This window comes from Erythrolamprus reginae, chromosome 7 (genome assembly GCF_031021105.1).
Source record: "Erythrolamprus reginae isolate rEryReg1 chromosome 7, rEryReg1.hap1, whole genome shotgun sequence".
Classification (NCBI taxonomy): Eukaryota; Metazoa; Chordata; class Lepidosauria; order Squamata; family Dipsadidae; genus Erythrolamprus; species Erythrolamprus reginae.
In genome coordinates this window covers 54791342-54935520 of record NC_091956.1, presented here as the reverse complement: position 1 = coordinate 54935520, position 144179 = coordinate 54791342, and the positions used below count along the sequence as shown (strand labels likewise).

The window sequence follows — 144179 nt, the reverse complement described above, 5'->3', positions numbered from 1 at the left end:
TGGCCAGGTTCCTGATTGGTCCGGGCGGGGCCTGCTTGCCCTATATAAGGGCGGGCAGGCCCGGGGCTCTCCCTTTTCGCCCGGACTGCAGTACAAGAGCAGACGTTCGTTCGTCTGCTCCGGCGGCCATTTTGTTTGGCGACCTCGTGCGAGGCGCCATTTTGTGGCCTGTAGTGAGCGCGAAAAGCCTTTCCAGTATCAGCGGAGCCAGCATCGGCTGGGCTCCGCTCCGGTTTGGAGCCTCATTGCCTTTTTTAGGGGAGGGAGGTGCTGCCTTCTGGTGGCCTCGCGGGCCCGCGGGGGTCGCTGGGTGGCTTGTGGCCTGGGATAAAGGCCTGGTGTTGGGCCTTGTCGCCCTTGTGGAAGGGGGGGTTTTTGCACTGCTGAGGCCTGCTGCTTCAGGCAGGCCTTGCTCAAGTGGTGCAGGGTCCGTTGGGGGAGGGCTTGGTCCCGCCCTATCCCTTATTGTTTAATATTAAATTTGTGGTTGCGGTATGGCCCCTAAAAAGCGGCAAGCTAAGGCCCTCCCGGCCCAACCAGTGGTGCGGCCTAGGAGGGCTGCCAGGCCGTCTGCCCGGGCTCGGGCGGTGGCAGAGGGGCCCCCGGGGGGGATCCCAGCGGGGGGGGGGGTTGGGTTTATGCCCACAGTCCCTCAACCCGAGATGTCCCCTTCTCTCTCCTGGGCCAGGGTCTTGGAGCGGCTTGACGACTTGGAGAGGTGGCGGTCGGGGGCAGGCCCGGAGGGGCTTTCCTCGACTGCCACCGCAGCATGGGGTGCAGACCCCGAAGAGGAGTCCACCCCAGAGGGGCAAGTGGCCCACAGCGTGCAGATGGCCGGGACCGGGCAGGCGGCCCACACCGGGCAGACGGCCCACGCCGGGCAGACGGTCCAGTCGGGGCAGTGGTCATCGTTCCAGGGCCCAGCCAGGATGGGCCCACCGTGGATGGCTTCTACCCCTTACGGGGCAGGTGAGGTTACACCACATGTAGGCACATCACCGCTCCTGCCCGTACAGGGTCCTGGTTTCATCCCGCCCGCAGTAGGGGGGGGCAACAGTTTTATGGGGACTGCTGCAGGCACCTGTGGACAGGTCTGGTCTCCACCAGCTCCGCCATTAGGAGCACCAGGGGTACCTGTCCCACCCGGGGCGGGGGTGGGGGGTTGGCTCCCTCCTCCACTGGCCATTATGCCACCGGTCCCGTTTATGTACCCACCGGGGCTTGGGGTGCTGGGCTCGGGGGCCACCACGGTGTGGGACCCGTTCGCCAGCATCAAACCTGGGGCCATCCCTTGTGGGTTGCCCGCGACGCCTTTGGGGTACCATCTTCACCCATCAGTTAAGGAGGCAATCTGGCGGGGGGAGTATGTTGATCTGTTCTCCATTTTAAACAGGGAGGTCCCTAAACAGGACAAGGAGGTGGTCCCTGGGGAGAAGGTTAAGAAAACAAAGGTCACAAAGTGCTTCAGCTCGTGGCTGTACGCCTTTCTGACCTTTGCGTCGGTGGTAATTCAGAGGCAGCCGGGTAGGGCCACTGCCTTGCTGAAGTACATCGACCTTATAGCAAGGGCACATTTTGAATATGGGGGCACCATGTGGAGGCATTACGACAAGGGGTTCAGGATGCGTATTGCCCATGACCCCTACTTGCCTTGGGATATGGTGGTTCCGGACCTGTGGTTCCAGGCCATGCATATGTCGGGGAAGGAGGGCTGTGATAGGACCGATAGCGGTCACTTTATGGAAGAGGAGCCCGCGACGCCCGCGCCGGCCAAGGCCGTGGCGGGTGCCGTTGGAAAAGGGGCTTCTTTGGTGTGTCACGAGTTCGCTGCAAAGGGGGCGTGTTTCCGTCCCATTTGCAGGTTTCGTCACGCCTGCGGAAGTTGTGGGGGAAACCATTCCGCAGCCGTGTGCCCCCGCCCCAAGAAGGGGATTGAAAAGAAAGGCTCAGGTCTCCCAAAGCCTCCCCCGCCTGCTGGGGGAAAAGGGGCCCAGCCCAATTAATTTAATGGTGCTTGAGGGTTGGTTGGGTGACTACCACCCTCGCTCGAGAGCGGCCGCTCTCTTGCTAGGTTTTTCAGAGGGATTTAGGATCCCTTACCTGGGTGTTAGGAAGGCCTTCATGTCTGACAACCTTAGGTCGGTTGTTGGTAATGAAGACATTGTTAGGGAGAAGATTGGGAAGGAGGTGGCCGAGGGCAGGGTCCTTGGGCCCTTCTCGGAGCCGCCCTTCCCGAATCTTCGGGTGTCTCCCTTAGGTGTGGTCCCCAAAAAGGCGAGTGGTGAATTTAGGTTGATTCACCATTTGTCTTTTCCAAAAGGGGAGTCAGTGAATGATTTCATTCCTGACGAGCTGTGTTCAGTCCGGTATGCGTCCTTTGATGCAGCCGTGACTTCCTATGGTTAGGAAGTGTGGGGTGGGAGCCCTTATGGGTAAATGCGACATTAAGTCGGCATTCTGGCTCCTCCCCATACACCCAGACGACTTTGAGCTGTTGGGCTTCCATTTTGAGGGGGGTTATTACGTGGACAGAGCTTTGCCCATGGGGTGCTCTGTCTCGTGCTCGCTTTTCGAGAGTTTTAGCACCTTCTTGGAGTGGGCGCTCAGGAGGCAAAGTGGTCTGGGTACGGTCATTCACTACCTTGACGATTTCCTGTTGGCGGGGCCTGCGCATTCAGAGCAATGTTTTGCTTTGATGCGGGACTTCGAAGCCCTTTGTGCTCAATTGGGGGTGCCTTTAGCATCTGAGAAGACCGAAGGCCCCGCCACCAGGATTACCTTTCTGGGTATTGAATTGGACTCAGAGGAGCAATCTTCTAGATTGCCCCTAGAGAAGTTGGTAAAGATTAAGCGGAAGCTTGACGAGGTCCTGAGCTGCCGGAAGGTGACCCTACGGCAGCTTCAGGAATTGGCAGGCATTCTTAATTTTGCCTGTCGGGTAGTTGTTCCTGGTAGGGCTTTCTCTAGAAGGTTGTACGACGCGATGAAGGGGCTCCGTTTGCCCCACCATCGTACCCGCCTTTGCGCTGGGGTCAGGGCTGACCTCGGCGTGTGGCGGGATTTCTTGGTCAGTTTTAATGGTCTGTCTTTCTGGAGGCATGAGCTTCTTTTGGAAGCTGAGTTGCAGCTCTGCTCTGACGCCGCGGGGACTTGTGGTTTCGGGGTAGTGTTAGGTGACCAGTGGTGCTGGTTGGCATGGCCTCCGGAATGGAGTGCCTCTTCGTTGGTTAAGGACCTGACGTTCTTGGAGCTCTTCCCCTTAATAGTGGCCTTGGAGCTTTGGGGGGAGCAGTTTAGGGACAAGACCGTGCACTTTTGGTGTGACAACCTAGCGGTTGTCCATGTGGTGAATGCCCTGTCCTCTAAGAGCGACAGGGTGATGCGGCTTGTCCGCCATTTTGTGCACAGGTCCTTGTCCCTAAACGCATTGTTTTTGGCTAAGCATGTCCCCGGGTTGGAGAATGGGTTTGCTGATGCCTTGTCCCGTGGTCAGTTGTCCAGGTTTCGGACCCTGGCCCCGTGGGCCCGAGAGTTGCCAGAAGCGTTCCCCAGCCACCTCTGGAGTCTGGGAGGGATCCAGAGTGGTGGAGAGGCGAGGCATCCCGGGCAATCTCCTTGTCTGTAGTGCCCGGCACCCTCAGGGCATACCAGCGTGCAGGTAAGGAGTTTGGGGAGTTCAGGCAGGGCAGGGGTTACCAGCTTAGTTGGCCTGTCCCTGTAGAGCACTTGGCCGAGTCTTGCGTCCAGCTTAGGCAGCGTGGCCTGTCAGTTAGGACGATCTGGTCACGGTTAGCCGGCCTCGCCTTTCTGTCCAAGGCGGGGGGGTTTGCTGATCTTTCGGGTGACTTTCGCATCCGAAAGATGCTGGAAGGTTGGCTTAGGGAGCAAGCGGGGGCCCCAGGTGACACTCGTCAGGCCCTGACGGTGGAACAGCTGTCTTTAATCAACGTGGTTTTTGACAGTCTGTGTTCCTCATTGTACGAGGCCCGTCTTTTTAGGGCAGCGGCTTGTGTCATGTTCTTTGGGGCCCTTCGGGTCAGCGAGGCCATGGCTTCGTCTCAGGCTGACACTTCGCTCCGTGCCTTCCAGTTCGCTGATCTGGCCTTTAGACAAGGGGGGGTTTCCCTTGTGGTGAGGAGGTCTAAAACGGATCAGCTACGCAGAGGGGTTACCATACAACTTAGTGCGGCCACCGACCAGTCGGTGTGTCCGGTGGCCACCCTACGGCTTTATTGTGGTATGAGGGGGTCAGGTCAGGGGTACCTGTTTAAGCATTGTGACGGTACCCCTCTGACCCGTTTCCAATTTTGGGCTTTAGTATCTAGGGCGATGGCCCAGGTGGGCATGGATCCCGCCGGTTATGGAACGCATTCGTTCCGTATCGGCGCCGCCACTAGCGCGGCACTTTCTGGTTTCCCGGCCCATCGGATTCGGGAGATCGGCCGCTGGCGGTCAGCGGCATATTTGGGTTATGTTAGGCCCGCTGAGGATCCTAGGCAGGGCTTAGGTTAGGTAACCTCTCTGTGTGTGTGTCCTCTTGCAGGTCCCCAGGCTAACACGAAACCGACGGCGCTGCTGTGTGGCCACAGCATGATTTTCTGGGCCGGCCGCGCGGCAGCCAGGAGCGCCATCGGGACCCACCTGTCCCTGGGGCAGTGGGTCAAGGTTACCTGGATGGGCCGGAGAGGTATGCGGTGGGAGGGTCTCCTACCAGCGTTGCTGGGCGGTCAGCATTCTGTGGCTGCGCCCGGCAATATGGGGGGCGGCTCCTGGAGTCGTGCCCAAGGGGGTCTGGGTGGGCAGCGTCCTGTGGCCGCACCCAGGTGGCTGGTATTGCACTTAGGTGGCAATGACCTGTGCATACTGGGAGGCCTGGCGCTGATCATCCAGGCACGCGAAGACCTGCGAAGGCTTCGTGAAGTCTGGCCCACCACGCAAGTGGTGTGGTCAGAAATATTGCCTAGGCTTGTGTGGAGGGACGCCTCTTCCCTTAGGGCCATTCACCGGGCTAGGCGACGGGTGAATAGGGCTATGGGTAAAACGGTTAGAGAATTGGGTGGAGTGGTAGTGCCTCATCCCCTTATATCAATAGACCGGCCATGGCTTTACCGGGATGATGGCGTTCACCTGTCTGAGCAGGGGAACGCCATTTTCTTACAGGACCTGCAGCGGTCTCTGCGTGAGCTGGCGCAGCTAGAGGGGGGAGTCGGGGGGCCAAGATAGAGATCTGACCCCTGCTCCTGTGGCAGGTTAGGCGCGGAAAACTGGGTGGTTTAGCAACCGCGCGTTCTCCCTTGGGCATCTTTGGGGATGATTGACAGGTTCTCCGCAAGCTCATGGAGGGATTTTCTGCCTGAGCAGCTGGGGGGAACCTGTCTTTGGGTCCTGCACCTTTAATTCCCCGATTCGGGTTAGCCGGTGGGACCCCCCTCATGCACAGCATGGCAGAAAAAGGTCACAGGTGACGGCCTGGCCCTCACCTGGACCTTGCATCGAGATACGCCCATGAGTTGCCCAGGAATGTTTGTTGGCATAACGTCATTTCCGCCCCGGAAGTATTTGTTTGACCCTGCAGGTCCATTTCCGGGTCATAGTTGTTTATGCTAATTTATGCAAAGTATTTGAATAAATTATGCAAATTTATGTTAATAAAAATGACCCAATTTTAAATCCAGCTCTGGTGTCCGTGTCGTTACTCCGTCTCTCCAGCAAGGGCAGTGCCGGACTTACCCGGCTGGCAGGCTTTGCTGGAGGGACCGGGAGACACGGTCCCTCATGGCGGCCGCCATCTTGGATCCCGGGCGAAGTCTCACGATGCGAGACTTCGCTCGGGAGATCAGGACCTGATTGGCCAGGTTCCTGATTGGTCCGGGCGGGGCCTGCTTGCCCTATATAAGGGCGGGCAGGCCCGGGGCTCTCCCTTTTCGCCCGGACTGCAGTACAAGAGCAGACACCCGCCCGCCCTCCACTATTTTGCAGTGTGCTTAGGGGTCGCCCTTAGGGGGCCGAATGGGAAATTTTTGCAGTTCTGCCTCTTAGCTGAGCTGTTTTTTCGCCCATTCCACACTGAGGTGCTGGATGTGCGGTTAGGGGGTGCTTGCATTAATTAGGTTAATTGGCTTACCTTTGGTCATTTGGGTAGGCAGGTTAGGGGCGGAAAACTGGGTGGTTTAGCAACCGCGCGTTCTCCCTTGGGCATCTTTGGGGATGATTGACAGGTTCTCCGCAAGCTCATGGAGGGAGTTTCTGCCTGAGCAGCTGGGGGGAACCTGTCTTTGGGTCCTGCACCTTTAATTCCCCGATTCGGGTTAGCCGGTGGGACCCCCCTCATGCACAGCATGGCAGAAAATGGTCACAGGTGACGGCCTGGCCCTCACCTGGACCTTGCATCGAGATACGCCCATGAGTTGCCCAGGAATGTTTGTTGGCATAACGTCATTTCCGCCCCGGAAGTATTTGTTTGACCCTGCAGGTCCATTTCCGGGTCATAGTTGTTTATGCTAATTTATGCAAAGTATTTGAATAAATTATGCAAATTTATGTTAATAAAAATGACCCAATTTTAAATCCAGCTCTGGTGTCCGTGTCGTTACTCCGTCTCTCCAGCAATGGACTTTATCTAAAGAATGCTGATAAGGCCGAGTTTCTGCTAGTAGAATTCTTAAATTCTTCCACACCAAGGGAGGATACTATCTCCCTGCTGCTATTAAACTTCTTGTGGCCAAGTTGCTAGCTCAGCTCCTTTATGGGTCCTTGCTTGAACCCTCAGCTTCAGCTTTGTATTTTACATAATTAGAAATGGTTCCATCCAAATTTATTAGATCAATTCTACAGATGCCATGTTGCGTTTCACATGCTCGTCTGTGCTTGGAGACTGGATTGATAAAGTTGAAGCAACAATCTGTAGAGAGTCTCTAAATCTTTGGCTAAAACTTAACTTCTTTCCACAGGGTCTTGCTCCATTAATCCTCCAAGTCAAATTCTCTTCATCTTGGATGAAGGCTGTCGAGTTCAATTGTGCCAAATTAGGCTTCTCTCCAGATTCATTACTCGAGATGGACTATGATCTTGCAAGACAAACCTTACGACCAAGGGTGGAGGATGTGGAGAGGACAGGTGGGCTTGGGGAGAGCGTTGCTGTTTCTGGCTCCAGACGCCACTAGATGTGTTGTTGCTCCTGCCAGGTGTCTTGGTCGGTTGGAGTCGGCAAACTACCAAAACGTATTTGCACTTGCATGGTGCCAGGCAGTTCCATCAGCTGTTTTGTATAGCAAATATAAAAGAATATCATTCACTAAAATATTTTGCCCCTACAGCTCAGGAGAGGTGGAGAATGTGAGACACATGTTTCTTAGATGCTCCTTTATACGGAGACTAGGGAAAAAAATGCTACCAATAATTGCAAGGTATCCAGGTCATTCCTGGATAGGGGCGACATCCTCGGAGAGAGGCGGCATATAAATCTAAATCTAATAAATAATTCCAACACTCTCTATCTTCAGTGGCTACTTAAGGATGAACAAGCCATAATTACAGCACAGATGGCCAGATTCTGCGCAGCAGTAGTGGGAATCCATAGCAAATATATATCAACCATGGCTAACTTTAAGTGTCTAGCCCACCACAGCTAATTTACACAACAAATGTGGCAAACCTTGCTTATTCCCTTCCCTTTTAATTATGAACCGACTATAGACTTCACAGTTTATGGATTGTAATTTTAGTGGTGTAGACCATGTGTAATTAACAGAAGGGTTTTTATCACGTACTTTATCTGTTATTTATTATTTTATTTTATAACTTTCAATTTTATATTTACTGAGTGTTTTTATTCACTATAGCCTCTGGTCTATGACTGTAATAAACTGACTGAACTGAACTGACTGGCATTCAGCAATGTCTTTGCCACAGATGTTGCAATGATAAAATAGGCGATCACATTCTGATTTCACTAACTAAACTAACTAACTAACTAACTAACTAACTAACTAACTAACTAACTAACTAACTAAATAACTAACTAACTAAATAAATAAATAAATAAATAAATAAATAAACAAACAAATAAACAAACAAACAAACAAACAAACAAACAAACAAATAAATAAATTTGAAAAATTTTCTCCTGTGCAGAAAAAGAACCTACAGTCACCATATCCTTCACCCCCTTTTTCCTCCTCTTCCTTTTAATTTTCTTTCCCCCTCCCACCGTTCTTTTACTCTTCTCTGTTTTAATAGATAAATAGTCAAGGATAGTATTATAGCCTAGAAATTATGAAGAGGTCATAGGAGGTCAAAACAGAAATGAGTAATACCACTTTCAGTAATAGCTGAAAACAGTTTTAGAAAAATAAACATCAATTATTTTTGTTGATAATGATTCTAATTAGCATACACCTTATTATTTTATAGTTTTAAATGTGGAAAGTGATGTTGTGATCTGCCTTATTGGATAATTAGAAACATATTCAGACCTGAATGTGTTACCGAATGGTGGAAAGCATTCAGAAATACTGTAAAATGAAGAGATAAAAGCATTGAATTGTAAGTTATAAAATAAGAAAATTGAATCATTTCTGGAAAAGTTGAACATTTTGAGAGGATAGGTTGATAATCAAATGCTTCTGGCAGTGACATAATTAGTGAGAAAACCATGCTTCACAACTGATAGAATAAAACTAACATTTGTACAGCTGGATATATCTGTTTATGCATTGTCTTTTTAATTAGGAGCTCAGTCAATAGATATTTCCCTTCATAAATACTGAAGATGTGGTAATTTCCTTCATGTTACTGTCAAAGGCACTTGTCTGAATGTGTCCTTATAGTGCTATAAGATATAAGTAATATACAGTGGGGGGGAATAGTATTTAGTTAGACATCAATTGTGCAAGTTCTCCCACTTAAAAAGATGAGAGAGACCTGTACTTGACATCACAGGTAGACCTCAACCATGAGAGACAACATGAAAAAACACATCCAGAAAATCACATTGTCTGATTTTTAATGAATTTCTTTGCAAATTATGGCGGAAAATAAGTATTTCTGGCTCTCACAGACCTGTAACTTCTTTAAGAGGTTCCTCTGTTCTCCACTCATTACCTGTAGCAATGGCACCTGTTTGAATTTGTTATCAATATAAAAGACACCTGTCCAGAACCTCAAACTGTCACACTCCAAACTCCACTATGGTGAAGACCAAAGAGCTGTCGAAGGACACCAGAAACAAAATTGTAGCCCTGCACCAGGCTGGCAAGACTGAATCTGCAATAGGCAAGCAGCTTGGTGTGAAGAAATGAACTCTGGGAGCAATAATTAGAAAATGGAAGACCACTGATAATCTCCCTTGATCTGGGACTAAACATAAGATCTCATCCCGTGGGGTCAAAATGATCACAAGAACAAATCACCTATGGGGGTGGCAACATCATGTTTTGGGGCGGTGTCTCTACAAAGGGACCAGGACAACTGAACCGTGTATATGATAGTGAATGATCTGCAGAGAGCTGGGACCAATGTAACAAAGGCTACCATCAGTAACACACTACGCTGCCAGGGACTCAAGATTCTGCAGTGCCAGATGTGTCCCACTGCTTAAGCCAGTACATGTCCAGGCCTGTCTAAAGTTTGCTAGAGAGCATTTGGATGATCCAGAAGAGTAGTGGGAGAATGTCATATGGTCAAATGAAACCAAAGTAGAACTGTTTGGTAGAAACACAACTTGTTGTATTTGGAGGACGAAGAATGCTGAGTTGCATCCAAAGAACACCATACCTACTGTGAAGCATGGGGGTGGCAACATCATGTTTTGGGGCAGTGTCTTTGCAAAGGGACCAGGATGACTGAACCGTGTACATGAAAGAAGAAATGGGGCCATGTATTGTGAGATTCTGAGTGCAAACCACCTTCCATCAGCAAGGGCACTGAAGATGAAACATGGCTGGATCTTTCAGGATGACAGTGATCCCAAATACACCACCAAGCAATGAAGGAGTGGCTTCATAAGAAACATTTTAAGGTCCTGGAGTGGTCTAACCAGTCTCCAGATCTCAACCTTATAAAAAAAACTTTTGGAGGGAGTTGAAAGTATATGTTGCCCAGCGACAGACCCAAAACATCACTGCTCTTGAGGAGATCTGCATGGAGCAGACCTGGGTAAGGGGCGGCCCGTGGGCTGCATCTAGCCCACCCGCTATCTGTGACCAGTCCACGGAGGTCAGGGTCTACTCCAGTGCGAGGATGAAAGAGCTCACTGCGTCTGCTGGAACTCCTCCGGTTCCTATTTTCCTGATGAATCATGCCTCCAACTCTGTGCTAAAACAGATGGGTGTGGACGCGTGGTGTGATCTATACTGTTGCAAGCAGACCAGTGACTGTGGTGCACCATGTTGCTGTAAAGCAAACAGTTAGGGGTATGTAGAGTGGGTCTGGGGTTTTAGGTCAGGGTATATGTATACTATATACAGTATTGGGTAGAACTGAGTTAATTATATTAGTCCGGCGCTCTAAAACCATCCCAATTTCTCATGGGGCCCCATGGCAAAATTAATTGCCCACCCCTGGCATGGAGTAATGGGCCAACATACCAGCAACAGTGTGTGCCAACCTTGTGAGGACATACAGAAAATGTTTGACCTCTGTCATTGCCAACAAAGGATATATAACAAAGTATTGAGATGAACTTTTGTTATTGGCCAAATACTTATTTTCCACCATAATTTGGAAAAAAAATTCATTAAAAATCAAACAATGTGATTTTCTGGATGTATTTTCTCATGTTATCTCTCATGGTTGAGGTCTACCTATGATGTCAATTACAGGCCTCTCTCATCTTTTTAAGTGGGAGAACTTGCACAATTGGTGTCTGACTAAATACTTTTTTCCCCACTGTATGTATGTAATCTCTTTGTGTACAGTATTCAGCAAATATTCGTAAGATTAAAAGATGATTCTACTTAGAAATAAAGGTTAATGTTTACAACCTAATATCTCTCTTTCCCTCTCCCTCCCTCTCTCTCTCCAGCACGTCCGCGTACACACACACACTTTGAATATTCATGAATGCAATCATATATACATGTTTATGCAGATTCTCAGTCATTCAGGTCATGGTTGTCCCAAAGGCACTTTTTCAAGAGATAACTGGACTTTCTTGTTTTTCTTTGAAGATATTTTACTTATCCTCTAAGAAGCCATTCCCTTTTCTCATATTTCCATTTCCTTCCATTTCCATTCCATCCTATTGCTATTCCATCTCCCCCCTTTCCCCCAGCCCTGCCACTTGGATGCCCTTCCTGCTTCCTTCTCCAGGGGTACAGGCAGCTGTCCTCTTTCAGGGGAAGGCAGCCTCACAGGCCATCACCAGGATTGATATCTATGTTTGGTAGTTAAATTCCACAAAACAACCACAGTAGATTTTGGGGGTGGGGGATCCTTAGAGATTCTAGGGCAGTGATGGCAAATCTTTTTTTCCTTGGGTGCCAAAAGAATGTATGTGTGCGCTATTGTGCATGCGTGAGTGCCCACACCCATAATTCAATGCTCGTATGTGTGTGTGTGTGTGTGTGTGTGTGTGTGTGTGAAAACAGCTTCCCCCGTCCCCTGGAGGCTCTCTAGAGGCCGAAAACAGCCTGTTTTCCAACTTCTGGTAAGCCCAGTAGGCTCGTATTTCATCTTCCCCAGACTCCAAAAGCTTCCCTGGAGCTGAGAGAGGGTAAAAAAGTCCTCCCCCATCCCCTGGAGGCTCTCTGGAAGCCAAAAGCGCCCTCCCAGGGCCTCTGTGCAAGCCGAAAATCAACTGGCCAACACACACATGCACATTGGACCTGAGCTTGGGCAATGGCTCACGTGCTGGCAGATATGGCTCCACTTGCCATATGTGGCACCCGTGCCATAGGTTCGCCAGCACTGTTCTAGGGTGTAGCAATCCTGAACTCTCTCCAGGAAAGCTGTGTTGTCAAAATCCTCCCTCTCTGTTCCCCTCAGGTGCCTATTGCATTATAATGAGTATATTTTAATTGACAGCTACCTTATATCTCCCCCTCATTAGCCAATGACCAAAACCATCCCTCTCTTTCTTGTCTTTTAGGTTAAAAGGGCAAATCCAAGCTCATTGTAAACTAATTTATTTGAGAGTCTTACCTCTGTCAATCAGAACTAAATCAAAAAAAGACTTGTAGACATAAACATTGTTGATATCCAAATTGTAATGAAAGCATTCTTTTTCTAATTACAAAATGCTAACCTGTCAACATATCTAATAATTGATTCTGCTGGATAAGACCAATGGAAATTGGACAACAAAATATCTGGCAGTCTACTTGTTTCCTACTTTGGACTCACAGGTTATCTGAATGCCTGACATTTAGGTTTCTCACCTAACAAATTACAATTAAGGCTTTTGGATCTTCAAAACTTTAACAGCACATCATTGTTTCAATCCTTCTTGTTCCAGTTCATGAATTAAATCATTCTAAACAATGTTAATGGAAAGAAAATACAAATAGTACTTGGCTAAGAAGGTTAGTAATTTAAGAGACTATAGGAAGTTGAAGGACTAAACAGCAAGTGGATTTTAACTGTAAGACTTTTGTTTCCTTTCCCCCATTGAGCATTTTGGGTAAAGGTTTATGACAATCATCTTCTTTTAAGCAATCCTTTTACTTTAATTAGTTTATAGAAATTGCTGTACAACACAAGGACAACTTGTGACTTGCCAAATGAGCACAATATTTTAGCCATAGACAACACCCCTGCTGTACAACTGCAACACTAAAAACTGAAGTGCTATCAGCTAAGGAGCAGGCCATAATACATTCCTGTACATTCCTATTGAATTATCTGAAGTGTAGGTTTTCACAGTTTGTTTCTGCCTATTATTATAAGTATCAGCATGTAAAAACAATTAAACATAGTGAGATTCAGAACAGATCTCCCCATGTCATGTTTTCAACTGATGTCTCAGATGAATAGGGGGAAAAAACCAAGCTGCTATTTCACCCAATCGTTTCTTTCCTTCTTTCATCACTAAACTGCATTTCTCCCAGAGATCAAACCACAGCAGCACATCCACACAGAGCCCTTGTGTTCCCAGGGTGCATTTAAATAGATTTTGAGTCCTGCTCAGCTGGATACATTACCTTCAAACCTAATCATGCACCATTCCTTGGGCTGCCACTTTTCTCCACCCCCACCCTGCCATTGCATCTCAGAAGAGAAAAGAAGAGAAAATTTGAAAATGACAGACCATCGGCCACTAGCAATCTCCTTCATAAACTCAACAGTTGCTGCACTTTGCATGATTAGCAGGTTTTGAAAGAAAACCAGCATGCCTGAAAATACAGCTTCTTTTTTTATCAGAATTTGCTTAGAATATAGCATTTACTAAATGTGTTGACTGCTGTCCAAAGATTCTTTTTTCCTTAAAAAAAGAAAGAAGATAAAAGCTGCTTTATACAATCTGGAAAGACTTTCCATATTTACCCTTCATTTTTTCTTTCTTACTCTACACCTTTTAACATTTTTATTTGTAATTACAGAGTTACTGGGTGTTGGGCAGTATATACATTGTAATTATTTTATTATATTTATTTAAATGTTTTGCTTACTGCATTCCAGTTGAATCTCGGCAGCACACAAATCTAAAATTACATAAAGAGAGATATTAAATTAACTGGGAACTCAGACTAAAAGGCTCTAATAACAAAAGTATACAGGGGTCATTAAACCAATAGCAGGCATCAACTTCAGGCCTGGGACCTGGGAAGGAGAATGGGAAGAAGGAGGAAGGAAAAGAAAAGGAGGAGGAAGGAGAGAGTGATGATTGATGATGATGATGATGATGATGATGATGATGATAAATACCTATCCAAATCCTTGGGAAGTTGATAGGTGGATAAAAGTGCAAAATTCAGAATAAAAATCTGGTTCATTGTGAAATCAACCATAATAATAAGAGAAGAAAAAGAACTAAGGAAAAATCACAAAACATAAACCTGCAAGTAGAAAAACAACTATTGCAAAAGAAAACAAAATTAGTGCCAATGATAATAGACACATTTGGAGTCTGGAACACCACTGGAACACCATTGACATTGATAAAATCATTGTCAATCAATATGTAAATGGCAGCTTGATTTGCTGCAACTTACAACCTGTGATGATATTTTAACATTATCCAATAATACCTTCTACCTATTTCAGATCCTTGGGAAGTACTCAGTGGTGGGTAAAAATGCCAAATTCAATCTGAACACCTGGCACCTGGCTGACTATGCTATGAACCATAATAATAATAATAATAAGCCAAAAACAAATGACTTCAGGATCCTCACCGACGTAACAGAACTACTACCAAAATGTTCAATTAATGCTACATTTGGAAATCATTGAATGTAACAAACCAGTGGCTCTGTTAGGCTGAACAATTGTTGGATTCAAAGGGAAAAGGTGTTTCAAAGCCTGCAGGTGTGCTCTTGTAGCACCTGCTAGAAACACCATAAAGCAAATGCATCATTATCTAGGATTATTCACAGAAACTTTGTGATTCTAGGAACAGAGGAATTTGATTGAAAAAGGTATCAGTCTCTGTTTTGCTCATATCTACTTGGACCAAAACACTCCCCCCCCCCCTTCTGATTCAACATGCCTAATAATCTTGTTAATTATATTTAAAATAAATTAAATCTAAATGCCTATAAAATCAAAAGAAAATGAGTTTTTGTCCTGTCCATTATTTTTAGAAAATGGCCTTCAGTACATTATTCCAAAGCTACATATGGCTTTTAATCCAGAAATAGTTATACAAAGAGTTTGCTACTTAAAGAGTGGGCTACTGCACTGACAAGGGTGGGGACACAGTGGGGTAGAAAAAATGGAGCTCTACCCCAGAGCACCCAATTTGCACTGAAAGATGTTGAAAGAAAATGCAGGGCATCCTGAATAAGCCATGTCCACAGCGTGGTAGTAAAACTTTTGCTAGCCCTTCACTGCTTAAAGATAAATGCAACCAATAAATGATAAAACACCCAACTACTACTGATATCTATTAAAGGAGCTGTATAAAATTTATTGTGTTGAAGGTGGGGCGCCACGAAGGGCGGCACTTGAAAGCCACCACGGTGCCGTTGTTGTCCTCATGGCGCAAAGCCACACAGTCCCAGATCACTTGCTTCCCCGGCCAGCAAGCCGGCTGCCTGGGAAAGTGTTTTTCAAATGCGCTGCTTTCCTAGGCAGCCGGCTTGCTGGCCGGGGAAGCAAAGGATCCGGGACTGTGTGGCTTTGCGCCATGAGGACAACAACGGCGCCGTGGTGGCTTTCAAGCGCCGCCCTTCGTGGTGCCCCACCACCCATTCCTGCAGATGCGGCGACGTATGCGCCGCTGCCTTGCGCCTCGTTTCCTCTTCCCGCCGCCGCATTCGGAGCCCAAGAGGGAGAAAGAGAAGAATGGAGAGAGAGCCGTGCACCGGAGGAGAATGCCGCTGCCGCCTCAACAGCAGCCACGGGAGGGGAGTTGCAGGAGCTGCCCCCGGACTTTCCATTGGGCACTAAAAAGGGGGATGAGTGAGCACGGGAAACCCCCGTCCCTGCTTAATGCAAAGGCTGAGGAGGGGTGGGGCCAGGGTTTCCCCCCTCGTCCTTTGCAGCTTTCTTTGAACGACCAAGGTGGGCACCGTTCTGGAATAGGGAGGGGCAGGGTAATTTGCCCCCCCCCGGGAGTTTCTTCATTTCTGGTGCAAAAATTATTCTTCGAATTGCTTCGGGCAGGCAGAAGAGTCGGGGAGCTCGGCCCAAAGGCAGCCCCGTTGCCTTCTTGGAAGTTGGATGTGTTTCCCCGAAAGTAAGACATACGTCTTACTTTCGGGGTACGGCTTATATTAGCCGACCCCCCTGAAACCCCCGATACGTCTTACAATCGGGGGTGTCTTACTATCAGGGAAACACGGTATATCTGATTTTACTACAGTCTGATTTTCTACCCCTGATTTTACTATAGTGGTTCTACCTGTGTTGTATATCATGTTAATCATACTTGCTTTGACATGATGTGGAAAATATTCCAGAGTTTCCCTTATTACCTTTGAGCATGTTAATTAGATTTTTGTTTTTGCTTTTTGTTAAAAAAAGCAAACATTTGGGGAAGTCTAATGGGTGGGTTGATGTGTTTGGTCACACTTATAAGTGAATTCTGAATCAGTGGGGAGGAAAACCAGAGGCTTAAGAGCAGTTTTAGTTCTACTTCTGGGACAAAGAATAAAACATGAAAGAATACTTCAAAACATTTTGTTGTGAATCTAACTTTGAGCTACTTGAATGATGGATTGTTAGTCTGAAATGGATTGGACCAAGAACAGCTGAAAATGTCTTTTGGTGAATCATGGTGAATATATAGAGGATCACATTAACTGGAATTATGTGGGAGCTAGGAAGAAATCTGCAAGTAAAAAAAAGACTTAAAATAAAGCACTTGTACATGGAAGAAAAAAAAGCTATATTGGAACCTAAAAGACCACTCAATGAAAAATTAAAATAAATAAAAGTCATAAATTTCACAAATTTCATTTCTTAGCTTCCTAAATGCTGCAGAACAGGTGGTTCTGCTGATACCAAATTTGCAGAAAACTAAAATGTAGAGAGCATTTCAGATTGTGTTACAGAAGTTACAACAAAAGCAAGACAAAATCCCTAATGAAAGTTGAACATTGATACTTATTCACTCATCATGATAATGTTCTTTTAGCAGAGTCATTTAATGGAATTTCAAAATTAATTTCAGGTGCATTTTAAATTTGTCTTTTAGGGAAAATGTTTATGCTTTATTTCTTTTTTATTCATGAGCCAGATGTAGACAATTTTCCTAGCATTGTAGTGATAAAAACTAAGCAAGTCTTTATGAAATAGCATTACTCTGAATTTATAAACCAGATGTAGTCAGTATTGTTTTGGTACATTATATAAATACTGTAGACGTTTATCAAAGTGATTTTAATGTGTTGGACAAAATCTTTTATTTTCTTAACAATGACAGAATTAAGCTGCAATAATATGTATATACGGACACAGACAAAACAGTTTGAAGAAAATATAATTTTAATTGTTAAAAAAGATAATGAAGGCTAGATTCTTGATTTGGCTGGAGATATTATTAAGAATGAGCTAAGAAAAATCATTAAGATAAAAGTGCAATTGAACAAGTGTTAGGGTCTATCAATGGCAGCCTTCCTTTCTGTTCTGAATAGTCAGATGATGTGGAAGTTGCCCATCATAAATAATATCTGAGAAAAATGTTGTACATGAAAGGTTAATATAATTAGTTTGACAGGGCAACCACCTTTTAGGTTACTTGTACGTTGTGTTAGTTGTAAATTTCTCATTTATATTAATTATCTCTAGAGCGTGAATTAGTGAAGTTTTAACTCGGTAGAACATGCAGCAGTTTAACTTTAAGCAAATGGAATTTGATGTGGTTTTACAATTCTGAATAAGATTAAGTCAGGATGCTGATGTGATTAATGGGCTCAGCCAGAAAAATCACTATCATTTGGAAGTTAATAAATTTTAAAGCCAGGATGACTGCAAGGGAAAAGAAAGTAAAACAAATTGACTGAAGCAGAAACAAAAATCTGGGAGGAAAAAGTGAGTATAAGTTAATTAAAAAATTGAAGTTATTAATTTTATTTTAAATCAATACAGTTCATATGAGACGTTGGGTAGTATACAATATGTCCTCTACTACTGTGTAGTAAGCTCATGCATTTCCACACAGGGAAGATTATAAGTGGAAAGATTAAGAGTAGCATTGGCTTGTATATATTTTACACACTAAATGATGGAAACCTGCATCTCATAAAAGAGGTGTGACAAATGTCACTCTTGTTTTGTAATTTGATACCAAATGCTACTCTTTCATAATAACATGTTTTATCAATATCATGGCTTTATCATTCAACATTTAATAAGCATTAATTATGTGCATAAAGCAACATTGAATCTCTGCACCGGCTGGAGGGGTTGGGAGTGGGAGGCACTGTTCTTCAGTGGTTCTCCTCCTACCTCTCCGGTCGGTCGCAGTCGGTGTTAGTGGGGGGTCAGAGGTCGACCTCTAGGTCTCTCCCATGGGGTGCCTCAGGGGTCGGTCCTCTCCCCCCTGCTATTTAATATCTACATGAAACCGCTGGGTGAGATCATCCAAGGGCATGGGGTGAGGTATCATCAATACGCCGATGATACCCAGCTATACATCTCCACCCCATGTCCAGTCAATGAAGCAGTGAAAGTGATGTGCCGATGCCTGGAGGCTGTTGGGGCCTGGATGGGTGTCAACAAACTCAAACTCAACCCAGACAAGACGGAGTGGCTGTGGGTCTTGCCTCCCAAGGACAATTCCATCTGTCCATCCATTACCCTGGGGGGGAACTACTGACCCCCTCAGAGAGGGTTCGCAACTTGGGCGTCCTCCTCAATCCACAGCTGACATTGGAACATCATCTTTCGGCTGTGGCTAGGAGGGCGTTTGCCCAGGTTCGCCTGGTGCACCAGTTGCGGCCCTATTTGGACAGGGAGTCACTGCTCACAGTCACTCATGCCCTCATCACCTTGAGGTTCGATTACTGCAATGCTCTCTACATAGGGCTACCTTTGAAAAGTGTTCGGAAACTTCAGAAAGTGCAGAATGCAGCTGCGAGAGCAATCATGGGCTTCCCAAGACATGCACATGTTACACCAACACTCCGCAGTCTGCATTGGTTACCGATCAATTTCCGGTCACAATTCAAAGTGTTGGTTATGACCTATAAAGCCGTTCATGGCATTGGACCAGAATATCTCTGGGACCGCCTTCTGCCGCATGAATCCCAGCGACCGGTTAGGTTCCACAGAGTTGGCCTTCTCCGGGACCCATCGACTAAACAATGTCGTTTGGTGGGACCCAGGAGAAGAGCCTTCTCTGTGGTGGCCCTGGCCCTCTGGAACCAACTCCCCCCCGGAGATTAGAATTGCCCCCACCTTCCCTGTCTTTCATAAACTACTCAAGACTCATTTATACCGCCAGGCATGGGGGAGTTGAGATATTCCTTTCCCCTAGGTCATTACAAGTTATGCATGGTATGTTTGTGTGTATGTTTGGTTTTATAATAAGGGTTTTTTAGTTATTTTATTATTGTATTGTCACATGCTGTTTTTATCATTGTTGTTAGCCACCCCGAGTCTATGGAGAGGGGCGGCATACAAATCCAATAAATTATTATTATTATTATTATTATTATTATTATTATTATTATTATTATTATTATTATTATTTTCTAATTAAAAATGTGAATTAGAAAGAATACTTTCCCAATTCTATTAAAATGTGGCACTTGAAGTCTCTGTTTACCAAAACTAATCTTCAACTGGGATTTTAGTTTGGCATCTTTTTCATTATTACAATAATTGTAGAGTGAAGATGTAAGAGAAAAGAAATAGACTTTTTTTCTGAAATGTATCAGTCACTGGAGTCCTAAGTTCCTATTTTACAAAGGTGCTTTTTCCAGAGGAAACTGGGCTGTCTGCTTTTCTTTGAAGATGTTTCACTTCTTATCCAATGAGCTTCTACAGTTCTCCTCCATGTCTTCAAAGAAAAATAAGAAGGTCCAGTGGCTCCAGTGTCTTTACTCAATTATGAGATGACCAAGATGACTTTTTTATCCTTATAATCATCTCTTTCTTCTGCAGTCTCCATAGTTTCCTCCGTTTCAATTAAGTTTAAGACACAGTAGTGAAAAAATATTAATCTAAACAGCAACATCAGCACAAAATCATTCTTTAATCCTTCAAAAAACAATTTTGAAAAAAAAAGATATCAAGTGCCTGTGTATGTTTAAAAAACCAAAATTTGTCTTTTTTTGTAGGGAGCACTGGAAAATGTGAAATGTGAAAAATGTTGACACAACATAGTTTGAAACTTGATTAATAAGATAACTAAATGATGACCTTCATATTAAAACCCTGCTGTTCTGTTCGGGTCGTATGTGACCCGAAACCAAGTTTGAGTCCCCTGTAAAACATTTTCCCTGCATATCTGAAACTTGAAATTTCATGACTTTTCATCATTTCAGGGGTTCTCTCTATGAGAATTTTTTTTGGGGGGTGGGGGGCTTAGTTTTTGCTGGGCAAAAAAAGTTACAAATCTTCTGTTCGGGTCACATATGACCCGGACCGAAAACTCTTCATTTGAAGTGCTTATGTTTGGTCAATTTGAAAACTTTTTTCACTTGGAAAGTAGTTCGAACATTTCTGCACACAATGATATGAAAATTGAAATGAAAAAAGTAAATCTTATTGGTTTATTTTGCGGATATAATGCATGCCCCCCCCCCGTTTTTGTGAGTTTTTTTCAATTTATGGATAGTTTTGCTTGCAAAATCCATTCTATTTTACTAAAGTTGGTGTGGGATTGGTAGCTTGAACATTTCTGAACATAAGAAAAATATAAAGGAACTGAAAAAAATGATTCTTATTGGTTTTTTAACATCAGAAATAAGCCCCCCCCCCTTGGATGCTTGCATCCATTTTCACTTTTTATTTTTTTATGCTTCAAATCCGAAATATTCTTTAAAATCTTAGGATTCATTTACTCAATTTAACAATGCTGATCATCAAAAAAATATTTGTGGTGGTGGGGGGAAAATGTTTTTTCTGGGCAAAAAAAAAGTCACGTTTATTCTGTTCGGGTCATATAGACCCGGACCAAAATGATTTTTTTTAGGTACTTGAATTTGATCTTTTTGAAAACTTTTTCAACTGGAAAACTAGTTTGAACATTTATGAACATAATGATATGAAAATTGAACTGGAAAAATTTAGACTTATATTTTTATTTTGATCAAAAAGCCCCTCCCCCCATCCTTTCTGAATTTCGTGTCAATTTCTATTTTTTAAGGCTACAAATCCCTAAGGAATTTCCCCCCAAAAGGTTTGATATACTAAATTGAACAGTCCTGAACATAAGAAAAATAGAAATGAACTGAAAAAAAAATGATTCTTATTGGTTTATTTTTGAATATAAAACCATATTGTCTTATAGTCGAGTATAAGCCTACTCGAGTATAAGCCTATTTGAGTATAAGCATGGGGGCCCATTTATGTGCAAAATAAACCAATATGCATCAATTTTTCCAGTTCAATTTTCATATCATTATGTTCAGAAATGTTCAAGCTACCAATCCCACACCAACTTTAGTAAAATAGAATGGATTTTGCAAGCAAAACTATCCATAAATTGAAAAAAATTCACAAAAATGGGGGGGGCGTACATTATATCCGCAAAATAAACCAATAAGATTTACTTTTTTCATTTCAATTTTCATATCATTGTGTGCAGAAATGTTCAGACTACTTTCCAAGTGAAAAAAAGTTTTCAAATTGACCAAACATAAGCACTTCAAATGAAGAGTTTTCGGTCCGGGTCGTATGTGACCCGAACAGAAGATTTGTAACTTTTTTCGAACAGAACAGCAGGGTTAAAACTAGCAGTAGAAAAATGACAAAAATTCTTTCTTTCTAGATCCAAATTTGACTGCAGAAAATACAACTTTAGCAACAGAGTGGCTAATGCCTGGAACTCACTAACTGGCCCTGTGATTACATCACTTAACTACCAAAACTTTATCCCCAGAGTGTCCACTGTTGACCTCACCCTAGTCCTAAGAAGTCGGTAAAGGGTGTGCATAAGCGTACCAGAATGCCTACCTTCCCTGTTTTTATATTCCCTTTATCGGTACCCATCTTGTGTATATAAACAATGTTATCTCTATGTACAGTATATTACCAATACCTACTTGATAAATAAATAAATAAATGAATGAATGAATGAATGAATGAATGAATGAATGAATGAATGAATGAATGAATGAATCTAATCTGCTCTAAATAGCTCTTGGCTATTTACTCTTGGCTAAGCTATACAGGCAGAGTATCTTAAGATGATTTTTACAGAAATCCTCCCTTCCACACTATTTTTATTAAGATGTCTTTTTTAATAATTCAGTGGAATAAATGGGAAAAAAAGTCTGAGCAACAAAAAATGGTAGAAGAAAGAATATTTTTGTTAATAATTCAGAAGATTCCTATAAGAAATAAGAGATAAAACCAATATTCCTTTCAATTTATTTATTTTATTCATTCAATTTTTATGCCGCCCTTCTCCTTAGACTCAGGGCGGCTTACAACATGTTAGCAATAGCACTTTTTAACAGAGCCAGCATATTGCCCCCACAATCTGGGTCCTCATTTTACCCACCTCGGAAGGATGGAAGGCTGAGTCAACCTTGAGCCAGTGATGAGATTTGAACTGCTGACCTAGTCAGTCAGCTGACAGTCAGCCCCAGTGGCCTGCAGTACAGCACTCTACCTGCTGCGCCACCCCAGCTCTTGTTGGAGATTCAAGAGAGTCAGTTTGGTGTAGTGATTAAGGTGCTCTCAGTCCAACCCATTTCATAGTGTTGTTGTTGTCGTGAGGAAAATAGGATGCGGAAGGAGTATTATGTATTTCATTGCTTTGAGTTACTTCTAAAATAATAAAGGCAGAGTAAAATTCAAATAAATAAATATTCAAACTGAATCCCGGAGGTCGCTTGTTCTGAGGTAATTCTCTCTCATTTCTTTCTACACCATAGCATTGAAAAAGAGTTGGGATGGCACAGTGGTTACAGTGCAGCACTGCAGGCTACTTCAACTAATTGCTAGCTGTAGTTCAGCAGTTCAAATCTCACCATCGGCTCAAGGTTGACTCAGCCTTCCGTCCTTCCAAGGTCAGTAAAGTGAGGACCCAGATTGTTGGAGGAAATGTGCTGTTCTGTAAAGCAGCATGAAGCGGTATATAAGTCTAAATGCTATAATATGGCAGAAGAGATTTCCAAGTATTTCATTTTGATTTCTAAAGCAAAGGCAAAATAAAATGTAATAGATAACAAAGTGAGTGATAGAAAAAGATAGGAAGATATACATATGCTTTAATTTAACAATAAAACTGTTGGTAAGTTAAATCTAGAATATCAGTCAGACTTGAAAAGTCTAAAGCACATATATTTGGTAATTTACGAGATACTAAAATAACTTTCACTATATTTAATTGCATTCATCTAACAATATCCTTCTGTTACTGTTTGGATGGGGCACATAATTCCCTCCAAAGCAAAACAGGTAGTAACGCTTCAGCTATGCCATTTACAAATGATGTGCAACATTGGATCATATGTGCATGCTAACTAATCAGCTTCCGTGAATCAAGCGCCCTGACAATTTCTCCTGTCAAGTGGAAGAACTTAATTAAAATCTTGCCTGAGAAATGGTGGAGTGGTCATTGTTCCTTTGAATAATAAGACACAACACAAGAAATACAAGCAATATTATGGAAGAAAAAAGTTGTTTCTCCTAAGCTGACATCCATAAAGTTTCTTTAAGCAAACATATATGGATGGAAATTCATGCCATAAACACAAAACTCCTGCTGAATTCAAGTCAACAATTTATTTGACAGCATTCCTGTGCCAGTAGTAGGCAGCAAATGTTGTTTGCTTGCTGAATTTATGTGCTGCCAATTCTTCTGAGACTCCCAGTGGTAAGCCGAACTGGAAAACATATGGTAAAAATAAAAACAGTCATGGTAAACCCCAAAACAAATGCTGTATTTCCTGAAGCCACTAAAGTATTTAAACTAGTTAAATAATAAACCAAAATTGTTAATACATGGATAATCAAATCATCACTTCTTTTCCAAATCAGCAGAATCCTTATCACTGAAATTTCTGCTCTTTGGGCCTCTGCCCACGACAATGGATATGATTAATTTTAAGAACCTTACATTATTGTTCAGTTTGGAACATAATTCATTTAAAATTCAAGTACAGCAGTATAATTTGTTTATAAACCACAGTGTATATTGCCTTCGGCTAGAATATATGGAAAGAATATATGTTGCTCTATTTGTGGTTTATTAAATTGTGAGATAGTTGTTCCTAGAACCATGATTATTAGGTTAGCAAGCACTGTAAAATAACTTTTCTGATTTCCATTTCTGATTCTTCATATGCTATTTTATGTGCAAACAAGCTTTTTCAAATCCTATTTGAATATTTTGGACAAATGTGTATTCTAAAATACAGTACTGTGCAAAGGTTTTAGGCAGTTGTAAAAAAATGCTGTAAATTAAGAGTACTTCCAGAAATAGAAATATTAATAGTTTATTTTTATCAATTAATAAAACATAAATGAACAGAAGAAAAATCCAAATCAAATCAATATTTGGTGTGACCATCTTTGACTTCATCAATTCTTTTATGTAAGTACACTTGCACACAGTTTTTGAAGGAACTCAGCAATGTTCCTTCAAGGTTGTCCCAAACATCTTGGAGTCTAACAACAGATCTTCTGTGAATGTAGGCTGCCTTAAATCATTCTGTCTCTTTATGTAATCCCAAACGGGCTTGATGATGTTGAGATCAGAGTTCTGTGGGGGCCAAACCATCATTTCCAGGAATTCTTGTTCTTCTTTATCCTGAAGAAGTTCTTAATGGCATTGGCTTTGAGTCTTGGGCTATTTGGGGTCAATCACACACTTTCCCTATGGTATGGCATGATGAATAAATATATGTATTTCTCAGAATTGACGACACCATTGATCGTGACCAAATCCCCAACTTCATTTGTAGAAATGCAGCTACAGACTTGCAAGGAAACTCTACCGTGCTTCACTATTGCCTGCATATACTCATTATTACACTGCTCTCCAGTCCTTTTGTGAATAAACTGTCTCCTGCTACAGTCAAATATTTCATTTATGACAGCATCCCCAGCCTATTTGGTTGCATATATTTATATGGTTGTAACATCCTAGGTTCATGTGATCACCATTTGTGACCTTCCAGCTTGTTTCCCTGACAAATCAATGTGGAAAATTGGATTTGCTTAATGACTAAAATCTGTCTATAGTAATTTGCTCAACAGCTTTGAGCAGTGTGTATGTATGAATGTATGTATGAATGTATGTATGTATGTATGTATGTGTATCTGTATGTGTATATACAGTATATCTATCTTAATATTATTGGTTGTGGCCAATCTATGAATCTTTCAATTGCAAACAAAGTTTTAAAAATGTTCATGAAAAACTAGTAAAGCAAAGAAAAAGCAAAGCAAAGAAATATCCAGGATAATGTTAAAATTGAAGTTTTGAAATCTCAATTTGAAAAATACTGTGTGTTAAGAGCAATAGCATGTATATCTATATACCACTTCACAGTGCTTTACAGCCAGGGACATGCTACCAAGTTCAGCCCTACTGTAACGCGCTGTGAGCGTGCCCGTTCCTGGTGCGTGATTTGGCTTCTGCACATGCACGGAAGCCAAATCTCGCACAAAGATGCACGTAAGAGATTTCTGGGGTTTTTTTTGCTTCTGCACACGCGTGGAAGCAAAAAACTCCAGAAATTGGAGACAAGAGCTGCCGGTTGCGCATAACCAGCAAAATAAGTCCCTGCTGCCCTGCCGCAATGCCCCCTATCCCACTCCCATCTGCCATAACACTGCTGGCTGTCACATTGCTGGCTGCCGCACTGCCATCCCCCACCCCACCCCCTGACGCTGGCACAAGTGATGGGAGTTGCCAGCTCCCATTGGCCCGCCATGTTGCCAGGCCCTGCCATGCTGCCCCCACCCCCAGATGCTGGCATGAGCAATGGGAGCTGCTGGCTTCTATCCACCCGCTGTGTTGCCAGCCACCACCATGCCACCCCCCGCCCCCTGATACTGGCACAAGCGGCCTTCCTGCTCCACTGCAATGTGGCTCTTACCTTTGATCTACTGTTCAATGGGCCATGGCTTGGGGAGCAGGCAGGGTGGCCCCAAACTCGGTGCTTTCCCACGTGCACTGAGAGATGCCTGCGGTGCAGGAGAGCAAAGAACAGGCCACCCAGCTGGAACTCAGGCGGGCGGCTGAGTTCAAGCTGGGTGCTTGCTGGCCCTAACTGCTGCTCTAGGTGCTGCAGCAAGATTTGGCTGCTGCGCATGTGCAACAGCTGAAATTCCACATTGACGTCTTTGTGGCAGCGAGGTTTGGGTAAAAATTGCTGTTTCTTTGCTTCTGCGCATGTGCAAAAGCAAAAAATGGTAATTTTTACAGGAATTGTGTCAGCATTCTGGGTGTTCCGGCTCGTAGCCCATCACTGTTTACAGCACTCTCTAACAAGTTTACATAGCTAGCATATTTTCCCCAATAATCTGGATCCTCATTTTACTCACTTCAGAAGGATGGATAGCTGAGTCAACCATGAACTGATGAGACTAAAATTGAACTGCTGACAGCCAGTGATCAGCAGAAGTAGCCTGCATGACAGCATTCTAACCACTGTGAACCATGGTTCTTAATAATGGCCACTTTATCTTCATTTCCCTTGCAGTAAAGCTTTTAGTGAGAATGTAAGTAGGGAAGCATAGGAAAAAGAAAAGGTAGAGGATTTGTTAGAGTACTCTGGGTTATTGCAAAAGGAAGAGTGATGTAACTATAGATTAAATAATCATAAAATAATTTAGTCTATTCGGTTGACTTAGTTATAACAAAGACATATGTGTCTTTGTCAAAGACACTCTCGGACTTAGTAGCAATGCCATCATCAGGGAAAATGTCTTCCTATTCTGAAGATAATTTGTAAAAATGTTGCTCCAATTTCATCACATCTGGAGAAGTGTTACTTAGCTTTAGTCACCAGTTGCTCCACTGTAGCTGTAGATTTCTCAATGAACACATGAATGGGAAAAATGTTCTTTGACCTTTTCTTTTCCCCAAAGTATACCAGGACTTATAAGTATTAGGAAAACTTAAGCTTTAAATACAAATGAGAAGCAAAGTAAACAACTCCTAATGATAAAATACTTTGTGCAGTCAATTTGGAAAGGATGTTTAGTGACATTAAGATGCTTGAATCTTACCCAGGCATCTTACAATTAGTTTCTTGATGTGGACTTCTTTCAATGGCATTTGTACGATGGCAATTTTGTTTCATTGGATGAACCCCAGAGGAATGGAATAATGATTACATTTTCGGCCGAACAGGTTTTTTATTGTGTTGAAATCTACTTCCCATTATACGAGACATCCGTCAAATGTTCATGTATCCTAGCTATGTTGGAAACTGATAGCATTTGCACTCATTGGTGGCATATTTTAAAGCATTGTCCCCTGCTGTGAAGTAAATGAAGACAGCTTCATTTCTAAGAATTAAAGTGACCTACTTACAACACACAGCAATTAAGCCATCTTATTTCCAATATTTTTTCTTCTGTTCAATCATGTCTGATTCACAGAGACTTCCTGACATGTCCTTGCATTATTATTATTTTTTTGACAAGGTTTTACAGAATTGTTTTGCCATTGCTTGATTCTTAGGCTTGAGAAAGAGTGACTGGCCTAAGGTCACCCAGCTGACTTTGTGGCTAAGGTAGAACTAGAATTCTGGATTTCTAGCTTGGTGCCTTCACCACCATTTGTTTGTTTGTTTAATTTATATGCTGCCCCTCTCCAAGGACTCGGAGTGGCTTACAACATATAAAAGAAACAATATACAGTATAAATCTCCAAAATCCAATTAATTTAACTAATTACTCTAAAACCCTAGAAACATTAAAAATCACTCATTCCCATTCAAACAACAGACAAACATTACATTCGTCAGCCAGGAGGCTAGAATCTAGTGAGGAGGGTGAAGCAGTTCGAATCTCTTGGGGGAGCTGATTCCAGAGGGCTGGTGCCCCCACAGAGAAGGCTCTTTCCCTAGGACCCGCCAAGCGACATTGTCGACATTACCCTAACTGGTCACTGGTCATGCGGCACGAGGCACTCCTACAAGTAATCTGGTCCGATGCCATGTAGGGCTCAATACCAATCTGAGCATTTTAAAGTCCTCAGATCACTTCAGATCTTTTGGCTGTCCCTGTTTGAGTCACATGAGTTCAATTGGAAATTAGAAATCAAATGCAAATAACCATTCACTATGCATTTAATACTACTGCATTGTTTTTATTTTGAAGGAAATTTGGGTTTTGTTTTTTTTTAAACCCTTACAAATGTATGCAGGTGTGTGCTTAGGAAGCCCTGTTGATTTGCCCTTCCGCAAAAATTTCAGTTTCTTCTGTACCCTTTTGGGAAAACTAATTGCTTACCCTCTGCATTATATCATCCTGACTGTCCATTTCTAATATAGGTGTTCCTAAATATTCTGGATGCTTGGGTCTAGCATCATGTGATATAAAATATAAAGATATAAAGATATTAGATATTAACCCACAGGTTTTCTGAATCCCTAGAATCAAATTGAATAGTCAGTGAAACCTATTGGGTAAAGCCATAACCTAGTGAGTTTTCCAGGGTTTTCCATGGAAAGGTAGAATGGATTGAGAACCTGAAGCAAGGCCATCCAGTCACTGAACACCATTGTGCGTTCCTATATACCACTATAAAATGATTAATATTACAGTGGTACCTCATCATACAAACTTAATTGCTTCCAGGAGGAGGTTCATAAGGTAAAAGGTTTGTAAGATGAAACAATGTTTCCCATAGGAATCAATGTAAAAGCAAATAATGCGTGCAAATCCTTCAGGAAAATCCCAAACTTTAGAAGGGAGGTGAACAGAGGGCAGGGAGGAGCAGCTAAAGGGGGCGGGTGGAAGAAGCAAGGCTAGGCTAAAGGGTGAGTGGGAAGGAAGAAAGGCAAGGGGGATGCCCCTCCCTTTTCTTTCTTCAAAAGACACTGTTTCAGTGCCTCTGCAAGCACGTTGTTCTCTGCAAAATCTTTCCTCCTCCAAGCCGCCCCTCCCTTTTCTTTCTTCAAAAGACACCTTTTCAGTGCATCTGCAAGCAAGCTGTTCTCTGCAAAATCTTTCCTCCTCCAAGCCGCCCCTCCCTTTTCTTTCTTCAAAAGACACCCTTTCAGTGCCTTTGCAAGCACCCTGTTCTCTGCAAAATCTTTCCTCCTCCAAGCCGCCCCTCCCTTTTCTTTCCTCAAAAGACACCGTTTCAGTGCCTCTGCAAGCACCCTGTTCTCTGCAAAATCTTTCCTCCTCCAAGCCGCCCCTCCCTTTTCTTTCTTCAAAAGACACCCTTTCAGTGCCTTTGCAAGCACCCTGTTCTCTGCAAAATCTTTCCTCCTCCAAGCCGCCCCTCCCTTTTCTTTCTTCAAAAGACGCCCTTTCAGTGCCTTTGCAAGCACGTTGTTCTCTGCAAAATCTTTCCTCCTCCAAGCTGCCCCTCCCTTTCTTCAAAAAAGGGGGGGAAAAGAAACCCCCTCATCCCAGCAGCAGCTGCTTGGGTTCGTAAGGTGAAAATAGTTCAGAACAGGAGGCAAAAAAATCTTAAACACCGGGTTCGTATCTTGAAAAGTTAGTTAGAAGAGGCGTTCGTAAGATGAGGTACCACTGTAGTTGGCTTTTTATTAATGGTGCACCCATGCTTCAGCATGCGGGGAAGCAAAAAAAACTTCACCAAAACACGGACACACCCACGGTTCCACAGGTGCAGGAGCAAAATGGCGCTGGTCCCGCAAGAACTTATGAGCCGAGGTGGTGAGCACAATTTAGCATTTTGGCTCGTAGCCCACCGCTGGCTTTAGGATATATAACCTTCCACATATGAAAAGATTTTATTGGCTCTTGACATTGAAGCTGCTTCTAAAGAGAAATATATCTGAGTGAGATGTCTGGGCAGAGTAGTCCCTCAAATTGCAAGTTATCGTCTCCTATATATAGTTGCACTGAATTTACACATGCAAAGTTACAGCATCAAAATGTGCATATATGCATTACACAACCTGCTTTTGCAAAAAGAAAGGCAACATTCTTTTTTTATCTTATTTCTTCTTAATGTCTCTTATAGCTGCCTTTGCCTCACATCAAAAACATAATTATTACAGTCTTTGTTTTTAAATAGAATCCTCTTGCCAGTTCAAAACCCAGTAGAAACATTAAAAAATATTTTTACCGTGCTTAAAAAAAACCCCATCCATTAATTTTTTTTCACATTTTTTTTTAATCATCTCAAGTACAAAAATTTGAAACCACATAACCCAGGCTCCTATTCTCAGGCTATTTGGGAAGTGACGGTGAAACCATTATACCTAAATGACTTTTTTAAAAGGAACTGTTGGGGTTAGCTTGCAGCAAAATGAAGTGTGTGTCCCAAATTGACAGGCACACTAGAAGCTATATGACTTGGAAAGGTTCGCTTAAGAAATGGAGCAGAAAAATATGAACCAATTTTGATGGTGATGACTAAGGGATGTGGAAGAAATTAAAATAAAACAAACTGTGACAACACAAAGTCATAATTCTTACAGAAAAGGATGTTGAAGCCTCAAATCTCATGGGACGCCTCCACTGAATGCAAACTTTAGGAAAACACATATAGATCTTAAAGAGATTCCAAATAGCCTCTAAAATTAAATCAGAATCCAAGACGAAATATTCCTCAAAGTTCCAGTTTATTAATAGAGCCATGTTGGCACATCTGGGTGAAAACTGAATCTGAATTTTCCCAAGTCCTTGCCGCCACACCTGCAAACCCATCATGTTGTCCAATCTTTTATTACTTTGCTAACAGAATCTCCCCATCTCTTTCTGTGCAGGTACAAAAGTACATAGACAAAGAATGACCTTGGCTTCCTAGAAATAATTTGTTATGACTACATGCTAGCAACTTCAAGCAATCTCTCCCTCCATTTTCCTATAATATACATAGCAGAATAGTATAAAGTGTGGCAGGCTTAAGATCCCAAAGAAACTGTCTTCGGCCTGACAAAAGTAATATTACATATCCTGTGATCAATGGTAATAACTATAAGTATTTGTTTATGATGCTTATACTTACCCATTGGACCGCATCTTTATCCTTTTCCCACATTGTCTCCCAAACATATTTTTAAAGCACAATGCACAAGCATTGTGAAAATAACACTCCAAAATAATGGTTGAAAACTTCTGAGAAAAAGCACTCGGTCCGAGTCTTTTAGCAAACTCTTATTAATTTAACTGTTAAGTTATAGCATTATGTATGAAGAATCATTCAATCCTCTTCTGTACAGATTAATCAATTCAGACAACCTGAGTATCGAATGAAATATTATTTTAAGTAGATAAATCTTTTTAGGCAAGATGTACCGAAATTTTTGCAGAGAGGGGCGGCATACAAATCTAAATAATAAATAAATAAATAAATTTATTTTAACAATTGGTAAGTCACTTACTTTTACTGTCATCTAAACGTATCCTTATGACTGCAAATTGTCTTCTGTCTTGTTATCAATCCGAAAGAAAATATCTATATCTATGCATTTATATTGTTTATTTTCCAGGAAATAAATGTGATTATATGAAGATCCACCTTTTTATTTCAGCCACCCAACCTTGTTTCTTCTGCGAGCACTGTGTATTTAACAGCAAAACATAGCAACTTAAAAATACTTGAGCAATAACAGCAATGCATCAACTTTGTGCATTTTTCAATATTTCAACAGTGAATAACTCAAATATGTAAATGAAAGACAAGTGCTTATGTATCACTTAATTTTGCTGCAGAAATAAACCTCAACTTTTAGTTTTATCCTTTTAGGATACCATTGATAGTATCCACATCAATTAATTATGATCCATTAAAAGATAGTGGAGAAGGAGCATTCCTCTACTGATGTTAAGGCAAAGCTATCATTGAGTTTAATTAAAAATTGTTTGTAAACGCTGATCAGAAAACCAAATATGAACTTTCATACTGAGACATATAATTGCACCAATTCTATAATTAACTAATGTTTTAACTGCAGACTGTTTATTCAGCACTAAAACTCCATGATCATCTTTGCCCAAAGATTAATGTGGATGAAAACTTAATAGCTAACAGCATGAGTTCCAAGGAGCTGCAAGGATGTATATGTGCAAAGGTCACTGAATTTCTTTACTTGTTCAGGCACTGTTTCAAATGGCATTTGAGATTTCAGTTTGTTATCCAGAAGGCTCACGTTTTAAAGAACTGATTCAATGCTGGAAACAAATTGCTCTCTGTGTATATAGCATTAGATTGTCTCCTTGGTATGAAAGTTGATCCTACTCAACTGAAGGTGAACTTAATTCTAAATAAAAAAAGTAAGTGGCATGGAAACATATTTGTTACATCCAAACAGTTTGCTTTCAAGGCAACAAAACTGTGTTCAAATCACTCAAGCTCCACTTCCTTTATAATATATTGCTTTCTGCCGATGGAGCAAAAGTGGTACATGTCAGTAACTGATCCTTTATCCATATGCAGCTTCCCGATGTTGGCTACATTCACTTTAATGTAGGTTCAGTCAAGTATGATATCAAAACTCTCTCATAATCCAAATCTGTGATTGTGTGCAAAAATTGACATTATGTCAAATTTATTATTTTGCATCCTCCTTACTGACTTTCCGTCAACCTGGAGAAATTCTGGATGAAAGGAATGAAGCATTGCTTATTTATCATTAAGAACAACTGAAGATGGTTTGTGTCTTCATCTAGAAAGAGAAAGTGAATGTAAAAGCAGTCCTCATTTAGCAACCTCACTTGTCTCCTCATTAGCAACCTTTCAGAGTTATAGCAGCAACAAAAAATAACAGTTCTTCAGTTTCAGTACAGGGTTCATTTAATGAAGAACAATTATTACATATGCAAATTGAAGTAAACCCAGAGACAGGGTTAGGTGAGCACGGTACCTTTATTTCAGCTCAGAAAAGGTAAGTGACTTTCAGCTGGTACCGTCTGCTCTACCTGGGAGAAACCGCTCCTTTTATACATTTGCGGTTCCCGCCAAAGCAAGAGCAGCCACGTCTGAGCCAATCAGGAGCGACTTCCTGATTCTAGCTCAGACAGCGCTTTAACAAGGAACAAACTATTTACAGAAATACAAGGTAGCCATTACAGGATACAACACAAATCTCTATAAAACATTTTAAAAGTGAACATTGAACAAGTTTGGAATTTTTAGAAGCTCTTCAAAATGGTCAGCAAGGCAAAGGTAAGAAAATCCAAACCAAATAAAAGAGATTTTCTTTTGTGACTGACTTTTATCTAGCCAGAAGTGTTCAAATTCAGTAGCTAAGAATAATTGAGATTTATTGTATATTGGTGAGAAGACATGAGCTGATGCATATTATTGATGAGCTTTCCTTAGCTTAAGTAGCCAGAAATAACCTTCTTGTTTTCAGGAAGAGCTAACTGAAAACAATGTCAATTTTTCTTGCTATGGATAAGCCAGAATTTTCTGTAATGTATTAAGGTTTCAGTGTTTTCTGCAGCATAGTTACTGTGAATTAAAGATATTTAGTTTTGGCTAGGTATGTACTTGTTAGCTGCTTTTATTTGCAATAATATATCATTTTGCTCACATGAATACAAAGCTAAAAATCTCAGAATTGTTATTTTTATATCTATTTTTGAAAAATTGAGAAATGTGGGGGTTTTGAACATTGTGATAAATGTATTGAGCAAAAAGAAAGAAAAAAATCTTTGCAACCAATCCTCACATTCACAGTCTTTGCAGGTCTGTAAAGCTTACAAAAACTGAAGTAAGATCATGAGTCATTTGTTTAATGACTGAGTTGTCAGTCCCATTTGTGGTGCTAAACACAATTTAGTACTATTAAGGATCTATTAAGAAGTTTGATCTGGGATCAGTTCCAGTTTGATAATTTTATTTGTTGTTCTGAACAACTGCAAGTTCTCAATTGGAAAGTAATTGGAGATCCTTCCAATAATGTTCCATGGCAGGAATAAGATATATGGAACCTGTGTAAATATAAGAAAGAAAATAAATCCAGAGTCAACTAAGCAATGTTGCCTGGCGGGACCCAGGGGAAGAGCCTTCTCTGTGGCGGTCCCAGCCCTCTGGAACCAACTCCCCCCAGAGATTAGAACTGCCCCCACCCTCCTTGCCTTTCGTAAACAACTTAGAACCCACCTCTGCCGCCAAGCATGGGGGAATTGAGATCCTCTTTCCCCCTAGGCCTTTACAATTCTATGCATGGTATGTATGTATGTATATTTGGTTTTTATATTAATAGATTTTTAATCATTTCTAATACCAAATTACTATTGTACACTGTTTTATTGTCGCTGTTAGCCACCCCGAGTCTCCGGAGAGGGTCGGCATACAAATCCAATAAATAAATAAATAATAAATAAATAACACAGAATCTAAGGTGGGAATTTCATTTTAGCATATGCTAGTGAAATACATCTTCTTTAGATTGTTTCAAAATAATAGAAATTTGATTTGTATTATTTGTATTACTAATAATAGAAATTTGATTTGTATTATTTGTATTACTACTACTATGCTCTTTTGCCTTATTTATTTATGAGTACTCAGAAACAACAATAATAAAAGATAAATGAGAATTCTGTGGAAAATTGTTTATCATGGGAGAGAGAAGTATTATTTCTTGTTTTAATTCCTTCATTATGATTCTGGATAATTATGGAAAAGGTATCTTGTTCTAATTTAAAAATTACTTTGTGTGTACATGCATCCACATGCCTTCAAATCAGTTTTGGATTCCTGATGGGTGCATAGTCAAGTCCCTACAGTTTTCTTGGAAACATTTCAGAAGTTATTTTCCATTGCATGCTTTGTAGGGCTGAGAAAGAGTGACTGGTCACTCAGCTGGCTTCATGAACTTACAGTCTCTCAGTTTTTAGCCTTGTTCTCTGATAATTTTACTGTTATGTTTTTATTAAACGATATGACAAATATTTACTCAGCCTCCTTGAGTCCCAATGGGATTGGACGGCATAGAAGTTGAAACAAACAAACAAACAAACACAAACAATACTCCAGTTCAAATATATTTATGGGTAGGGGATGTTAAACCAATTCAAAAGTGTATAAAATCAAATTATTTTCAAATCAAATAGAACCAGTTCTTTTTTGGTTACCATTTTTTTCTCTTTTTTATTTTCTTTTAAAGAAGATACCCTACCTGGATATAGCATGCAAAGAAAAGCATGCAACCTTATCTTTAGTTTTTCATTGATCATATCACTATCATTTTAGATCAATTAAGAAATGGTCAGGAGTTCATTGTTAGATGAAGAATGTGGCAAAGGAGTGTATGTGTGCTTGTGTATAATTTTAACATTATTTTAACATTAAAGGCTATTCAAACCAAAAAGGAAATATATATGAACTCATTGACCTAAACTCTTCCATTAATGAAAATGATACAGACTTGATTCAGTCAGGTTGTAACCTATCATCTTTATTATCATAATTATCTTCAGCACTTTAGCCGAAGATAACTTAATCCTTAAAGATGGGAAGATTATCATGTGTTAACTAATCAACAAAAATATCTTACATAAAGGGTTAGAGAAAAATCCAAATAGTTGTGTTAGTTATTATTCTGATTTGCTGAAATATGATTGTTTTGATAAACGGTTGGTTGAAAAGCTTCAGCTTGTATGTAATCATTCAGGGCTGTTTCAAACTTAGTTTTACGAACAATTTTATTTAAAAAGCATACTTTTTCAGAGTCTATTTCCAAATTTGTTTTTCACCACATGGTGTTGTGATTCAGCCTGAGGCTCCTCAGGGAACGGCTGGAACTCTGCCGGATCCATGCCCAGAGGGGGAGGACGATGAACAGGAGGGGGAGGACCAGGCAGAAGAGGAAGAGGAGGAGGGAGAGCAGCCTGAGACCCCCAGGGGGGCTCTCCCCAGTGAGTAGCCTAGATTCATTAGATGAAGATGCCCAGGCTATCATAGATATGAGGCAGAGACGGGCAGCCCAAAGAAGGGGCCAATTAGCAAGGTATTTCCATCCCTGAATTGGTAACAGCTGGGTTTGGGTGTGGTTCTCCTCAGCAGGGTTGAAAAGGCAGGCCCGCCCTTACTGTATTGTGGAGAGTTATCAATTGGGAGTCCTGTGACCTTGCTTCGATTCTTGGCGTCTCTAATCCTGGCTTGTGGCTTCGAAGGCTGAAGACTTGGGGGAGGCGTGGGTTTTATTACCTCCAGTGTTGTTTTTGCCAGCAAGAATCCTGTTTTATTGCCTGGCCGTCGTGAAACCTCTGTGAAGCTTCATAACGTTCCTGTCTGTAAGAACAGTTTTTGTTACCTGTGTTTGCTTTCAAATATATAAACTGCCTTTGCTTTGTACCAGTGTGTCTGGATACTCTTTTTAGTTGGTGTTGGCGTCTGTGGGAACACATAGTAATTGTTCTTATTCAATTATAAATTTCTGTCATTTATATGTTGCCAGAATCCAAAGAATCCTGGTGTTTTAAAACAAGGTGTCAAACGCAATTTCATTGAGGGCCTCATCAGGGTTGTGTTTGACCTCGGGGGACCAAGTGGGCATGGGCAACGGGGTGGGTGTGGCCTGACACCACTCCCAAAACTGCTGTCATGTTTCCTCTTCACATTGGGTAGACCGGGCTGATCTGGCTTGATCTTTCCCCTTCACACTGGGTAGACCAGGCCGAAGCTACATTGACCTGATCTTTCCTATTCACATTGTGTAGACCAGGACAGCCTCACAAGCCAGATCCAACCACATTGTGTTCTTGAATTTGACACCCCTCGTTTAGAATATCAATTGTTATGCAGACATATACTGGGTTGTACCAGATAACTCTTTCGTCAGGATTTGTAGCAGTATGGAAGCTCCCTGAAAACATTCTGAATATCAGTCAAAATACATATCAGGATTGCAGCATTTTTGGTGGTCCCATGCTCTGCAATTCACTCCTTTCAGAGATGCATTTAGCTAATGAGTCATTCCGTGTGAAATGGACCAATTGTAAAGATCATCCCCACCTTACCATCTCAGATTTTGATGAAATTTGGCACATAGTTTCTTTATGATATAAAACTACTCTGTGCAAAATTTTAGTTCAAAAGACCTCATATACAGGAATGAATTTACAAACAGTTGATGAGATTTTTTTTCAATCCTTATATGAAGAGACACCAAAGTGAAAACAATATATTCTTAAAGAAGAGAATCTGCTCTTTCTAATGGTGCTAAATTGAAGAGGATTGAAGCTGTCCCACAGGATCAAACAGGGTATCACACTATTTCAATTCCCCACATGCTCAGGACCACATTAAAAGCTGAAACACAGCTCAGGAGCTTCTCAGCTCTGCTTCGGACGAAGAATACATGTCAGCATTAAGGCCGAAGGGCTTCTTCTGACATGGAGACAACAGGAAAAAACCCCCCAAAATTACATCATCAGTGGGTTCCTACCGATGCGGCACTTGACCTTACCGATAGGAACCTATGTTACATTAATAAAATTATGACTATAATTTCAGAATGAAGAAATGTTTAAATAGTCCCATGTAACAAAGATAAAACAAGGATTCAATCATTCCCTCAGACTATTTTCTAAAAAATAATCTGGTTGCTTTCCCCACAAACTAAACAAGATAATCTCCAGTCATATCTGCTAGCTTCCTCAATCCACACATTGAAGTTCCAAACTTTCATTTATCTTTGCTATTTTTGCAGCTAAATGATCTTGGATGACTTTGAAAACCTAAGCAGAATTGGACCTAGTTAGCCCTTGGATGAAAGCTCATCGGGAAGTTTCAAATATTTGTGGAATTGGAAACCATCACAGAAGAAGTCTGTGGCAAACTCTCTCCATATTGTATTAAGAAAGATATAGTGGTGTCCATAAACAACCAAGAATCAACCTTGACTTTATCACAGCTTATCATATATATTGTATTTACCCAGATTATTCTTTCATCCACTGAATTTAAAAAATGTAAAAAAATGTTTTTACCATGATTGTAAAGAATGATATCAGCTATATTATTGGATCTAAAGGTCAGTTTATTTTTCTATCTATAATATATGTGTTTTGATGCACAGTATAAACATTAATTTATATGACATCAAAACCCTGCAGAGAGAAATATTTATAATTGGTGGTTGTCCTTCTTAACCTTAAGCAAAGAGTAGAAAATTGTTCAAAACTCACGAACTCTCTTCACTGCATCCCAATCAATCCCCAATACAACTGGCCAAGTTGAATATTTCACAAAGCGTAAAGTGAGCAAAATTGAAGAAAGAATCCTAACCTTTCTCAGCAATCAGGGAAAATGAAAAATAAATTGCAGTCAAGCGAATGTATGTTTATTTGTACAGTTCGATATTCTTTCAAGAATTTATATTTTTACTTGAGTAATTAACCTTCTGAACTTGCAGAGAACAATTTATAAGCACATATTCCTGTACCTAGCTATCCTTGAAATGCAGTGCATTGATTTTCTCTTTGAAGCTCTACATAAGTGGGAAAAGAGAAATTTTCGTTTAAATGAAAAACAATTTTCTGATAAAGCCTGCCCCCTTTGCCTCTTAGTTACTGATGTCAAGTTCCTTATCCGCTAATATTGCACAAGTTATTTTCTTTTCATCTCAGTTATTGAAGATGAAAGACTCTGAAATTATTTTTATTCTCCTATACTTTTAAACAAAATTTATATAGTTCTGATAATGATGGTCTAGACATTGATGGAGGTGGCAATTTTTATATACAGTAGTTGCCTTCATTCCTTATAAAAATCAAAACGAATGCTAGATTGACAGGTTCTTATCTCAGAAATCCCATGTATTCTAAAAGGTGAGAGAATCAAATTTCTTAGAACATTTCAGAAATTATTTTTTACTCCTTTTTTGAAGAACAGTTATAGAATTTACCCAATTACACTCTACAATCTCTGTCTATTTATGCATATTTTGCTGTACCCCTCATACCTTAATGCCTATAGTGAGCAGTTTCTTAAGGCAAATGTTGTTATAGTTATTTCTAGAAAGGAACATAAACAAAAATATAGAAGAGGAAAACATGGTTACTTTAATGCCATTTATTCTTGTAAGTTAGGAGCTATTAGGAATCTCAATAGGGGAAAGCCTGCTATTACAAATGTTCTAGTAGGGTCAAGCTAGATGGCAGGAGGCTCCCAAATATATATATAGTGTCAGTCACTGCAACTAACTACCCAAGATTTGATGGTTGTCCTTCATTAGGTCTTAAACAAATTACATGCATGATCACTAATCAGACATGCTATACTGAATTCTAGCCAAGGGGCTAGACGAAATGTCTCCATCTCTTTATTTGTATGAAATAATATATATTTATTCATCTCACAAGGCAAATAAAATGAAAGAAAACCATCAAGTTTTAATCCAATGCTCAGGTTTGGATTAGAATATGAATGGAAGCAAGAATGTGAATGGAAGCATTTCAGATAAATGTCTTGTGGGATTGAGGGTGTGCAATGTCTTGGTTCTCTTCATGTTTATGTGACATTATTGCTATTATGATTCCTCATAATAGCATTTTTTACTTCCGATGAGGACATGGACAGGACCATGTAGTTTCACTGCCAACAATTTTCAGAAGTGTTTTGCCAGTACCATATTCTGGGATGTTTTTCAATTTCCTAGACTGTGGTTGAGACAAAGTTACCCAGAAAGCCATAGTTAGCTAACTGGCTTTTACACCTAAGGGAAGACCCAAAGGAAATGCAAGTTTGCCCCATCTTAATGCTCTTTGTTATAATAGAGGGGAGACAGAACCATTGTTTGGCTTTCAGAATTTTATTATTAAGCCCTGTAACAATAGAGTTCCATCAATGGTTATGAACTTGTTCCAACCTGTTCTAAGCAGGGCTACGTTTTCCATAAATTCTCCAAAAGATCCACTGTTCAAACAAGCAATCTCTTTTATTCTTCACAGCAGTTTATATACATGGAATTATAGTCAGGTAAAATGCAAACAGCACAGCTGGGGAATTCTCTCTCGGCGGGAAACTAATAGATCTTCTGGCATAGTTAACATTCCCTTCTGAATAGCTTGGAGATAAAAGCACTATAAATCACTGCTTTAGACAAAAGCTTACTGGACAACAGCAGACAGTTCAACAAAGCATCTTTGGACTCATTTTGGGAAGCCTCTCCTAAATCTTTACTGTTTTCTTTCAAAAACAGCACTAAAGTCTATGCCATTCTCTTTCAGCGCAGTTGTCAGACAATGCCTACATTTTCAGCTAAATCCTGGAAGCGATATCTACAAACCACAGAGCTACTAAATGTGGATTCATACATCTTACCTTGAATCCCTTCTCATTATTTTTCTTCTATATCTTGGATCTAACCATTCATTTTCTAATACCTCATGATCACTATCTGACAGGGACCAACTTTCCATTGGTCCCTGAGGCACTCCTAAATCACTGTCAACTTCACACTTGGCTTCCTTTCCATCTGATAACCTCCTTAACCCAGGATAAACTAAGGAACCTAGCTCATCGTCCTCAGAATCAGACATATCCTGAGGCTGACAAGGATCACTTACAACACAACCTGGTCTACTTCAACTGACAAAAAGGCAAAAATGCAACAACATTGCTCTAGTGAATTCAAACCAACCAAAAGCACTGTCAAAAATAATGTATTATCTTCCTGTTTATTTGATCATTGTAGATCAAAAAATACATACTCTCTTGAAGAAAAGAGATATGAAAACTCAGAGATCAGATATTCAAATGAGAAAGGAACAATTAGCATGGAGAATCAACACAACCATTGACCTTTCCGTTTGCCTTTCATTTAGGATTTGCATATTATTTTCCTGTTAATTCTTTTGGGTTATTCTGGCTTTGCTGGAAGTGTTCTTGCATTCTGGTGAGCCAATTTCCTGCTAATTGATGCCAAAACCTTACAAGTTCAGTGTTTCACTCTTTTTATAAAGAGTTGTACATAGCTTAGAAAAATCCCCTGAACAGATGGAAGAATGTAATGGATCTCATTTGATAGACTCATGTAGAAGGATTTGAAAAAGCCAAGAGAAATAACTGAATCATGAGTACCAGCATGTCACTGCTTAGTAATGCTATGTCAATGAAGGTACATACGAAGAATTCTAGAGGAGAAATACATGTTAGAAACATGTAAAACAAACCAATAAATTCTTGAAGTTTTTTTACTTAAAGAAAACTATCCTTCAATTTTAGGATAAGAATTTAAAAAATTAGGTTTGATGTCCATAGAATACAAGCTTGCCGAATGTAATGGTCTTTGCCAAGAACTCTAAGAAGTTCAATATTCTTTTTAAAGTAGAAAGAGGTTATGAATTACAGAATGTAATAGGAAGCTATGAATCTAGCTTATTTTTTATGTTGGTAGTTTTATAAACCTTTCACTAAATTGTTCAGTATTTCATATATTTTGTTTTGTTTCTGTGGCCACAATAACATTACGCTGGAGATTAGCCTAAGATATCTTGATGATGCAACATTCTGTCTTGAAACTAAACTTGAAAAGTCACAGTATTATTTTTCTTTGTAATTAATATTTTACTGACTCCACCCAAGATGTCTTATAGAGCAGGACAAATGGTCATATTGTGGTACCATCTCGAGCCATCAGAATTCATTGCTTGAGTATTTAGAATGCAAAAGACATTATGAACATAAATGCACATAATAAAAGCCTTTTGTGATTAATACCATGCCATTATCAGAAAGGTACTGATAGGAGAAAATGCATTTAGAGCTAAAATTTAAAATAGCTTAAACTACCTGTAAAGCTCCATATATAATGCTATGTCTAAATTCAGCTTTAATCACTTTTCAATTTGATCAGTATACTAGTTAGTGCTAAACGTGGACTTATTTTAAATAACTAGGTGTTACAGTTTTAGATTTAATTGGTAAAATAACTCGGGGGAGAACTAGTTTTCAGCTTTATTCAAGATTAAATGTCAAGTGAACAAAGCCAAAGAGCAAATAAAAGTGTTGTCAGATGCATCATAAACTTATTCAAAGACCAGTATCATTTGGAAATGTGGTTTAGGACAGGCTGGTATTTTAAATAATTATCCCCTTGCCTTTATTAAATAATTTTAATTATAGCTTCAGCTTCACTCTTTGGAAGTTATTTCTATGACTGAAGAGAAAAACATATTTTCCTTATCTGTATTTTTTCTTCTTTTTCAGATATATTAGAGATAGGAGGAAGAAAAGCTGCAGCATCACAAAGCTTAGTACTGGATACATACATTAATGGGAATAAGGAGGTCACTGACCATTTGAATAGCTACTTCTGTTCAGTTTTCTCAGAAGGCAGCTTACAATATAATTCTATGGGTGGATATAGCATTGCTTCCATCTGTAGGGATTCAGCTCCAGTGATCTCAGAGGCCGATGTCTTAGAAGAACTTGAATGATTAAAGACAAATAAAGCAATGGGTCCAGATGGCATCCACCCCAGAGTTCTTAAAGAACTCAGATATGTGATTGCTGCCCCCCTGACTGATTTGTTTAACCAATCCCTTTTAACAGGAAATGTTCCTGAGGACTGAAGAATGGCCAGTGTTGTGCCTATTCACAAGAAGGGCAGTAGAGAAGAAACTAGTAACTACAGGCCAGTTAGCTTGACATCAGTTATAGTTAAAACGATGGAGACTCTACTAAAAAAGAGGATAAATCAGCACCTAAAAATCAATAACTTATTGGACCCAAATCAGCATGACTTTACTGAAGGCAAATCATGTCAGACTAATCTCATTGATTTCTTTGACTATGTCACAAAGGTATTGGATGAAGGTGGTGCCATGGATATTGCCTATCTGGACTTCAGCAAAGCCTTTGATAGGGTTTCCCAAAAAGAGCTGATAGATACCATATATACACGAGTATAAGTGGAGTTTTTCAGCACCAAAAATGTGCTGAAAAATCCGATCTTGACTTATAATCGAATTATTGAGTTGGGGGGAGCTGAGCAACAAAGAAAGTGTGGGGAAATCTTCCGGCTGTGAAGTTTTTTTCCTCTCAATGTTGCGAGCGCATGTGAGAGAGCTCTCTGTTTCACTGCCAGCCCACCATGTGCCTCTGGAGGAGGGGGGAGGCTGAGCGCTCCACCACGAGCTTGAAAGAGAAAGGTGGAGAGAGGGCCAGGTGAGACCTCCGGTTTGAGCAGCGTCGCAGGAGTGTGTGTGTGTCCTGTGGGGAAAAAGCAGTGGTCATTCCTGTTGCTCGGCTCCTGGACTGCCTGGCAGAGGCGCAGCCCATTTGGGCAGCAGCAAGCCTCACGGTGGTAGCCCTCACCCACAGGCTTCACTGTAATGTATTAAGGCTAAAACTTGCGAAATGTTCCTGTGCTCTGGAGTGGAGATGAGTTCTTTCCTTCCCGTGACCTCCTCTTGGTGGAGACCGAGTGACGGGTCATCCCTCCCTCTCCTACCAGCCAGGCTGGGCACTGCTCCTCCCCCCCCATGGGAACTCAGGGTGCCGGTGAAAGAAGGAGCATTTTCCGCGTGGGACTGGGTAGATCTCGTGGGGCAGCAAAATCCCCTCTTTCCAGAGTCAGGTCCAGTACTGAGCCCGAAGTGGAGCTCTGCGCCAAGAAGGGCTGTTTGGTTGCTGCAGAAACTCCGTTGCTGCTCAGCCAATGGGAAAAGGGGGAGGAAGGGCAAAGCCAGCTGCTACCATCAGATTTGCAAAATGGTGCATTGTATCAGGGATGGGCTACTAGGGGGACAGTGAGTTCAGGCCAGCTGCCGCTATTGCTGAAGCTTCGCTTGGCATTTTCTTGCTTCCAGCATGGAAGCCACGAAATGCCGAGCGAAGCAACAGCAGCAGCCAGCCCAAGCTCTGCTATGCTGTCCCGCACTGCTGCTTCTCAGACCGTGGCGATGGGATGATTCACTTGCCCATCCTATCACCATGGCCTGAGCTGCTGGGCTCTCTTTGATTTGCTCTCCCCATGGAGGCACCGCTGGCTGGCCCTTCTACTCGTTCTTGGTTCGCTATGTGCACTCCTTAATTAACAGTCTTTTCTACCAACCTCCCGAATGCTTAACTGCTGCAGCCATCTTTTATTTTGCTAAGAGTATTAATATTTCCTCATTGCTCTCACTATTGAAAGCAAAGAGATATTCCCAAACACATCTAGCATTTTCTGGAAAGAAGTAGAGATCATATTTCTGGACTGCGTCCCTCCTAATCAGTCTCCATGCAACTGTAGCAGCTGCCTTAATTGTATGTTAGGATTAGAGACTGAGTTTATATGTTTCACTGCTCTGTGACAGAGGTGTAACTGATATAAATTAAACAAAACAAAAATCTTATGACTACTGGCTAGCCATTCTCACTGTTGGATGTGGGCCACTGAGGAAGAAAAAAAAATGAATGAAAGTAATCAGAGACTCAATGTTCTCCTATCAAGCATAGTCTTCCTATGCTTGATGGGATCTTCAGCTACTACAATGTAGACAATACAGATCAGCAGTGAAGCCAGCTTTAAGCCAACTGTGTAAAATTGGATTTCCATCAAATGATCCAGTAGATGAGGATTTCATCAAATTAGGAAAATAACATGGTTCTATCATCAGCCAACAAGTAATAGTAGAATAAAATGTTAATATGTGTAAGCCAAAGAATTTGCATTAAAAAAGAGAAACTTGAGGAAAATAGCCCACCCATGTTTTCTCTTTTATAATAAGACTTATAAATTAGTTAAATGTTCCTCCCAAAGCAACAGAGTTGCTACTAATATTTCTTATATTGCTCTTGTTGTCACAATGGTATATTGCTGGAAAGAGCTCTTCATCAGGAATTGACTGATAGAAATTTTTAGGCAAGACAATAACAAACTGTCTCCATAAATCAGGAAGAGATAAGACTCTATCGAAATTTTCATAGATTCCTTAGCCCTTTAACGTAAGGTTAATGATTTAAAATCATTAACCTTACGTTAATGATTTTATACTCCTTATGCATACTTTTCCATTGTTTTCTAAGAAGGTATTCTCATGACTTCAGTTAAGTAGGATGCTTGGCTGCATAGCTAGAGGTATAACAAGCAGGAAGAGGGAGATTATGATCCCGCTATATAGAATGCTGGTGAGACCACATTTGGAATACTGTGTTCAGTTCTGGAGACCTCACCTAGAAAAAGATATTGACAAAATTGAACGGGTCCAAAGACGGGCTACAAGAATGGTGGAAGGTCTTAAGCATAAAACGTATCAGGAAAGACTTAATGAACTCAATCTGTATAGTCTGGAGGACAGAAGGAAAAGGGGAGACATGATCGAAACATTTAAATATATTAAAGGGTTAAATAAGGTCCAGGAGGGAAGTGTTTTTAATAGGAAAGTGAACACAAGGACAATGGGACACAATCTGAAGTTAGTTGGGGGAAAGATCAAAAGCAACATGAGAAAATATTATTTTACTGAAAGAGTAGTAGATCCTTGGAACAAACTTCCAGCAGACGTGGTAGATAAATCCACAGTAACTGAATTTAAACATGCCTGGGATAAACATATATCCATCCTAAGATAAAATACAGAAAATAATATAAGGGCAGACTTCTATGTTCTTATGTTCCTATGTTATAATTCTCTGCCATCAAATTAATGAATGCATACAAAGACATGCGACATGATATTATTCAATAAATGTTAATAGTAATAGATTCCAAGATATTTATTAAATCCTGGAGGGGAAAAAACTCTAAATGGTTCAATATTATTAAAGAATATAAAAGATTTTGGGACCATAAATAACTGGTTCTTTAGATTTAATTTCTGATTCTGCATGGGGATATCTTTTTTTTCCCCAATGTGAATATAATTCAAAAACATGTTAGGGTTTTTTTTTTAATACTTTGTAGTTGAAAAGTGAGAAAATGCAATAGGAAATACTTGATTTGCTATTATTTTCATTCAAGCTACTGCAAATATTATGACACATCTTTATCCTATGCTAAACTTGCTATTTATGTAAATTATGGCATTACCCACAAATGTATTTTTTGCAGTAGCAAATTTTGTTTCAAAATATGCTCAGACAGTAACTATGTTGAATGCTAACTAGTTCATATTTCATCTCTTTGACAGCTCACATGTCTAAGTATTCTGCTGAATTATCCATTGAATAATCCTTGAATTATTGAAAAACACTACTCACAGTGTTTGTTTTAGGAGTAGGATTGAAATGTGATGGAAATGTATTTTAATGCCATCAATGCTCTTCTCAGAACATTATTTATACTAAAAAGTTTAGAAAGCACTGATCACATTTAATTGTTTACCAAAGCAAACGCCAAATATAAGTGCTGGCAGAGTAAAAAAAACACACTGTTCTTTTGCATACATATTTTTTGATAAGAAATGTAATGCAGATATTTGACAATACACATGGCAAACATATTATAATCTGCAATATGAACTAGTCCATGCAAGAGAGGAATTGGGTAGGTGTTAACAATTGATTATAACACCTTGTTTCCAAGAACAACAGTATTCTAAAACAAACATTATTAGTGCTTCTATCCCAGGGGTAGGCAGGCATTCCACCGATGAATAAATGCTCTGCAATTTTATTCTACATGAACAATGCTATGTTCTCTTTTCCTCTGTTCCTTTTTAAAGAGAAAGACTAGTTTTAGCTGTTTTTCTATTGATCCGTTTTTCCTATCTGCTAAATCAAATTAAATCAAGCAAGTTTTAGCCAGCTTGGCTGCTTAGCATGTATCAGCTTCTTTCTGCTGTTGTAATGAACAGAAGATGTGCTAGTAAATAGATATTGTTGCTGTGTGGCTGTCAGAAAAAGTATAGTCACTTTGGGAAGAAACTTTGGAAGCAATAATAAGTAAGATGAAAGTAATAGTGTCTACTTCTTGTTGTGATTCCGTCCGAGGCCCCTCAGGGAACGGCTGATCCTCTGCCGGCTTCCTGCTCAGAGGGGGAGGATGAGGAACAGGAGGTTCAGGCAGACGGGGAGGAGGAATCTCAGGCTGAGGGAGAGGGAGGACAGCCAGAGTCCCCCGAGGGGGAGCTCTCCCCAGCAAGCAGCCTGGATTCCTTAGATGAAAATGCACAAGCAATCATCGATCTCCGGCAGAGAAGAGCAACACAACGAAGGGGACAATTAGCCAGGTACTTTCAGCACTAAAGAGGCAACAGCTGGGTTTGGGTGTGGTGCTCTCTGGAAAGGCTGAAAAGGCAGACCCACCCTTCCTGGCTTGTGGAGTATTATCTTTGGGAGTCCTGGGACTTGGCTGTGATCTTTGGCGTCTTGGAATTCTGGTTTGTGACTTTGAATACTGAAACCTTGGGGGAAAAAGGTGTGGGTCTTATTCTCTACAGTGGTGGGTGTGCCAGCAAGAAGTCTGCTGTATTGTCTGGCCGTCAGGACTCTGCTGTGAAGTCTCATAGCCTGCCTGTTGGGAAGAACAGGTTTTTCTCTGTGTTTATTTTTCAAACTATAAAGTGCCTTTGTTTTTACCAGCGTGTCTGGCTGTTTTTTCCAGTTGGTGTTGAAGTCTGGGGGCACCCAGACAGAACACTTCTTAAAATGTTTCAGTACCAGGATTGTCTGTTCTTTTGAGGCTCTTTCAGAAATGCAGAAATAAGGAAGTAGGTAGAGATGGAAGAAATCTCTTCAGAAGGTGTCAGCCTTTTAAGCTGACCTGGCCTGCTCCAAAATTGAGTAGGGTGGCAACACAGTGTTGACAAAGTTAGTTTCAGGGATGGGTTCCTCCTAGTTCAGACTAGTTTGGGTGAACAAATAGCGACCTACTGGTGACATCATGAAGACATCACCAACCTGGTTTGGTTGGTGCCAGTCCATGGGTGCTGCCATTTTTAAAAAATGATTGTTTAATTTTTTTTTAAAATTTATTTCTTCTGAGCATGTACAGAAGCTGAGTTTTTCCAAACTTCTGGTTTGCCTGTTGGGCAGGGTTTTTTTTACACTCCTGGGCTTCAGGGATGTCTTCTGCAAGCCCAAAAATTAGCTGGAGTTGACATAGAGCAACATGTTGCGTGCCCTTTGCCATAGGTTTGCCATCACTGTTATTTAGTATGGATCTGGAATGTACTTCTTCATACTTCTCTATATAATACAGGAAAGATAGATTCTCATTGGGATCAAGAACTCAGTAGAAATGCCCAAATGTTGACACACCTCGTACTTTATATTTCCTGTCCCTTTAAAAGGATTAATTGATTAATTGTTTTGTACATTCATTTACCTAATGATGTTTCTTTGTTTCTTGTTCATTTTTAGTTAATGAGAATGGCAGCTGTTAAGTATATTTTTCTTGCAAAAATTGCCACAATTTCTGATAAACTCTCTTTATCTTAAGAGAGTTTGCTAATTAAACGTTTTCTAACTAAAACTGGTATACATTATAAAAAGATCGATGTTCCACACCCAGAAGGCTACATTGTAAGTTGCGGGTAGTTTATCTACCATGCTGGAAGTCCCACTGTTATAAAGAAAGTATTTCTAAGGATGAACATTGGCATTTGTCTTTGTTGACTTCTCTCTCTTTCTCCTCCCTCCCTCCCTCCATCTCTCTCTCTCCCTCTCTCCCTGTCTCGGGAAACCTCTTTAGCAGTGAGAAGGACAAAACAGTTGTTAGAAAGACATTGCACCATGAACAGCAACAGATTAAACTTTACAAGTAAAAGGTCATTTCAAATAAATGTTTATTTCCCTTGTGGTTGCATACGGAAAATAAATCTCAATTGAACAGTTGTACTTACATCTAGCTTTAAGCTAAAGAACACTGGAGGGTAGGAGAAGAGTAGTTTAAAAAATGGAGCAGTTTTTGTATGTTTATTACTGTATTTTTGGGAATATAAGACACACAGGAATATAAGACACACCTTAGTTTTGGGGGAGGAAAATAGGTAAAAGAATCTGCTTACCAGATATTCATCTGGCTAGCATTCTTAATCTGGTCCATTTCATCACATTATTTTATCCCCTAGTTAGGGCTTTAAAAAAAACTTATTTGGAGAGAGTAACAATGAAAGACCTTGCAAGCCGGTAAGAGCTGGGAACATTGTTAGCACTAGATTAGGGCTGGAAATAAACATTTGGAGCAAGTTACAGCAATGGAAAAAAAAAACCCTGCAAAGACTTAGGGCTTAGAAATCATTCTTCGCAGAATTCTTTATTGGCTAAGTGTGATTGGACACACAAGGAATTTGTCTTGGTGCATATGCTCTCATATGAAAGATCCTGCAAGCCTGTAAAAGCTGGGAACATTGTTAGCACCTGGTTAGGGCTGGAAAGAAACATTTGGAGCAAGTTAGAGCAATGGAAAAAACTGCAAAGACAGGGCTTGGGAAACATTCTTAGCAGAAGGCAATAATGAAAGAGCTTTCAAGCAGTAAGAGCTGGGAACATCATTAGCACCTGGTTAGGGATGAAAAGAAATTTACTTGGAGCAAGTTAGAGTAATAAAAAAACTCTATGAAGATTTAGAGTTTGGAAAACATTCTTCACAGAGGGTAACAATCAAAGAACCTGCAAGAGAAGAGCTGGGAAGATGGTTAGCACCTAGTTAGGGCTGGGGGAATTTTTTTTCAAAAAAAAAAAGATGCATTCAGAGTATAAGACGCACCTGAATTTTCAGTCTTTTTTAGGGAGAAAAAATGTGCGTCTTATACTCAGAAAAATATGGCAATTCTCATTTTCCAAGCATTAGAACTCATTTATAGTGGAGTCAGGAATTAATTTAACTTCGCACATTCTACTCTTCTATATATTATTGGTGCCCTTATTCAATTACACACAGTAAATTTTTGCCAATTTTATACACTTGTAAATGTTGTGGTTGACTCTGGCCCAGCTCCTGCTCCAAGGAATGTGGAGGTGGATGCAGGGCAAACATCAACATGTCATAGGCCTGTTTTATTGCCGACAGAGTCAGGTAGTGCAGTTTCCTCGGACAAAGAAAAAGGTGGGAGTGACTTGGAAGAGGGGGGCTTGGACACAGCCCAGGAAGCCAATCTCCATTATCTTAGGTCGATTCGGATGCGGAAGTCTTGGACCCCCGCAGGCGCAGAGTTATGTGTAGAAGAGACCAATTGGGAACATAGTACAGGAGATAAGAGAGGCCACATGTGTTTGGGTGGGGTTCCAGTAATTAGAGCTGCAGATACAAATAGCAGCATGTTGGTTTTGCCGTTGTGGAAGATTATCTGATCGCAGTTATTCAGGACCGTGCCTTGCTGTTTTCCGGACTTTGTTGGTTTTTCACACCTTTGAAACCAAAGCAGAGCAAAGTGTGTGTGTCTCACTTCATTGGAAGAAGGAGGGCTGTGACGTTTATTCATAGCTGCTAGATAAGTACTTAAGGACTGATTAAGGGAATTGTACAACCTACAAGGTTGTTTTGGGATGAGTGTTCTTTGCAATACAAAAAGGGTGAATTTTTTTTGTGATAAAGAACATTGTTTTGAATTTTCAAATGTGTGTATGTGTAAAATTTGTACCCTTGAATTTTCGGGAGACTCTTACCATAGAGCCCGGCAGAACAGTAAATATTTATCTGTCCCTTAAAAAAATAAAAAAATTGCTTACATATGCTTTTATCTTTATATAAACATTTAATCCAATTTTATTATTTATTTATTTATTTTGTCAAACAAGTATAGGATTGTAGTTTGTATAAACATAAAATAAGTAGAAAGTAATGATAAAAGAAGAAAATAGGACATTAGGACAGGGACCGTAGGCACTATGGTGTGCTTTTGTGCATCCCTTATTAATTTTTAGTGAGCTTATGGAAATATACATGTTTACATAAACATGAACATGTACACTTGTATGCAAGTAAATCCTTATATTACAATGTATTCTAAAATCACAGATTGATGAACTGTTTTTTTTTTTTTTACAAAGTAATAAGGAAAGGGAAGGCAAAATCTCTAAAATACTAGTGGTCATTATAAAAGAATCATAGGCTGAAAGTCATAATACTTCTCTTCGATTTCTTTCACAAGAACAATTAAGTTGTATCTAGAATTCAATCAATTTTATTTCACATATAGATAAGCATGGAATTATCACTTAGACGTATACTACAATGATAGCACAAAGACAAATTTTGCTATGATTGCTTAATAAACAATAAAATTATAACATTTCATCAGGAGTTTAAAAGAGTCATAAGAACTTGATGAAAGTTAATGTATAGAAGTCATTGATTATTACTCGCCTATGTCCTAACCACTGAATTAGTGGCCTATTACAAGAGCGGATTGCTACTATCGACCACTACAGCTTGGGTAGTCTTAAGTGTGCATGTCCCCAGCATAATTTTGCTTCCATGCATGTACAGGAAGCAAAAACACACCAAAATCTTGCAAGGGGATGCACATGTGAGAGAGATTTTGGTGATTTTTTTGCTTCCGTACGAGTGTACCCTCACAAGATATTGTTTATGCACATGCACATAAAGCAAAAAAAAATTAAAGAAAAAATATGGTGGTGTCCATAGGATTGGTACCGGAATGGTTGCATGCAAATTGTGCAAACTGGCGGCTGCTACTGGTGCACAGTTGGCTACTGCACCGGTAGCAACCCATCCCTGGCCTATTATATGAGATAAAACACACCAATATTTTTTATCACTATTCTAAACTGAAGGGCAAGCTTATTAAGTTTATTGCATTGAACAAGCCTTTGACATTTCAAGCCTCTAAGTGCCAGATGGATCAAATCATAAAACTGAGCCATATTTTATTCTGCCTCTCCAAAAATAAGCTACAGATATTCATACATGACAGAAGAGTAGAGTCTGGAGCTCTAAGGTTTCAGAACCAGATTTACAGCTCCTCCAAACGTTTTCACTGAAATGCAATTGTTTTACGTGATTTGGAATAAACTGCTATTCCTATTAACTTTCTTTGATTTAATTTCAGCTAAACTGTCACTTAAAGAAAATTAATACAGTTCTGGCACCAACTACTTCTTCATCTTGGTCCATAATCACATCTTCAAAATCTAAGGTTTTCTTTTACCATAAGCAAAATCACGGGAAGAAAATAACTCTGTAACTGAAGGAGAACATTGATCTGTGAAGCACAATATTATCCATTTTGGCAGTTTTTCAAGCTTGGCCACTAAAAATGAATTAATCAGGAATTCTACTTGGAAAGCTGGTGCTCCAGTCCTGATCTATATTCTTTCCCAAATTCCTGTTTATAGTATAGTCTGCACAGTGAATGGCAGATTAAATTTAGCTGAGGGAGCAAAGATGTTCCAAGTTCACTTGCAAACCATCCTTAAAGATGCACTGCAAAATAGTGAGCTGCAGCCACGTGAAACATTTCCATCTTTGACAACCTTTGCAATCCACTGTGCCAAAGAAAAAGTGCAGCCAAAGAATGGCAAGAAAATGTTTACTGTGATGTGCAGTTGCACGCACTACTAATGCAAGCCAGAGCTAATATACAGAATCTTCATTTATGGAAGTGATTACATATGCTGACAGTCTACAATTTGAAAGGCGATTTATTCATTAGCAGTTTATTAACAGATTACAAGCTGTTGAAAGTTGTCATTCAAAAGGCACTCCAGCACAAACAAAGGCAGCTTTTCCATGTTCTTTGACAGCATCTCATTTGTTTTGTAGATGAGATGCCCTGAATCATTTTGGAAGCTATCCATTTGTTTACTGAGCAGTCTCCTCTTAGTGAGCGAGCTGGAATCAAACATTCATTGTTGAAAGCACTCAAATTATCTGAAAACTGCTATGCTATTTTTTCTGTCATGATGCAGATTAAAGAAGTTGGGCCTTAATGTCACCACAGTCATCAAATTGTTCAGAGTTTGTGCATGCCCTTCATGGTCAATTGCTTAGGCAGATATTTAATGGCTCCTGCAAAATTGATTATATTGGAGAAGAAAAGCTTTTGTTTAATGCAATGTCTACTTCCATTTCAGTTAGTACAATTATTCCTGATACTTGTGCTTCATGAAAGTAAAAGGAAATAAGCATCAGTGCCTTTTTTCACACCCATATTCACTCTATTAGCCTACTGCTCCAGTCCAAAAAATCACATTTGTCAGAAAGCACTTTTAAAGTTTCAAAGTAATTCATTAATAGACATATTTCCAATAAAGATATATGCTCATATCAAGGTATCTTAAAGACTGCATTACATGGATTAAGATTCTCATTAAGGCATTTGTGTCCCTATCCATTTAGATGAAAACCAGGTGATATCATTTGAGCTAGATGCAAAGTGCCATCAATGAATTTTTAAAAAAAATAGATATACTTTTTGATTTTATTTAATTATTCTTACTTTACCTTCATTATTTTTTAAAATAAAAAATTCAAGGTGGAACACATATTTTATATTCCTTCCTCCTCCTATCTTTCCCACAACAAAACTCTTTGAAGTCAGTTGGGCTGAGACAGAATAACTGACACAAAGACACCCCATCAGTTTTCATGCTTAAGGCTAGAACTCACTAGAACTCACAGGTTTCTAACCTGATGCCTTTACTACTAATCCAGATTGATTTTTTGTATTGTATATTAAATATATTGACAATTACTGTCTATTCAAAGGCATAAGAAGATTCTAAGTCAAAGTTAGGGAAATTTCCCCATGCAACTTCCAGCCAGGGAGTTACCAAAGTACTAGCTATTATAAGCAAGCTGTCTATTGTTTAAAAGTAGCATTTGATTTCACTTGGCTACAATAACTAAAGTAGATTTCATAGCTTATATATCCACAGGGTCTAGATAACAAAGTGGTTGTCTATATCTCCTGGCAGTTAGAGAAAGTCTTTGAAATAGCCACCTTGAGCTCAAGCAATATTTATGGAATACTCTTTTTATTGCATCCTTGATGTTTCTATTGTTGGTCAAATAATAGAGGGATATAATTGGCTTTAATTTGATGAAAATAGACAGGAAAATGGCCAGCAGAATCCAGCAATGCCCAATGCTGGCATACATGTACTAACATCATGCCAATGCTGTTTGTATTTAGTAACTGCATCTCCCTATCTAATGCAAGTATATAAGCATTTACAATTTATGCACATGTCATTATTTGCCCTTCTAACTTTTCCCAGCTGCAGATACCCATAACAAAAGCCACCAAGGAGTTTGAAATCTACATGATTATGGAAACTCAGTTATAGTATATCTAACTTCCAAGCTTTTCAATAATCTATACCCCTAAATCTGTAATGGGAAAGAAATATTAATCTAAATAGGCTGTCTAATTATAATCCCTTATTTATCTAAAAACAAATAGGGAAGTCAAACTTTTTAAAATCATCTGAAATCAAAGTAATGTTCTGCAATAAATGAGGACAGAGAGCCTCAAAAGCATTTGAATTGTCCTTTGTGCTTAACTATTGTGAATTACTGGGGAGGATTATACTGGCTCAGCCCCTCTTATAATGGCTTATAGAGAGTTTTAAACTATGTCACTTAGCAGAAAAAGAGGCAGTAGGTATCTGCCCTCCTATTAAAGGCCTGCTAAAGAATTCAACCATGAGTTAATTGAACAACTCCCAACCAGAGATAATTGCCTTATTAAAGTAGGATGTGCCAAACGACTTTAAAGTATGGTTTGAAATAATTGCTTTACATTTTGCTTTTTTTTCTATTAAGCATTCTTTACCTAGTCAGTTTATGGTACAGTCTTATGGTACTTAAAAATCCTGTGATGAAATTGAAATAAAATACACTGCTCAAAACAATAAAGGGAACACTTAAACAACACAATATAGCTCCAAGTAAATCAAACTTCGAAATCAAACTGTCCACTTAGGAAGCAACACCAATTAACAATCAATTTCACAAGCGGTTGTGCGCATTCAACTTAGTATTTACTTAAGTATCAACTTTTGTATCAACTTAGAACAAAGTATTCAATGAGAATATTTCATTCATTCAGATCTAGAAGGTGTTTATTTGAGTGTTCCCTTTATTTTTTTGAGCAGCATATATTGTTTGAGAAGAACTTGAGATCCATTAAGCGAAACAAAGTTTACTTTTAATCAGGAGTGGGTTCCTTTTGGTTCAAACTGGTTCTTCTGAACAAGTAGTGACCTGCTGGTGACATCACAATGATGTCATCAACCTGTTAGGTGGGTGCTGATCCATGGGCGGCATCATTTTTTAATTTTTTTTTCTTGTGAGCATGCACATAAGCCGAGTTTCCAGCAGTGTGCATGCTGTTGGCATCTTCGTTTTGGCATAATAATAATAATAATTATTATTATTATTATTATTATTATTATTATTATTATTATTATTATCAGATTTTTTTGGCACCATGAGAAGCACCTATGTGGTACCAGAGCAAGCGAACTAGTAGTGAGGTAATTGACAACCATAATTGAACCACCCCTATTTTAATCCTATCTCCCTTGATTTTATTATCGACTTGGAAGTTTTAAAAATAAATTCTGACAACTTATGGTTGTCAATTACAACTGAGATTTGGCAAAGAAAAAGAAAGGCAACATTTTTGCCTTTAACCAAATTCTGTTGATGTAGTGGTTAAAATGCTGGTCTGGATACTCTGAGTTCTAGTCCCACCTTAGTCATGAAAAACCAACTGTGGGACATCACTGACTCTCTCAGCTAATTTTACCACATAGTTTTCAATAGAGGTGGAATATGGAAAGGTAATTTTCTGGATTTACCTCATGATTCTATCAATAGGCTATATCAAGGTTTAAAGGATTAAAAAGGAAAAAGAGGAGGAAAAAAAATAAAATAGATAATAAATACTGCCAACATAAAAAGTTGGTGATGCTCATATTCCAGTGATTCTAGGCTAGGCTAGACTAGTATCTTCTTAATGGTCATATTAGCTTTCTTATTTTTTAATCTTCAATCAAAAGAATGGTATTTATATAAATAAAACCAGAGACAGGGAAATCGAGAAATTGTAAGATCAGAAACATGCACAGCACCTAGTAAATTTATATATCATTATGAATCTTGACTATTGATATACTTTGTCAGGAGACTAGCCTGTAAACTATGCCTCAATTTGATGGTCTTCCTGTCTTCCTGAATCTAGTTTATAAGCAGCTTCTGAATATTTCCAATAAAGCACTATAGGCAAATTAAGATTTAAGATTTATTAGATTTGTATGCCGCCCCTCTCCGAAGACTCGGGGCGGCTCACAACAACAACAATACAATACACAGAGTACAAATCCAATATAAGTTCAAAACAAAATTTAAAACCCATAGATATTAAAAACAATCATTACTGCACAATCACACCAATCTCATATATTACAGTCAAGAAAAAAAGTGGTAGTGGGGGAAGAGATAGTTATTCCCCCCATGCCTGGTGACATAGATTCAACATCTTGCGGAAGGTGGGAAGAGTAGGGGCAATTTGAATCTCCGGGGGGGGGGAGTTGATTCCAGAGGGCTGGGGCTGCCACAGAAAAGGCTCTTCCCCTGGGTCCTACCAAATGGCATTGTTTAGTCAACGGGACCCAGAGAAGGCCAACTCTGTGGGACCTGATTGGCTGCTGGGATACATGCAGCAGAAGGCGGTTCCGGGGGTATTCTGGTCCGATGCCATGTAGGGTTTTATAGGTCATTACCAACACTTTGAATTGTGACCAGAAACTGCTCGGCAACCAGTGCAGGCTGCAATTAAAAGGTTGTTGGTGAGTAATAGTTTTAAATAACAAAGTAGATGATTATATGAATCTATTGATATTTGCATTTAAGTTATCAATCCTTTTGTGTCATACTTTTATACCCTGTTACAACATACCCCAGTGACATAAAAAAGTAATAGGCATGAAGCTTCACAGCATTTTTTAAATAAAAAGCTAGGAAAGAAAGACCGTTTCTGCAAATGAAATTGCTGCTGCCAGCATTTGTTAGAGTTGGGGTTATTTATTGCTAATGGTGGGTCTGTATTCATTTAAATTGGAGTATCTTCAACTCTTTTAAATGAAATCAGCACACATTTGTATACAAGCGTCTTCTGTAACTATGTGTGAAATCAGGTTTAGAGACAAATATGGTGATTAAGCTCTAATTTCAACTCCTGGATTTTTTTTTTAACAAAGCCTCAGAAGATCATAACGTTAAAAATGCTTCTTCTTTTCCAAAATCAGATCAGTTCCAAGCATCTGCTTAGTGTCTAGCATTGCAGCAATGGCATACCTTATGTTCTGTGAAATGCATGAAAGAAATCATTGTTCTCCCCATGAAGACAAGAAGCAGAAAAGCACAGGGTCGTAAACAAAAGGTTTGGACCGCTTGCTGAGTGTTTCCAAGCAATGAAAACTGTAATGCAGACGAGCAAAACTTGCAGATGCTGCTGTCAGGAAAAGAATCAATTCACAAGTTTGCTTTCTTTAACTCTTCTGAGACAGATTTTGAGTCAACAGGTTTTTTTTAAAACGCAGGTGTTTGTTAGTTTTTAATCCATGCAAAAATCACCAGACTTGCCTGGAAAGCTGGTGAGTCTTGCCTTTCCTTTGTAAATCTATAGGTATCCAAGGAAGTATTGTCCATCTGTCTTTACTTTGAAACTATCCAGTATACTTATGGCACTGTCGAGGCATTTGTTAAGATCTCTCTGGCATGACTTTGTGTTCACACCACATTTTAACTACCCTTGCTGTTTTCCAATCAAAGGAAATCAGAAAAGAGTAAATTTTAGAAAAGGATTGCAGACTGGATATGTTATGGATTTCTTATGAAAAGGAATACATGCTGGTTATCTTTTGCCCCAATATTGATCCAGTAACAAACGAATCTCTGTTTAGATATATCAAAATGACCTCAGTAATAAAAGGACCATTTCCAGAGACCAATTCAGCATGCTTCAATTAATTTAGAATCAGCAAAAAAAGGAAAAGAAATCTATCCACTCAACATCTTTGTCCAAAAATGCTCTAATTAAATCCGCAAACAGAAAAATAAGGTAGCATCTGTATCTTTTTAAATAATGTCAGTAGAATCAGGTAAAATGATCTACAGCATGGGTGTCAAAACTTAATTACATCACGTGACATATCATCATATATTGCAGCAATTTTTGCCTCTGCGGAGCTGGGCTGGGTGTGGCCTGTGGGTGACACATCCAGACTGGTCTGGTCTACAGCCCCTGAATGATAGTAACATCCATTTAGATGTTATAATGAAGAGCACTTGTTTGACCTGTTATCTAAGATTTGTCTCTTTTTAATAAGCCATCTAAATTAACATAGTCTTGCCATTGCAGACAAGTTCAAGATCCTTGTATAATGCATGCAATGTATGCAATACATTGATATTTTTTCACCAATTGTCCAGTGAAATATTGTGAATTGGTCTCTGGAAATTGTCCTTCCATTATTGAGCAATTATCAGAATATTGAAACTGTTAAGTCTGTATATAACCAATGTAAAACTCTGTAAAAGAAAAGACCTTGTAAATACTGTTTAAACTATGAATAAACCTTGGCCGCGTCTGATTGGCTAAGACGCACGGCCGTTTCTTTTAGGCGCGAGCCTTAAACGTATAAAAAGGGCTGTTCTGACACTGACAGCTCAGATGCGTTCCTTGCTGAAGTCACTTTCGAGAGAGCTGAATAAACGGAACCATCTTGTACTCCTTGTCTGAGTCTCATTCATTTCACTGGCGACGAGAGAACGAAGAATCCACGAGTCAAGCATGAATCACCTCCAGATCGGCCGGGCTCCCGACTACTTCGACCCCGAGAAGTCGTCTTGGGACGCCTACATGGCGAAATTCGAAATCTTCCTAGAAGCGGCAGGAATGGGAGAAGCTGAAGACGACAGGAAGCGGGCGATCTTCTTGAACTATTGCGGGACTGAGATTTTTGACCTCGTCCAAACGCTCACCGACCCGCTTCCAGCTAAATCCGTTCCGTGGGACGACCTCCAAGCAAGACTTGCAAACCACTTCAAACCAACGAAGCCTGCCGTAGTCTACAGACATCAATTTTCCAGGATGACCCAGCGTGAGTCTGAGACAATCAATCAATTCGCCACGAGACTTCGCACGGTGCTGTCAAAGTGCAAATTTGACAGCCCAGAAGCTCGCCTCACAGACGCTCTGATCTTTGGGATGAAGAATGCGACGGTCCGCAACAAAATCCTAACAGAGGACGACCCAACGCTGCAGTCAGTCATCAAGCTGGCTCAAACAGCCGAAGTAGCTGACGCGGCCGCCAAAGAACTCAAGGAACACGAAAAGAAAGAGACCGTCTCCAAAATCTCCGTTGCTGTTTCCCGCGCCGAAACCACAGATGACCTCAGCCCAGCTGCCACGGACGACGACACCTGTCTCCTGCTGCCATCCGAGCAAGCCAGACAACCCAGATACCAACGCCCCTCCAACCCATGCCCCGGTTGCCGAGGAAATCACCCACGACAGCGTTGCCCCTTCAGGGACGCCATCTGCCGCCGCTGCAATCGACGCGGGCACATCGCCGAGGCTTGCAGAGCGCCCCTTCCAGAGGAGTCCTTCTCTACACCCCGCCAACAACGTTTCAACAACCAGGCACAACAACCGCGAGACAACAGATTTTCCAGAGGCTTCAATCGCAGAAACGACTCTACCGCTAACCGTGACTACGCACGAGGTAAAGCACAAACTTACGTAAATTGCGCAACTGCTAAAGGAGGGAACAAGATTATCATCTCGCTACTTTTAAATAACAAACCATGTAACCTAGAATTAGACACAGGCTCTAAGCATTCTATTATGCCTTGGGACAAATTCAAAATGTATATGCCAAATTTTCTTAAAACTGACTTTGTTAACTCAACTTTAATAATAAGGGATTTTCAAGGTAATATCATACCTGTTTTGGGGAAAGTAGATGTGCCTGTAAAATTTAAAAATTGTGAATATTTTCTTCCTCTGATTGTGGTTGAGGGAGCCAAACACTCCCTCCTGGGGCTAACATGGATGTCTCCTTTGGGTATTGAAATACTGGGTCTTTGTCATGTAAATGCTGAACCTGATATTCCTAACTTTATCCAAGAATTTCCTGAGGTTTTCAGCCCTACTTTGGGCACCTATAATGGGGCCCCTATCTCCTTCTCTCTAGATCCCAAGGTACCCCCAGTCAGACTTAAGCCTCGCAGGGTACCCCTACCACTATTGCCTAAACTAGACATCCAATTGGACAAATTGATTGCCCAGGGCATCTTAGTCCCTGTAGAACAAGCGCCATGGGAAACCCCCATTGTCACCCCAGTTAAACCTGATGGCTCCTTAAGGGTCTGTGCAGACTACAAAGCCACTATCAATAAGGCCCTTCAACACCATCCATACCCGATCCCAGTAGTCCAACAATTGCTACATTCCTTGGGGGAAGGGAGAGTATTTTCGAAAATCGACCTGGCGCAGGCATACCAACAGCTTCCGGTCGATGAGGCCACATCCCTGGCCCAGACCATAGTGACCCATAGGGGTGCTTTCAGGTGCACCCGCCTGCAATTCGGGGTCAGTACAGCCCCAGGTATTTTCCAAAGTTTCATGGAACGATTATTGGCAGGTATAAAAGGAACCTCCCCATATTTTGACGATATATTTATATCAGGAAAAAACCAAGCAGAATTAAACATGCGCATCAGAGAAGTATTGGCTAGACTGCAAGCTAAGGGGTTAAAAGTAAAACCAGACAAATGTGTGTGGGGAGCCAGTAGCATAGAATTTCTGGGCTATAGAATAGACAGTGAGGGAATACACCCCACAGCAGATAAATTAGAGGCCATAACCAAAGCACCCGAGCCAAATAATAAGACAGAACTCCAAGCATTTCTGGGCCTCCTTAATTTTTATTCTGTCTTCCTGAAACAGAAGGCAACGGCAGCAGAACCGCTACACCGACTGCTGCAGAAGGGAGTTCCCTGGACCTGGGGCACAATGGAGCGCGAAGCTTTTCATAAAATAAAACAGTTATTGACCTCTAAAAGCGTAGTGGTTCAATATAGCTCAACTTTGCCAATAAGGCTCACGTGCGATGCTTCGGCGTATGGGGTTGGCGGGGTATTAGCTCACATAATGCCAAACAATACAGAGGCCCCCATCGCCTTCTTTTCTAAAACATTGTCCATGGCAGAGAGAAATTACAGCCAATTAGACAAAGAGGCATTGGCCCTAGTTTCTAGCGTTAAGAAATTCCATTACTATCTCTGTGGGAGGAGTTTTGAACTAATAACAGATCACAAACCCCTGCTTGGTCTTCTAGCTGCCAATAAACCAACTCCTCCCTTCATGTCCCCTAGATTAATAAGATGGGCCCTATTCCTGTCAGGATACCAATACCATCTAACACATAAGGGGGGAAAATCAATAAACCATGCTGACGGCTTAAGTAGATGCCCCATGCCCGAGTTAGTCTCAGATCCAACCCCCACAGAGGATGTTTTACTAATTGACCTTGAGGAAAACTGCCTGACCACTGCCAAAGAGGTGGCTGAGCACACTAAGAAGGATTTACTATTGTTAAAAGTAATCAATTGTATTCAAAAAGGATGGTTAGGAGACTCTGAGGAAAATGGGCTGTCAGAATTTAAATCTAAAAGGTTGGAATTATCCTACTTGAAGGGATGCGTGTTATGGGGTGACAGGGTGGTCATTCCCAATACCTTAAAACAGAAGGTACTAAGTATGTTGCATGCAGGCCACCCAGGCATTGTCAGAATGAAAGGTTTGGCCAGGGGCTATTTGTGGTGGCCAGGTTTAGATAGGGACATTGAACAATGGGTAGCAAACTGTGACCCTTGCCAGGAGTCACGGCCCAATCCCCCGAAAACAACACCTCTGGAATGGGAAAGACCCACTGGGCCATGGTCCCGCATTCATATTGACTTCGCAGGGCCTATTGGAACCCAAAACTTTTTAATTGTGGTAGACGCGTTCTCCAGATGGGTGGAAATCATTGCTATGCAAAACATTACTACTTGTGCCACCATTAAAGCATTATACCATTTGTTTGCCACACATGGGTGCCCAGACATCCTAGTTTCAGATAACGGGCCACAATTAACTGCCAGACAATTTGAGTGTTTTTTAAGCAACTTAGGGGTCAGACACGCACTCACATCCCCTTACTCGCCATGGGTTAATGGCCTTGCAGAACGTTATGTACGTGTGGCCAAAGAAGCCTTGCGCAGGGCAGGCCCAGGGGAAATACAACACAAATTAGATCAATTTTTACTAATGCAGCATATCACCCCAAATTCCATCACAAACAAAAGCCCAGCAGAGATTTTAATGGGTCGAAAAATAAGGTCCCCCCTGGACAGGTTGCACCCTCGTTATTGTACTCAAAATGTAAATAATGAAACATGTACAGCACCTGAAAGAAATATGTACCTAGGGCAACTTGTTTTTGCTAGAAATTTTGACGGGGGGTTGAGTTGGCTGAAAGGAAAAATAATGCAACAAACAGCCCCAAAATCTTATGTGGTACAATTGGAAGATGGCCGCACATGGAGGCGGCACATCGATCATTTAAGGGGGCGCATAACACCAAATGAAGAGCCGGCTGCTAACGGAAATTCTTCCCCCCAAGCAGACATTAATTCGCAACTCGAACTTTTGGAATTACAAAAGGACTTACCACGGCCTGATGCATCCTCCAGCGACGCCGAGCCTTCCTCCTCTTCTGGGCACGGTGCGCCATCAGCATACTTGTCTCCGCAGGCCAGAGCCCCAACTTGGGCCCAGCCGCGGACAGGAGACAACGACGAGCCAACCTCCACCATAGACATACCAGCCGGTAATGATCTGCGCAGGTCTGAGCGCACGTCACGCCGGCCCAATCGATTGGAGGACTACGTCACTTGGCTCACTGATTGACAGTTTGACTGAACTAATGAGGGAGGGGTGTTAAGTCTGTATATAACCAATGTAAAACTCTGTAAAAGAAAAGACCTTGTAAATACTGTTTAAACTATGAATAAACCTTGGCCGCGTCTGATTGGCTAAGACGCACGGCCGTTTCTTTTAGGCGCGAGCCTTAAACGTATAAAAAGGGCTGTTCTGACACTGACAGCTCAGATGCGTTCCTTGCTGAAGTCACTTTCGAGAGAGCTGAATAAACGGAACCATCTTGTACTCCTTGTCTGAGTCTCATTCATTTCAGAAACCTCTCTCCCTTCAAGTTATGGGAGACCCTTAAGCCACTGCATGGGCTAGAGCAGGGGTCCCCAAACTTTTTACGCAGGGGGCCAGTTCACTGTCCCTCGGGCTGTTGGAGGGCCGGACTATAAAAAAACCCCTATGAACAAATCCCTAAGCACACTGTACATACCTTATCTTAAACTAAAAAACAAAATGGGAATGTACTATTTAGAGGGGGGGGAAGAAGTCTGAAATCCATATATGTTTATGTTTTTCATTTTCTTTTGTTAACATCTGATTGGCTATACAAGATTTTCTTGGCTTATAGAAAAATGTATAAAGAAAGAAGGAAGAACTTTGGCATAATGGTTAATAAGTTAGAAAAATAATTGTTGTACTTTTTGAAGGAACATTAAGGAGGGAATTTAATTTAAAAAATGAATGTAACTGGATGACAAAATTAGAAAAAAAAACTTTTGCAACTTTTTTGATGATTGATATTAGTTACTAACAAAATACCGCATTTTATTCATGGAAAATTAGATGGTACACTGTATTGTTTGAATGTATGTTAAGAGAAAAATAAAAAAAATTACAACTACCCCAAAACAGTCCTTCCTTCCTCTGTCCCTCCATTTCTCCTTCCTTCCTTCCTTCCTTCCTTCCTTCTTTCCCTCCTTCATTCATCTCCACTTCTCTTTCCCTCCCTCTCTTTCCCTTTTCTTTCTTTCTTGCTCTCTTTTCCCTGTGCTCCTGTCAATCACCGGCGGGCCAGATAAATGGCCTCAGCAAGCTGCATGCGGCCCACGGGCCGTAGTTTGGGGACCGCTGGGCTAGAGGTTTTAGCTCAGATCTCTGCAGAATTAAATACAGTAGCCCAACCATTTAGATTGCATACATATCTTGCTCAAGATGCTAAGTTGTTGATCTTGTCAGGTCGTGCAAGGTTAGCAAATGAATTCAGGCTCCTGATTCTGCTGGAAAATCTCTAAAGAGCATGAGGTAATATTTAATGTAGTGATTGCATGTCCAAACTTGGAACTTTTATTTTTCAAAAAAGTAGTGAAGCAACACCCAAGCAGGTGTTTAAGATTACAAAGTAAAACAAAAAGTGCTGCCTTTAAGATAACAAAAAAACATACACTGCACCTGATTATTTGTAGACGTTAAATATCACTGGGAAATGGGAACTTCCTGACTGAAATCTAATTTGTGTAATCATATCCTCTTTGGATTGCTATTATTTTCCCTTGCATATTTTGCAACACATCGCTTTAGGGAAAATTTAATCTGTGTAATTTTGGAAAGTTCAGAATATTCATAGCTACCCATTACTTGTATTAACACTTGGATATTAGGTCATTCTAATGTTTATGCTACTTTTATGTAACCTAATAAGGTTATAATACAATATCATGGATATGAATAACATTTTGATTATATTACTTGGAAACTCATTCTGTTCTTTTCTGATTTTCAATAGGCAATCTCATGATTTCTTTTTCTTAATACAAACTAAAAAGAATGAAATATAAAAGTCACAGAAAAAAGAGAAAAGTAAGCAAAGAAAAAAAGAAAAAAATAAGAATATAGTATAGTAAAGAAAAAGAAAGGAGAAAATTATCCAGGTCACATTCTTGATTTATTGTATGTACATCCCTTTTAATTTTATGACACCAGACAGTTTCTTTTGTGACCATTGTAACATTTTGCCCTATGTCATTCTTGTAGACTGTCATTTATAAATACACATTCAAATCACATATTTTAAACCACAGGCTGTCTATAGAGGCAGTCAGTCTTAAAATTAACTTCTGGGTCCATTGTTCAAAAATATCATTCAATATGTCACACACAAGACCAGTTTCATCTGGAACAACAAATTTGGAACAACATTATAGGTTTGAAAGATATCCTTCTGAAATATCCTGGGCTTGAGCAATGGAATGCGGAGTAGGTTTTGCCTCTAACTAAATTGAATGTTGTAAGTTCAAATCTTCACTGGATACTTCTTAAGCACTTTCAGAGAAATAGAAGAGTCCTTGGCTGAGAATATTATGAGAATAAACTTCTGCTGGAAAATTGAATTATTGAATAAAGTTATCTTTATCCTTGACATAATCTATAAAGATTCATAGTGGAAATAAACCTTCTGACTTTGAGTCCTATTTCCCCTCTGCACATATGACTAATATTCTCGATTATCAGTTTTTCATGAATCATTTCCTTTCCAATTCAATGGATACCTGAAAGGGGTCCCTTGGTCTGGTAGGTCATCTACTGTATCTCCCTTACCTTCCCATACCTTCTCTACCAAACTGTAATTTTTAGTGTGATAAAAAGGAGACACTACTCAGTCACAAGAATAATCACACTAAATGTTTTCAGTTGTCTCTTCTACTTTTGCAGTATTTGGGCCAATTCCATTTGAAATTAAATCTCCAGCCAAGTACAACTTTTTATCAGACATTGAACCTTGCTGGGTAACTTTAGACTAGTTACTCCTTTTAGTCACTGTTTCTGAGATAAACCTAACACAATTATGTTATTATAAAAATCAAAATAGAGAAGTCCCTGTATAAACTGTTTTTTGGCTACACACATACACACAACCCCATATATAGTTTTCAGATATACCCACCCATTTTGCTTGAAAGGCTGAAAAATTATCTTCCTGCTCTACATATAAACAATATGGCCTCTAATTTGTATCAAATGCAATTCTTTCAATATGTGCCACTATTACCTGTCCTGCATCATTCCAGGCAAAGTTTCATTTACAAAAATATGCTTTAGAATTGAGTCTGATTCAAAGAGTATGCTTAGAGCTGCCAAAGGTCTGCCCAGATGAAGAAAGCCCCAATAAATGTTTCACTTAAAAGAGTTTACTATAGCTACAGCTCTCTAGGGCAAAATAAAACAGAGAGTTGCTTTTAACCAAGGTGGATGAAGGAAAGTGTAATTCTGATAATGTGAAAGGTTTGTACTTGGAATCTCATACAGAAATAAATTTACCTAGTCTAAAATAATGGACTTGGAATATATTCTACCCAGATTGTAGCTGTGTTCTGAATGACCTTTATGACCCTTGCTGTAATTGCCTGAATAGTGAGAAGTGAGAGAAGGAACAGAATGAATTCTAGTCTTCACATCAAACAGTACATGAAGTAATTCTGGTTCCATCTGAAATGTTTAAGCAGATGTTCAACAAGCTCAACAAGAGATAATGTGCTCATGAATGCAAGTTTCTGGCATCAGGACTGACATGGTTGAACACTTGTTGAGTACTTATTGTGTATGAAAAGTCTGGACTCCGGTAGTCTTAAATCAAAACTGGTTTATTCATGGCAAGAGAGAATACAAACACTGGAGCAGGTAGAATTGCCGGAATGAGGGCAACGGCTAACCCGTTGCCCTTTTATACTCTTTTTAACGCGGGCTTTTACCAACTGACACACGTTTAACTTTCGCGGCTATTTTCTGAATAGCCGCGTCTTAACCAATCGCAGATTTTCTGCGAATATTTTTAAACAAACACAACACCCCTCCCTCTTCGGCTGAGACCATGATTACGTGTTAATCCACGTCACATAGTCCTGCAAGCGGATTGGTGGTTTCACAGATCTCTGGGACCTGCGCAGTTCATTTTGCTGGGAGCTGCTTGCCTGGACGGCTGGCTCCGTTGCTCCGCTAAGGCTAGTCTCTGACGGGCCTGGTTGCGATGATGCATTTTGATCTTCGCCGGCCGCCAGGGGCAACAAGCAGCCATCGCTGGAGTCTCGAGGTGGTTCTGGTAAGTCCTCTATTGGTTTGTCTACAGTAGGTAAAATGTCTGGGTTAGTCTTCATTCTTTTGCGTAGTTGGTCGACATGCCGATGCCAACTGCGCCCATCTGTTAATATTACAACGTATGTTCTTAAACCTGTTTTATCCAATACTGTGCCATCTTTCCATTTATCGTTTGAATCATAGTCTTTGGCATAAATTAAATCCCCGATGTTAAACTGTCTCTCACTTTGTATTTTTATTTCTTTATGGTCATTCTGGTAATTTGGGTGAATTCTGTCTAATTTAGAACGAAGGTTTCTGCCCATTAAAAGTTCTGCCGGGCTTTTGTTTGTTGACGCTGATGGCGTAATATGCTGAATGGTTAAAAATTCATCAATTTGTTGTTGCCAATCTCCTAGTGGTGCTTTGTTTAATGCTTCCTTTGTGGTTCTAACCATTCGTTCTGCTTGCCCATTAGCTTGGGCAAAATGAGGTGGAGTGAGCACATGTTTTATGCCCTGATCTGCAAGAAATAGTTCCATTTGACGGGCTGTTAACTGAGGCCCGTTGTCAGATACCAAAGTGTCTGGAATACCATGTGTGGCAAACATTTTCCTTAATGCCTTTATAGTTGCACTAGTAGTTGTGGATGCCATGAGTTCAATTTCCAGCCACTTGGAGTATGCATCCACAACCAGTAAAAAGGATTGGCCCCTGATTGGTCCTGCAAAGTCAATATGTATTCTAGACCAGGGCCCTCTTGGTGTTGGCCACTCTGATGGTGTAACTTTTGGTGGGTTGGGTCTTGTTCTCTGGCAGGGAATACAACCACCCACCCATGACTCTATGTCCTTGTCCAATCCTGGCCACCATAAATGACTTCTGGCAATAGTTTTCATTTTGACTATTCCTGGGTGACCTATATGCAATAACTGCAATGCTTGCTTCTGTAAGGTTTTTGGAATAACAACCCTGTCTCCCCACAATATACAATCTTTTAACACATTTAATTCAAACTGTCTATTCTTAAAAGGTTGAAATTGGTTTGGTTGTTGTTCAATTGGCCATCCCTTTAATATCCATTGTTTAATATATTTCAAAATTGGATCTGCTTGTGTCTGATTGGCTATTTCTGTTGCTGTTAATAACGTTTGTTTACTAGATTCAATTAATAAAACGCTTGAGGCAGGGGCTGGATCATTGACTAATTCTGTTTGGGGGCACCTGCTTAATGCATCAGCATTTCCTATGTCTTTCCCCCCCCTGTGGATTAATGTATAATTGTAAGCGGCTAAAAAAATAGTCCAGCGAGTCATGCGAGGAGAAAGAAAGGCGGGAGTTTGTTTGTTTCCCGCCAAAATGCCTAAAAGCGGTTTATGGTCGGTGATTAACGTAAAGGGCCGACCACAAAGGTAATAATGAAAACGTTTAACTCCAGCGACAAGGGCTAACGCCTCCTTGTCGAGCTGGGAGTAATTCCTTTCAGCTGCCGAAAGAGTTTTAGAATAATAAGCTATTGGGGCTTCTGTGCCGTCCGGAAAGTTATGGCTGAGGACGGCTCCTATGCCGAACGGTGAAGCGTCGCAGGTTAGGGATAAGGGCATAGCTACATTATATTGCACTAGGACACTATTAGAGGAAAGTAAATTTTTTACTGCTTGGAAAGCGGCTTGTTCTTTTGGTCCCCACGTCCAGGCAGAGTCTTTCTTTAGGAGGTTATGAAGCGGTTCTGCCACCGTCGCTTTCTGTTTAAGAAAGACGGAATAAAAGTTAAGGAGTCCTAGGAATGCTTGTAAGTCTGTCTTATCTGAAGGGGTGGGGGCATTCCTTATGGCATCAACTTTGTCATTTGTGGGGTGAATCCCAAAACGATCTATTGTAAACCCCAAGAATTCAACTTTGGGCACAGCCCAAGAACATTTGTCTGCTTTCAAATGGAGTCCTGTTTCTTTAAATTTGGTTAAAACGCGCCTGATTCTGTCCCATAACTCAGATTTGGATGTGGCAGATATTAATACGTCGTCGAAATATGGAACGACCCCAGGAATATTATTTAAAATGCGTTCCATCAGACCCTGAAAGATACCTGGGGCGGTAGAGACTCCAAACTGGAGCCGGGTGCATTTAAAGGCACCTCTATGAGTTACGATTGTCTGGGCTTCAGAGGTGTCTTGATCTACGGTGAGCTGTTGATATGCCTGTGCCAGGTCCAACTTCGCGAAGATGGACCCATTTCCTAAGGTGTGCAAGAGTTGTTGCACTACTGGGATTGGATAGGCATTATGCTGTAGTGCTTTATTAATCGTGGCTTTATAATCTGCGCAAATTCTAATAGAACCATCCGGCTTAACGGGCGTTACAATAGGAGTTTCCCATTTAGCGTGGTCAGTGGGAACTAAAATGCCCTGAGCTATTAATTTGTCCAATTGTTCATCCACTTTAGGCAAAAGTGGAATGGGGATTCTGCGGGGCTTTAATCGGATGGGCGGAATATTTGGGTCCAAATTAAACGAAATGGGGCTGCCTGTATATTTACCCAGAGCGCTAGAGAAAACTTCGGGAAATTCTTTCAATAAATCATTTGGGTCAAAAGTGTCACGTACATTGTTAACCCCTGAAATTTCAATACCTAAAGGTTGTAACCATCGAAGTCCCAGTAATGAGTGTTTAGGACCGTCAACCACTAACAGAGGTAAAAACCCTTGAAATTTTTTAAACGCAATAGGAACATTTAAGCATCCTAACACTGGAATTGAATGGCCCTGAAAATCACTCAAACCCGGTTCCCACGGTTGCAAGTCAGTTTGTTTTACACGAGGTAAATATAATTTAAGTTTTTCCCAAGGCATTATGGAATGTCTGGACCCGGTGTCTAATTCCATTTGGCAGGGGTGGCCGTTGAGGAAAAGAGAAACAAATAGCTTGTTTTCCGCAGCGGGAAAATTGCAGTTTACGGAAGAAGGGGAGTTACCTCGTTGGTTAGAAGAGGTCGAGTTGTCAGCCGGGCGGGAAACGTTGCGCGAAAACGGTGGTCGTCGATTCCTCGGTGAAAAATAGGGTCGTTGGTTTTGTTGAGTTGCTGGAGTTGGGTTGGCGGCGCGGCAGACTTCGGCGATGTGGCCGCGGCGCTGGCAACGGCGGCAGTAGGCGTCCTTGAAGTGGCAGCGAAAACGAGGGTGGTTTCCGTTGCAGCCGGCACATCTGTCTGCACGGGAGGCTTCTTTGGCGTCGTGGTCGGAGGCTCTTCGGATTTGGAGACAGGTGTCGTCTGGAGTAGCAGATTCTGAGTGTTTTTCATCAGAAGGGCAGGCGTGCCAAGGTGATTCATCAGGAATGTGATGAACGGTTGAGGTTGCGCGTTTAATTTCGGCAACAGATGTTTCAGATACCTCGGAGGCTTTTGCTGCCTTAAGAATGTCTTGGAGAGAGGCATCCTCATCAACTAAGTATTTTTTCTGGAGCGTGATGTTGGTTAGACCGAAAATAAGGCGGTCCATGAGCTGTTCCTCTGGATCCTTGTATTTGCACTTCGGGAGGAGTGCGCGTAGGCGAGTTATAAAATCGTTGGTGGATTCTCCGTCCGCTTGCCTCATCTGAGCGAATTGATGGCGGTATACGCGGACAGGAGTCGTCGGCTGATAATGGGCGGCAAGTTTTGCTTGTAGAGTTGACCATGCGACGGTTTCCAGGGTGTCTGGGTCAACGAGTGTAGAGGCTAGGCTGTAGACTTCTGTGCCGCAATAAGCGAGGAATATAGCTTTCTTCCTCTCGTCATCGGCGTCATGTAGATTGCTCGCTTTCAAGAAAAATGTAAATTTGGACATATACGAGGTCCAAGCTTCCGTCTCGGGGTTGAATACGGGCGGTGGTGGAGCCATGGCCGAGTTCATGGCTGCGTTAGCGGGAGTTCGACCTCCTCGTCGCCACTGAAAAGTCTGGACTCCGGTAGTCTTAAATCAAAACTGGTTTATTCATGGCAAGAGAGAATACAAACACTGGAGCAGGTAGAATTGCCGGAATGAGGGCAACGGCTAACCCGTTGCCCTTTTATACTCTTTTTAACGCGGGCTTTTACCAACTGACACACGTTTAACTTTCGCGGCTATTTTCTGAATAGCCGCGTCTTAACCAATCGCAGATTTTCTGCGAATATTTTTAAACAAACACAACAGTGTATCCAAGTTAAATTTAGCATTTCCTGATCACTAATAGATGGGGTAGAACTACTCCATGTAACTTATCTGGAAATAAGGAGCTAACTGAAATAAAGAGGTAAGTTGTCTGACTCCAACATCTTGCATAATTGAAACCTACTTTTATTTTTTTCTTTTCAAAGAAACAATAATAGAAAGGGGATGTAGGTCAGGTTATAAAGATAATATCATCCAGCAACAGAATGGGATTATGGCAGGAGGATACCAGTAGAAAAGTAAGTGCTAAGCAGGCGTGGGCTTCCAATCCCGGCTCTACCGAATGCGCCGGGAGTGCACGCACACATTTTGGCTTCTGCACATGTGCAGAAGCTGAGTCTCGTGAGAAAACTTGTGCATGATTTGTTTGGGTTTTTTGCTTCCACACTTGCGCGGAAGCAAAAAACCCTGGAAAATCAACCGAGGAGCTGCCGATCGCTCTGACGCGACTGGCAAAACAGCGGCAGGGGCTCACGGAGTGGCGGAGGTTCATGGCATGGTGGAAAGGTGAGACAACAGTGCCTCCACTGCACCACAAGCCCCTGCCATGCTGTGAGCCCCTCCACCATGCCATGAGCCCCTGCTGAGCTGCAACCATGCCAAGCTCCACCATGCTGAGCTCCACCATGCCATGAGCCCCTGCAGGGGCCACTGTGCTGTGAGACGCCCTGCACTGCGAGCCACGGTCATACCTTGAGCAACCTGCCTGCTCTTCCACAAGTAGCAGCTCTGTTGGCTCACCCCTCCACCGCATTGTGAGCCACTGCCATGCCGTGAGCCCCCCATGCCACGAGCCCTTACCATGAGCCCCCTCACCCTCTGGTGCCACCCCAAGCATCCTGCCCATTCTGCCACAAGCTCCCTACTGCCCATTCACCATCACCCACCCCAAGCACCTGCAAGCAGCCTGTCCGGCCCTTACCAAAAGAACTGGCAGATATGATCTCAGAACCACTGGACTATACCTTTCAAAGATCCTGGAGCTTCAGGGAACTACCAGTGAGCTGGAAAAGGACTGATATGGTCCCAGCTTCAAAAAAGGGAAAATAATTGAACCCAAGAAATGACAGAACAGGTAATGTGACATTAGTAATTGGAAAGATCCTGTAAAATATAGTCAAGCAAAATATATATAAATACTTAGAAACAAACAAAAGAATTATTGGAAGCAAATGTGGGTTTGTCAAAAACAGGTCATAACAAACCTCATTGTATTTTTTGATAAAGTGACTAAACTAGTTGGCCAGCAAAATGCTCTGGATTTGGACTTCAGTAAGGCATACTTGGACTTCAGTACTGCATTTGACCAAGTAGATTGTGACCTACTTCTTAGTAAGTTAGAAAAATGTATGATAGACAACATCGCCAGTAGATGGATTCATAACTGGCTGACAAACCATACTTTCGGTAACATGTAGTCATCAATGGAATTACATCTATATGGAAGGAAGTGTGCAGTAGAATATTCTAAGGGTATGCCTTAGGCCCAGTACTCCTCAACATCTTCCTAAATGATTTAGATGAGGGGATAGAAGAGAAACTCACCAAGCTTGGTGTTATCTGTAAATTTACAAGATAGACTTAAGATCCAGAAGGATCTCAACAGACTTGAACACTTAACCCTATCCAAAAAAAAAATGCAAATCAGTGGTGAGAAAAGTAAGGTTTCACAGTTAGATCAGAAAAATCAAATGCACGGTATACAATAGGTAGTTCGTGTCTCAACAATAATTGCGATTATCTTGTAGTCTAGAGTTGGATGTTAATTATTTATTTGTTTGTTAAATTTGCTATCTATCTCACCATAGGACAACTCTAGGAAGCTAAGTATTAGTAGAAGCTTCTGTTTTTGGGAACACCCTACCATTTATATATACTATATTTACAGCAGCACAAAGCTTGCAGCTTCAGCCTGATGATGGTGAATGTGATTGTGAGATTGAACAATTTGTGGTTTGCAGGCTTATAGTCTGATGAGTTCAACTTTAAGTAGCATACAATTTCCCCAAACTTTCATTTTATATTAAAATTAAAACTGAGACCAGTAAATGATAAGAGCAGTCATATAAATACTTGAAACCAAAATGAAGAATGGAGTGAAGAATTTTTCTTCTATGAAGAAAAATCCCCAAATACCTGCTTTCCAATCATACATCTTCTCTTTTAATAAAAATATAAAATGATGCTCAGTCTTCCTCCTTAAAAACTTTTTCTTTCTTCACTGATCTCTATGAAGTTCTGTCTCTTGGCAGCTACCTAATAACTTGCTGCCCTTTGCTTGCTAATGTAACCATGGCCTTTCTCAGTGACTTACCTTTCCATCAGAAATTACAGCTTCTGCATCAATTTTGAAGTTTCCTGGCGCATTGGTTTCCCCTTCTCAAACTTTGTTTAAATAAAAAATGATCTCCCTCCAAAAAATGAAGCTTTCAATGCATACATTCCAAGGATGTTTTTCTTCCAGAGTATGAGTGTTAAGTCTAGCATGAAATGTCAGAGAAAATGTCATTCATCTTTCTCTGTTCTACTTCAATCCATGGGTCATTTTGGAAGTGGCAGGGAGGTTTTGTACTTTGATATAGGTGCGTTGGCACTAAGGATATTACTTTAATGGCATTAAAAGAAGAGTTCAAGAATAATCTGTTTCATTGATTACTTTTAGGATTGCAAATAACAAAAGAACAAACAAGTTTGAAATCAAACAATGTCCATGAGTATATTATTATGTGGTAAAATTGTACTTTAGTAGAGAGAGAAAAAGAGAAAGAGGAAGTTCAATAAACAACTTTGTCAGAGTTACAGTTGTTACTGTCAGGCAGGTGTAAATGGACCAGACAAAGTCAAGATAAATTCCTAATATAAATTTTGAGTAAATTCCCTTGTTGCAAAATTGAAGTCTATGATTTTGGACAAAGCTCAGATAGGAAGAAGTCTCCAATAGCAATAGATTTTTATTTTTTGCTTAAAAAACAAATACTGTTGCTATTTCTGCCACTTTAAAATAAAAAAGATCTCAGCAGGCAGCAAACTTTGACTCTGTTCAAAAGTTAAGTAGGGATGAGTTTGATGAGGGTTTTTGTTTCTTTGATAGGAGATCAGCAGGGGATCCCAAGACTATGGATTAGATTGAAAAATTCAAAAATCCTTTCTGGCTCTTGCCATCTCCCCAGCCCTTGGTATGTTCACAAAATTACCAGGGTGATCACCACATTCAATTTAAAAAAAACTATTAAGAATTTTTGTTACCTACAAAACCATTTAGAATAGAAAATTACTGAAACAAAAGTCCCCCTATCCATAAATGACAATAATGACAATGACAATAGTGACAATTCATGGAAGTTTACTTTTTAGGTTTAATTTATTATTATTTTATTATTATTATTATTTATTAAATTTGTATGCCGCCCCTCTCCGGAGACTCGGAACGGCTCACAACAACAAAACAGTACAAATCCAATAGTTAAAACAATTTAAAACCCTTAATATAAAAAACAATCATACATCTCATACAAACCATACGTAAAGCGGAAACAGCCCAGGGGAATCAATTTCCCCATGCCTGACGGCAGAGGTGGGTTTTAAGGAGTTTGCGAAAGGCATTTCCTGTGTGATAAATGTAAACTTAATATTTAATGAAAATTGGAGTAAGGGTCAGTTGAACTTTTCAAGTTGCCTCTCCTCGATCAATACTGAAAGAAATTAATACCATTTGGTGCCAAGCAGGGGTGGGTTCTAACCAGTGAAGGGCTACCAAAAATTTTACTACCACACTGTGGGCATGGCTTATGCAGGATACCCTGCATTTTCTTTCAACATCTTTCAGTGCAAAATGGGTGCTCTGGGGTGGAGCTCCATTTTCACAACCCCACTGCATCCCTCCCCCCATCCGGGCAGTAGCCCACCCCTGGTTCTAGCTTACCTTGCAGCCGGTTCTCTTTCTCCCGCACTGTGTGGACATGCCTCATGGGAACTATGCACAGAGGGCATGTGCACATGTGATGTGCAATTTATTTTACCCCCTCCCCAAAAAGATCCAAAACCAAGATGGTAACACATGCACAGTGCCAGAAATTCAGCTTCTGCACATGCTCAGAAACCCCTCCAAAATTGAAAAAAATATCCCCCTCCAAATCCTCCCCAATTTTTTTAAAAAAATATGGAGGTTTCCACGGACCAGCACTGACCAAACCGGTTCCGTGACTTCATCGTGAAATCATTATCATTATCATTATCATTATCATTATCATTATAATTATTTATTAGATTTGTATGCCGCCCCTCTCTGCATCATCAGCTGGTTGCTACAGATTTGAATGAATTGGTTCAAAACGGGAGGAACCCACTTCCAGTGCCAAGAGAATATCTTACAAAAAGCCCTAAAGTAACTCTTTTCAATCTAATATGAAAACACAAAGTCATGGAGAATAATGATCAGCATCAGTTTTTTGAAATCCCAGAATGGGTTCTGGTAAAGGGATTCTTATGGGGGTGGCAAAATAAAAGGGAGAGTTGCATCAGTGGTGGGTTCTGAATTAGCTTGCCACTGAAGGGGAGAGAGGGGAGGGGAGGGGAAGAGATGTAGAAGCAATGGAGGAGAAAGAGGGGGAGGGGGGAGGCACTTTTTTTCCCTACTGATATTCTCCTGCTAGTATCCCATTCTGAAATGTAATGGATAGACGTTAATACTTTTTGCATGTTCATTTAATTAATACGTGATACAGCCTGGATAAGATAATTTCGTTAGCTTATATCTCTGCCATGTTCCTTGAAAGTTGCTTTGGACTGATTTATTTATTATTTATTTATTTATTTATTTATTTATTTATTTATTTATTTGTTTGTTTGTTTGTTTGTTTGTTTGTTTATTTATTTTGTCCAATACATAATAGACATTGAAAAGAATAGATATGTAATAATATAAATAAAGAAAAGAATAGAAAAAAATATATAAAAGTATAGGTGAACATATTTGAAAGGAAGAAAAGATAAATGAGATAAGGAGAGACAATTGGACAGGGGACGGAAGGCACACTGGTGCACTTATGCACGCCCCTTACTGACCTCTAAGGAACCTGTAGATGTCAATCATGGATAGTCTAAGGGGAAAATGTTGGGGGTTAGGGGTTGACACTACTGAGTCAGGTAATGAGTTCCACGCTTTGACAACTCGGTTGCTGAAGTCATATTTTTTACAGTCAAGTTTGGAGCGGTTAATATTAAGTTTGATTGTATCCCATTAGAATCAATACACCAATGGAGAATCTACAATGGCTTAGGTATCACCAAATAATTTTCACCAAGAAGTCAGGAATCTTTTTTTAAAGAGTCAAATAAGCCAGACAATCTGGGTTGTCAGTAAGTAACATATTTTATTTAGACATGAGTTTTAATTGGAATCATTTCAGTTTCAGTCCAAAGGACTGAATGAGGAGAACAATGAAAAACCAAGATACTTAGGAAGTTTGGTTGTAAGAACGTGGTTCTAGGTTCTGTATACTTCTATTTCAAAGGTATAAGAGAGCTGGGATATTATTTTGACCTCAAATACACCTGAGTAGACCAGACATATAATTGCTTCATATCACACACACACACACGTTCAGTATTTATACATAGTTCAGTCTCAAATTCTGTCTTCTGCTGTTTCATTCCAAATCTCTTATTATCTATCTTAAATATTTATTTTAACTATGCATATTAAAACCATTGAAAACTCAATATTCTTTATCCATTTCATCTCTTGATTTCATTTTGTATCTCCATCTTCCTGCTTGACCAAATCTGTGGGGAAAAAATTCTTACTATGGCAATTTCATTTCTTCTCATGTTCTAAACTTTCTTCATTCTCTTTTTCTCCTTTGTTCCTCTTTCTTTTCTCTTTTTTCTTACTTTCTTTATAAGGTGTTTGTTTTAATATGTGCAATACGAGACTAGTTTATAGAAATATGAAGTGGATACAACAGATTATGTACTGTCTTTTTAATTGTATATACTTTCAGTGTTTTTTTTTGTAAATAGTATCTTTAGTAACATCATTTAGCTATGATTGCAACTAGAAGGATGCTTGGGAAAAACTTAATTGCTGTGTTGTTGTTTTTTCCAGACTTAATAATTGAATTGTTGTCTATGTAATACTAGGCAGATGAGTCCTCAAATTGATATACAAAGTAGAAATGATTTATTTGTTTGTTTGTTTGTTTATTTGTTTATTTGTTTATTTGTTTGTTTGTTTATTTGTTTGTTTGTTTGTTTGTTTGTTTGTTTGTTTGTTTGTATGCCGTCCCTCTCCTAGATGACTGCATTATCTACATACAACAGAAGTGTGATCAGTTTACCAGTTGGTTTGGAGGAGGATAGACTAATTTTGTAAGTCTTGCCACCATATTATTAATATAGAAAATAAATAATTAAATTTCTAGCATATGACCTTGGTTTATATATCCCTGTAAGCAAGAGAGATGTCCTTCGTTGTAAAGTATTCTCATGCAGCACTCTAATAGCGTTAACCAACTTATATCAATAAAACATCTTTCCAGTTTCAACAACACACATTCTCTGTAGACTGAATTGAAAGCTTTTTTAAAAAATCCATAAAAGTCATATTTCCTAGAGGGAATTTTTTTTTTTTCAATTAGACGTTATAGAATTAAGCATTGTTCCATGATTAGACCTATCCTAAATCCGGCTTGCTCTTCCATAAAAATGACCTCTATTACCACAAACAACTTTGTACTTTGGGAAACTCCTGATCAGATTCTTCTTCTTTAATAATAAAATAATGAGTCATCATTATAAGTTCAGTAATGTGCCTTGTCTGATTTACACTTGTCAATCAACACTTAATCATTGTATGTATATGATGCACAACCATATGTAAATTCCTAGCATTGCTATTTATGATTCTGGAAGAGCTCAAACAATCCACTACATCATTTTCTGTTAATATTACAAAAATAGCCAAAAAAGGATATAGGATGGTTAATTTAATTTAATCTAGTTTAGTTTAGCTTTTTTTTCTTCCTTTGCTCTCTTCTTTTAAATATACAAATACCACTCTAATTTAGATACATGTTTTGTGGTTACAATTGGTTGGGCAATATTGCCCTTAATTCCTACAAATCCGAGCACAGCTTCAACAAGTATAAAACTTAAAATAAGTTAGCATAGTTTTACATTCTCAGTGTTTTATAAATTCTACTATATTTATGCCCTTTTATAATGATCTGTCTTAGTTATTTATAGTGTTTTTACATAATTCTTTTATTTTAATCTGTAGTGTTGTGGTTGGCTCTGGCCCAGCTCCTGCCCCAGGGAATGGGGAAGTGGATGCAGGGGAAAATTCAACATGTCACAGGCCTGTGTTATTGCCGACAGAATCAGATCAGAGTTTAGTTTCCTCAGACGAAGAAGAAGGTGGGAATGACTCGGCAGAAGAGGACTGAGCACACAACCAAGGCAGTCAATCTTCCTTATCTTTTATAGCTTCAGATGATGACATTTTGGATCCATGCAAGCGCAGAATTATGGGTAGAAGAGACCAAGTAACATATTACAGGAAATAAGGGAGGCACCTGTGTTTGGGTGGGGCTCCCGTAATTAGGGCTGCTGCTATAAATAGCAGCATGTGGGTTTGGCCATTGTGGAAGAATATCTGTTGCAGTTTCGTCGGGAATCTTGTGTGCTGGACTTCGTTGCTTTTTCATGCCTTTGAAACCAAAGCAGAGCAGCGTGTGTGTGTGTGTGTCTCATTTCGTTGGAAGAAGAAGGGGTGTGAAGTTTCTCCACAGCTGCTGGCTAAGTACTTAATGACTGCTTAAGGGACATTGTACAGATTACCTAGTTGTTTTGGGAAAAGTGCTCTTTGCAATACAAAAAGAGTGCTTAGTTTATTTTGACTTTTGTGATAAAGAACATTGTTTTGAATTTTCAGATGTGTGTGTGTCTGAAATTTGTATCCTTGAATTTTCGGGAGGCTTCTATCAGAGAGCCCGACAGAACATGTACTGTGAAATCTTACCTTAGTAATTTTATCTTTGTTTATTTTATTCTATTAATATTATTTTTCCATTTTTATTCCTGTTGTAATTTCCTATAATTTTTGTGTTATTAGTTCTTTGCTGGGTTTACAACCAAAATAACATTGTTTAATTGAGAGTTTTTCACCTAAATGATCAAGCTTTTTTGTCTTAAGTATCCTGACATCCTATTTTCAAATTTGAAATGCTTTTGCTTGAAAAAAGAACTTGGCTCCTTTTGAAAATGAATGGTATATTAAAGTAAAATGTTTATTAAACTCACGGTCTCCTCATTACTTGCCCTCTTGTGACTTCTAAAGGAGCTTGGATAAAAGGTCTCATTTGCATTTTGCATGCCTAACAAAAGTGATGAGACTGAAATGATGACTAATTCCAATACAGCCATGCTATATATTAGAAATTGATCACCTCATTATTTCTTCTCTAATAGTCTCATTACCTCTTATTTTGATATGTGTGAGAGCTTAGTTTTTTCCTCTCAATCAAAGCAATGTGTGCAAGAAATAGATCATTAATTTTTATAGGCTCTTGTGTTTTTCCCTGGCTCTTCTCACAAAATACACTGACGATTTTTGATGACACATTGAAAGCTCTTTCATTATAGTCTGTATTTATTTCTGTATATAATGTGGTTGCTTGCAATAAGCATGCATTATTTCTTTATTTGTTTATTTGTTTAAATTTAAAGGAATAACCTAATGTATTTTCTCCAAACCTTTTATTTTACAGAAGTTGTAATGTTAAGATAAGTTTCAAAAAGGAAACGAGGCACTATATGGATTCAGCCAAAAATTGCCAGGTTTACTTAAATATGATTGTTCAGATTTGGCACTCTGTCTTAGAAGTTAAAATATCCAGTCAGTTTGGAAATTTGTTTAGAATGTTATTGAACTGAATTCAAACAGCAAATAATACATATTTGCTAAAACAAATCACCATACAATTTGAATTGTCAAATAAAACTGGATATATCCAAATATCAGCTAAATTTAATTTGGACTGATTCATACAATTTGGCTGGATCCACATTTCAAGTTGATTTAATTCAAAAATTCAAATTGACACTGATGATATGACCTGAACTGAAGTCAATTCCTATATCTATAGACAGACAAACACACACACACACACACACCTTTTTGGCTTTCCTAATATTTTCTTAGGTGTTGCAGAATCAATACAATTGATATTGGTCATATGTGACACTGAAAACCATCACTTCCCTGTCCAATAGTAGGACATCCATCAGTTTTAGCTTTTATTAATGGTAGTCATAAAAAATCTGCAACAAGCAATAATGTAAGAAAAGACATCATGAAACCCCTGCCACTTGGGCATCTTACAGACTTCAACCCCTATTAAAGACAATTCTTCTCTGGGTCTAGGAAATGAATCTGTTATATAGTTAAAACATTTCTTGTTATTGTCTTTCTGCCTTAAAGACAGGCAAGGATTCCCTGTTGGTTAGAGTACTATATAAGCTGTCAAGATCCAAGATTGCTTCTGCCCTGTTCCCTTTAGCTGATCCACAATTGTAAAAAAAAAAAAGCAACTATTCCTTTTTCTTGATCCTCAATTAAATTACAGTGCCTATGTTATCCAAACTTTTCACCAGATATGACTACTAGCCAAAATACTCAAAGCAAAAAAGAAAAAGCAGTCTAAAACAACTGAAAAGAGGTAAGTGAAAGAAGATGCTATGAAAATAATTAAGAAGTACCCCAGACGTTTCTGCTCTGATCTGCAAAAAGGCATCTGGCTAATCAAGGAACATAGAACATTAAATTCAACCAAGCAATAGAAAATCTGTTAGCATTTCACGCTGGACTTATAACCAATGTTAGAATTCTAAATTTAGAAAGAGAGTATACGTGGCAGGGTGGTTGTTCAGCCAATAAAACAGACTAGTACAAGTAGAGTATGTATATTATTTACAGTTATTCAGTAGTTGTTGTACAGTCCAAATCATACACATATAAGTCAAACTATCATATACAAACCAGATATCAGCACACAATTCCTATACACACAGTATATATAAGCAATAATAGTCCCTCTTCAGAACACACAGTTCTATATACATATATAATTGTACAATATTTTTCTCCTGCAGAACACACTGTTCTATATAATACCATAAGTATTATTTACATACATAATACATAGACCAATATTTAGCACACAACAATTCTATAGTATAGTCACAGAGACAAAACTAGCAGAGAGGGAGATCAGGGGATTAGGGTTAGCAACAGCAATAGAGCAGTAGCAAGCATTAGCAAGAATAACTGCAATAACAACAGAGAGCAACACATCTGACTCCCATTTATTTATTTATTTGTTTGTTTGTTTGTTTGTTTTTTGCTTGCTTGTTTGGATTTGATTTGATTTGATTTATATGCTCCAAGGACTCCAGGCAGCTTACAACATATAAAAAAGAAACAATAGAATACAGTAGCCTAAATCCAATTAATTTAAAACTAAATAAATTAAGTCCGCTAATGTATGCCTAATTGCAGCCCTAGCCCTTAAAATAACATTATACTAATTCCTCCAAACATATATTGCTGGTTAGTTCATATATTGACAAACCCAACAGGTGAAATACAGTACGTAGTATTGACAAAATCAATAGTATTTCCCAAAATGGAAACATCACTTTCTTTCCATTGAATAAATTCACTCAGTTTTCTAACATTAGTTGTATCATTGGCTTACAGATTGGCATAAAGCTGTTGCGTGAGAAACATTTTATGTTGTTATTGTATGACTTATTTTTCTACCAGTACTTATAACATACTCCAGTCTCAATTGTTTCCTTACTATCCTATGTTTACCAAGCAATATATTACTTGTAAGAAAAACAAAAGCAAACAAACAAGAACCTGATAATTAAGTCCAATCAAAGCCTAAAATTGATGGCTTTAGTCAATCACGGCAGTAAAACAAATTTAGCTTCTTTCTGGAATGTAAACATTGTGGTTTCAGGCAATTATTTGCAAGGCTCTTTGGATTATAATGATATACAGATATTATAAAAATAACTTCTGCATACAGTAGAAGCAAGCAGCACCTGTCCAACCAGTTTTCCCTTACACACACATACACACCCACGCACACCCACACCCACAACCTATTAGCATTATGTAATCTATATTTCCCAGAATTATTAGAGCAACATTAATTTATATACAGAGGAAAGTTATTAACTGTCATCTACATGGCAGTTAGTTATTGGTTTGGAGTATTCTACTCCATTGAACACAGCATATAAGGATGTGAAATTGGGTGCTAAATTCAGCTTAAAATCTGCTCTGAAGAACACAGAAGTACAGCTTACAAAATATCAGAGGATACAAATAACCCCACATTGCAACACAATATCTGGAAGTCATTGTCTCATCCTTTGATTTGAAAACTGAAGTTGCAAGTACAATTTAGCACTTTTTCAGGACTTCTTTTGCTCTTAGTTCAAACTACACTACCTGAGTCCTCTTCATTATCTTTGCTTTTCCCACCTCAAGACCATCTTAGATGTTGTTGCATAACAGTGATTACTGATAATGACATAAAATGTTAAAGAATTGCATTTCAAACATAGCATGCTGGCAGAGATTCAACGGCACTATTTTATTCCTTACATTTCCTTATTCAGTTGCCACTCCATCTCTTCCAGTTTATCATCCATTTGCCCAATCATTTTGAAGAATGTGTTAAAAACCTATCACAAGAAAAATGACAGATTGCACAATAATTCTATAACAATGAACCAAAAATGTTATTGAACAGAGGCATCTGCAGAGGCCAACCAGTTTGTGAAACTATCTACTCTATTCACTAAGGCTGCATTGCTATTACTGTTAGTCTTCTCATAATTCCTATCACCCATCTCTTCCCACTTATGACTGTATGACCGTAACTTGTTGCTTCTAGCCTTATGATTTATATTAATATTGATTGTTTCCTGATTGCTTATTTGTACCCTATGACAGTCATTAAGTATTGTACCTCATGCTTCTTGGCAAATGTATATTTTCTTTTATGTACACTGAGAGCATATGCACAAAAGACAAATTCCTTGTATGTCCAATTGCACTTGGCCAATAAAGAATTATATTCTGTTCTATTCTAATCTAAAATCATGATACAAGCAAGTGCATGAAGCATGCAGAAAGAACTTGATTTGTAGTACAGCAATGTTTATTTCATCATTGGTCCTCTGTTGAGAATTTAAAAAGATGATAAACCCTATAAAGCAACACTCTAGAGATATAAAACTAATGACAAAGTGAAAATTCTGAAGAGGAAGAAGTTATAGAGAAAGATGGAAAGAGAATTAGCTAATTTGGAATTGCACCGGAGGTGGAATAATAACACAGACACCAGACCTGGATTTAAAATTCGGTCACTTTATTAAAGTTAAATGAACTTTAAATGATTATTGTCAAATAACCAGGACCTGCAGGGGTCATAAAATATTTTGGGGCGGAAATAATTCATGAATAACCTTCCTGGGCAACTTATGGGCGTAGCTCCTTGCTGAGCAAGGAGAAGGTACCACGCCTTCACCTGGATCCTGGCCACGCCCAGGCATGTGGGAAGGCTCACCGTCCCCTCCCCTTCTGGTTATTGGGATAGGTGAGTCCCAAGGGCAGCCCCTCTCCAATCATCCAAGCCGGTGCTGACACCATGAGCTCCTGGCGAGGGGCTGTCCATCATCTTAAAAGATGCCCAAAGGAGAACACGCAGTTGCTAGCACCTCCACATTTCTGCCCCTAACCTGCCAACCCCAGTGACCAAAGGGAAGCCAATTATAAATTATAACTAAATGCGCTACACCCCCTAACCAGGCTATCTTCACTCCCCAGTGTGGAATAGGTGAAAAAACAGTTGCCGCTAAGACGCTGAGACCGCAAAAAATTCCTATTAGCCCCCTGTGGGTGACCCTTTCAAAGCACATTGAAGATAGGGAGGGCGGGCAGGTGTCCACTTCTTCATGAGCCAGGGATGAAGGAAGAATGCCTGTGGCCTAGCCCTATTTATAGGGCTAGCCCAGCACGCCCCCAGCAACAACAGGCAGAGCAAGCGCGCGCAGCCCTGCAACAGCGATCTCGCAGTCCCCTGCAAGGTCGCAACCTGTTTATCGGGCTCGCCCAGCCCGCCCCCAGCAACAATGGGCAGACAAGCATGCACAGCCCGGTAACAGCGATCTTGCAGTCCCCTGCGAGATCGCAAATGCCTATCAGCCGTTTACTGCACCGTGTTCTTCCTGGGCCCAGGGCAATTTCCGCCGGCCGCTTGGCCAACTGGCATTTATTGGAAAATAACATAGATATTTAGTTTGAGATTTAGAGTAATTCCAGAACATTCTGGTAAGATGAATCTTGAGATGAAGAGGATACAGGTGCAGACTTGGTAAAGTATATAGAATAAATAGTATAGTATAGTATAGTATAGTATAGTATAGTATAGTATAGTATAGTATAGTATAGTATAGTATAGTATAGTATAGTATAGTATAGTATAGTATAGTATAGTATAGTATACAATATTTGTGAGACTAAGAAATGCCCAAGGGGCATCTTCATTTATTTTGTCAAAAAAATTACAAATAAAATTTTGCAATAAGACTTTAATTCAGCAAAAAAGAATGATAATACAGATTCTTGAAAGAGTTCTTAGAATCCTGCACAAAAGAAAAAAAACACCATTCTTTTTTAACAGGAGATTAAATATATTTCAATTTGATGGTCCAGTTTGTGATTTTTACTTTCAAATTTAGCAGATATTTCAACTGAATTCTGACCAGGCATATTATCTGTTTTTAAAAAAAGCAAAATTTACTGAGGATTACAGAGGAACAAAAACAGATAATCGATGGAACTATAACAATTAAGGTAATTTTGTGATATTATAAAAAAGATCAAACAAGAAAAAGTATGTTAACTGGATAGGTTATCAGGTATTTATTATTAATGTTTTGATTATGAATTCTATCTTCCAGACAGAAAAGATGCCAGGTTTGAAACAACAGAAATAAAATTAGCTGAGATTTGTATTTCACAAAAAATGGTTAATGGAAAGCTAACAAATCTTGTGAAATAAAAAAAGGAATAAGACAAAGATTCATTCATTCATTCATTCATTCATTCATTCATTCATTTATTCATTCATTCATTCATTCAATTTCCATGGCCACCATCACAGTCAGAGACACTGGCAGCTTATAATTAAAAAAATAATAATTAAAAATACTAGACATTTAAAAAAAATAAAGCTACGAACAATATCCAACATACATAGGAGTAAGATACGGGCAGGAAACAGGGCCCTTGACACAGTCAGTACACACACACATATTTTTAATGTATTTCAAAATAACTTTTGTTAAAACATGAAGAATCTGTGTGATAAAAATAAATGTGTGATAAAACAAATGATATTTTTGTTTCAATTGTTACTTATTTGGACAATTGATGTAACATTTAAACAGTAGTAAAAGATATATCTAATTTTATGTAGTGGGGAAAAGAGTGGTTGTTGTTGAGAAATGGAAGGGTTTCACAGTTAGAAGGACATGACTTGAAATTTGACTGCCATGGACAGTGTTCCCTCTAATTTTTTTGGGGGGTGGGTGGAAAAGTATAGTGTCTGAGCGGCAGTCCCTTCGGGACTGAGCGGCACTCTTTCCCTCTCACTCTTTCCCTCTCGGCTTCTGGGCAGGTTTGAAAAACTCTGAGTTGATGATGATTTTTAAGTGAGCCATTGCTCACTGCTCAGCTTAGAGGGAACTATGGCCATGGATATTCGTGGCATGATAAAGTCAAGTTTAATGTGGATTTAAACAAATTATTACAAAGTATCGTGCTAAGAATACCAAATAGATGCAATCCAATTTTTGATCAAAATACCTTTGTGGCTTTCAGCCAAGAAATATGAAATGGAAGAACAACAAAAAGAACAAGTGAAACAATATATTTAAAGTTGGCTAAATTTTTGGCTAAAATATAAAAATAGAAAAGTGACAAAATTTAATTCAAAAGTTTTACATTTGGCTATTATTATAAGTATTTTTAATGAAATGATGTACCATGGGTATATCATCAATGAGGTACCACCGATATATCATCAACAGAGAAATTGTCTAGGATGTAGAAAGGTATTTTTTTCATATTGGAAATGTGAACTACAAAGTGTTAACCTTCTCTTCTATTGCTTTCTTCCCTTCCTACGGAGAGGGGCGGCATACAAATATAATAAACTAAACTAAACTAAGTTTGTATTAATTTTTATTAGTTTTTAATCTTCCTTTTTAAACTTTCAATACAATTATGTTTTTAAAAAAACTACAGGTAGTATCAGTTTGGTTACAGAAGAAATATTGACAGTATTATCCTTGCAGCCACCAGTACATACGTATTGATCATTCCACTTCCAAACATTGTTTTGTGGTATTATTTAACTCAAATCACCATGGACCAACTTTGCCTAAACCAGTATCTTACATAATTTGATATGAAAGGTTGAGGGAAAAGGCTACATGCAAATCCCTCATTATTAAAGGGTCCTCTGAGGTAAGGAAGACAGAGACGGAAAATTATTTATAGAAAAGATTTTGTCCTTGGCATTGTACTGAAACAACCTGTGTGATATCAGTGTTGGATAATTACCAACCGTCCTGAAATCCGGGTGAACTGTGACATCTATTTTCCCTTACCACTTTCAAGCAGATAATTGCTTCCACTATTGATAGAGAGGTTGCAGAACAATTACTAGCTGCTTCAAAAACATTAAAAGAAGTGATCAGTTTCATTGTGTGAAAAAATCATTTAAAGGCACTCTATCTCACTCTCTGCATGTGCGTGCCTCTGTGTGTGTGTGTGTGTGTGTGTGTGTGTGTGTAGCTTTCCATATATTGTATGTTATAACCGTAACATTTAACATATGACTTAAGGAATGCTATGCAGTCTTTGTGTCTGATTGTTTAATAATAATAATAATAATAATAATAATAATAATTATTATTATTATTATTATTATTATTATTATTATTATTATTATTATTATTATAGTACAACACAGCAAACGAGATCACTATCCTGGATTTTGTATTTCATCACCAGCCAGGTGCTTCCCAAGCACCTAGGACTGTGTGATGTAGCGGCGAATTATGTTTTATGATCCCAGTAAAGCGGCCTTTTGCAATTGACAGATGGAGATTTTGTCAATTCCGATGGTTTTCAAATGTCCGCTGAGATCCTTTGGTACTGCGCCCAGCGTGCCAAGTACCACTGGGACCACTTTCACTGGCTTATGCCAGAGTCATTGCAGCTCGATTTTTAGATCTTCGTATTTCACTAATTTCTCTAGCTGCTTCTCCTCAATTCTGTTTTCTCCTGGGATTGCAATGTCGATGATCCATACTTTCTTTTTCTCCACAATCACAATGCCTGGTGTGTTATGCTTCAGAATTCGGTCAGTCTGAAGTCGGAAGTCCCACAGTAGTTTTGCTTGCTCATTTTCGACCACTTTTTCGGGCTTATGATCCCACCAGTTCTTTGCCACTGGTAAATGGTAGTTCCGGCACAAGTTCCAGTGGATCATCTGGAACTTGTGCTGGAACTACCATTTATTATTATTATTATTATTATTATTATTATTATTATTATTATTATCATCGTTATCATTATTACCATTATTATTATTATTATTATTATTATTATTATTATTATTATTATTATTATATGCCTGAACCACAGGCAGCATACTTTAAATACTAGCTTATAGAGGCATAGAAGAACTGTGAAATGTGTTCCGGTCCAGGCCCAAAAGGATCAGATTTCTTTTTTAGATTTTTTTTCCAGGTTTTTTTCCTAGTGTGACTTCAGAGAACTGTGCTGGTATGTCTATCTTGGAGAGAGAGAAATGTTAAAAGATTCACTAACTAATTTTGTTGGTTGGGAATTTTGTAATGATAATATAACATATAACGGCTTTCAAATTTGCACATTCAATCTTATTGCAAATCTGTTTCTAGTTGTAATTATTGCCATGAATAGAATTCTCAACAGAATGGAACAAAATGGTCAAAGTTTAGCTAATACTTCTAAGTGCAAAATTATAAATATAATAAATTGGAATCACATGACCATTTGGAATAATGGTTTAACGGTGCATAAATGATGTAGGAAAAGAAATTTGGTATCAAAATAATAGCAAAAGCAGCATTCCATTAATGTACTTTTTCAGCAAAAAAACCAACATTAAATAATTTTTTTCAAATGGAAACACATATCTAGCACAAGAATGTTAATCTTTATTGTCACAAATGTGAAACTGGTGGATTGAGTTGGTGAAAAGTTAATTGAATATTAAATTGCACAATACGTTGTATGTCGGGAATAGATATGAACACCAATTCATCTTAAAAACTACATTCATTTAAGGTTTTCAGAACTGCTCTACAGTAAAGTAATCCTGCAATACTAAAATAGGACAATGCAAAATGGAAATAATTATAGATTACTTTGTTTCTATTTTTAAATATTCACTATTACAAGTGTTATAATAAAGATAACATTCCTACAGACACATTTTAAGACTGAGCTGATTATTATTATGGATTGCTCTTTTACTCAAAAGGATGAGGAAATGTAACACCTCAACAAATTGCTAGCAGATGGCAGAGCTCCATCAGCAAATTTCTTTTTCTCTCTGAATCACTTTTTTTAGTAATTGCAGAAAATCAAAAATCACTACATAATGGATGTGATACTGTCACATCTGAAATAGCCAAGGTTTTTGTATGTATGTATGTGTATCTCTCTATCTCTCTCTCTCTCTCTCTCTCTCCCCCTCCCTCCCTCCCTATCTATCTATCTATCTATCTATCTATCTATCTATACAGTATATACATACATACTGTATATTATTGTTATTGTTATTGTTGTTGTTATTATTATTATTCATTAATTGGACTCGGGGCAGCTCACAACAAACATAGAATACATAATAAAGCAATTTGAACCAATTAATAACAGTTAAAAGACTTAAAAAACATCCTAAAAGCTTAAAAACATTCAATTCTCATTCACTAAATCCATAGATTATTCTAAACACATTCATTGGTCAGGGGGGAGAGATCTAATGGCCCCAGGCCTGGAAGCAAAGATGAGTCTTCAAACTTTTTCAGAAATCAAGGAGGGTGGGGGCAGTGTGAATCTCTGGAGGGAGCTGGTTCCAAAGGGCCGGGCCCCCCACAGAAAAGGCCCTAGGCCCCACCAGCCAACATTATCTGGTTGATGGAACCCTGAGAAGACCAACTCTGTGGGACCTCAACGGACACTGGGATTCATGTGGCAGAAGGTGGTCTTGGAGATAATCTGGTCCTATGCCATATAGGGCTTTATAAGTCATAATCAACACTTTGAATTGTGTCCAGAAACCAATTGGCAGCCAGTGCAGTCCGAGGAGTGATGTTGAGATATGGGCATGCCTCAGGAGGCCCAGTACCGCTCGCGTTGCTGCGTTTTGGGTGATTCGAAGTTTCCAAAAAATCTTCAAAGGTAGCCCCATGTAGGGAGCATTGCAGTAGTCGAACCTCGAGGTGATAAGAGCATGAGTGACCGTGAGCAAAGCTCCTTGTCCAAATACGGCCGCAACTGATGCACTAGGCGAATCTGGGCAAACGCCCCCTTCACCATAGCCAAAAGATGGTGTTCTAAGGTCAGCTGTGGATCAAGGAGGACATCCAAGTTGCGGACCCTCTCTGAGGGTGGTAATAATTCCCTCCACAGGGTAATTGACGGGCAGATGGAAATGTTCTTGGGAGACAGTACCCACAGCCACTCCATCTTGTCTGGATTGAGATTGAGCCTGTTGGCACCCATCCAGATCCTGACAGCCTCCAGACACCAGCACATCACTTCCACTGCTTCACTGAGTGGACACAGGGTGGAGATGTACAGCTGAGTATCATCAGCGTACTTATGGTAACTTACCCCGTGCCCTTAGATGATCTCACCCAGCGGGTTCAAGTAGATATTAAACAGCAGGTGGGAGAGGACTGACTCCTGAGGAACTCCACAAGGTAGGGACCTAGGAGTCGACCTCTGACCCCCCACTAACATCGACTGCGACCAACCAGAGAGATAGGAGGAGAACCACCATAAAACAGTGGCTCCCACTCCCAACCCCTCCAGTTGGCGCAGAAGGATACCATGATTGATGGTATCAAAAGCCACTGAGAGGTCAAGAAGCATCAGGACAGAAGATAAACCCCTGTCCTGGGCCCACCGGAGGTCATCTATCAATGTGACCAAAGCAGTTTCCGTGCTCTAGCCAGGTCTGAATCCTGACTGCCGAGGACTAGATAATCAGCTGGAGGACTGCTGGAGCTGGAGCGACACCACCTTCTCAATAACCTTCCCCATAAAGGGGAAGTTGGAGACAGGACAATAGTTGTTAAATATGGCTGGGTACCAGGGAAGGCTTCTTCTTTCAAAGAAGCATTGATAATCTCCGGGACCCAGCTCCATGTCACCTCCCTGTTGGCCGAGACCAGCCAGGAGGGACATGGGTCCAACAGTCAGGTGGTGGAACTCACACCTCCAATGGCCTTGTCCACTTCATCAGGTGTCACCAGGTCAAACTCGCTCCAAACAGCTGGACTAAGACTGGCCCCTGTCACCTTGACTGACTCATTTTCAGCCTACTCTGCATTCCAATTGGAGTCAAGATCAGTCCAGATCTGAGCGATTTTATCTGTGAAAACTGGTTAAATGCCTCAGCACTACCCTGCAAGGATTCTTCAACTCACCCTTGATTAAGGAGGGAGCGAGTCACCCTAAACAGGTGGCCTGGTGGGATTCCACAGACACAATCAGGCCAACATTGTAGGCATGTCTTGTCAACCTGATCGCCACTTTGTAAATCTTGATATGCGCTTTTACAAGTGTTCAGTCAGATTCAGATCTAGTTTTCCTCCAAGGCTTCTCTAGACTTTTCTTCTGGTGTTTCATTCCCCAGAGCTCCTCGGTGAACCAAGGAGCACTCCAGGGTCTGTTGCCACAGAGAGGTCGCAAAGGCACAATTCGGTCTAGAGCCTTCGTTGCAGCCATATTCCAGGCTGCAACAAGAGGCTCTGCCAAACTATGTCCAAGTAAATCTGACAAAACCCCAAGCACCCTTTGAAAACCTTCTGGATCCATCAGGCGTCTGGGGCAGAACCTCCTAATAGGTTCCGCCTCCCTGCGAGAGAGGATTGGAGCCTTAAAATCAAGCCACAATAGAAAATGATCTGACCATGACAAAGGCAACGTCTCTAAGATCCTTAATATCAGATCATTACTCAACTGCCCCAAGAGGAATACCATGTTGAGAGTGTGCCCCCTCTCATGGGTTCATCCCTGAACTACTTGGGTCAGGTCCATGGTTCTGTGGTGGCCATGAACTCCTGCACCAACCCAGGGGATTCACCGAGTGATGGCATATTAAAATCCCCCAAGACAATAAGTCTAGGGGACTCCACCGCCAGCCTGGCTACCTCCTTGAGTAGCACAGGCAGGGCTGTTGACATGTAGCTGGGAGGCAGGTACATGAGCAACAAGTCCACCTGTACCCCTACATTCAACCTCATAAGAAAGGACTCACAACCCACAATCTTGGTAGCAGTGAGCCTATGCAGTTTGATGGTCTTTCTGGCTTTAATTGGGGTTGTGGCTAGTGCCACACCTGAAACCCAGCTGGGCACATTTCAGAGAGAGAAACTCCTCCCTCTGGGCCCAGCCAGGTCTCAGTCACACATGCCAGGTCTGCCTCCTTCTCCAGGAGTTGATCCTGGATGAGGGGAGCTTTATTTATAGCAGACCTGGCATTAAGCAACAGCAGCCTGAGCCCAGGGTCCAGATTTCACTTGTCACCAGTTCCCTGGGTTGAGTTCATGGGGCTGGAACAAGGGACCACTTTCAAGCAGCGATCCCTTTTTCCCTGAGAGCGGCCTACCCCATATCTCCCGCCATATCGGTCTCTTCCCAGCAAGACTGGAATATTTTGGCCCTCGTCCACCCCAGAGATAGGCTCCCCATTCCTCCTGCTATCAAACCACCAGGAAAACTGACCCTTCAATTCATCTAATTCATTATACAATTCAAACTTCAGTCATCTCCAAACATTCAAAATTACAGTCTTCTATAAAATCAAGTTAATTAATCACTAAAAATACAATGTTAGAGTATACAATTTAAACTATAAGCATACCAATCAATCTATCACACTCATACATATACTTCTAATTTAATTTTAAAACTCCTAAAATTAGTTAATTAATTATAAATTCCTATACCATAAGAATATATAAAAAGTGAAGTACATTTAAATACATTTAAATATATAAAGGCCCCCAGATAATCCAACAATACTACAGGCAGTATTAAAATTTTGTAACGCTACTAAATATTATAGAACACATTAGAAAAATATGTAAAATATGTGAAAAGTATAAAGAGACCAAGTGGACTCTTAGTCTTTAGGGAAAGTCACATATTGTAAATATGTCCATAAGAATTGTCTTTCATTGAGTCTTATCTCCTCCTCCTCTTAAAATTAAGAAGAGGAAATATAAAAGGGAGAAATATCAAGGACATAGTCTTTCTAGACCAGGAAAAGCTACAACTAATTCTCAGACTTGAAGAACTGCCAGAGGTTGAATAGTATAATAAAAAAAAGGCTCACTTCCAACAAACACAGCATAGGCCTTATCACCTTGGATCTTTCTCCTCTTTCTGAGTCTTTGCTTTATCCTCTCAGTGGTGTCAGCATTTGGATCACTTGCACGATTTCTCACTCGACTTGTCCATTGGTTCATCTCTCTGCTGTTTCCAGTGTGATGAAAGACATTGATATTTATAGCAGACCTTGAATTAAGCAACAACAGCCTGAGCCTAGGGTCTGGATTTTGCTTCTCACCAGTTCCCCGGGTTGAGTCCATGGGGCTGGAACAGCCTGTGCATCAGATGGTATCAGGCATTGGCATCAGCCTCTCTCACCAGCTTCTGCATCGCATGGCATCGGTCTTCACATCGTGTAGTGTTGGGGTCGGGTGTTGAAGTCAGCCTCTCTCACTGACCTCTGCAACATGGGGTGCTAGGCTCCGGTGTTGGCCTCTCTCAACAGCCTCCAAGTATTAGGGCACAAGGCTCCACGTCTTGGGGCACTGGGTTCTGGCGTCGGCCTCTCTCACTGGCTTCTGCATCTTGGGGCTCGGGGCTCTGGTGTTGGCCTCTCTCACTGGCTTCCACGTTGTGTGGCAACAGCCTCTCTGGTGTCAGCTTGTCTCACCAGCCTCCACATCCATGTCATGTGGCATTAGGGGTTGGGCATTAGTGTCAGCATTGGGCAGTTGTGACAGCCCTCTCACTGGCCTCCGTTGCTGCTTGGGTGCCACGTTGCTTTCAGTGTCTTCAGTGTTCTTTAAATAGACACTAGCAGGCCCCTCCCCATGCATTTTCAGGAAGCCCAAGACAGCAGCCGCTCTCACCCATTGTTGTTTGGGTGGCTCGTATATATATATATATATATATATATATATATATATATATATATATATATATATATATATCTGTGTCACATGTTTTGGCTGAATATTTAAAATTAAGGGAGACTAGGATAGCACTATTTTGGCCTTGTTCTGGCCTCATCAGCTAGCCATACCCTTACTGGGATTTGATCCTGGGGCTTCTGCCTTGTAAGTCAGAGAATGAACCTCTAGGCCACCAGATCTGATCCCTTCAGCTTTGTACCAGGGAAGGGCTATATGTTTTTTCTGTTGGATCATAGAACATAGTTTGTTGGCTATGAATAAATTAATTGCCTTGAAATGGCCCAGGGTTTGGCCTACAGGCAAAAAGGAGCTGTGATGTTCCTTCAATATACCAGGGTGATCCAACAGAAAAAACATATAGCCCCTCCCTGGTTCAAAGCTGAAGGGATCAGATCTGGTGGCCTACAAGTCAGAAGTCCCAGGATCAAATACCAGTAAAGGTATGACTAGCTGATGAGGAGGATGGCCTGCTGTGGGTTTGCAGGAATTCAGGAGAACCCCTAGCTAAGATTCTGTGCAGTTCGGAAACCCCCCAAATCCCACTCCTGGCTAGCTCCACCCTATTCATCCCTCCAGTGAAGGGCTACAAAAAATGTTACTACCAAACTATGGGCAAGGCTTACTTTGTGGGTGTGGCTTGCCAGCCATGTGACCAGGTGGGAGTGGCTTGATGATCATGTGACCAAGCATTATTTAAATTCATGTGACTGGTTTAAAGGTGCCAGCTTGACATCACTCACACCAAGGGTTTGCATTAGGGTGCCTGACCTTTACTCTCCTCAAAGAGATACAATTTCCCTTACTATTACTGAGCATCCAAAATATAATATTTAATTCTATGTATATATACCATATGTGTACATACATTTTACACACAGGCACAAAAATATACATTATATATAATATAAATTGTATGTACACACAGCTCTTCTAAAATTATACACATTCAACCTCATTTACCACAATAGGAAAAATATACCCAGAGCCCAGAAGGGAAAAAAAGAAAAAATAATAATAATGTATCTGACCAAAAGTTTTCTATTGGTACTGCATACCTGACCATATCTGTAGGAGACCATCACTGCACCCCTCCCAGGATTCCCCACATGGGAATATGTTTGGATGCAGGTAAGTGGAATTAATCATAAACCAATCCATTACACTCCACTTAAAAACTAATAACCTACTCTCCGACAAACAATTTGGTTTCAGAAAAAAAATTATTCTGTAATCTGCAACTGTTACACTGCAGAAACATATGAACCACTCAACTTGATCAGGGTAAAACAATAGACACAATCTACATTGACTTTTGTAAAGCCTTTGACTCAGTACTTCACGACAAACTACTTCTGAAACTAAAATTGTATGGCATCTTTTGACCACTACATGATTAAATAACAACGTTCTTGTGTAGCAGACAACAAGTTGTCAAAATAGGAAGTGCCATCTAATCCTGCTCCTGTTAACAGTGGTGTCCCTCAAGACAGTATTTTAGGACAAACACTTTTCATATTCTACATAAACAATTTTTTGTGATCAAATTATAAGCAACTGTGTTCTGTTTGCTGATGATTTTAAGCTATTTAATACTACCAACAATGCTGCTACCCTTCAAAAGGATCTTGACCATGTAGCAGAATGGTCAAACAACTGGCAACTTCAAATCTCTACCAACAAATGCTCTGTCTTATGCATTGGCAAAAAGAATCAGAATACAAAATTGGAGGAAATGAACTTCTAGATGACATTTACAAGTACGTCACCTCTGATCTGATCTAAATGTAATTCATAAAACCATTACCAAAATGTCCTTCCTGTTAATGACGACTTCAGCTTATCCATATTTTCTAACTGTCCGGCCAGCTGCTATTTATTCTGAAAGGAATGGTATGGATCAGTTGTACAAAACCTTTATTTTGCTTTCTACCATCAGAAGATTCTAAATTACGTAAGCAACCTGCAATGTATCGTTCTCAGTTTCTGGCATTGGACACATTTCATATAATCACATTTTTCCTAGCAAGTAAAATCAAGCTTCGGGGTTTTATTTCACTCTTCCGTCACTTGTGGGAAAGAAATGTAATTTAAGTAAAGTGATGCCTCAAGCAGGAGAAAATTTGATCCATTTTTATTTTTATTTTTTTATTATAGAATTACATCTTTCACTACAACCAATGGTGATACTGGTTATAATGAAAGCAGATTACATAGGATAAAGTATTTCATGTTTTCTTGATAACAAAAATGGGTAAAGAAAATAACAACAACAAGCTATATAAAGTTAAAAAAAGTCAATCAAGTGAAATAATAACTTTTAGCAGACATGGTATACAGTGATGATATAAAATCATTGTGAATATCACAAATAAACTATGACTCTATATTGGCAATTGGAATTCATAATTTTGCTAGATTGTTGGTCATTAAAATGAACTGGTTAATATTTTATTTTCTCTAGTATACAAAAATAAGCATTTTATAAGCAAAAAATTCACTGTCATTCTATTCATCATTTAATTTTCCCATTGTCATATTTTGTTATTTACATGTACAGATTGAATAATTTAATGAAAAAAATATAAAATGTGTATATGTTGTGTAATCAGAATATTTCAGACAGAAGATTCCCTTTACAGAAAATGATGAAATAAAAGGATACAGTATGTCATTTTCTTTGCCTCCTAGATTCAATTGGAAAGGCTTCAATGTCATGTGTAATAATAATTCTAATAAATATTTTGGCAAAAATTGCTATTTGAGGAAAGGAGAGAATGGGCAGCGCCGGACTTACCCGGCAGGCAGGCTTTGCTGGAGGGACCGGGAGACACTGCCACCGCAGCATGGGGCACCGACCCCGAAGTGGAGTCAACCCCAGAGGGGCAAGGGGCCCACAACCCGCAGACGGGACACACCGGACAGGCGGCCCACACCGGGCAGATGGCCCAGTCAGGGCAGATGGCCCAGTTGGGGCAGTGGTCATCGTTCCAGGGCCCAACAAGGATGGGCCCACTGTGGATGGCTTCTACCCCTTACGGGGCAGGTGAGGTTGCACCACATGTAGGCACATCACCGCTCCTTCCCGTGCAGGGTCCCGGGTTCATCCCGCCCACATTGGGGGGTGGCAACAGCTTTATGGGGACTGCTGCAGGCACTTGTGGACAGGTCTGGTCCCCGCCGGCTCCGCTTGCAGGGGCGCCAGGGGTACCTGTCCCAACCGGGGCGGGGGTGGGGGGTTGGATCCCTCCTCCACCGGCCATTATGCCACCGGTCCCTTTTATGTATCCACCGGGGCTTGGTGTGCTGGGCTCGGGGGCCACCACGGTGTGGGACCCGTTCGCCAGCATCAAGCCTGGGGCCATCCCTTGTGGGTTGCCCGCGACGCCTTTAGGGTATCATCTTCACCCGTCAGTGAAGGAGGCAATATGGCGGGGGGAGTATGTCGATCTTTTCTCCATTTTAAACAGGGAGGTCCCTAAACAGGACAAGGAGGTGGTCCCTGGGGAGAAGGTTAAGAAAACAAAGCTCACAAAGTGCTTCAGCTCGTGGCTGTACGCCTTTCTGACCTTTGCGTCGGTGGTAATTCAGAGGCAGCTGGGTAGGGCCGCTGCCTTGCTGAAGTACATCGACCTTATAGCGAGGGCCCATTTTGAATATGGGGGCACCATATGGAGGCATTACGACAAGGGGTTCAGGATGCGTATTGCCCATGACCCCTACTTGCCTTGGGATATGGTGGTCCTGGACCTGTGGTTCCAGGCCACGCATATGTCAGGGAAGGAGGGCTGCGATAGGACCGATAGCGGTCACTTTATGGAAGAGGAGTCCGTGGTGCCCGCGACGGCCAAGGCGGTGGTGGGTGCCGTTGGAAAGGGGGCCTCTTTGGTGTGTCACGAGTTCGCTGCAAAGGGGGCGTGTTTTCGTCCCATTTGCAGGTTTCGTCATGCCTGCGGAAGTTGTGGGGGGAACCATTCCACAGCCGTGTGCCCCCGCCCCAAGAAGGGGATTGAAAAGAAAGGCTCGGGTCTCCCAAAGCCTCCCCCACCTGATGGGGGAAAAGGGGCCCAGCCCAATTAATTTAATGGTGCTTGAGGGTTGGTTGGGTGACTACCACCCTCGCTCGAGAGCGGCCGCTCTCTTGCTAGGTTTTTCGGAGGGATTTAGGATCCCTTACCTGGGTGTTAGGAGGGCCTTCATGTCTGACAACCTTAGGTCGGTTGTTGGTCATGAGGACATTGTTAGGGAGAAGATTCGGAAGGAGGTGGCCGAGGGCAGGGTCCTCGGGCCTTTCCCGGAACCGCCCTTCCCGAATCTTCGCGTGTCTCCCTTAGGTGTGGTCCCCAAAAAGGCGAGTGGTGAATTTAGGTTGATTCACCATTTGTCTTTTCCAAAAGGGGAGTCAGTGAATGATTTCATTCCTGACGAGCTGTGTTCAGTCCGGTATGCGTCCTTTGACGCTGCCGTGACTATGGTTAGGAAGTGTGGGGTGGGAGCCCTTATGGGTAAATGCGACATTAAGTCGGCATTCCGGCTCCTCCCCATACACCCAGACGATTTTGAGCTTTTGGGCTTCCGTTTCGAAGGGGGTTATTACGTGGACAGGGCCTTGCCTATGGGTTGCTCTGTCTCGTGCTCTCTTTTCGAGAGTTTTAGCACCTTTTTGGAATGGGCGCTCAGGAGGCAAAGTGGTCTGGGTACTGTCGTTCACTACCTTGATGATTTCCTGTTGGCGGGGCCTGCGCATTCGGAGCAATGTTTTGCTCTGATGCGGGACTTCGAAGCCCTTTGTGCTCAATTGGGGGTGCCTTTAGCCTCTGAGAAGACCGAAGGCCCCGCCACCAGGATTACCTTTCTGGGTATTGAATTGGACTCAGAGGAGCAATCTTCCAGATTGCCCCTAGAGAAGTTGGTTAAGATTAAGCGGAAGCTTGATGAGGTGCTGGGCTGCCGGAAGGTGACCCTACGGCAGCTTCAGGAATTGGCAGGCATTCTTAATTTTGCCTGTCGGGTAGTGGTTCCTGGTAGGGCTTTTTCCAGGAGGTTGTATGATGCGATGAAGGGGCTCCGTTTGCCCCATCATCGTACCCGCCTTTGCGCTGGGGTCAGGTCTGACCTCGGCGTGTGGCGGGATTTCTTGGGTAGGTTTAATGGTTTGTCTTTCTGGAGGCACGAGCTTCTTTTGGAAGCTGAGTTGCAGCTCTGCTCTGATGCCGCGGGGACTTGTGGTTTCGGGGTGGTGTTAGGTGACCAGTGGTGCTGGTCGGCATGGCCTCCGGAATGGAGTGCCTCTTCGTTGGTTAAGGACCTGACGTTCTTGGAGCTCTTCCCCTTAATAGTGGCCTTAGAGCTTTGGGGGGAGCAGTTTAGGGACAAGACCGTGCACTTTTGGGTGACAACCTAGCGGTTGTCCATGTGGTGAATGCCCTGTCCTCAAAGAGCGACAGGGTCATGCGGCTTGTCCGCCATTTTGTGCACAGGTCCTTGTCTCTAAACGCATTGTTTTTGGCTAAGCATGTCCCCGGGTTAGATAACGGGGTTGCTGATGCCTTGTCCCGTGGTCAGTTGTCCAGGTTTCGGACCCTGGCCCCGTGGTCCCGAGAGTTGCCAGAAGCGTTCCCCAGCCATCTCTGGAGTCTGGGGGGATCCAGAGTGGTGGAGAGACGAGGCATCCCGGGCAATCTCCTTGTCTGTAGCGCCCGGCGCCCTCAGGGCATACCAGCGTGCAGGTAAGGAGTTTGGGGAGTTCAGGCAGGGCAGGGGTTACCAGCTTAGTTGGCCTGTCCCTGTAGAGCATTTGGCTGAGTTTTGCATCCAACTTAGGCAGCGTGGCCTGTCAGTTAGGACAATCCGGTCCCGGTTAGCCGGCCTCACCTTTCTGTCCAAGGCGGGGGGGTTTGCAGATCTTTCGGGTGACTTTCGCATCCGGAAGATGCTGGAAGGCTGGCTTAGGGAGCAAGCGGGGGCCCCTGGTGACACTCGTCAGGCTCTGACGGTGGAGCAGCTGTCTTCAATCAACGTGGTTTTTGACAGTCTGTGTTCCTCATTGTACGAGGCCCGTCTTTTTAGGGCAGCGGCTTGTGTCATGTTTTTTGGGGCCCTTCGGGTCAGCGAGGCCATGGCCTCGTCTCAGGCTGACACTTCGCTCCGAGCCTTCCAGTATGCTGATCTGGCCTTTAGACAAGGGGGGGTGTCCCTTGTAGTAAGGCGGTCTAAGACGGATCAGCTGCGCAGAGAGGTTACCATCCAACTTAGTGCGGCCACCGACCAGTCAGTGTGTCCGGTGGCCGCCCTACAGCTTTATTGTGGTCTGCGGGGGTCAGGTCAGGGGTACCTGTTTAGGCATTGGGACAGCACCCCTTTGACCCGTTTCCAATTTTGGGCGCTGGTATCCAGGGCAATGGCCCAGGTGGGCATGGATCCCTCCGGTTACGGAACACATTCGTTCCGTATCGGCGCCGCCACTAGCGCGGCACTTTCTGGTTTCCCGGCCCATCGGATTCGGGAGATCGGCCGCTGGCGGTCAGCGGCATATTTGGGTTATGTTAGGCCTGCTGAGGATCCTAGGCAGGGCTTAGGCTAGGTAACCTCTCTCTGTGTGTGTCCTCTTGCAGGTCCCCAGGCTAACACGAAACCGACGGCGCTGCTGTGTGGCCACAGCATGATTTTCTGGGCCGGCCGCGCGGCAGCCAGGAGCGCCATCGGGACCCATCTGTCCCTGGGGCAGTGGGTCAAGGTTACCTGGATGGGCCGGAGAGGTATGCGGTGGGAGGGTCTCCTACCGGCGTTGCTGGGCGGTCAGCATTCTGTGGCTGCGCCCGGCAATATGGGGGGCGGCTCCTGGAGTCGTGCCCAAGGGGGTCTGGGTGGGCAGCATCCTGTGGCCGCACCCAGGTGGCTGGTATTGCACTTAGGTGGCAATGACCTGTGCATACTGGGAGGCCTGGCGCTGATCATCCAGGCACGCGAAGACCTGCGAAGGCTTCGTGAGGCATGGCCCACCACGCAAGTGGTGTGGTCAGAAATATTACCTAGGCTTGTGTGGAGGGACGTCTCTTCCCTTAGGGCCATTCACTGGGCTAGGCGACGGGTGAATAGGGCTATGGGTAAAACGGTTAGGGAATTGGGGGGAGTGGTAGTACCCCATCCCCTTATCTCAATAGACCGGCCATGGCTTTGCCGGGACGATGGCGTTCACCTGTCTGAGCAGGGGAACGCCATTTTCTTACAGGACCTGCAGCGGTCTCTGCGTGTGCTGGCGCAGCTAGAGGGGGGAGTCGGGGGGCCAAGATAGAGATCTGACCCCCACTCCTGTGGCAGGTTAGGGGCGGAAAACTGGGGTGGTTTAGCAACCGCGCGTTCTCCCTTGGGCATCTTTGGGGATGATTGACAGGTTCTCCGCAAGCTCATGGAGGGAGTTTCTGCCTGAGCAGCTGGGGGGAACCTGTCTTTGGGTCCTGCACCTTTAATTACCGGATTCCGGTTAGCCGGTGGGACCCCCCTCATGCACAGCATGGCAGGGTCGCAGGTGACGGCCTGGCCCTCACCTGGACTTGCATCGAGATACGCCCATGAGTTGCCCAGGAATGTTTTTTGGCATAACGTCATTTCCGCCCCGGAAGTAGTTGTTTGACCCTGCAGGTCCATTTCCGGGTAATAGTTGATTATGCTAATTTATGCAAAGTATTGAATAAATTATGCAAATTTATGTTAATAAAAATGACCCAATTTAAATCCAGCTCTTGTGTCCGTGTCGTTACTCCGTCTCTCCAGCAAAATAGTTATCCTCTTCTCTATGTAAATGTTAGCATCTGCAAAATGCATGCTTCTGTTGAATATGTAAGATAACTAGATACATTCTCCAGAAATGAACAATGCTACATCATGATGGTAATGAGGGATGGATGGAAAAAGATAATTCCTAATGGAGGACAGATTATCCCACCAAATATCCTTAGACCAATACTATAGCAGTGTTAGATGTCCTTATGGAAAACTAAAAGAGATAGATGGATGCTTAAGGAGTTTATGGCTTCCAATGAATGTTGAATTTTACCTTTGAAAATATATACATGTTCATTATAAAAACCAAGATCTTTTTTTAAAAAGATATCAACCTTATCTCTTAAATATTGTTCGTCATAAACTTCAGATGGATGTAGACTTCTATAAAAATATCTGCCTAATTCTTCACTGTAAGATATGACCCAGCCTTGAATTTAGGCATTTCATTTTTAGGTGAGTTCTATAGACAAAAAAACTACTGCAAGTGTGAATCGGTCTGTATATGACAAATTCAGTTGAGCTAGGGGTCAGAGAAACTGAACTTTGTAAGACGAACAAGTTTACTTTGCGTGACAAAATCTTTCCATTCCCACCTAGGTTGAGTTATTTTAGCTGAGTGCCAATTGACTTCACACTTAAGCCTGCATAGTTAAAGGGAAAAGTTCACTTGCCAGTGACATTTTGTGGTTGCCTGCAGCAATTGGAAGGTGTCAGGAACTGCCTGTATGCTACATAAATAAAAAAAATCAAGGGTATAAAAATAACATGATGCAGAAAATATGTGCTGGCATCTTTTTCATTGCTTGCTTTTCCATAATTACAATTACTAGAATACAAGAAGTTTGAAAATCATTGATAATAATTGGCTAGACTATTTTTTTTTTAAGTTCTATTGTATAATTGTCAAATAATTATCATTGTAGTCATATCATTGTCAAAGTAGACGTATCATAAGCATCATTTATTGGAATGCAAGGTGAATATGACTGATTGTCGCATCTGGGTAGGATGCTTCTTTTAGGCTGTCTCTTTTAGGCTTGGGCATGGTTTAGGTTCACTCTGGCCAGAAGTACTTCCCAGAAAGTGGAAGTGCAAATCTAGTATCTGGGGGCATTTCTGCATGGCTAGAAATGGTGATAAACTATATATGAAAGAGGAGTCCTTGGTACTTTCTGAGCTTGCTTGTTTTCTTGCAGATGTTTTCTTACCCTAACTAGGTAATATCATCAGTACTAGTAAGTAGTGCTGTTTGCTGTCAGTTTATACTCTGGGGACTTGCCTGTTTTTGTGGTTGGATGGTCTTAGAGATTACTGATGACTCTTTCTTGATTGGGGTATTGTTTACTTGATTATTACTCTGAAGTTAACCTTGGAGATAATCTATGCTGGGTGCTGATTACTGGTGGAGAGATGCTACGGTGTTTTTTTCTTCTTCGATAGGCTGGTTGATTGTTTCTTTTGCATTGTCTATAGATGTTGTTAATGTCTATGTCTATTAATGTCTGATCCATATTTTTGGTTGTATCTGTGGAAATGTTATGGCTTCTAGACAATGCAAGATAACTTCTGCTACAAGTTCTGAAACCAGTGAAACCATAGGTGTCCGTTTAACTTAGACATTTTTTCATGGCAGGGGCCATTTCTTTTGAGGCATTGACTTGAGGGTGGTAACTTCATCTTTGTTGTCCCTAGCTTTGTCTAGGTCTGGAGCTTTGTAGTGGATGGCTGCAAAATGGCTGACAGGATCCTCTGGGATGGAATTTTTGAATCTCAGCAGTCAAGTTGTTTGACATGTCTGAGGCTCTGGCTTCATCTAATGTCCCTTTAAGGTACAATTCCATGTGGGCTGTCAGGCAGCATTGTAAATGAATGTCCTGCACATTGCATACTAGTTGTTCCAGGAGGGAGTCATCCAAGCCAGGGAATTCACAGTCCAGGGCAGCATCTCAAAGGAAGGCCATGTATGGGATCACCCTCCTTTTAAGTTCATTGCCTGAAGGCAAAATCTCAGGCTATGCCTGAGCTGTAAGGAGATCATCCCATGGCACTGTATAAACTAGTAGAGTGGTGACTAGGGCCCACAAAATGGAAAACATCTGGTGGCCACAGGCATTCAGGAATTAGGCTCTCTTCTGAGCACTGAGGAATTCAGTCAGATTGTTCACCTGGAAGAAACATTCAAACCTCTCCATGTATGTGTCCCACATTTCTGTGGCTGAACTATACGCCTTGAAGGAGGTTGGATTATTGCTGTTGCTACCCTTCATGAAAAGGATTGCTGAGGCAATTTACCTTTTGACAGGAAGCTCGAGGTGGTTTTCAACTCAGGTTGAGAGTTCCAGTTGTTCATGCTTCAGTATCCCACCCTTGTCGCCAGTTTTAAGTCCATGAAGCAAGGACGCAATAACTGAGGTGAGCCAGAACATAAACCCCAATAAGCCTTTATTAAGGCTAACAGAGCAACAGCAACCACAATTCTTAACAAGCAGCTAGCAGCCACTGCCACATCTTTTATGGCCAGCTGTCAGACACAACAGCCAATAGGGAGCTTCTAAACTCCCATTCTCGAACAGCTCGCACTTTGGCAAATCAGGGAGATTCCCAGACAGAGTTACACATCCTGAGGTGATGTTGCATGGGCAGATCTAGCTTTATTGTTTTGAGTCTTTCTTCCGATACCACCAGCAATTTCTTTGGAATTGATTTCTGATTTTGGAAGGAGACCTTTAGATAACTTTACCTATAAATCAGTAAGTTTAGTTTCTATTTGATATAAATATTATAAGGAAAGAAAATCTACTTCCTGAATGCATTTCAGTTATGTTCCCGTACAATACAAACATATTGTTAAATTTCTTTTTTTGTGTGAATTAAATTAAAGTGAATAAAATTTCATTCTCAATTCAAAATTATTATGAATGAAATTGGATGGATGGATGCATGCATGCATGCATGGAGGCTAGATAGATAGATAGATGATAGATAGATGATAGATAAATGGATGGATAGATAGATAGATAGATAGATAGATAGATAGATAGATAGATAGATAGATGAAGGAGGGAAAAAGCAAGGGAGGATGGGAGGGAAGGAAGGAGGGAGGGGAGAGAGAGAGTGAGAGAGATTTCAGTCTTTGCTAAGTATTATGAGTACCTATCCTATCCTATATATGTAAACAGCTGGAGAGAGAAATACAGAAGAGGAAAAGAAATGATATATGCTGCTTTAGAGTGTAATCATTTCTGAAGAGGGACACACTGAGGTGAATTTATCATGGCATACTAGCAATATAAATCATATTCCCTATTGTTAAGTTCACCTGCTCACGACATCTTGTTTCTCAAATTTTCCTCTTAACAGCTGTGGGTACATTTAACATCATACTCAATAATCCTTAGCCAAAGAAGGACTTGGTTTTCAGCACTATAATAAAACGCTGATAAATATATAATAGTAGCTATTTTAAAAATGTTACCTTTTAACTGCAAGTGCACAAAGGATATTTAAGTCTCATAGGACCATTTGTCTTATCTCTTTCCAGTGTTAAAGGATTCTGATCTTGTAAAGGAGAATCATTGGGTCCCCATCAGCCAATCCTAAATGTGTGGATCAATTGATTGATTGTCAATATTTTTCCTATTCTGCTTCTTTAAAGTGCAACTTTTGCTTGCAATGGATTGCATGATTCTGATCTTCTATTATATTTTGCTTGCAATAAATTACTTTAAAAAATAAACTTATGGAAAATTGTTAATAGTTTATTGTTAATATTGTGAGACTTTTAACGCTGTAAAATATCTCAATCAGATTCAATACAATCCAATCAGAATAGAACTGGAAGGGACCTTGGAGATCTTCCAGTTCAACCATTTCAGTCAAGTGGTTATCCAGTCTCTTCTTAAGAATCTCCAGTGATGAATCACTCACAACTTCTGAAGGCAAGCTGCTCCATTGGTTAATTGTCCTCACTATTAAGAAGTTTCTCCTTAATTCCAAGTTTCTGGAATTGCAATTAGACAGTGAACCAATTGAACAGGTTAACACCTTTGTATATTCAGGTGCAACTTTTTCCAAGACTGGATCTTGGACTTGCCATCATCAATGGAGTACACTTAGAACAAAATTTCATTTGAATTTACTGCTTAAACTAAAGAATCATAGATACCCATGCTCCCTAGCTCCATTAATTAAAGTATATAAAATTAAGGTTAAAGTTAAAGTTAATAACGTGCTCTTTTATGGAGCAGAAATTTGGAATCTATACTCAACCACAGTCCTAGAAGAAATACAGACATTTTAAATGTATTTTGGGTGAATCTAAGAATATCTGCTGCAGCAGTTAGAGTTGAAACCAGAATTCATACATTTCATGCACTATCCAAAATTAGAGCACATAACTACTGGCACAAAGTCAATGAAATGGAGACTGATAGACTCCCCAGGTTATGTCTACTACAGCAAATAAAATACCCTACAATGAGCATCTTTGCAGAGTGGCAGAGGTAGAAGATCTGGTTCACATCCTATTTGATTGATGCCTGTACAAGAAGGTAAGAGAAAGGTACTTTGGTCTTTATACCAAACAAATGACCCATTAGGATCCTCATATCGAAACAACTTACTTGATGTGCAGAATCTGAAAATAACATTTAACAAAGCACAGTACTTAAACAAAATGGTTCCGTTGAGACCTGCATGTGTGGGACTGATTGGGGTAGATTGCAAGGGTGACACCAACATATAATTTTATCAAATTTAATCAATAGAAACATAGAAGATTGACAGCAGAAAAAGACCTCATGGTGCATCCAGTCTGCCATTATACTATTTCCTGTATTTTATCTTAGGATGTTTATCCCAGGCATGTTTAAATTCAGTTACTGTGGATTTACCATCTGCTGGATTTACACGTCTGCTGGAAGTTTGTTCCAAGCATTTACTACTCTTTCAGTAAAATAATATTTTCTCATGTTGCTTCTGATCTTTCCCTCAACTAACCTCAGACTGTGCCTCCTTTTTCTTGTGTTCACTTTACTATTAAAAACACTTCCCTCCTGAACCTTATTTAATCCTTTAACATATTTAAATGTTTCGATCATGTCTATCCCTTTCCCTTCTCTCCTCCAGACTATACCGATTGAGTTCATTAAGTCTTTCCTGATACGTTTTATGCTTAAGACCTTCCACCATTCTTGTAGCCCATCTTTGGACCCATTCAATTTTATCAATATCTTTTTGTAGGTGAGGTCTCCAGAAATGGATACAGTATTCCAAATGTGGCCTCACTATGCTCTATACAGCAGGATCACAATCTCCCTCTTCCTGCTTGTTATACCTCTAGCTATGTAGCCAAGCATTCTACTTGCTTTCCCTACCGCCTGACCGCACTGTTCACCCATTTTGAGACTGTCAGACTTAAGTTATTGTATTATATTCCAATTTCATTTTAGACTATATTTTATCCCAATTTCATTTTAAATTGTAGGTTATCCAATTCCATTTTAAATAGCTTTTATCAAATTTTAGCAGTACAGTGATACCTTGCCTTACGAACTTAATTGGTTCCAGGACGACATTCGTAAGGTTAAAAGTTTGTAAGACGAAACAATGTTTCCCATCAATGGAAAAGCGATTAATGCATGCAAGCCCAAAATTCACCCCTTTTGCCAGCTGAAGCGCCCATTTTCGCACTGGTGGGATTCCCTTGAGGCTCCCCTCCATGGGAAACCCCACCTCCAGACTTCTGCATTTTTGCGATGCTGCAAGAGAATCCCAGCATCGCAAAAATGGGCGCTTTGCTGGCAATGGAAGGCTGGAGCCAGGACATCCCAGCGGCAGCAGCGGGTTCGTAAGGTGAAAATAGTTCGGAAGAAGAGGCAAAAAAATCTTAAATCCCGGGTTCATATCTCAAAATGATGAGGGGTTCATAAGACGAGGTATCGCTGTAATTTATTTCTGGAACTTTGCACTTTTATATGGCTCAAGGGCTAATCAATAAATACTCATTGTCCTTAATTCCAAATTTATTTATTTATTTATTTATTTATTTATTTGATTTTTATGCCGTCCTTCTCCTTAGACTCAGGGCGGCTTACAACATGTTAACAATAGCACTTTTTAACAGAGCCAGCATATTGCCCCCACAATCCGGGTCCTCATTTTCCCACCTCGGAAGGATGGAAGGCTGACTCAACCTGGACCCGGTGATGAGATTTGAACCGCTGACCTACAGATCTACAGTCAGCTTCAGTGGCATGCAGTACAGCACTCTACCTCCTGCGCCTCCCTTGATTAATTTCCATACATTGTTTCTTGTCTTGCCTTCTGGTGCTTTAGAAGAAAAGTTGACCCCCTCTTCTTACTGGCAGCCCCTCAAATACTGGAGTGCTCCTATCATGTCACCCCTAGTTCTTTTCTGTAAATTAGCCATACCCATTTTCTGCAACCATTCTTAATATCTTTTTTTCTCCAGGCCCTTATTTTCTTCTTTGCAGTTTTTCCAAAGTCTCAACAACTTTTTTGTAATGACCAAAATTGGAAGCAGTATTCCAGGTCTTACTAAGGATTTATAAAGTGCTACTAATACGTCACATAATTTTGATTCTATACTTCTGTTTATACAACCAGGGATTGTATTAGCTTTTTTGGTTCCTTCTCCACTCTGCTAGTTCACATTTAAGTGATTGTCCACTAGGATTCCAAGGTTTCTCTCACAGTTACTGTTTTTGAGTGAGCTTCTGCCTAATCTGTACTTATATCTATGGCTTTTCTGCCTAGGTTTAAAACCTTGCTTTTAAATCTCTAATGCAATCTCATCAGGAGGTTTGTAAAGTATTTCATTGACATAAGTCAGTTCAATGGTAATGCATGAATTGAGAACAAAATTAAGAAAGTAAAGACTTTTCCTTTCCCAGAGTCTTGAATGAATTAAAAAAAAAACATTTCTGGAAATACTGTGGATTTTCACAAACAGATCAACCAGATTTCTCCCTCAAGGCACAAATGATTGAGCTGAAATTATCTTACTTAGAGAACATCTTAAAAAAGCATGCCATAATTCTTATATATCAGGACAGATGTTTTAAAGTAATTCTTAAAAGTAGGCTTGTAGTCTATTTTCTGGAAATGTCAGTACATTTTCTTACTAAGTGTGTGGTAAAGAGGTGAATTCCTAGAGGTTCAAACTAGTTGTTTAGAACCATTAGCATCAGGAGATTAGCATTGCCCCCACCCTCCTTGCCTTTCACAAACTCCTTAAAACCCACCTCTGTCATCAGGCATGGGAAAATTGATTTCCCTGGGCCATTCCCGTTTTATGTATGGTTTGTATGAGATCTATGATTGTTTTTTATATTAAGGATTTTTAAATTATTTTAATCATTGGATTTGTACTGTTTTGTTGTTTTCAGCCACTCTGAGTCTTCAGAGAGGGACTGCATACAAATCTAATTAATGATGATGATGATGATGTTCTGCCGGGCTCTCTGGTAGGAGCCTCCAAAAATTCAAGGGTACAAATTTCAAACACACACACGTTTGAAAATTCAAAACAATGCTCTTTATCACAAAATTCAAAATAAACTAAACACTCTTTTTGTATTGCAAAGAGCACTCGTCCCAAAACAACTGGGTAGTCTGTACAATTTCCCTTAAGCAGTCATTAAGTACTTAGCTAGCAGCTGTGAAGAAACTTCACACCCCTTCTTCTTCCAACGAAGTGAGACACACACACACGCTGTTCTGCTTTGGTTTCAAAGGTGTGAAAAGTCAACAAACAAAGTCCAGAAAACAGCAACACAGGATTCCGGAAGAACTGCGATCAGATACTCTTTCACAACAGCCAAACCCACACACTGCTATTTATAGCAGCAGCCCTAATTACTGGAGCCCCACCCAACCACAGGTGGCCTCATTTTCTCTTGTAATAATCCTTCAGTTGTTATATCCTATGCATCACTCTACGCATGCGTGGATGTGTCATTAATTCTTGTTCAGAATCCAAGGATGATACAGATGATTGATCTCCTCCTGGGCTGTCTGCCAAATTCCCCTCTTCCCTGTCACTCATGCTTCCTTGGTCAGAGGAGGCTTAATCGGCAGATTCCATTGGGAGCAAAACAGGCCTGCGGCATGTGGATGTCTCCCCCACATCCACCTGCACATTCCTTGGGGCAGGAGCTGGGCCAGAGCTAACCACAAATAATAATAATAATAATAATAATAATAATAATAATAATAATAATAATAATAATAATTGGTGTTTAGAACCGGTGGTGACTTCATGGAGCCGGTTCTTTCAATGTTGGTCCATGGGCACTACCATCTTGTTTTTTATTTCTATGCATGCACAGAAGCTAATTTTTGCTTCTCTGCATATGCAGAAGTCATGTTTTTGGCACTATGCATGCACAAAGTGTACATGAGGTGCATGCTTGCCCATGCAGCCCAGGAGGAAGTGAACCAGTGGCAAGGTAAGTTAGAACCCACCTCTGGTGTGGTGATACTCTCAGTTAGAATAGCAGGCCAAAAATAGATTATTTGACCTTATCTCAGCTCAAAATTCAAACTGAAATAACAAGTAAATGCTAGCCATTTGTTAGATAAACATTTTACTACTGAAGTCCACAAAAGATCTATCTTTATAGAATTTAACTGAAGTTTGCATAGTTTGAAAGATAAGCAATATTGAAAGAAATATTGAAGTTGGTGATTTATTATCAGTTCATAATGATGAAGCAATAAAAATGAGTAAAGGTGTTAGGTGAGTAGGATATAAACACGGGTTTTGAATTTCAGGTATTTGCAGTTCTGATTGCAAGGTTGATAGAAAATGAGTTTATGACCCTCAAACCAAATTTAAACATTAACCTATCCTGGAAATTGGTTCTTAAAAGGACTCACAGGAATTCGCTCTCTTTTGATCCTGGGAACAGACTATCAATATTATTTGTCTGCAATACCAATCTCCAATTTGATAGAAATCCATTTAACCAAATTAAATCTGCTGACTAAACATAACTCTTAACCAATCTTTGAAATAAACCTTGCTGTTCAGATTTTGTTCATGCAGTGCAGCAATTAAAGTGCAGGTTCAGTCTTTAATCTTGCCCTAAATAGCCCACACCTGCTTTTTTTTTGCCAGCCAAATTTCCTATATATTACAGCTTTTTCTTCCACTTCACCTTCCATTTTTAAAAATGAAGGCAGGTTTTTTTTTCCATATTTGGCTATGGATTTCCTTCTTCCCACCTACACTTTCCCTCTTTTTAATCTCTTCTTTTCAGCTAAAACACAGCTGGCTTTCCTCATTCAAATACACTGAAAAAATCCATTCAAATATACTCAAAAAAATCCCTAAATGTATACTATTACTGTTGTATATATACTGTTTTTATTTCCATTCTCATGTCTCTAGAACAGAATATTTTGTTCTTTGTTGTAATTGATGAAACAAAAGTCATGCCATATAAATCATTCAAAAGTATCAAAGATTCTTAAGAACATCCACACTTGGAAAAATAGTACAAGACTCAATACCAAGATTAGTCTCTATATGATTATGGTTAAATGTGGAACTACCATGTTTCTCAGAATATAAAACCTCCCCTGAAAATAAGATCTCCTCCTCAAAATAAGCTCTTCCTGAAAATATTTAACAACCGGTCTGTGCCATTTCCTCTGTTAGGGTTAGACAGAGCTGGAAATCAGGTAAGATGGCAAGAGGAGCTCCATCTTGCTCCATGCACCCCAAAATAATAAGACCTCCCCGAAATAGCGCCGGTGGTACTTACACCACCGGCGCCTTTTGCATGAGGCTCAGGGAGACAAGGGACACATGACGCAGCCGCCATCTTGGTTTTCGGCCGAGATCTGATCAATGACGTATCCGGGCGGGGCCTGCCTGCACTATAAAATGGTGTGCAGGTCCAAGGCTTTCCCTTTTCGCCCGGACTCATCAAGTAAAGCAGACACCCACCCGCCTTCCCTATCTTACAGTGTGCTAATATGGGTCGCCCTATGGGGCCGAATAGGAATTTTTGGCGGTCTGGCCCCTTAGCCATGACCGTTTTTTCACCTATTCCTCACTGTGGAGACAGATAAAGCGGTTAGGGGGTGCTTGCACCCGTTTAGGTTAATTGGCTTACCTTTGGTCATTTGGGTAGGCAGGTTAGGGGCGGAAAACTGGGTGGTGGTTTAGCAACTGCGTGTCCTCCGTTGGGCATCTTTGGGGATGATTAACAGGTTCTTTCCAAAGGCTTGTGGTTTTGATGACCTGAGCAGTTGGGGGGAACCTGTCTTTGGGTCTCACCCATTTAATTCCCCTTTTAGGGGTTAGCCGGCGGGACCTCCCACATGCAAATGCATGGCATGGTCTCAGGTGAGGGAGGGGTCCCTCACCTGGATTAGCATGGAGCTACGCCCATAAGTTGCCCCGGAAGTTTATTCTACATCATTTTCCGGCCCGGAAGCAATTGTTTGACCCTGCGGGTCCTTATTAGGGTCATAGTTAATTATGTTGATTATGCTAATTTAAATAAATAAATTATGCAAATTTATTTTAATAAAAATGACCCAGTTTTAAATCCAGCTCTTGTGTCTGTGTCGTTACTCCGCCTCTCCTGCAAATAAGGCCAAACATTTATTTCGGGGTTCAAAACTTATAAGACAGGATCTTATTTTCGGGGAAACACAGTATCATCCAACTTTGCCTTAGAAAAACAAAAGAAATAGAGATTTTTAGATATGAGAGACCTCATATCTAAGGTATGTTATTATCCTGTCCTATTTTTTTATGATGCTCTTACAACACAGCTGCAGCTTTTATCCCTGCAAGAAAGGGAGAAACCTTTCACTTGTATTTATTTATTTATAATCCCAGAAAACAGAAAAAATAAAAATTTACTAAAATATGTTGACCACAGCAGGAATAAACCTAGCACAACATCAAAAAGAGATTACTTGTCCTCCAATATTAACTGGGCAACTAAAATCAGAGAACATGCTACAATGGCAAAACTGACTCACAACAGAAATCTAACTAATTAGGCAAGAGCAGTTTCCACACAACTATATCAGCAACAAATACAGTGATTACTAGATTTTTGCTTTTTGGGACTCAGAAACTAACAACTAACAACAATAACTAACATGAAATGAAACATTTCAATATTTTGGATAAAAATATAAATGGAAAGAGAAGATGCAATTTGTTTTTTAAAAAAATTTAGACATGGTTTTCTTTATTAACTTAAATTTAGAAGTCCTTTGTAGTTCATTGTTTCTTTTTTCTCATTTTTATTTTTCAATATTTTAATACATTTTTAATACATTTTTTAATGTTTTCATAATATAGACATAATATAGAACATAGAGAGAAAGAGAGAAAGAAAGTTGTTCAAACTATTGGATCTGAATATGAATACTGAATTCTGACAGAATGGAACATTTCTTGGTATGGAATATTTTTGCACTACAACTTTGCTTGCTAGGAAAAAATCCCTCTTCAATCAGGTAGGTAAGCAGTGAGCAACTATTACTTGGAGTGTCACATAATACCACTCTACTACGTCCTGGTCCGACCACACCTGGAGTACTGTATTCAGTTCTGGTCACCACACTTCAAAAGAAACATTGAAACTCTGGATAAGGTGCAAAAAAGAGTAACCAAGATGATTAAGGGATTGGAAACCAAGACTTACGAAGAGAGACTGAGGGAACTGGGCATGGATAGCCTAGAGGAAAAGGAGGGCCAGAGCGGACATGATAGCAGTCTACAAGTATACGAGGGTATGTCACAGAGAGGAGGGGATCACTTTATTCTTCAGGGCACCAGAGGGCCGGATGAGGAACAACTGCTGGAAGCTGACCAAGGAGAGATTCAACATGGAGATAAGGAGGAACTTCCTGACGGTCAGAGCGATCAACCAATGGAATAACCTACCAGCAGACGTTGTGAACTCCAACACTCTGGACATTTTTAAGAGAAGATTGAACTGCCACTTGACTGGTGTACTATAGGGTTCCTGCTTGGGCAGGAGGTTGAACTCGGTGGCCTTCATGGTCCCTTTCAACTCTAACAATAAATGAATGAATGAATGAATGAATGAATGAATGAATGAATGAATAAATAAATAAATAAATAAATAGACAGACAGACAGACAGACAGACAAACAAACAAACAAACAAACAAACAAAAATCATCTTCCTCTATTTCATTCAGTCTCAATTTCTGACATCTTTAGCAAGCACACAGATACACCTCACCCCACCCCCACTCCTGCTAAAATGCATTCCTGGCTCTGAAAAAAGGGATAGAAAAGGATTAAAAGAAAATAAGAAACAAGAGGGGAAATAAATATCAGAAAGAGAAAGGTTACACAGAATCTATGGTCTGAATTATGACTACAATGGAGTCCAGAATTTAGGTTGTAATTTGTTATGGTCATGTCTAATCACCACCTGACTGGACTTGAATTTTATGACTGTTTCTACTATGGTTGTAAAGCAAATCACCATGGTTGTTAAATGAACCATGTACTTGTTAAGTGAATGCACCATATCCAGTGGGTGTTCTTTGCAGTTTTCTACCAGAAAATTCCCCCTAAACTTGCCACAAATTGAGGTCATATATGTTCGGGAGGCTGCAACTGTCCATAAATGCAAATTGCTTGTCAACTGCACAAAATAAAACTAGGTGACTTCAAAGTGTAATAGTCATAGCTTCAAAGAGAGGTCATAAAGAACTCTGTCATAATTTTGAATAGTTATTAAACAACCAGTTGTAGGTTAAGGGTTACATGTATCAAACAGAACTTGTTTTAACCCCATCAAAAAATGCCTTCTAACAGATCACTGACAAGGCATATCATCTTATTTTAACATGATTATAGATCTGGTATCTGTTTCCTGTGCTATGTGCTAGAAGGTACACAAAAACCTAGGAAAGGCCAGACTTTTTTCAAAATTTTCACTTAAGGAATATCGTGTTATAATTTCAACCAGAAGTGGGATTCAGCAGTTTCTGACTAGTTCTGGAGAACTGAGAGCAGAAATTTTGAGTTATTCAAATAACTGGTAAATACTACCTCTTACTGGCTCAGCCCATCTATTCTCTGCCTCCCAAGTCCCAGCTGATCAGGAGGAAATGGGGAGTTTCACCTTCCCCTGAAATAAGGTGGGAATGGAGATTTTACAGTATCCTTCCCCTGCCACACCCACAAAGCCATGCCCATAAGCAGTGGTGGGATAGCAAAATTGTGCCTGTGTTTCGGCGAGATTTTATCTGCAGCTCCGCGCACGATTTTGCTACCACCACAGGTGCAGCAGCAAAACCGCACTGGTCCTGCAAGAACTTATGAGCCGTGGTATTGTTTTTGTGAGCCGCTCCGAGGCCTCGGAGAGGGGCGGCATACAAATCTAATTATTATTATTGTTGTTGTTGTTGTTGTTATTATTATTATTATTATTATTATTATTATTATTATTTAGACTTTTTACTCGGAACTGATATCTAAATTAATACTTAAGCATAACATATATGCAAATGATTTATTTCCCCCTTTCAATATGAACAATGAAGGTTTATTGGTGTAGTTAGCATTGTAAAAAAAATTAAATCATTTAGAATTTAGAATACTGGAAAAAATGCAATAAAAAGTAAACAGGATTGAACAAACTACTCAGTTTATTACACGGCTCAAATATTCCTGTTTCATAGGAATATACTTCAGGCAAAAAAGAAAATGAACTAAGAAGTGATTCATGTTATCAAATCTACTTTTATGGAAAAAATTTGGTCCCCAGGTTGCTTATCCCACCACTTTACACAGCAATAACAATATAGACATATCTAACAAATGACTTCACTGAGGATAAATTTTAAGAACTATTCCATTATTTCTTTTCATGTTTTTCATTTTATACTATTTATAAAATACAAACACAAGGCAAAAGAAAAAAAATACACATACCTTATCCAACACTTTCTAACTTTTCCCATGTGCATGATGTTGAAAATGTTAAAACTATCATGAAATTATATGTATGTGCATGGATAAAAGCAAGTGTTTATCAGATTATTTCAAATGGAATGTCCAGTCACCCAGGCAAGGTTTTCTGCTTTTATTGCAAAATCCCCAAGGTAATCATTATTGAAGAAAGCTTCAGTATGTTTTCTGTTTCTTTTGCTAGTGTTATTGCTTTTATTAAACAGTATACTGAAATTATGCTATGTTGCCTGTTTATAACTTGTGTAATTTCAAAATGCTTTATTGTATTTCAGTTTTACAAATTGTCTGAAAATTTAATATTAATCACCCTATTAAAAAAAATAGCTAGGAAATAAGTTATCGAAAGATCTGCTCACGGAAACATTGGTAGCTGGTACAACATCAATAAGTTGATAGTTTTTTTTTAAAGGATGATAGTCTAAATCAGACTATATGAGCCAAAAACAAAAGAAGTGAAAGATCTGGATAGAATAGAAAAAAAGCAATTTCTCGGTCAGATCAATTATTGATCTGGCAAGTACCATTTAGACCATCACATTCTTCTCCCTTTTTCCATGCAGGAATGCACTGCCCACTTGAATTTATTCATAAGACAAAGTGTTCTCTGTGTTGCATGAGATAGAACAAAGACGCAGAAAAAGAAAACAAATATCCACAGAGTCTTGCAATTCCACCTCGATTTTTTATAGCCAGTGAGTCTATTGGGAAAAAAAATGTCAAGGAAATTTAATAGGATTCAAATGAAGAGCTGAAACCTGAAAATAATGACATCTCGGAGGCACAAGTGAATGCTATTCCTAGAAATGATTGTTTTATGTGACCACAAAATTTAATTCAAAGAGAATCATAATATACACAATAAAGAAATAACCAAAAAATTACAACAATCAGGCAAAGTATTCCAATATATATACTACACCTTGCAGAAAAAAACCTAATCTAATTTGATGGCTTCAGTGCCCAAGGAGGCAACCAGATCTGCAAACACTTCCTAAAACCACATGATGGAGTGGAGGGCCCCTCCCTATGGCAAACACAAACCTGAAAAGGAAGTAAATTTGAAAAAGATTCATAAGGTTAAAAACATTTAATTGTTCATGTTCAAAAAGGACATTGAAGAATGAAATCAATAACAACTTTGCAGAAATGTGTATTTTTAAAAAGTAATTAAAGTCAAACAATACATGTAATTTTTAAAAAACTATATTTAAACTATATTTACTTAAAGGCTATTCCTTTCCCATGTTTTGACATGAATGTGAAAGCCTGTGCATTAAATAATATCATTTGTATAGGAAAAACTAAATGACCAAAATAAAGAACAAATATGAGCTTTTGAAAAATAAATCTAAATAAGCTTGTGGTTATCACAACCATAACAGAGAAGATAAAAGAGTTTCTGCATCTTTTTCAAATCTGGATATGGGCCTGAAAGGTAGAGCTGTTTTCTGAATCGTTGCTTTGATAGATACCTAGGATTCTGTAGTGACAACAGAGATTAGTCACATCTGTGCAACTTGGGTAGAGATATAAAAGTGAGCCTTTTTATATATTAGCAATCCCATTCGAAGAGACCTTTCTGAGGAAATAGAGATTATAAATGTAGTGAGAAACATAAAAGCCGAACACCGTTTAGCCTAGGCCAGACAAAGGTTCTTTGAACACAAGAGTAATTGTTTTGCTTGTGAATAAATCACATAAAGAGGATATTATGTCATAAATAATGTGCCCATTCTTTTAAGTGTTCAGAAAATGAGGAAGTAGTGCATTTGTTCACTGTGCTGAAGGGCATAATTCCAGGGTGTTAAATGATCTTTATTGCAGCAGGTTCAAGAGGTGAATGTTATGCCTGAAAGATACACTATCTAAAAACTGGAGTGAAATCCAAGTTGCTTTTAGAGCATCTGAAATTCGTATTGCAACTTCAATTATATAGAAGTAACAAGCATTGTTATAACATAAAGAAAGCACTTGTTCCCCTTAGGTTTTAAATTTATTCTATAAATTCTCCACAATACATCATTGACCAAATTATCCATTATTTTAATAATTTTTTCCACATGCGGAAATTGTACTACAAAGATAATATAATAAAATCAACATAGTCATTTACAAAGAGTGAGTGAGTGACATAGATATAGCTTGATAGCTAGATAATATATAGATGATAGATAAATATGATAGATAGATAGATAGATAGATAGATAGATAGATAGATAGATAGATAGATAGATAGATAGATAGATAGGGTTGTGGTTAGCTCTGGCCCAGCTCCTGCCCCAAGGACTGTAGATGTGGGGGAGACATCCACATGCTGCAGGCCTGTTTTTGCCCCTGGTGGAATCTGATGATGAAGGCTCCTCTGACCAAGAAGACATGAGTGACAGGGAGGGGGAGAGTGGGGCATACAGCTCAGAAGGAGATCAATTATCTAGATCCTCCTTGGATTCAGAACAAGAGTTAATGATACAGCCATGCATGCGGAGAGCGATGCATAGGCAACAACAACTGAGAGATTATTATCAAAGAAAATGAGGCCATCTGTGGTTGGATGGGGTTGTGGTAATTAGTGAGGCTGCTATAAATAGCAGCCTATGGGTTTGGTCATTGTGTAGGATTATCTGACCGTTGTGTTTCGTGATTGCTTTACTGACTTTGACCTTTTGTGTGTTGATTATTCCCCACTTTGAAACTAAACCAGGGCAAAGTGTGTTTCACTTTGTGAAAGAAGGACTGTGAATTACCTCACAGCTGCAATCTAAGTATCACAAAACTGATAAGGGACTTGTACAAATTACCAGTTTGTTTGGAGACAAGTGCTCTTTGCTATACCAAAAGAGGGCTTAGTTTAAGTGACTTTTCATTATAAAGAACATCGTTTTGAATTTTCAAACGTGTGTGTGTGTGAAATTTGTACCTGTGAATTTTTGGGAGAAGTCTACCAGAGAGTCAGCCAGAACAGATAGATAGATAGATAGATAGATAGATAGATAGATAGATAGATAGATAGATAGATAGATAGATTAATAATAAATTTTAAGTTGCCAATAATGGGTACCTTTGGGCCTCCCAGGTAAACCACACAGGACACATGACTAGATGAACTTTGAGGGCTTTTTAGCAGTGTTCAAGGTCATGGAAATAAGAAGCACATCTCCTGAATGTCAGGCTAACCACATATTTGGGAGAACTTTGCTCAAATATTTCTGCATTATTATTTATGAGGTGTTGGGGATACTTTCAGGTTCCAGCACGTTTGATTTGAATTCCAATAGCAACCCTTTGACTATTTACCATATAGAACCACTGCTTTAGAATTACTTGTCCATATTGTATATAATAAATGTATACACATTTTCTTAATACCAGCATGTAAGACTGATGCAGTAAAATCTGTGATCCCTTAAAGACAGACAAATTTATTAGACCATAAGTTTTCGCAGATGAGACTCCGTTGACACTATAATTATTTATGAGTGTAGGAGGTCTCATTGAATCATCCTAAATTACTAGACCTTCATTCATTTCAATAAAGGGACTCTATCTGTAGGAGAGTATCGGTTCTTGCTACTAAAATGAATATTCTTAATCCCACGATCAATTGCTGAAGGTGACATTTATCACAACTAGGGAAAAAACATGGATTGTAGATGCAGTATCTGCCATTTGCTTAGTCAGATGCACCTACGAATCTGTCTCAAGATGTTTTTGAGATCTGAGTCCACAATATTCAACATTCTCCATAATTGTAAATTGTGGAACAATTTCTACTGAGGAAGAATACTTTTTTCAACAATTTCTCAAGAGCAAGAATCCCAATAGCTTGATAATAGCAGTCTTGTTGGGGGGAAAAAGCTCATGAGAGGAATCATTTCTCATAAGTTTCAATCTTTCCTTGAAATTCAATTGAAGAGTAGTCACCAGAGATATTAAAGGTCCTGAAGAAATGTTTGTACACTTGATATATGCCCTTGGGCTACTTCCAAAATCATTAAGTAGCAAGGATACCACATTCCATCTATGAATGCATGTCTGAAAGACTTTGAAACAATTTCTGAAGCAAATTCTTTAGCATCAAATTTTACAAAAATAGATTTTAAAATATCAGAAGTGCTCCAGCAAACAATAATAATAATTAAGAAACCAATGCCAAACAACAAATAAAATGAATTATATCCTTTTCATTATCAGCTAGAATAGAATAGAATAGAATAGAATAGAATAGAATAGAACTCTTTATTGGCCAAGTGTGATTGGGCACGCAAATAACTCACAGCAGTTTATCATAAAGGCATGCTTCACTTCTTGATACAATTGACAAAACCGCCTCAACATAAATGTCTTTGGGCTTAGAACAATAGATTATTGTTATGGTAGCATTCCAAATGGTACTTTGGCTTGCTAATGTACATTGGCTTGCTAATGTCAAGTTGGAAGGATTGGAGTCATTTTGGATTACTGAAACTATTTTTTATGTTCCCTTATTCCCCTCCCCATCAAAAAAATCAAAGGCCTTCCATTTTATTCCAGGAAAATAGCCATTCAAAATGCATTGAAACATCCAGTAATATTTAGTCTCCAGTGGATATTTATGGTTAACTCAGACAGTGTTAAGGAGGGTGCAGAACCCTTGAGTTATTAAGGACATGCAAAGAGAGAAACGTGGGATTTCACCTGATATCCAGGAGATATTCAGTCATACAAGACAGATACATTAAAGTATATAAAATAGTGTTTACTTTAGAAATAGCACAGTCAAGTTAAACAGTCAATATCTCTCAATACAATAATAATATTACAAGTTTGCCTTTGTCATATCTCCGGGACCGCCTTCTGCCGCACAAATCCCAGTGACGGGTTCGGTCCCACAGAGTTGGCATTCTCCGGGTCCCATCGACTAAACAATGCCGTCTGGCGGGACCCAGGGGAAGAGCCTTCTCTGTGGCAGCTCTGACCCTCTGGAACCAGCTCCCCCCTGAGATTAGGATTGCCCCCACCCTCCTTGCCTTTCGCAAACTCCTTAAAACCCAACTGAAACATCTCCCCCTTGCCCATGTTGTTTTGGTGTTAGATTGATTGTGTGCTTGTTTTTTAATATTCAGGGGTTGTTTTTTATGAATTTTTTAGCTTAAATTGTAATTGGATTGATGGGTATTGGATTTGTTATTATGTATTGTTTTTACCTTGTTGTGAACCGCCCCGAGTTTGCGGAGAGGGGCGGCATATAAATCCAATAAATCAATAAATCAATACATTACAGCTTACAAATTTATCAAACTATAGTTGAGCTTACTATATCAGTCTCAGTGAATCAGCAGAAAGAACAGAGAGAGCGGAGAGGGAGAATCATGCTTTCTGGCTCCCTATTATGGCAATTTGCAATACTACCTCTTAAACTTACAGTACTTCAATACAAGCAAACATTCATTGTTAGTTTGTTTATATATTGCAAACCCAACTGTTTTGTACATAGTACTAACAGACGTGATTTATGGTATAAAATAATTTTATAATGTAATATAATTATTGGGGTTTCTCACTTTTAATTTTTTCATACAATTAAAATTTGCAACATTAACTTGGGTTAGAGATTGGATAACTCTAGAGAACAAAAGAACATTAAACCTGGAAGGACATGATCTTATGCTTGGATGGCACGCATTTATATGGTATGACAAGGAAAAAAACCACTCATATTTTAAAAGACATACATTAAGGAAGTATCTATTAGAGGTATGGAAAGACATAAGGAAAAATCACTTTTTTTTTAAAGTATCCCATATACAGTGGTACCTCGAGATACGAGTTTAATTCGTTCCGGACCTGGGCTCTTAAGTCGAGCAGCTCTTATCTCGAACGACTTTTCCCCATAGGAATTAATGTAAATAATTTTAATTGGTTCCAGCCCTCAAAAAACTCACAAAGTTAGTCTAAATTATGCAGAAAGACATGTTTTTAATGAAGAAATGTACATGTACATATAAATGAATAATGAAGTTTCTTTCACTTAACTTGTAAACTTTCTTAAACTTTTAAATTTACATATGTTCAACTTCTCTGCCACCCAATCCTGTAGGACAGAGGTCCCCAACCCTTTTTGCACCAGGGACCGGCTTTAAGCGATCAAGAGAGGAATGGGTGAATGAATGGGCGGAGGGTGGGAAGGAAGGAAGGAAAGAGGGAAGGGACAGGAACAGAGGAAGGAAGCAAGGAAACTTATGAAAGGGGAGAGTAAGAGAGGAATGAGTGAAGGGAGGGAGGGAGGGAAGAAGGTGGGAAGGAGAAAGAAAAGAAGAAATAGAGGAAGGGAAGGTAAAAGAGAGAAAGAAAAAGAGCAAGCAAGCAAGCAAGCAAGAAAGAAAGAAAGAAAGAAAAAAAGAAAGGGGGAAGGGACAGGAACAGAGGAAGGAAGCAAGGAAACTTATGAAAGGGGAGAGTAAGAGAGGAATGAGTGATGGGAGGGAGGGAGGGAAGAAGGTGGGAAGGAGAAAGAAAAGAAGAAATAGAAGGGAAGGCAAAAGAGAGAAAGAAAAAGAGCAAGAAAGAAAGCTGCAAGCACCCCCCCGAGCCCCCCAGGCCGGCTGCAACCTTTTAAAACACGCGCGCCGCTTCGCAGCTGTCTCCTGAAGCCGAACGCGGAAGTTAGCGTTTGGCTTCAGGAGACAGCTCCTTGGCGCTTGTATCTCGAATTTGGGCTTGTAAGTAGAACAAAAATATCTCTCCCCTCCCAGCTCTTATCTCGAGTTGCTCTTAAGTAGAGCAGCTCTTATGTCGGGGTTCCACTGTAGTTGTTATTTTTTACTTGTTACATTGTCTAAATGTTTCTGCTGTAATTTGGTGGTTAAGACAATAACATAATATTTTATTAATTAGCTAGAATTATCTTCCTCAAGTATTTGTAATAATCCCAATTTCTCCTAATTTTGTAACATGTTCTACTATTGTGTTTCATTGTATGACTTACGGTATGTCCTGGAAGATTTTCTGCCAGAATGAAATAATATTTTTTACAAGTTTACTATAAAAACATTATATCCTTCCATTTACATTCCCTAAAAACTTGAATAATTCAGAGATATATGGATTATTCATATTCAGGTTAAATGTTATCAATATATTACATTTAATTGAAATTGTTTTGGTAGAAAGGTCAATAAATATCCCACTATTTTCTATAGTTTTCTCCATGATTCCAAATCTATATTCTAAATTTCTCATGTTTGATTGCCCTAATGTTTAAAATTCTGCCTTTATTCCATCTATTTTAGTATTCTAAACGTTAAAATAGATGATACTTAGACAGACAGATAGACAGATCACTCTTGATTTAATTTCCAAAGGCTTAGAAATACTTAACAAAATCTGTCTTAAGAAAAAGTTCTTAAGAAAAATGGAAGTACTTCAACAATAATGCAATTAGTAATGAAGAAAATTAGTGGGATAATTCAGGGAGCTTCCTTTTCAAAAACAATAAAATTAAATGTCCAATTTATAATCACAATTATAACTTTGCAAATAAATGTCCATCTGATTTAGCTATTCTACTTGCTTGAGCAAAAACATGGAGATTAAAAAAGATGTGTAGAAGGAAGGAGGAACATTGGGCTGCTCTTGGGAATATTTTTGAAGAAAAAAAAAGGGATGAGAGCCTTTACATATTTATGGCCACCTAAACTGGTCCAGCGATGGACATAAATTGAGAGTTGGGATATGGCCAAAGAAGCTTAATTTATAATGTACTGTAAGTAACCTTGCTATCCAATTAGAACATTATTTACAGGCTGCTTCTATCTAATTAATGATTCTTGATTTTCATTATGAAAGACCTGAGTCAGGATATTTCTCGTTTATAGACTTCTAGGGGAGTGTTCTGATCCCATATATTTTAGCCATCACTATTGAACTTGTTCAGAATATAATGTTTATGTCATGTGAAAGTGGGCAGTATACTTTCTGGAAGAAAGATTATTACCTTTCTTTTTTGCATGGAAGTTAACTATATTTTTTTAATGCAATTTCTAAATAACCTACCTTCATTATAATGACCCTAACATCAACAGGGGTTTTATTGGGAAGCTGATGTGGAACTGTGCTTTAAAGGAAAAATGAGCAAACTTTGATGCCTAAGAACTAATCCTAATATTCCAGAGGCTCATGGACAGAGGTGGGCTGCTGCCGGAACATCTAATTGAGTGCAGCTTCGTGGATCTGGAACATGAGTGCGGGATTGAGTACAATTACGCTTCCTGCACCTGTATAGGTATCAAAAGTGTGCACAGGGATGCGCGTGTGGGCTGTCCATCTAATTACAAGGGGAAACAAAAAACCTCTCTGAAACACACCTGCATGCGCGCCCCTCTGCACGATTTTGCTACCTACACAGGTTCAGCAGCCCACCTCTGCTCATGAACAATGGTCATCTGGTATCATAATGCTTACTGGACAGTGCAGTTCTTTTTCTATTTTTCCTATATTTGAGGAATTCATAGTCCTTGGGGCAATAGTTCCGTATTAATTAAGTTTCATTTGGGATTAAAGAAATATCTGTGTTTCATTGCCATTTTAAGTATTAGCAGTATTTGTTTATATATGGAAGAGCGAAACACCGACCCTTGTAATTGGCTGGACAACCCATTTTCTTATTTTTATAAGCTACCTATGGATGATTCACCTTTTTGAAGTTCCAATAGTTGAGAACATGTTTTTTAATGATCTGTTGCCCTGACCTTTCCAAGAGAGAGGTTTATTGGCAAGATCCACAGAGGCCTTAAAAAGAAGATTAAATAGCTCACAACTGATATTAACTAGGAATCAGAGTTAATAAGAATGAAAATGTAGTACATATGGCTTTTGAAATTCTAAGTGAAGTCTCTGTGTTCAGCATGCTACAGATGACTGAACTGCCTGTACAATATGAAGTGAAAGACAAATACATTCAGTCACGGCATGGAAAAAGCACTTCTGCAGCTGCAGAATAATAAATGTGTCAAGTCCCTACAGATCAGATTGGTAAAGGTGAGCACTCCTTCCTCCACACAGAAAAAGAGATAGATTGGCATCCTAGAAAAACAAACTTTCAGAAAGCTTTATAATTGGTAAGCTTTCCCCCGTATTGTTGTGCTGCGGCTGTCTTACTGCAAGAGGTTTAGAAAAGAAACAGCTGCTTGCTGAAAGCTGAGAGAAGCATCAAAACTGAACTCCTTATTTATCAAATTCATAGAGGTGCCCACTTCACATGAAGTGACTCTGTAAGGGATGAAAGAAGCTTCTTTTCCTGCTGTTCAAGGACTGTAATTGTCACTCAGGCCTTTCTGAAAACTCAAAGAAGAAATTAATCAGGAAATACAGATAGTATGACAGATATTGTAGACTGCTAGGCATAATCTCAGACCTCCTGAACCTCCCGAGTTCAAACTGATCTTCAAAATCCAAAACCACTTTTAATCCAGAGTTTGAAATTCGATTATCTCTCCCCAGTTAAATATCTAATCTATCAAATAATACCTTCTGATGTCTCTTTTTGATACATCTTCTTACTGATTTTTTTAAAAAAATCAGGCCATTAAATCTAATTTTTATCATCAAGCATTCCCTCTTTCTTCTTTCTACCATTGAGCTGCCCACACAAAGAACTCAAATAAGACAACTCTGTAGTGAACGTCAGTCCTGCAGAGGAATGGCAGCATTGGAAAAGTAGTTTCTGATGAGTAGAACTTTAAATAGCACAAATCAATTTGGCAAATCCAAATGAAGAACTACAGATCAAGGGCATATTGTCGGGACTGGAAAGAAATTGAAGGCTTCAGGAGAGATGTCATAGAATATATCACTGAACATTTATACATTCTTGGCAGGCTTCATAGTATTGGGATTTTGATATTCTCCATGTGAAATTTTGTAAAAGTAAATAATCACAAAATACAACAAGCCCTTTCAAATTGCTTTGAAGAACTTCCCTCCACGTGCATTATTTATCAGTTTTTATAAATTATGACTCCTACAGTTTAATCCTCAGCAGGAATTCAGGTCAATCAAAACGAGATATTTACAGAATAATATTTAGCTTTTTTTTCTCTGACTGCCTTATTGCTGTGCAGTTAAATATTGAAGTAATTATCTAGTGAAATAAGTATTTATTGATGGATGTTTTGTTGTATTTACATTGTCCCTTACTCCAAGACACGGAAGGCAGATTTGTTTATGTCATTTGCTGTACTGTGTCTCCTAAATTGTCATTCAGTCATTTTCTCTGAGGATCTCCTGAAATGACTGGTTTACTGTATTTAGTGGGAAACATGAATTCTTTTCTTAAATGTCCACTTCATTACCAACAACATTGATCAATATTTTTTCCTTTGTACTGTCTTCAACAAATTTATCGATCTTAAACATGAAGCCTGTTATCACTGCAAATATTATGAAGCTATATTGCAAAATAACAAGCACATTTTAAAAAGAAGTTAAAGAAACCAAAATTTGAGAACATATGCATGTATTACAATGAAAAGTACCATATTTGTCCTCTCAAAATATTCCAGATGGTATAGACTCTACATTTAATCTCTTTCTACTAAAAATCAAAGAGTCACAGTTGGTAGTTTTCCTGTGTTAGTGGGATTTCCCCATACTTCAAAACTTGTTTTAGATTTTTGTACCAAGCATTCAAGTATGCTTAAAAAGAAAACTAGTTAAAACTTGAACAGAAAGTATCTCATAAATGTAAGAGAACTTTTTAAAAGGTAATAAGAAAATGATAAATGATATTTTCTGCATAAATGCACCACTGTGCCTACCCTCCCTGTCCTATTTTCTTCTTTTGTTACTTTTTATCATTACTTATCTAATGTTTTATTTGTACAAATTATCACCCTATAATTGTTTGACAAAATAAACAAATAAAATAAATAAATAAATAAATAAATAAAAATATTTGAACTATTGCCGAAAAATTACATCTATAGATCCATGAAGTTACAGAATTAAGTTTCACTTCAAGCAATTTCACTTTATTTGGGACTCCAAGAAGACTGGGCAGTCCCTGTGCACCGCTACAATTACTATTTCAATTTCAACCTTGACTGAATTTTTTTTAAAAATTACATGCATACAAAAATGTGTACATAAAGAAAAAAATGTCTTCTCAAAGTATAATTAGAGAAAATTGCATACAAGAAGATACAAGATCATGGCAATTTGATATGAGATATATCTATATTTATGTATGGGTTTGTGTGTGCATGTGTGTGTATACATACGCATGCAAACATACATACACACATTCATAAACACACACACACACACACACACACACACACACACACATTCATTCATTCACATAAATATTCCACAGATACTAACTTGTATTGTCACAGAAGTATGGCTAACCCTTGTTTTGGGGAATATTTCTCACAAGCAATATGTATCATACAAATGCTTAGACAGCCTAATCTTCTCTCTCGCAACACACATTTTCAAAAGGGTGGTTGTGGAAACAGAATTGAATGTCCTTATGTCTGAGAGGGAATTGTTTTAGGTTGATCTAGATTGTCCAATTTTTTCTCCAATTTTTTGATATAACTCGTAACTCAAAATACTCTAGACTAAAATCCATAAAGGACACATTTTGAGAAGACCAAAATAATATCCTGCTAAGAGGATTTGCAAATTATGCAATGAAATGAAATAGCACATATATAATTTAATATGCATGATGTAAGCTGGCATCAGTGTACTGTTTTCTCATCAGTGTAACTACTTATACCCTTGTCATTTTGTCCTAAATGCTGTCTGAAATCACAGTAATGCAATACTTTGAAACAAATGAAATATGCACCTCTAACAGCATAATACTGTCAAAGGTTTCCAGTATTTATTTGTTTGTTTTCAGCAAGGATAGTACAATGGTTATTGTTAATTAATAAAAAGGGGGCTTTCTGTATAATGAACAAATTAATATATATTAGACCAAATATAGGTGTAAAGTGAGAAAAAAAGAGATTAAAAATGTAATTGAGATAGAATATTTCTGTTTAGAGGTGAGCAAAAAATCAAAAGTAAGCTATAATGCCTCTTAAAACTTCATACACTAAATGCTACATTTCTGATAGTAGAAGAAAAGCTCAGATTGGCACATGCGAAATCAATCTGAAAACTTCTCCTTGCTATTTTGCAGAAACAGCTCTGTATCTACAACTATTGAAAACTTTCATTATACATGTAAGAGCCTTCCATTTCTTTTTTCCCCCTACACATTTCAGTGACTGATACAGCAACTTGTTTGAATCTGATTGAATCTGACTGACATAGTTGAAGTCATCTTTCAACATTATTTGTATTTTATGAATTATCTCAGCAGCTCAGTTTGTGATTTTTTTTCTTCCTTATTTCAGTAGCTAGTGAAGGAGGCAGACTTCCAAGTTTAATGGATGGAAATGACATAACTGATATTTTTCTGTGAAACATTCAGATTCTCATGCAAATCTTTTTAAAGTTTTATACGGAAAGTTGCTACAATACAAAAGAAACGAATGCTTCTGGAAAAGGAAAATAATGCCTCAAGTGGCAGCCAACAAGAGAATTAAACCCTAACAAACTTACTGACAAATGGCCCAGTGTCAGGGATGAAATCCAGCAGGTTCTGACAGATTCTGGAGAACAGGTAGCGGAAATTTTGAATAGTTTGGACAATCAGTAGCTGAAATTTTGAGTAGTTTGTAGAATCAGCAAATACCACTTCTGGTTGGAAGGGTGGGAATTGAGATTTTGCAATATCCTTCCTCCAGGAAGGAGGAGGGAATGAGGATTTAATGAGCCGGGGTGGCGCAGCAGGTAGAGTGCTGTACTGCAGGCCACTGAAGCTGACTATAGATCTGAAGGTCAGCGGTTCAAATCTCATCACCGGCTCAAGGTTGAATCAGCCTTCCATCCTTCCAAGGTGGGTAAAATGAGGACCCGGATTGTGGGGGCAATATGCTCTGTTTTAAAAAGTGCTATTGATAACATGTTGTAAGCCGCCCTGAGTCTAAGGGGAAGGGCGGCATAAAAATTGAATAAATAAATAAATAAATAAATTTTGAGAGTGGGGTCAGAATGGAGATTTTGCAATATCCTTCCATTGCCACACCCACCAAGCCATGCCCACCAAGCCAAATCATGCCCACCAAGCACTGCCCACAGACCTAGTAGTAAAAAAAAATGGATTTCACCATTGTGCAGTATTAATAATACAGTGGCACCTCTACTTAAGAACTTAATTTGTTTCGTGACCAGATTCTTAAGTAGAAAAATGTGTAAGTACAAGCAATTTTCCCCATAGGAATCAATGTAAAAGCAAATAATGCGTGCAAAACCATTAGGAAATAAATGAAAGCTTGGAATTTGGGTGGGAGAAAGAGGAGGAAGAAGAGGAGGAGGACAGTCGCTGCCAAAGGAAGAAGGTGAGGTGAAAGGAATCAAAAATCCAAAATCCAAAATTTTAAGGCTTAAAAAAAAAGAGAGAGACTCTGAGGCAGCGAGGAAGAGCACGTGCCTCCCATACACCCGGCATGAGACTGCCTCCCATACACTGCGCCAGAGAGAGAAACCCAGGCAGGCAAGAAGGGGAAACCTCCCTCTCCTTTGACCAATAGGTAGTGGCTGTTGCTACCTGCTTCCTCTTCCTTCCCATACTGAAAGGCTCCCTTCTCCTCTCACTCGCTCGCTTTGTAGCCGGTGCCTTTCCTTCACTGTGGTGACTCCTTGGTTTGGCTGAAGCCAAGTTGATCTGGCCGGGGCAAAGTGCCCCCTTTTCCCTTTCCACACCCAGACGCTCTGGGAGACAACCTCACGTCAGGTATATGGGAGGTAGCATGAGGGAGTCACCACCCCAAAGTGGTTTATTCCCTCTCCAAGTAACCAGAGAAAGAAAAATGCTTTGTTCGCTCTGGACTGCCAAAGCCTCCTAAAGCGCCATTGAAAGGCTACTCTGGCAGCCCAGAAAAGCCCAAGATATCTGGGATTAAAGGGGGATTGGCAGGAAACTGGCCAGGCCTTCGTGCCATTCTCAAATTTCCTGGAACATTTTTTCGGGCTCGGGTTCTTAAGTAGAAAATGGTTCTTAAGAAGAAGCAAAAAAATCTTGAACACCCAGATAGTTTCAAAGAGTATCTAATCTAATACTTTTTTTCTTCCGTCCTCCAAAATTAACTAATATGAATTGTGAGTGGCTTCTGTAGGCAGACAGATTGTTAACACCAGTGGACTGAAGGCAGGATTTCATGCAAAGTTTATTTGCCTGTCAGCATGTTCCTGCACATAAGTCAAGTATGGATGTTGACCTCATGTCTGGCTTTGTTGTATTTTCAAGACCTGCTGTTCAGTATGACCTGACTCCTTACTTAAAATGCCCCCCCAGAGTTTTGCCAGATGCATTCAGGGATTTTACTTTCCTTTCAATTATTGTAAATTGCAAATGTGGAGTGTTCCCTGAACATTTAATCTCAGTATAGTCAGGAAATCCAATTAGCATTTAAGCACAAGTTTAAATATAAATCTTCTTTTTATATATGTAAAAGTATAGCTAAACTTCTCTCATTGTAAATTATTCATTAAAAAGGCTGATTTTAAGCCTTGGCAAACCGTATATAGACTGCAGGATTCTGGTCATCCCACGGATAGTAACCCAAGTTACATTTTATCTTGGCTGCCATCTACAGGTTGGTTGGATTTTTGTAACCCAATTAAAATTGTGGATCATGCAGATGAGACATGGAAGACATACTATAAAGAACAAAGGAACTAAATAGATCTCCTCTCAATTGCTTTCAGTTTTCACAAAGTAAAGTTTAAGGGCATATTCATTCATTCAGTTGTTCACCTTGGAAGATTAATTGGCTATTAATAGACTATTCCATTGTAATGAATGACTTTTCAAGTGGTATTTTCACTGGTCAAAAATTCACTACCCAGAGGATTTTCAAATCCTTGATTATGTAATGGAATAACTTTAGGCTTCTTGTCGTATCTGTCTTATCTTTCATTTAACATTCTACAGGTAGCTAGTGCACTTTTGAAATAATTTTATTAGTAATGACTTTGAGATTTCTTTGCCATACTTTTATTGTGTGTATCACATGCAAGCTTTATAGGAAAGAGTAGAACCTAAGATTCATGTTTTCAATTCAGTTGCTTATTCTTCTTATTGACAAATCAATACCATTTTAACAAATCTAATTATTTATAGGTAGTGTGTTATATCTACAAAATTCATACACCTGTATTATTATGCAAGAAAGTGCTAGATTAGTTGATGTGAGGGAAGTCCTAAAAAGCAAAAGGCTTCCTTTCTATTTTTAAATAAAGGCTAGTGAAAATGAATGCTTAAAGAGTCTCAAATATTAGAATTATTTTTTTCACAAAAGTCCAGCATAAGCACAAAACAAAACAGAGACACTTATATGCTTAAAAAGTGTAGCTCTCTACAATTGTTCAACTACAATTGTACTATGAAGCTACCTGGAAAGAGACCATGAATCCCACATTGTTCCAGTATATAAAGAAGACTCTGTGGTTTGTTTACCAAAGTCTAAGTAAATCAAATCCACAACATTACTTTGGTCTACTAATCTGGTCAACCTGTCAAAAAACTCATAAAATCATACATCATAATCTACTCCCTGTCAGTGACTACTTCACCTTTAACAAAAACAACACAAGAGCACATAATAGATATAAACTGAATGTAAATCACTCCAAATGTGACTGCAGAAAATATGATTTCAGCAATAGAGTGGTCACCGCCTGGAACTCATTACCTGACTCTGTTGTTGCTTCCCCCAACCCCAAAATCTTTAACCTTACATTATCTACAATTGACCTCTCCCCTTTTCTAAGAGGTCTGTAAGGGTCATGCATAAGTGCACTTTTGTGCCTAATGTCCCTGTTCTACTGTCTTATTATCCTTTCTATTACTACGTTCTACTTATGTTATGTTATATTATGTATGTTATGTTAAGTTATGTTATGTTATGTTATGTTAATATGTACTATAATACTATACTTGTTTGATAAATAAATGAATGAATGAATGAATAAATAAATAAATAAATAAATATTATCCATTTCCCAACTTCTGATTACCAGAAGCCCCCCCCCCTTTTTTTTTTTTTGTTTCCCCTAGCTTCAGGCATTGTCTAGGAGTCTAGAGAGGGCAGAAACAGCCTTCTCCAGCCCTCTGGAGGTCTTCCAGAGGCCAGAAATGTTTCATTCGCTGAATGTTTCATTCGTTCCTTTTTTTGCTCTCCGCAGGCTTCAGAGCCATTCTAGGAGTCTGGGAAGGTGAAAATGGCCCTCCTCACTCCCCAAGAGGCCCTCTGGAGGCCAGGAATGGCCCATTTCAAGTTGGGAAACTTGCCATTTCTGGCCTCCAGAGGGGCTCCGGGAGATGGGAAAGGTGATTTTGTCCTCCCCAGGCTCATAGAAAGGCTCTGGAGCATGGGGAGAGCAAAAAAAATGGGTCTTCTAGTTTAATTAGAAATTGGCAAATGGGCCATTTTTCTGCCTCCGGAGGGCTGGGGGGGAGGGAGGCCATTTTTGCCCTCCCAGGGTTCCTAGAAAGGCTCTGGAGTTTGGGGATAGCAAAAAAGGGTGTGCCACTGCATGCTGGGGAGCAAGGGTTATGTGCACGAGGAGGCGTATGGAATTATGGGTATGGGCATGTACATGACTTTCCCCTTTTGGCATGTGATCCAAAAAAGGTTCGCCATCTCTGGCATAGTTGAATGAATCAGGGAAACTGTAAGGAAGTGACTTCCTACACTAATGGTAGAGATAAAATTGGAGCAATATATAAAGTAGGAGAATAGGAGAATCCCAGGTTAAGTGAAGTAGAATTTTGCATTTTATAGATTTGCTGTAGATTGATTGCAAACACCTCTGAAACCTCTGCTAGCCTTATAGATGCAAAGTGACATAGCCAGGAGGCTTGATATGAAATGGTTGGCCTGCACTAGCTTTCCTAGCTATACTTGGTTCCACTTGAGATCGCCACTTCTGAAGAGTTTGCTCCACACTTTAAAATTTCTGAAATATGATTTTGTATATGTTTTGTATATGTGTATGCATATGCACCTTCAGCTCAGTGTTAATTTCTGTTGACTGCCTGAAAAAAATATCTGAAGATTTCTTGGGAAGATTTCAGAAGTGATTTGCCATTGCTTCCTTCCTAAGGCAAGACTGAATTTGACTGGCTCATGGTCACTCAGCTGGCTTTGTGCTAGTATAAGAACTCATGGCTTTCCAGTTTCTAGCCAGATGCCTTAATCATGCCCAAGTTTGTTCCCTCAAAATTCTTATTGATCCCATTATGGATACATTTTTTCCCTTAGCATTCCCTTTGATATAGAATAATTTATACTGTAATTGAAATTGCAAAGTACAGCCTGCTTATTTCAAAAGATATCTTTTTGCCAGACCTTTAGAGCTTAATGTTGTTTGTGTAGCTGACCTTATAGTTTTAACTAGGATTTGATCACTATCTTGTTTTATTTGAGTTTTAAAACTACTCCAAGGCATGTGTGAGTGGTAGCAAATTAACTTACCAAATAAATAAGGAAATGAAATCAAACCACATTGTTCCTCCAAATTATCCAAGGAAATAGGATATAATTTAATTTGTTAAGGCTTTTGCTTGTGGCTATGAAATACAACAATGGTCTCTTATCTAAACAAGTTAAGACTGTCAGCAGATGTTAGTCATGGTAGTGGAACCTCTAGATTCAGAGGCAATCTACCACCAAATATCAAAGACAAGAAGAACATTTATTATTTGATGTTCTGCTCTGTGAGATTTTAGAAGCTTTAACAAACTGCTGGATTCTATTAGATCTGATCGAACGAGACTCTTCTAATGCTCTTTTTATCTTGTGACTCAACAATTCTATCTGCAAGAAGAACATACAAATTTGAAAACATATTGACAATTTAATCCATATCTCACCAGAGTAAATATTTTTTCAATGATAGATAGTACATATTATAATAGTCAGGCAGAAAGTTGAATAGAAAATATATTTTACTAATAGAAAATTATAGAAATTAATTAATTTATACAGAGCAGCAGAATATGCAAAACTCTATTGTTCTTCAGATTTGAGCTTATCTTTCAATAACTTGATTCTAATAGCATAGTGAATGTAGAAGAAGCTATCAATATTGTTCATCTCTTTTGCACTTAAAAAAAAGGAATTGAATATAATCTCCTGTTTCTATAATTGCATATATAATCTTGGTTGAAAACTTACATTTATATTCTTTCTTTATCTTTTTCTCCATGTTCCCCTTTTCATGCAGGACTTGTTGAAGTTAGAAATGCGATTTTGGGGGGGAAATCAGCCCTCACACAACAGGGCACCAAACAAATCCTGCTCCTTTAAAAAAAAATGAGTGAAAGTATCTTTTAAAACAACAGCAGCTTTTTTTCAGGTTCCTGGGAAAAGGCAGGTTGATTTCATGACTAACAAAAAAATATGTCATTGTGCAAGCCTGAAATTCTTCTTCCAAACATGCACAACATTATTAACAATGGATTAGAATTTCATCAGAAGGGGTATTTAAAATAAGGCTTTAAACCAATCATAAGAACAAATTATTTATTTAATGTATTCATCGCAGTAAGAAGTCAATGGCAATGATTCTCTACCCTGGGAAGATGGCTATAATTTGGCCAGATGGGGAATTTGGGGGATTGAAATCCAGACATCTTAAAGTTGTTAAGAATCAGAAATATTGCTTTATAGAAATGAGGACCACAGGTTGGCTAAGGAATTATTTGATAATCTTAGATTCTAAATAACTTTTTTTATCCAGTACAAATGCTAGTCCAATCCAAACCAGGTCTGGTTAAATTTTTTCCACTTCTTCTAAATGCCACTAGTTCTCTGGAATACCAGTTTCAATGACACCCCCCCCCCCCCAAAATCTGGGGGGTTAATTAGGCCTGCCATACTTGGACAATTGAAATCCAAATCCAATTAGAAGATAGTAAAGGGTCGGAAGCTATTTTTTGTTTCTCTTTGCTCCTAACAGTTGGACCTTTGCAACTGTTGCATTGTAGCCTTGGAATTAGTAGTCGGTAAGATTGTATTATCATCAATTAATTTATTCCACATTTATTTAATCACTTCAGTCATACTTTCTTGGTGCATATGATTAGAAAGAAAAACAAAACAAAAAGTATATACCATTCAAATGTAAAACATTAACATTTATAAAACCTAGACACTTAACTATGTAAATATTGATACATACAATATTTCCAAAACTTAGAAGAGTTGTTGAATAATGTTATATTTTCTACAGCATAGAGTTGGGAGAAATAATGCATTGCACAAAATTTTATGAGAACAAGGTAGCCCATGTAGTGTTTCTTCCACTTCGATTTTTCAGTAGCTTAGATAACAAAGCCACAGGCTTCAGTACAACCAGAGTACACAGGGCACCACAACATAGGTATCTTTCATGCATTCAACTTCCCTGACATTTTAGCTTTTTAACTTTGGCTAGGGATTCTTAGTCTGTGGGTGCGAAAGTGGATGTGCTAATAAAAGGCACATGTCAGCTACTAATGTTCATTTAGCAAATCCTGCATAAAAGCATGTAGTCTTAAAGCTAATTTCAGCCAATTGCATTTTAATTATAATGCCTTGCTTGGAGTTACAAATATAATGACTTTTTAATATAAGTTGCTCTGTTCAGCATCCAGTGCAGGATTTAATCATGTAATTTAGTCAATCAGAACTAACAGATTTTATAATTAAACTCCTTTGTCTCCCTCACATACACACAGATACAGAGGCCTCCATGCACACATTGTATTTTAAAGATATGATTATAGACACCATCAGACATTTTCCATTCTGTGAATGTAGGTTGAAAAGATATGCAGAGTAGATCCACTGCAAAATATCATTTATTTATTCATTGTGGCACTCAAATTTTAGTAAGAATGTTATTCTGGAAAGTACAGTTGTTGCCTCTTTGCATGGTTGAGGTCACTCTGGATTTATTTATTTATTTATTCTACTTTTTTAATGCCATCCTTCTCCTTGGACTCAGGGCGGCTTACAACATGTTAGCAATAGCACTTTTTAACAGAGCCAGCCTATTGCCCCCACAATCCGGATCCTCATTTTACCCACCTCGGAAGGATGGAAAGCTGAGTCAACCTTGAGCCGGTGATGAGATTTGAACTGCTGACCTGCAGATCTAGCAGTCAGCTTTAGTGGCCTGCTGTACTTCACTCTACCCACTGTGCCATCTCGTCTCTTCTTCTTCTTGGATTGATTTTTCTATGCTCATGTGGGAACGTAGAAAAGGGTTGAGGGAGATAACTATTGTTTGTAAGTAGAAATCCCATGGGAGATTTAGTTGTATGATTCCAAAAATTATTTAAAAATATAACTTTCTTTCATTTGTAGGGAACGTTCATCAAATCCCCATTGTTCCCATTAAGTTACAGAAGCAGCACAAACAAGACAGTTCTGTTAAGTAAATAATATCAGGAAAGTAAACAACACCATTTTAAGCCACTATTTTTCATGTTCTTAATATACATATCAACTTTTTCAATCTGCTCAGGGATATATACAAAATAACAGTTTTTGGTACATTCAAAGACCTGCTTGGAAATAGAAATATCTAACTTTATTGGACAGGAAAGAAAATTGGTGAACTAAAAACCTTGTCTTCATGAATTATTCCAAAATTTCTCTTTCTCTCTCTCTCTCTCTCTCTTGCTGAATGTTTTGAGTTTAAGTTAACATCTGTGTAAAATAAATATAGCGCTTTCATACATATTATTTTTTGTTTATAAAAGGCAATTATCATTCTATTCTTGATAATAAAGGTTACCAGTAGAAGTCTAAAGCAAACTTGTATAAATCAACAGCATATGATTTACTATAGTGTATTATTTCTCACTATAATTTCTGCCTTTCATTGGATATTTTTCCTAGAGAGAAAGATATCCAATGTTTGAAAATGAAATATATAAAATAGTGATTCTATCTGGACCCAAGGGACAATGATAAACCAAGATTGGAAAAATGTCTCATTCTTCAACTCCTTGCAAAGAATTAAGTAACCCTAAGCTCTAACAAATTTCTATGGCATTATTATTACATATAGACATTCCATTATAACATTTCATATTTGGTTGTTACTCTGGTCAAAGGATTGTCTAGAATAATTGTTGAATTAAAAGAAACTGGCTGAACCTGAGGGAGAAGTCAAATGCAAAACTTCCTACATATAACTCCAGTCATAAGAATTTGTAGTAGGCCTTGGGCCAATCACTTTCATATCTGATCGGAAGACAAAATGAAGATTCCCATTGAGTAAAAGCATACAGAATACTAATTGTAATATGCCTGTTACTTTTTTTAAAAGCAGGAAAGTATGGTTTTATTGCAATAAATGAACATAGCTATTCCACATATTTAAAAAGTGGAGAATGTTATTATTATTAAGTTTTTGATTATAGCCTTTTGCCACAGGAAGAACAAAGAAAAAATTAACTATGTGGAGAAGTATTTTTTTTAAAAATTGAAAACTGTTGAATGAGAAAGATAAGTACTGAGCCGGGATAGCGCAGCCGTTGTACTGCAGGGCACTGAAGGTGACTGTAGATCTGTAGATCAGCGGTTCAAATCTCATCACCGGTTCACGGTTGACTCAGACTTCCATTTTTCCGAGGTGAGTAAAATGAGGACTCGAATTGTGGGGGCAATATGCTGGCTCTGTTAAAAGGTGCTATTGCTTACATGTTGTAAGCCGCCCTGAGTCTAAGGAGAAGGGCGGCATAAAAATTGATTGATTGAATGAATGAATGAATGAATAAATAAAGAATGACATGCTATTTAATATTGTCCATAGGACATACAGTAGCTTAGCTGATATATGGTCTAACAACTTAATCTTCTATTCTGAGTGTGCATAAAGTCCTGTCATAACATAGAAACGTTTTGCCCTGACACCCTGAATACTTTCTGATAATTTTATAAATTGCTTGGAAAAATATCACCCACAAAAACACCTTGAATGACTACGGTAGCTAAAATTTTAACATTATATTTAAAATAGGAAACTATGTCTCTGGTTGATAATTCCATGTTATTTTTTATTTTTTACTCATTGTTTCTTCCACTGTACTTGTTCATACATCAGGATTTTTACTCCAAGAAAACAAAAACAAAGCTGCCTCGATCTATAGGTCTACAACATATGGAAACCTGTATAGAAATCAATCCAAAGCTCTGAATTCTTTGGAGAATCCTGCACATTCCTTGCTAATAAATTTTTTCTATAAAATCAGACACAGTGTTTTGCCAGCAGTACTGAAAACAAGATTAAATGCAATATATCATAGATAGGTAGTAAGAATTCTAGGGAGCATCTAAATTATATATTTTTTTCTCTCCTGACCAGCAAGATTTTTTTTAATGAAAATGAATGAGAGAATTGCAGGTTTGCACAAACTCCCCTTGAGGTCCTACTACTTTTCAGTAGACAGTGCTGTCGTAATTGAATGGAGCACCAAGATTGATGTGGGGATTAAAGGTTATGAGCTATGAAGACCGGCTGGGAGCTGAAATCCATAAAGCTTAAGAATATTAGTTTTTTGAAATGCTATTGATATGAAATACATATCAACTTGAGTAAGTGTTTCAACCTAACTTTACTAATTGGACCAAAAGATGAGAATAGAAATTAAAGACACTAGCTAAAGGGCTCATCAGAAATTCATAAATAGTCTACAATGCTTTTATACATAAGAGCAGTCTTTGAAGTTTTTGGAAATGCAATAGCTTAGAAGCAAAAGAAAATGAAACAATGAATTAAAATAGTTTGATATGTTATCAGGACATAGGCTATCCAATCTTTTACTCAACAGGAATGACCTGTTTTGGTTTGAAATTAGAATCTATTCAGACCTCTTGTGTTATTCATTTGATTCATTCATTCATTTGCCAAAATGAATAACATTCATTCATTTGTCATGTGACAGAGCAAAAATATCATGCATCCTGTTATGCTTGAAAATTTAGTTTATGTGCACAGTTTATTTTCTATGAGTAGCCATTTTCTTTGCCATGCTGTTACATACAGTCTGCTGTACATTGTTTATTTTGGATGCCAGAAGAGAAAAATTTCCTGATACTATAATAAGAGAAGGGGGGAAGAGGGGGGGAGGGAGAAAGACTAGTATAGTGAAGGGTTTTATAAATGAGCAAAATAATACAATTACTCGATTTTTCCTCTTTCTGTTATATCAGCTTGGGATTGAAACAAAAATAATGATCTAACCATTCTAAACATACTTATATGTTTATATATATTATTTAGTATACATGTACTCCACCACAATTAAAAATAGGTTCATGACCATCAAGAGAACTGCTGCACGTGTGTGTTTGCATGTAACATACTTAAAAAGTTTTTGTGCTGGTTAGTACTTTCAGTGGAAATGCTTCATAGGAGTTTATTAGAAAATCCAGACTATAGGTTAATTAGATGATCAAAAATATAGGAGCCACTTTTGATTCTATACAACAGCTACTAATGAAAAACATGCAAAGTACTGTTTATAAGGCTAATTATGATGGTTAATATCCTGGCTGTCAACATTTGCACTATTGCCCCTTGTGGAATTTCTGAAGATGCTCAGAATACCGAATGCTTATTAATGTGGATTTATTGGTGATCTCTGGCTAAGACTCTGCTTCCAACTTTGATGGTATGATAAAACTTTAATTCCATTAGCTATGGCACAACTACCTTGCCATTCTACTCCAGTGCTGTTGCTAAGCCTTCATTGTATCTCTTTCAGCTACTATCTTTCTAATTGCAGTCTTGCGTTTTGTTTTTTTAGAGAACATGAACTTGCAAGTATTTGTCTTGGGAAAGCAGTAGGTGAATAATTTAAATTGACAGGTACTACATGAAAAATGTTACTCTTTCAGGATCTTTCAAATCACCATGCTACTCTTTTCCTCTCAATCTATCTGATTATCAGGTTATCTGAGATAAAACTAGGACTGGTCCACATACGTCCTGTTGCATAAGAGCCACCATTCATGTGACATATTGTCTTCCTGTGATAGTTGTAAATAAGAGATAACAAACAGTTCCACATAAATCATTATAAGTACATTTGCATGTTGTCATTTTCCACAGGACATAGTGATACTAAGTTTAAAAAACCAATTTGTAGGTTTCCTAGAAATATTCTGAATATTCATATAAATTCCAATGCTTGTTCTAAATCTTTACAAGATTTCCAGAACAATATAATGGTGGAGAACTGGATGAAAACTATGGAAATTCTTCTCCATCCTCAGTGACAAAATGGTAGACCATAGGATGATAGTAGCTCAGACATTATTTTTCAATCCACAAAGATAAAATTGGAGGAAAGACAATTATTTACACTGTCTTCTGTTTCTGGAGTACAGACTGAATATAAATCAAATAAAATGAATATTTACAAAGGCTCGGGGCAGTAATAGTTTTATGCAAAACCTTGAAGGAGTATTCATTTCTCTTGAGGATAAGAAAACTATGTTATCCTCAAGAAAAATGAACTGTGCCAATCCATTCATACATTTGCACTTGTCTAATGGAACTGAAAAACTTGGCTTTTAAAATGAAAGTTGATATTCTAAAGAGGCTTATGTGCAACAAACCTTGTATTTATTTATTTACTTAGTTCACATTTTTAAAACTTCCTAACTTTTCAGGGAATCTGGAGGTACACAAATTGAAAAATAACAAAATGGATCAAAAGCAATCACCCCATATAAGAAATCCACATAGAAAGATTCCCATAATTCACTCAACTCCCAGATCTGGAGAAAGAACAAGGTGTTTTCCTAAAATTTGCATAGATTTGCAGAACAGATACAGCTCTGCCAAAGACTTAATGATATAAGATGTTTACAAATAAAATTGCATAACAATTATTAATTGTATTAATGATAAAATTAAAATAGAATGTGCGCAATTAGGTGGGGTGCTCAACTATTCATTTAAATAAACATTGTTAAGTTATGAATTTTTAATTATTCTATCAATGAATGAAAAGATACTGGTAGCATTTATATGTTGGTTTATTTCAGTAGTGGGTTCTAAACAGGAGCGTTCTACCAATCCCAGCCCTACCGGAATATGCCAGGAAGGTGCATCTGTCTGTGCGCCCAGCGCGTGCCCGTGCCCGGCATGTGATTCAGCTTCTGCGCATGGGCAGAATCCAAATCTTGTGTGAAGACATACACATGTGCAATTTCTGGGGGTATTTTGCTTCCGCACATGTGCAGAAGCAAAAAGACCCAAAAATTGGAGAAAGAGCTCGTGACTGGCAAAACAAGGTAAGAGATGCTGGCAGGGGCTGCAGGTTCCCATCCCCCCCTGCACACACACCCTTCCCACAGCTACCCGCCTTGCTGCCCCCTGGCACTGCCACAAGTGGCCTGCTCACTCCACAGCAAGCGGCAGCTCCATACGCTCACACCTCCACCAAGCCGCGGCTCTTACCTTCTCTTCCATGATCTCCTGGTCAATGGGCCATGGCGCATGGAGCAGGCAGAGTGGCCCCAAGCTCTGTGCTCTCCTGCGTGTGCTGAGAGATGCCTGCAACATGGGAGAGCAGAGAGCAGGGCACCCGGCCAGAGCTCGGGTGGGCCACTGTTGTTTGCTGGGCCCAGCTGCCACTCTAGGCACCACAGCAAGATTTTTAACAGCTGAAATCTCATGCTGACGTTTTTGCAGCAGTGAGATTTGGGCAAAATTTGCCTATTTCTTTGCTTCTGCGCATGCGCAGAAGGAAAAAAAATGGTAATTTTAACTGGAATCATGCCTGTTGCATGTGCACTTTGCATGCATGCCCAGTGGCAAAGAGCTGGCCTCTGTGCTCCATTGCTGCTGCTGGAATGGCATTCCTAGCATTCCAGTTTGAGGCCCACACTTGGTTCTAAAACCCTTTACTACCAGTTTGCATGCACACTCATGTACTCACGGGATGCTCCATACAGTCACTCTGCACAATCACTCACACCCTCATCACCTCTCAACTTGACTACTGCAATGCGCTCTACATGGGACTATCCTTGAAGAGCGTTCAGAGACTTCAGCTGGTGCAAAATGCAGCGGTGCATGCAATTACAGATGTACCAAGGTACGCCCATATTACTCCACCTTTAGGTGAGCTGCATTGGTTGCCAGTCAGTCTCCAAACACAATTCAAGGTATTGGTTATTACCTTTAAAGCCCTACATGGCTCAGGCCCAGACTATTTACAGGACCGCCTCCTCCTCATAACTTGCTGTGGCCAGTAAGGGGCCCCAGAGTCACCCTTCTCCAGGTCCCATACGCCAAACAATGTTGGTTGGCAGGACCTTGAGATAGAGCTTTCTCTGTGGCAGCTCTGACTCTGTGGAATCAACTGCCCCCAGAGATTTGCATTATCTCCTCCCTACTGGTCTTCTGGAAGGTCTGTTTTTTCTGAAAAGCCTGGAATTAGGACTGACTGTTAGTACGGATGGTTTTTTAAAGATATAGTAGTTTTTACTGCCAGTTCTTAGAACCAGGCCAAACCGGGGAAAACCCTCTCCTGGTTTAGTTTCATGCAGGGACGACTTGTGACTTTCCATATTTTTAAGAATTTCCACTTTCAGGTGAAGCTTGATTTTAATAGTGCATTGCTGTCAGAACTATAAACCTCTGCCAACTCATGTATTTTTATTGTATTATAAATATTGTATAAACATTCCTTTCAGTTCACTTTTGGATTCTTCAATAATTGTATAATACAGTGGAACCTCAACATACGAGCAGCTCTACGTACGAGCTACTCGAGATAAGAGCTTGGAAGGGAGTGACATTTTTGTTCGCCTCCTGAGCTCACATCCGGGATACGAGCCGAGAGGAGCCGCGCCCCCCTGACGCTTTCGGCAGCTCCCTAAGACGCTGGAAGGAAGGAAGGCAAGCCAGCGCCCGGCTCCTCTCGGCTCATATCCCGGCACTTGGTAAGCGGAGAGGCGTTCGCCTCCCCTGCCGCCCCACTCTGGGGGTCCTTGGCTTCTGCTTGGAGGTGGGGGGATCCGAACGGTGGCAGGGGGACTGTCGCCGGCAAAGCCTTTTGTTTTTTTTAATTCCGAGGGGCCTAGCAGGGAGATCGGGAGCGCGCGCAACCGCCCGTGCGCCCCCGACATTTCCAGCACCCCCCCGAACCCCCAACCCGGGCTTGGGGGTTGCTAGAAAGCTCCCCCAGGCCGGCTGCGATCTTTTCAAACATGCGCACCACCTCTCCGCTGACTCCTAAAGCCGGGAAGTTCGCCAGGAGTCAGCGGAGAGGCGGTGCGCCTGTCTGAAAAGATCGCAGCCGGCCTGGGGGAGCTTTCTAGCAACCCCTGAGCCCCAGACCCGGGCTCGGGGGTTGCTAGAAAGCTCCCCCAGGCCGGCTGCGATCTTTTCAAACATGCGCATCGCCTCTCCGCTGACTCCTAAAGCCGGGAAGTTCGCCAGGAGTCAGCGGAGAGGTGGTGCGCCTGTTTGAAAAGATCGCAGCCCGCCTGGGGGAGCTTTCTAGCAACCCCCGAGCCCCCAACCCAGCTGCGATCTTTTAAAACCTCCGGAGGATCCCCATCCCGGCCGGAGCAGCCTGAGAGAGCCGCAACACACCGACACACGCGCGGCTCTCTCTCCATTCTTCTCCTTCCCCGGATCGCTTGCTTCCCCGGCCAGCAAGCCGGCTGCCTGGGAAAGCAAGCGATCCGGGGAAAGAGAAGAATGGAGAGAGAGCCGCGCGTGTGTCGCGGCTCTCTCAGGCTGCTCCGCCCGGGATGGGGATCCTCCGGAGGGGCGCACGGGAAGGGCTTAAGCCGCCGCCTTTTCCCTTCCCCTTCGGAGCCCGAGAGGGAGAAAGAGAAGAATGGAGAGAGAGCCGCGACACACCGACACACGCGCGGCTCTCTCTCCATTCTTCTCTTTCCCCCTCTCGGGCTCCGAAGGGGAAGGGAAAAGGCGGCGGCTTCTCTTTCCACCTCTCGGGCTCCGAAGGGGAAGGGAAAAGGCGACGGCTTCTCTTTCCCCCTCTCTGGCTCCGAAGGGGAAGGGAAAAGGCGGCGGCTTCTCTTTTCACCTCTCGGGCTCCGAAGGGGAAGGGAAAAGGCGGTGGCTTAAGCCCTTCCCGTGCGCCCCTCCGGAGGATCCCCATCCCGGGCGGAGCAGCCTGAGAGAGCCGCGACACACACGCGGCTCTCTCTCCATTCTTCTCTTTCCCGCTAAATCCTGTGGCAGCAAACATGCTTTGGGGGTTTGGCTGGGGGGGAGAGAGTTAGGAAGGTCCTACTTCTTCTCCCCCTCAGCCAAACCCCCAAAGCATGTTTGCTGCCACAGGATCTAGCGGCGAAGGGACATGAAGGAATGGAAAGCTGAAACAGCCCCGTTTCAGCTTTCCATCCATCCACGTCACTTCGCCGCTAAATCCTGTGGTAGCAAACATGCTTTGGGGGTTTGGCTGGGGGGGAGAGAGTTAGGAATGTCCTACTTCTTCTCCCCCCCAGCCAAACCCCCAAAGCATGTTTGCTGCCACAGGATCTAGCGGCGAAGGGACGTGAAGGAATGGAAAGCTGAAACAGCCCCGTTTCAGCTTTCCATCCATCCACGTCACTTCGCCGCTAAATCCTGTGGTAGCAAACATGCTTTGGGGGTTTGGCTGGGGGGGAGAGAGTTAGGAATGTCCTACTTCTTCTCCCCCCCAGCCAAACCCCCAAAGCATGTTTGCTGCCA

At 40.0% G+C, this 144179-nt stretch overlaps 1 long non-coding RNA gene across 1 annotated transcript; it reads right to left on the bottom strand.

Annotated features, from left to right (window-relative positions):
- Window positions 1-33473: 33473 nt before the first annotated feature.
- Window positions 33474-115413, bottom strand: LOC139169939 (uncharacterized). Its single transcript, XR_011559556.1, has 3 exons — window positions 115320-115413; window positions 113290-113421; window positions 33474-33822 (listed from the first exon to the last, which is right to left on the bottom strand). It is a non-coding gene; the product is annotated as an uncharacterized lncRNA (long non-coding RNA).
- Between the last annotated feature and the right edge of the window lie 28766 nt (window positions 115414-144179).